At 47.1% G+C, this 142,152-nt stretch overlaps 4 protein-coding genes and 1 non-coding gene across 5 annotated transcripts in view; 2 read left to right on the top strand and 3 right to left on the bottom strand.

Annotated features, from left to right (window-relative positions):
* Frmpd1 (FERM and PDZ domain containing 1) overlaps positions 1 to 20,132 on the bottom strand; it is a 174,212-nt gene extending 154,080 nt beyond the window's left edge. The window contains exon 1 of the mRNA XM_051157516.1: positions 19,878 to 20,132. The gene's annotated coding sequence lies outside the window, so the exon portion shown is untranslated. The remainder of the gene's footprint in view (positions 1 to 19,877) is intronic.
* A 15,240-nt stretch (positions 20,133 to 35,372) lies between these two features.
* On the top strand, positions 35,373 to 38,634 carry Tomm5 (translocase of outer mitochondrial membrane 5). The gene is made up of 2 exons (XM_051157501.1): positions 35,373 to 35,580; positions 38,157 to 38,634. The coding sequence occupies exons 1-2, from the start codon at positions 35,460 to 35,462 to the stop codon at positions 38,189 to 38,191; spliced, it is 156 nt and encodes a 51-aa protein (XP_051013458.1). The 5' UTR covers positions 35,373 to 35,459; the 3' UTR covers positions 38,192 to 38,634.
* A 6,563-nt stretch (positions 38,635 to 45,197) lies between these two features.
* Positions 45,198 to 45,304, bottom strand: LOC127208251 (U6 spliceosomal RNA). Its single transcript, XR_007833087.1, has one exon. It is a non-coding gene; the product is annotated as a U6 spliceosomal RNA (small nuclear RNA).
* Positions 45,305 to 60,465: 15,161 nt separating this feature from the next.
* On the top strand, positions 60,466 to 111,841 carry Fbxo10 (F-box protein 10). The gene is made up of 11 exons (XM_051157529.1): positions 60,466 to 60,690; positions 83,018 to 83,608; positions 85,664 to 86,497; positions 93,930 to 94,079; positions 95,995 to 96,131; positions 99,309 to 99,379; positions 101,074 to 101,286; positions 102,623 to 102,892; positions 104,290 to 104,603; positions 105,765 to 105,946; positions 111,066 to 111,841. The coding sequence occupies exons 1-11, from the start codon at positions 60,538 to 60,540 to the stop codon at positions 111,238 to 111,240; spliced, it is 3,090 nt and encodes a 1,029-aa protein (XP_051013486.1). The 5' UTR covers positions 60,466 to 60,537; the 3' UTR covers positions 111,241 to 111,841.
* A 2,935-nt stretch (positions 111,842 to 114,776) lies between these two features.
* Positions 114,777 to 127,276, bottom strand: Polr1e (RNA polymerase I subunit E). The gene is made up of 12 exons (XM_051157540.1): positions 127,106 to 127,276; positions 126,441 to 126,544; positions 123,809 to 123,885; positions 122,741 to 122,826; positions 120,969 to 121,027; positions 119,978 to 120,122; positions 119,425 to 119,532; positions 118,804 to 118,900; positions 117,801 to 117,934; positions 116,077 to 116,158; positions 115,425 to 115,556; positions 114,777 to 114,941 (listed from the first exon to the last, which is right to left on the bottom strand). Exons 1-12 carry the CDS (start codon positions 127,224 to 127,226, stop codon positions 114,782 to 114,784), a joined length of 1,305 nt encoding a protein of 434 aa, XP_051013497.1. The 5' UTR covers positions 127,227 to 127,276; the 3' UTR covers positions 114,777 to 114,781.
* Between the last annotated feature and the right edge of the window lie 14,876 nt (positions 127,277 to 142,152).

The raw sequence follows: 142,152 nt of genomic DNA, 5'->3' as shown, positions 1-142,152 counted from the left end.
TATGAAGGTGTCAGATCTTGGAGTTATAGACAGTTGTGAGCTGCCATGTGGGTGCTGGGAACTGAACCTGGGTCCTTTGGAAGAGCAGTCAGTGCTCTCAACCGCTGAGCCAGCTCTCCAGCCCCCAGAAATCCTCTTTTGACCTTTGCCATAACCAGGGTGCATCAGAGCCATGTAACCACTTTTGGCTGAACCTTGCCCAAAGGCCCTCCTGTCTGGCTGTCTTGAGCATCTCACAGCCATTGTACCCAACTCTCTAGAGGACTCCCGTCTAGATGAGAGCACTGGCTCTAGGCTGTGGCAATGAAAGTGACAAGTGGATGTAGGAGCAGTGGCTAACGGCCACCTTCAGTATGTCAAGCTAGTCCATTGAGACAGTACGGCAGGGCCCCACAAGCGACTGCACCTGCCATCTCCACGGGAACACATTTCTCTTTCCTTTCTGGTACCTCTCCTTTCCCACAGACACTTGCTGAGCACCTGTTGTGTCCCACGCACCATACCAGGTACGGGGATATTACAGGATTGAAAGCCTGACCCTGTTCTCAAGGATGCTCCGGTCTAGTACATAAATCAGAAAAATAAATATATAATTGACTTTATCCTGGAGTTCTAGCTGCTTAGATGGCCAAGGCAGGAGGATCAGCTGATCCCAGGAGCTCAAGGCCGACCTGGTAGCACACTGATACCTCATTTACAAATACAGACATATTTGCATATATAGTTAAGCATTTGATAGCAATACTGGGCTGTGAACAGCACAAGTAAAAGAGGGACTCCAAGTGACAGAGGATGAGGTGGCAGGGACCACTTGCCTGAGGGAAGACGAAACCTTTCCTAGTCGTCCCTGTTTGGAATAAAATTATAGTCCACTCTGGCTCTCTGAGGGACTGCCCCAGTGTCACTGTGGACATCACTAGTCACCTTGGGCAAGGTTTATCTTCTCAATTCCATTCGGTATACTTCACTTTGTGTAAGCACTGGGCTGGACTGAGCCGTGTGGGAGGCAAATGACAAAGCCAATCCCAGAACCAGTTCCTCAGGGAAGGAGATAGAAAGCCGTGCCATGGAAGGGAGGGATGCTGTGGGACAGGGCAGGATGCTGTAGGCACAGATACAACCCTCAGAGGAGGCAGAGGCACGTGGGATGCTTAGAGGAAGAGTGGCATTTCAGATGAGATCTGAGCAAGGTTTCTGTAATCAGAGACTGAATAAAATGCCTTTAGGCTTCCTAGCAGATTCGAGAAGGCAGGAAGCTACAGAAGGAGCAGAACCGATTGAGGGCTGGTGTACGGGGGCCGCAGTACTACGGCAGAACTCCAGGAAACCCTGTATAGACTCATTTGGGCACATAATGGGTTTGTTTTGGGGTTTTTTGGTTTTTGGTTTTTCGAGACAGTGTTTCTCTCGTAACTCTGGCTGTCCTGGACTTGCTTTGTAAACCAGGCTGCCCTCGAACTCACAGAAATCCACCTGCCTCTGGCTCTGCCTCTAGAGTGTTGGGATTAAAAACGTGCTTCACACCACACCTAGCATTGGATAATGGGTTTTTGATGCTAGTAATACATCTACATTTACTGTGTGGGCTATGACAGCAACAAGTGGGGGAATTACACAGCCAACTTTGTTTTGCATGGAGTGTAACTGGGACACACAACAGGGAGACTAGTAAGGTGCCATCTCAGCTGTCCAGGCAGAAGGGGGCTGCACCCCATCCCCCAACACACACTGTAAAAAGCAGCAGTAGGGACCTGGAGTGTTGTTTCTTTCTGTCTCCTGTAATATCCAGTGCTGCTTCCTGCCCGGGTTTCATGAATGTTTGTGAAAATGAAACCTCATTAAAGAGTCACTTTCAGATGGGCGTGCTGGTGCACGCCTTTAATCCCAGCATTCGGGAGGCAGAGGCTGGTGGCTTGCTGTGAGTTCAAGGCTAACCTGGTCTACAAAGCGAGTCCAGGACAGCCAAGGCTAACAAAGACAGACCCTGTCTCAGGGAAAAAAAAAAAAAAAAAAAGAATCACTTTCAAAGTATGTATTGGTACTTTGCAGGTGTTTTATTCTTGCTGCTTGACCCCTGTCAACCTAAGTCGTCCAAGTTCAAGTCACAAGACATCCCTGCCCAACCCTGTCATTATCTGGCATCATGAGGCTCCTTAGAAGAGGCCTTAATTGCCTCATGTGCCATTTTAATGGGTCAACAGCTATCTGTATGGACAGATTTGGTTTCCTTCCTGGAGTTGGCTGGGGCTGCCCCACCCTGTCCTACTAGCTCAGTCATCTGGAGCATCACCTACAGGCCAAGAAGATTCCAGAGTGCACCAAGCTCCAAGGCATGCAAAGAATGGGCCTCCTGGGGAGTTCTACAGACAGAAGTCTTCTGGACCCCACTACCACTGTCCAGGGAACTCAGGTGTCTCCAGGCCAGCACTTCTAGGAAACGCTACAGGACAGCATAAACTGTAGGGACGACCTAGATGTGATCAAGAGTTCTGGGTGAGGTCTGGTGTTTATAGCAGGAGAGGTCTTTATTAAATGTATTTACTTGTAAACCGGGAGTGGTGGCGCACACCTTTAATCCCAGCACTCGGGAGGCAGAGGTAGGTGGATATCTGTGAGTTCGAGGCCAGTCTGGTCTACAAAGTGAGTCCAGGACAGCCAAGGCTGTTACACAGAGAAACCCTGTCTCAAAAACCAAAACCAAAAACCAAAAACTTGTACTCATGCACCCTGTGTGTGTGTGTGTGTGTGTGTGTGTGTGTGTGTGTGTGTGTGTACAGCTTTCGAGAGTCTGTTCTCTCCTTCCACTATGTGGGCTTCCAAGGATTGAACGCAGGTAAGATTGGCAGCAGGCCCCTTTACCTGCTGAGCTTTCTTGGTGGCCAGGGTGGAATTTGCTTAGTTAAGGTGGCGCTAGCCAGAGGACTCAGTGGGTAAAGGGGCTTGGCATGCAAGCCTTGTACCCTGAGTTCAATCTTCTGAGTGGGAGGGGAAAGCCAAAAGTTATCATTTCACACACACATACACACACACACACACACACCTCTACTCACAGATGTCATACATACATACACACCTATACATACCAATAATAATAATAATAAATAAAATGAACATTTGAAAAATGGTTAAGAAAGCCATGGTGGCGCACGCCTTTAATCTCAGCACTCGGGAGGCAGAGGCAGACGGATCGCTGTGAGTTCGAGGCTAGCCTGGTCTGCAAAGTGAGTCCAGGATGGCCAAGGCTACACAGGGAAACCCTGTCTCGAAAAACCAAAAAACAAAAAAGAAAATAAAAAAGAAAAAGAAAAATGGTTAAGATGATGTATTTGGCAAGGGGCCCACCTCAGAAAAGAAGCATAGAGTCATGGAGTTAATGAAGTTAATGCCTCCTGAATCTGATCACGTGCTTAGATTAGGTTTAAAATATGACTTCAATTTAATCAAGAAAATGGCTAATTTCTGAGCACTTCCTGTGTGCAGGCAGCACCTACTGCATCCACACTGGTTAGCATATTGTTTAAGCGCTGTTCTTATATTAACAGGTTTGATCATCACAAGAACCCGATAAGGTGAGTTCTATCATTATTATCCCCAGGTTATGAGTGAGACTTGCCTCACAGCCGGCAGGAGTGGGACTCCGCGTTATTAAACACAGCCTTCTCCTACCTTTGAAGTTCAGAGTGCTTGTCTCTTCCTGACCGACCATCAGGACTGGATCGTTTGAATTCCTTCTGTAAGTGACCCAGGATGAACCATGAAAATGGTTCCCTCCTCTCTCATCCCATGGGAAAAACCCTATAAAGTCATAAAGGCACGCAAATGAAGAGGCTCAAATCTTCATGTTTATTTTAAGGACACCTGTTAAACTGCCCAGGCCATCAAGGGTATGCATATCTGAAAAGCCACCAAATATCTGAACAATGTTACTTTAAAAATCCATGTTATCAGGGTGTGGTGGCACATGCCTTTAATCCCAACACTCAGGGAGGCAGAGGCCAGACTGCTCTACAAAGCAAGTCCAGGACAGCCAAGGATACACAGAGAAACCCTGTCTTGAAAAAAAAAAAAAAGAAAAACCCCAAGATAAACAAATAAAAGCCCACATTGTGCTGTTCTTGCCATATAATGGTGGAGCCAGCAGGAGTGGCCAGCCCAAACAATGGGGCTGCACACAGGGTCGGTGGCCTCCTCGAGTGCTGAATTTTGGTGTACATGCTTTTAAAAGCAGAGGGTGGTGCTTTTTAGTCACCGAACATCTCCAGGTAAGCCAAGCACCCAAGATGCGTGGTGGGACTTCAGATGCACAGTCGGGTTCCCCCAGAGGTGAACTCCCCGGCCTCCCTGAGGCGACCTCCCTGAAAGCAAACTGTTCCTCAAGAGGAGGCTGCATTGGTGCAAACCACATCCCATGGGAAACTGCAGAACAAAACATTTGGCACTGAACAAATTTAGCATAAAATTAGTGCAAATAAAAATAAAAAGAAAGCTGGGCAGTGGTGGTGCACACCTTTAATCCTAGCACTCAGGAGGCAGAGGCAGGTGGATCGCTGTGAGTTCAAGGCCAGCCTGGTCTACACAGCGAGCCCAGGACAGCCAAAAAAACAAAAAACAAACAAAAAATACAACGAGGCTGGAGAGATGGCTCAGTGGTTAAAAGCACTGACTGCTCTTCCAGAGGTCATGAGTTCAATCCCTAGCAACCACATGGTGGCTCACAACCATCCACAATGAGATCTGGTGCCCTCTCCTGGCCTGCAGGTGTACATACAAGCAGAACACTGTATACATAATAAATAAATATTAAACACACACACACACACACAAAACTTCAAGGCCGGCCAGCCTGGTCTACAAAGTGAGTCCATGACAGGGAAGGCTAACACAGAGAGACTCTGTCTCGAAAAAACAAACAAACAAGCAAAAAACCTAATCCCATCATATATATCAGTGGCCACATTAAGTTGTAAGAGATCCCCAAGCTTGTTGCAAGCTAAGTAAGGTTCATAGTCCTGTATCTGGTGCAGTGTGGGGTGTTCAGTAATGACCCATGTCTGTGCTGTCGGCAGAAAGTGATATAAGATGTTCTAATTTCTGAGAACCACTCAGCCTTATAGTCCCCTGCAACTCCATGGGACTATACTTCAGGACAGTGAAACTCTCTCTCTCTCTCTTTCTCTCTCTCTCTCTCTCTCTCCTTCTCTCTCTCCTCTCTCATCTCTCTCTCTCGCCTCTCCTCTCGTCCTCTACTCTGCTCTGTCTTTCTCCTCTGTGGTCCTCTCTGTGTCTCTCTCTGTCTCTGTCTCTCTCTCTCTCTCTCTCTCTCTCAGGATCTCTTTATGTAGCCCAGGCTGGCCTTGAACTCATGACCTTTTCTACCTTCCCAGTTGCTGTCATGTCACATGACCACCCCCTCCCATGGTCTCACAGATGGAACTGAAGCTCCGGCCTAGGATTTGGTTTCCATTCCTCTCCTGCTGCCCTCTGGAGTCGGCTTCCTAGAGACATAGATAGGATTGCGCCCTGCTGACCAAACCCAAACTGTAATGGTTTTCGTGCCAAGTTTCAGCACTTTATGCCTATGCTTGTCCCTCAGGTGGCCAAAGTCAAAGAGTGTCATACTTTCCATTAGGGGAATTAAAGCAGACAAGCCCCTTAGCTGGGAGGGTCAGCATAGGTCAGTAATCCCAGCGCTCAGGGTCCTGAAACAGGAGGATTTGGAGGTTGAGGCCTAAACTACATGATAAGGCCCTGCCTCAAAAGTTAGTTAATAGCTGGGCGTGGTGGTGCAGGACTTTAATGCCAGCACTAGGGAGGCAGGGGTGAGTGGATCTCTGTGATTTGGGGGCCAGTCTGCTGGTCTACATAGAGAGTTCTAGGCCTGTCTCCAAAAAAGAAAAGAAAGAGAAGGAGGAGGAGCTAGGATAAAATAACAGATTTGGGTGTTTTAATTACAGTGAAACAGGTGAATGGAATGGAATATGATTGGTGAAGCTTATAAAATTCTGACAGTGTTAAATAAGATTGTCCTAAGCCATCTGGGGCCCAGCGGCCCCAGAATCTCCATATTGTAAAGCATTAGCAATTAGCACCAGCGAATTAGTCTGAAAGAATTAGAAATGAGATTGTCCTCCGAGAGTTAAACTAGGGCATCAACACATAATGGACTAGAACAGAGACTGGCTAAGTCTCCTTAAAGAAACAGTAGTTCTTAGACTGGAGAAAATGATGAGACCTCATTCAGGAGGAGGTTGCCTAGACGTGAACACATGAAATCAGACAAGCCACGCCCAGCAGACCCCACAGCACAAAGGCTGAGTTCTGAAGGAGGCAAAGTTGGTTGTTGAGGAAATTCTGAGGTATCTTTCTATTATAGAGACGTAAGCCAGATACCTGAAAACATTCTTTCCATGTTTCCCCCGTTTTAATCCAAACTTACCAAGCACACTAATCATAGCTCTAATTCTCAAACTATGGCTTTAAATCTACCTACAGGACCTGAGTGCATGAGCCACTGGATGTGGGCATCCTTTCACAACTGCATTTCTTCCTGTGAGGTGACAAGCTGACCAGTGATTAGAAGAAGAGTGTGTTCGTGTGGCCTGCCTACAGGGCTGGAGTGCCTCACACTGGAGCATTGGATGTCTTGAAGTTGGTGCCCCGGTTATAGACATCGGCATTGAAAACTTAGACCACTGGCTACTGATGAATCACATTTCTGAGCCTCTTGGGCAAAAAAAAAAAAAAAAAAAAAAAAAAAAAGGCCAGAATCTGGATCCTGTGAGGTGACAGCGGTGAGGCCATTGAAGCAGTATCCACTGTGAGACCTTTGGGAAGCCATTCCAATGTGCCTTTTCCTGGAGTCATTCAGTCCTTGTCATCATCCACAACATTCTTTAGGGAACACAAGAGAAGAAATGGCCCTTCCCTCCCTGGTACAACTCAGGGATTCCCTTCTCCACAAGGAAGCAGGCCTCTCCCAGGGATGCCCAGCGCAGGCTTCCCATGGCTCCTCTGCGGGCACTCTGAATTCCAAACTTGCTTTTTTTTTTTTTTTTTTTAAAGATTTATTTATTATTTATTACGTATACAGTGCACATTAGATCACATTATAGATGGTTGTGAGCCACCACGTGGCTGCTTTCTTTATTGTGTTGTTCATCTATGCCTAGAATTACTCCTCCCCATCCTGCCTTAGCCCTGCATCCCAAATGCCATGCTCAGCTCAAGGCTTAGGCTGGGTGGTCCTTCATCATTTTCCATAACTGCTATTCCAGCCTCAGAGTCCCTCGGCTCCTGGTCATTTGCTGTCCTAGTCTGCGGTGACAAACACTGTGACCAAAAGCACTTTGGGGAGAAGTTTGTAGCCTACAGTCCATCCTTGAGGGAAGCCAAGGCAGGCGCTCAAGGCAGGAGCCTGGAGGCAGGCACTGAAAGCAGAGGCCGTGGAGGGTCTGCCCACTGGCTTGCTTCCTCAGGCTTGCTCAGCCTGCTGTTTTATACAACCTAGGACCACCTGCCTGGGGATAGCACCACCCACAATGGGATAGACTATCTTCCATCAACTGGCAATCAAGAAAATGCCCCCACAGACTTGCCTACGGGCTAGTCTGATGGAGACATTTTCTCAGTTGGGGTTCTCTCCTCCTAGATGACACTAGCTTGTGTCAGGATGACAAAAATAAACAACACACAAACAAACAAACAAACCAGCACTCGCATTTTCTATCTTATGCTCAAGTGCTGCTATAAGGACTTAGTCCCTAAGAATTTCAAAAATAAAAGTCCCCTGTTGTGTTCAGAATCATTCTTCTTTTATATGAAAATCTTCCTGGAAAGTCAGAGTCATTCAGTCTTTATTTATGCAGTCAGTTAGCAATTATTTCCTGAATGCCTCTAATAAGTGCCAGGAAATGAGGTCCAGAAGCAGAAAAGACTGGCGGAACCTCTTTCTTCATGTAGCTTGCTGCCCAGGAGGGAAGTCAGATGCCAAAGAAACAGTAAGCCCCTGCTGTCCTGACACATAGGGTATGTAGTTCAGGGAGGCGACTTACTGGGAGGCGACTGAAGATACTTTCCCAGAGGAGTAAGCCCAGAGAGAAGGGGAGTCTCTGAGAGAGTGTGGCCTGGGTCACTGAGCTCACTCAGTACCTATGGCCCTGTCTTCAGATGAACGGCAGGGACAGATTTACAAATCTCTTTGCTCTACTGTTTTCTAGTCCAGGCGGGGCACTCCACAAACAGCCACAGCAAGGTACCGTTTGCTGTATTTCAGCTCTCTTAGCCAGGGTCACCTCCCTATTAGACAGTCCAGCTTATTTGTTTCAAACTAACGTCAAGCTAATTTCATCCTCAAAGAGAACTTTAACATCACGTTTTAGGAACTCTCGCTGCCAATATTATCTGCCTCCTATGAGACACAAAACCTTTGTCTTGTTAATTGTTGGTTCCCCGGATGCTGTGTGGATGCCACATAATAGATGCCTAGTGTGCACTCACTGGATAGATGTTGGATGGATTCATGCAGGATGGGTGAGTGTAGAATGGATGGATGGATTTTATCTTCTCATACAGAATCACCTGAAAGCACAGAATCGCCCAGGACACATTTTGGCTCCTCTATCCCTTAGGACAGTGCCCTACACACAGTAAGTAGTTAATAACCAGTAATCTAACAGTTGGTACTAAACAGTGGGCTGCTTTATCTTCCCACATCTTTCCTGTTCTTGGGCTAACTACTGCCTCCCCCGGGTCCTGGTTCCTTCCTCTGGACCAATGACAGAAATGCCACATCCTGTGCCCATGCCAGCCCGCTGACGCCAGGGACAGTGCCTACATTTTCTGCAGCCATGGAGTTGGGCGTTTTGAAATGTTTTAAAGTACTCCTCACATACTTCAGTGGAGGCCACACCTCATATAACTTTGTAGGGTGTTATAAACTCCCTCTGAGAGACACCGTGTAAGCAGGTTCTCTCTCTCAGCCAGGAACCCAGGCCGGAACTGACAGTGATAACAATAATTACTGTTTGCTTTGCAAGTAATCACACTCTGCTAGGTGATCCACATATTGCTACTGGGATGTCGGTGAGGGCTTCCTGGTCTATAGACGGTCAAAGGAGTAAGAGAGAAGATCATAAGGGTCAATATCTTTCCTGCACAGATGTTGTGGCCCAAGCTGAGGGGAGAAGCAGAGCACTGATGTCACACCTGCGGTCACCACTGGCCCTTCTTGGCTGAGCAAATCACTTTGGGTCCAACCTCATTAAAACCAGATGCATGAAATGCTGCATCTTCTAGGACGGGAGGTCATGGGAGAAGCTTTATGTTTAATATAAGAAAATGATAATAAGATAGGTAGTGCCAGATATTAGATTATATGAGGTTTTGGCACCAATTTTATAATTCAAAATATAAGGTATAAGGCAATAAGATAATAAGGTACCAGGCAGCAGATAATATATTATAGAGTTTATTAAATGAGTGTGAGAGAGAAGGAAAGGGGGAGGGGTAACCCAGAGAGAGAGAGACAGAGACAGAGGAAGAGATAAGGGTGGGGCAGGGAGGTAGGACTGTCCTTTTACATAGCCCTGGGCAGGGCCACACCTCCCCCCATGCCTGGCAGGTAGGCAAGGACATCACAGGTAGGCCGACAGAAGCAGAATCCTAACAAGAAGTGCATGCAACTCAGACATTGAGGATGTACAGGGTACCTGCCCTGCACAAAGCTCTGTGTGCTAAACTAAGTAAAAACTACTCCCAAGACAGAAACCAATGCTAGTGGAAGATAGCTTTTGTTACACATGGACTTTACTGTAGTGGAATTTACCCCAGTCTTCTTAGAACTGGTGCATTTGTCTCATAAAATAGTCTACCAAAGTAAATGGATAGATTTGGTCTTATAGGTTTTGTTTTATTGCAGATACACAAGATATTTCCAGTGACTTTTCTTTATATTGGATTTTCAAGCATATGGCTTTCTCCAAGTATTGATTTTGGTCCATGCCCCCCCTCCCTCCTTTTGTGTGTGTGTGTTGGGGGGTGGGTCTGTGGTTGTAAGGCATGGATGCTTGAGACAGGATTTACGTGGCCCAGGCTAACCTACAGAGCCAGTTAGGCATCAAACAGACATTCTGCCTGCTTTAACCCATCTAGTGCTGGGATTATGGCCTGGAGCTACCAGGCCAGGCTAAGCACTGATTCTAGTCTTTTAATAACCTGATGACACTTGCATATGGACTTCTCCCCCAAGAAAACACAGAGTGGAGCAAGAGACGGTTCAGTGAGTGAGTAAAGGTACTCACCACAAAGCTGATGAAATCCACACGGTGGAAAGAGAGACTCGACTCCAGCAAGTCATCCTCTGACTGCCACACACATTAATTTTAAGTGAAAACACACTCATAAATGAGCAAAAGATTGCACCCACTCTCAGGGTCTGTGTCCCCAAAGTTAGGAGCATCTAACTACAGGAGTACCTAACTTCTCACACACATTGCCAATGGGGATGGAAGTCCAAAGGCTGCAGAGGACACCGTGGCATGGTCCATCAGTAGTACACACACCCCCTTTGACACAGTACCTCCACTTTTAGAACATCATCCTGCAAACACAGTTTCACATCGGCAAATAGGTTTGCCGTGTGACAATTGTTGTCTCTTTGATGGTTGTTCTCGATTCTCCAAGCTCCAGGGAAGCTTGTTTGGTGGGAGCTGCTCCAAGGCCGAGGCTGAGGCCTCGCTCTGCCAGGGGACTGGATGGACAGGAGACTGGATGAACAGGGAACCTGAAGCTCCTGAGGGAAGGGGCAGAAGAGCTGCCAGAAGAGGACAACTAGGAAAGGCGACCAAAAAGGCCACCCCCACCCAAGAGCCTGGAGGTTTTAAGCCCTGGGTTGTAAAAGAAAAGAGGACGTCCCAGGATATGGTTTCTGTTTACAGTAAATATCCTGAGAGCCTATCTCTGGAACAGGCCCTGGGTAATCCGAGGTTGCTTTGAAGTTTCTTTATCAAAGCAGAAGCCTGTCTGAGACCCTTTTCACCAAATGGTATCTGGAGGCCTGCTGGCAACAGAAGGGACTCGCTTCCTTTTCCCGAGCCCCTTCAGGCTAATCCTGAGGCGGTAGGCCTTGGCCTTTGTGCAGCAAATGCCTCACAGATAATGGCTCCAACATTATCTGTTATAGATAAAGATGGGAACCAACCTTACTCTCTCACAATAGAGGACTGGCCAAGTTTTAGTATGCACACAGATTGGATACAATGAATCATTCTTTTAAGAGAGAGAGAGAGAGCGTGTGTGTGTGTGTGTGTGTGTGTGTGTGTGTGTGTGTGTGTGTGTGTGTGTGTGTGCGCGCGCGCGCGCGCGCGCGCGCGTGCGTAGGTGCCCTTAAAGGTCAGAAGTGTTAGTCACCTAGACCTAGATTATAGGCAGCAGGAGCCTCCCTGCAGAGGTGCTGGGAGCTGAACTCAGGTCTTACGGAAGAGCACTACTCACTCTTAGCCACTGGCACATTTCTCTGGCTTCAGGCAGTGCACGCCTTTAATCCCAGTACTTGAGAGGGAAAGGCAGACAGATCTCTGTGAGTTCAAGGTCAACGTGGTCTACAGGTCCTCACGCTTGTGCAGCACACATTTTATCACTAAAGCATCCTCCCAGGCCCTGAGAATGCAAATATAAAAGCTCTGCGTTCCATATTGTGAGATGATGACTGAAATGTACAGAAAACATGATGTATTAAAAATACAAACTCCATGTAAAAGCGACAAGTGTGGACATCCCAAACGGGCATCATATCATTCAGTACATGCATGTATGCATGAAACATGATATATATCCTACACACATGTATATGTGATGTAGAAGAAACATGAAGCAGTAGAGCTGGTATTACACAGGACTTACTAACAGATTTCCTTAGGAGACACTGAGTCACACAAAGTAGAACTAAGCTGAAGGAACGCTGCCTCTGAAGCAGAAATTTAGGATCCCAGGATGTATATGTTTGTCCACCAGGACTGACCAGACAGTAGGCTCATTTCCATAACAAAGAAGATAGCCCTTACTTACAACCATCCATTAGACCAATCCCCACATCAATGAACATACCTCCACAGGCAGGTCAAGGGGCATAGTCACAACTAATGCTCAGACCTCCTCTGCCATAGGCCCCCACTTCTCTTCCTGAGCAAAGCATAACTTTTCCAGGTGACAGCTGTTTGGAAAAAGAACAACGCTGATCTCTCCCATCTGCTTAGGAGGCTGGAGTCGCAGACTCCTGTCTCTGCTTAACTTGTTTAAAGTATAACCTGGGCCTGGGACCTAAAAGAGAGTCAAGGATGGCAGTATATGTAGATTGTATAAACCTATGGTGCATATAAGTTAGGAAATCCTCTGTTTAAGGCTGGCTCCTTTTTGGGCACCAGCCAGGGCCAGATGCAAGCTATATTAAGGAATTCTTTTGTCCTTTATTAATTTCTGAGTATGGGGAGTGATTCTCACTGGGAAGGCATATGAATTCTATAGTTTACAGGCTATATATGTCAAATCTAAGGTTCGCAACTGAAGCTTCGGGGGTTGGCTTGCACTGACTTCTGGTATTTGAGTCAAGTCAAGTGAGTCCCTGTTTCCTCCGTTTTTCAGTCACTCAACAAGGTGAGTGCTCTTTTTTGTTTGTTTTTGTTCTTGTTTTTGCTTTTTGAGACAGGGTTTCACTGTGTAGTCCTGACTGTCCTGGATTCACTTTGTAGACCAGGCTGGCCTCGAACTCACAGCGATCCGCCTGTCTCTGCCTCCCGAGTGCTGGGATTAAAGGCATGCGCCACCGCGCCCCGGCTAAATTGAGTGCTCTTATGTGCTCACCATTACCCTCTCTCTGGTTGCTACTTTGGCCACTGGGGGTACCATGGTAAGAAATCAAACAAAAATCCCTGTCCACACAGCTCACCAGTTCTACTGGAGGGAAGCAGACAATAAATATTGCTCTGACTGGTGGTAACACATGTTGAGGAACTGAAAGCAGGAAAAGCTCAGAACTGTTGAGGAAACCTGTAAACCAGTCCAAGCCATTCTAAGAAAGTGACATTGGAATTAAGACCAGGGGGTGGGGAGGTGAGGGGTGGGGCTGGGGACTAGTTCAAACTCTGTAGCTATGGGAGCAGAGATGGGGATCCAAAGTTATGGTGACAGAGGGAAAACAGAGGTGACAATTCTGGGGGCAGCTACAGACTTGTCTTTCCCAAGGGAAAGTCAGGCCGAAGTTGCTGGAGCCAATGAGTGTGGATGAAGTCAGAGAACACTGGCCTCTTCAGAGACTTGGCGGCCATTGGAGGGACTTCCCTCCAGGTCAGATGAAAGCCTTGGAAGGTCCTGAATTTGTACTTTAGCAGTTCCCTGCCCCCAGGGTGAGGATAGATTTGGAGGGCACAGGTAAAAGGAAGCTGTGCAATTGTCCAGGTGAGAGAGAAGGTACTTCAAGCTGGGTAGGAGCCGCGGGAGGGAGAAGCTGTCAGATTCCCGCTATAGTTTGACAAGATTTGCTTACCAGATTGGAGACAGGGCATAAAGGAAAACTGCTGAGTCAAAGATGACTCCTGGGATTTTGGTCTCAGCAGCTTAAAGGCAAGAACTGCCATTACCTGGGATGAGGGAGTCTGAGGGTTATACAGGCTTGTTGGAGGCAGGAGAATGAGAAAGAAAAATAGTAGAAGTCAAGTTTGGGGCAGTCTTATTTTTCACATTTGTTAATTTTTTATTTTTATTTTTTTGTGTGTCTGTGTGTGTGTGTATTGTGTGTGTGCATTTGTGTGTGTGTATGTATGTGGGTATGTGTGTGTGTATGTGTGTGTGTGTATGTGGGTATGTGTGTGTATGTGTGTGTGTATATTGTGTGTGTGTATTGTGTGTGTGTGTCTGTGTGTGTATGTATGTGGGTGTGTGTGTATGTGTGTGTGTGTGTGTGGGTATGTGTGTGTGTTGTGTGTATGTGTGTTTGTGTGTCTGTGTGTGTGTATTGTGTGTGTCTGTGTGTGTGTGTATTGTGTGTGTGTATGTGGGTATGTGAGTGTGTGTTGTGTGTGTATTGTGTGTGTATGTGTGTGTGTGTATTGTGTGTGTGTGTCTGTGTGTGTATATTGTGTGTGTCTGTGTGTGTATTGTGTGTGTGTATGTGTGTGTGTATATGTGTGTGTATGTATGTGGGTGTGTGTGTGTATGTGTGTGTATGTGTGTGTGTTGTGTGTATGTGTGTGTGTCTGTGTGTGTGTATTGTGTGTGTGTGTGTGTATTGTGTGTGTGTCTGTGTGTGTGTGTATTGTGTGTGTGTATGTGGGTATGTGTGTGTGTTGTGTGTGTGTATTGTGTGTGTCTGTGTGTGTGTGTAGTGTGGGGGGGGTGGGTATGTGGGTATGTGGGTGTACAAGCCAGTCCACAAGCACTCATGTATATTTCACAACTAGCAGCCATACATTCCTTCCTTCCACTATGTAGGTCCTGGGGATTGAGCTCAGGTCATCATCAGCTTGGCAGCAAGTGTGCCTTTATCTGCTAAGCCATTTCACCGACCCAAGTTTAGAACACTTTAAACTTGTAACATCCACATGAATGTCCAAATAGGGACATTAAATAGACCAACTACTGGGTGTTTGGCTAGAAGTTCTGGTGTATGGTTGAGGTGTGATAATATCCATCTATAAAGCTGGGATAATAATACATAATACCCATATCATAAAATTTATGGGAGGATTAAACAAGATAATGCCTAAAAAGCTCTCAGGGCAGGCAAGGCCTGGTATACAAAATACTTAAAGTGCATTTTGTCTGTTTTTATTAGAATTTAAATACTCTCCGTATTCCTGTCATTACTATAGAGTTATGAATCTATCTGCCCTCAGGTTTAGCAAGATTGTATTTTTGTTTTCCTGCTGTCAGTTCCAGGGAATGACTTTTAAAAGAAAGCAAGAGTCTCTGTGGGGTCACAGCACCATCTGCAGAACTGGTTCCCATGCAGGGTCAAAGTGTGGACGGGTTTGCATGCATCCGCAGGCTTCGTGGGGCAGTTACATCAGACTTCTTAATCACCCAGTGTAGAACTCTGTTGACCCAAAAATTATGCCCTATTTTGAAGAAGGGTTGAGATTGAAAATGAGACAGTTTGTTGAGGGAAAACTGAATACCAGCAAGGACCCTGGAGGAAGACATTCCAGGTCACTCCTGTGGCCTTTGCAACACAAGAGGCTGAAAAGGAGCAAAGCCTAGATACCTCCTGGTCTCTCTGGACTTCAAGCGCTAGAGATGCTCACAGGCCAGAGTTTATCTGGCTCCTTTTAAAGATGATTCAGAGAAGTCATGACCTGGGTTGTCCCGAGAAGGTAAGCGTCTCAGAGGAACTCACCGTGACCCTTGCTCTGGCACATTAATTTGTTCACTGCTCTTTAGCTGCTTCATCTTGGGTAGATAGAGACAAAACCTGGGCTTGTTTTATTATGTAATTTAAGATCTTTGAAGCAATCCGGGCGTGGTAGTGCACGCCTTTAATCCCAGCAGAGGCAGGCTGATCACTGGATCTCTGGGAGTTTGAGGCCAGCCTGGTCTACAAACTGAGTCTAGGACAGCCAAGGCTACACAGAGAAACCCTGTCTTGAAAAACCAAAAACCAAAAACCAAAAAAAAAAAAAAAAAAAAAAAAAATCTTTGAACAAATGAATGTCTTAACATCACAACCTAAGCCACGGGCTTTCGTATTATTTTTACATCTCCTTGGGCTTTGACTATAAATCCGAGGCCGTGTAATTCTCTTCTACATGTTTGGCAGGCCTGACACTGGATGACCACCTAACAGTCCTGTTGTCTCACCCGTAGCTGAAGGAAAAGGATGAGGTTCCAACAACCCAAAATGCTTCTGAATCAACACACAGTACAGACATGGATGGACTACCAGTGAGGAGACAGGGTCACAGTAACTTGAAAAATGCTTCCCTCCCAGAATCCTTGTCTTCCACTTTAAAGGGGGCTGAGTAAACCGAGCTGACTGCACTAAGGAGGAGAGCCAGGCTCAGCTAACCGTCGTTGTCACAAGAGCTCGTCTCAGCCTTCCCCTCTGATTCTTGTCCCCAGTGAGTTCTCGACTCATTACTGAGTTTTCAGCGGTGCTTCCCCGGAAAAAGCCTTCAGTCTTTTCCCAGGAGGCAGAAGAGAAGGAGACCCCGGGAAGTAGCACTTTGGGGCCCTATAGCACAGCAGACTATGAGAGAATTTAGGGTCCCTCCGATCTATGGTTCCCAATAGGACCCAACTCCAGCGTCTTCCTGACTGTGTGTTCACATAAGTCCAGACTGAGGAAGGCTGAAAGAGCCAAGAGCTGATCACCCTAAACCAGAGATTCTCAAGGTGTGAGTCTCAACTCCTTTGGGGGCCAAACGACCCTTTCACAGGGGTCAACTAAGACCACTGGAAAACACAGATCTTTATATTACAATTCATAACAGTTGTGACGTGTTTGCTAGCTGTCATGCTGCTGTCTGCTATGTTACGAATCATAATGAAAATAATTTTTATGGTTGGGGTCACTACCACATGAAGAACTGTACTAAGGGGTCACAACATTAGGAAGGTTGAGACTCACTACCCTAAACTGAGCGATAAAGCTAAGTTAATGACAGAAACTTAAAAATTTGTACCCTATTTCTGTTTACTTGGTTTGAAGTTTTAGTTCTGTGTTTCCATACACACTAAGGAAGGAAAGGAAAGGGTTCCATTTGTGTGCAGGCATTGTGGTGAAGGGCAAGAGGCTGGCAGGAAAAGGTTAGACCCCAGCATCTCTTTACCTTTAAGTTTTAGGACTCAGGCCAACCAGAAAAAAGACAAATGTTCTTGCTGTCGTTTGCAGGCAGCATTAAAAGCACCCTTGCTTTGGAATGTTCATCCAGTGAGCCCAAAGACTGTCCCAACCATCCCCAGCTTTCAGTTAGCGGTCAGAGAGATAAACATTTACAAGGCCACTGAAGGCAATGGTGTGTCCTAGAATTAGTCTTGCTTGCCCACACAAACCAGGACAGAGGTCCTAAGGAAATCCACAGAGTCCTACAGCTGGGATGCCCTTCTCATTTCAGAGTGGGGAGTAGGACGCAAAATAGGGTTTATCTAATTCTGTATTTGTGCCCTGTGCCAGGGTGTGAGCTGAGGTAGGGTGTCCCCAGACCGTGCTGTGCAATGACCAAGCTGTTCCTTCACCCTCCTAGTGTCTAAAGGGAAGTGCTGCCCATAACCCTCCATCAGCATGCTAGACTGCGTTTCTGCTACAAGCCCTTAGGCCTGGCTAGCAGTCTTTATATCCCTAGTGCCTTGCTGAGCCCAGTAGAGCCTACATGAATTTGAGGTGCTAGGTCAGGGCCCTCGTTGAATTTGCTGGGTTCTGTTCTGAATATTCAACAAGAACGCTTACCTTCCAGTCTCACGCTGTGTGTTAGAGACACAGAACTTGAGTCATAGAAGTCATTTATGACCTTGGGAGGTTACAAATGCATCAGGGTAATTAACTGTACAGCTCTCTGATTGAACCCTAGGTCTGTATTCCAGCTCTACAAGTTACCCCTGAGTGTCCTCAGGTGAACTTTCAACCTCTCTAACCCTGAGTTCTCCATTTGTGAATACTTCCAGGGCATTGCTGAGATCAGTATGGTCAGGGATCTCCAGCCATGCCTGACAAAGAGTCAGTTCTCAGGAAGGTTAACTATTACTGTTTCTGTGTTTTGGCTCCTCTTTCTAGGACCTCACACTTAGTCCATTTTCTCTCACTCTTGGTCCTAGCTGTTTCCTTCTTCCCCCAACATGGATGTTTTATTTGGCTTCTGGCCATCTCAGTGTTGGTCTTCTAAGGAGGACACTCAGCCACCCTAACATCTGGCTGGTGCTTTTTCTACTACGATTGAAATTCAAAACCTTTACGATGGGACTCATGTCAATCATTGTGTAACTATTTTTCTGTTCTTTCTTTTCTTTTTTTAGAGATTTATTTATTACATATACAGTGTTCTGCCTGAATGTATGCCGATGTACCAGAAAAGGGCACCAGATCTCATTTTAGATGGTCATAAGCTAACAAATGGTTGCTGGGAATTGAACTCAGGACCTCTGGAAGAGCAGACAGTGCTCTTAACCACTGAGCCATCTCTCCAGCCCGTAACTATTTTTCTAAGGAACACCAGATCTGTAAGGAATTGCCCTGAGCCAGGAACCTAGGTGTTTCCGGTTCTTTCAGAGGCAGGAAAACTCTGATGCCAGAGAAGAGAAAGAAGCTTCCCAGGGTTGTTAGACCATGATACTGTCCATGACGACTTATCCGTGTTAACTAGCTGGTTATGACATAGTCACACAGTTAGGCAGATTTTCTTTCTCACTCTTTTCTTTGTGACACAGAACACCACCATGTAGCCTAGCAGGTCCCGGAGCTCACTATATACCTCAAACTCTCAACTTTCCTGACTTAGCATATTAAATAATGAGATTATAGCCATGTGTCAATACGGGGCTAAATGTTTACTTTTCCTTGTACTTCCCAAGGAGCCTATAACGTACATGCCAAAGTCATTATCACAGTTCTCTAAAAGACTTAGAACAACCATAGACTGCAGCTGCTCCAGTTCTGGGTCCAATGGTGTGAAAGTCAGCACACAACAGAGATGCCTGCAAGTTCACATTTATCATGGTACTATCTACCATAGTCAAGCCTACTTACCTCCTAATGGGTTTAAAGAGTATAGCGTAAGCCAGAACTCTGTGAGTTCAAGGCCAGCCTGGTCTACAGAGTGAATTCCAGCACAGCTAGTGATACACAGATAAGCCTTCTCTTCTCTCTCTCTCTCTCTCTCTCTCTCTCTCTCTCTCTCTCTCTCTCTCTCTCTCTCTCTCTCTCTCTCTCTGGTTTTTCAAGGCAGTGTTTTTCTGTGTTGTCTTGGCTGTCCTGGACCAGGCTGGCCTCGAACTCACAGTGATCCACCTGCTTCTGCCTCCCGAGTGCTAGGATTCAAGGCCCAGCTGAAGCTTTGTCTAAAAAAAAAAAAAAGAAAGAAAGAAAGAAAGAAAGAAAGAAAAGTAGTGTATATATACAAAGTGGAGTTTTAGGTGTAAAAAAAAAAAAGAATGAAATTGTCTTTGGAAAAAATAGAACTGAAAAACACGATGTTAAGTGAAATAAGCCATCCTCAGGAAGACAAATCCCTCACATTTCCTCTCATTAGATTAAGAAAGTAAACACATGGAAAGAGAAGATTGAAGGAAATCAGCAGGGCCAGGAGACAGCACTAGAGAGTAAAAGGGAATGGATATGTATGAAAAAAATAAAAATGAAGCCCATTACTTTGCACAATCCATACACACAAGTAAAATTATTATTGTAAAAAAATAATTAAAATCTGTTTTTTAAGCTACTGGCAACCAATAAGCAAGTAAACTTAAAAATAAATGACCTTTAAAAAAAAAACTTGGGCAAATTCTACATTTCTATAACTTGGTTGTTCATAGCCTCAAGCTACAACTAGCCACAGTTAATGATTTCAACAGTTCAACAGAAGGACACCCAGCCAAGTTCCAGAAGGCACAGTGCATCAACTTCAATATGCAACTGGATAATTACAGTGTTCAAAGTAAATGCTTAAAACTCTCAGCTAACACACATTAAAACTTCCCCCAAACACCATCGATGTATTAATCACCTGCCCACTCCAAACCCTAAAAACGCATCTTTCTAGATCCTGAAGACACTACTGAAGTGGCTATCCCCAAGCTCCCCACTCCCAGAATGCCTAGCATGGTTTCTTGCCTGCTGAAGACATCTGCCAACCTTGGGCCAAAGCTCCAGTGGCCATTAGTTCCCAAGACACACTTACTTGCTTCCTCCCACAGCTGGCCACAGACTTCACGCCGGTCGCCAAGCATATGTCCTGGCAGGAACTTCAGAGACTGCCCGGTCCAAACCTTCATCTTACAGACAGGAACACGGGATCCCACAGGAGGCAGGTGCTCAGCCAAGGTCACGCAGCTCATCGATTCAAGGGCTGAGGGCAGACTTGCCCAACTGGAGATTCACCGCCTTCTGGGTCATTCTTCTCCCAACCAGTTCGGCTGCTCTCCGCCCTCGCTGGCCTTCAAATACTTGGCACACAATCCACACCCTCCTGGGACGTGCCAGGCTCACCTGGAGTGAACAACCCAGTTGACCTGGGGCTCTTTAGCTGCAGAAGAATGAGTGTGCAAGTGTAAACACTGTGTGGAGTTACAGGAGATGTTGTCGACTATTCAGCTCTTCTCACCTATAATTTCACTACAAAGAATTTAGCTTACAGTGAAGACTTTTGTACTACACCCCCCCCCCCAACACACACACAACCTACCTACCCACATCCTTTTATTTAACAGCAAACATTTACCTAGGAGACTCTGAGCACTTTTCATTTCCTAAGCATTCTGCTGGCTTTGGGGACGCAAGAATGAGAAGACATGCTGCACGCTTTCACAGTGTGACAAGATAAGTCTTATAGACACATAGAAGCCACCACAGATAAGCTCACGAGAATGCCCCTGATTCCTCCTCCCCCTCTTCCTCCCCTCCCCCCTCCCCTCCCCTCCCTCTCCCCTCCCCCTCCTCTCCTCATCCTTCTCCTCTCCCTTCCCACTTCCCATGTCCTCAGTCTTTCTTCTGTTTCTTGTGCTTCTTCTTTTAAAGATATTTAGCCCTGGCTGGCCTTGAACTCACAGAGCTATACCTGCCTCTGCCTTTTAAGTACTGTGATTAAAGGAATGTGTCATCATACCAGGTGGTTTTTGGTTTTTCTCTAGACAAGTTTTCACTGTGTACCTTGGCTGTCTTGGACTCACAGCGATCCACCTGTCTCTGCCTCCCCAGTGCTGGGATTAAAGTGATGTGCCATCATGCCCGGCTCCGTGCCAGGGTTTTAACAGAAAACTTAGAATGTTCTAAGATGTTTGGAAAAGCTATGAAAGTAGTTCAGAGAATCCTATATACCTCTCAACTTAGTTTCCTCTACTATGAATAGCTTACACAGAGGTATAATTTTGCTTTTTCCCTAATTTTATAACCTCTCTCTCTCTGTGTCTGTGTGTGTGTGTGTGTGTGTGTGTGTGTGTGTGTGTGTGTAAGGAGTTCAGAGGATAGCTTTCAGGGCTCCCCTTCCATCATGGGGGACCCAGGGATCTAACTCAAGCCACCAGGCTTAGTTAGCAGCAAAGGCTATCACCTGCTGAGCCATCTTGCCTGCTCTGGAGTATTTTATACAGGACACTGACATTACAAAAATTGTATTTAGAAATACCATGTAGATCCAGGGTGTGAAATACACTAGCGGGGATAATATAGAAGACTGCCTGGGGGATAGACTCAGCAAAAACCACAGCAAAAAGAATAGAAGGAACATAAAGACTTCTAGATGCTACTAAGGAGATATAACCTATAGAAGTTGGAGGTTAGTTACAGAGCCTAAAGGTGGGAGATGACTCAAAGTTAGTGCAGATTCCTGTTTTAGAAATGAGTAGCTGTATGGCTGTGGTTTGACTGTGTCCCCATCCCATTCATGTGCTAAAAAATTCATCCCTGAAGCAACAGTGGGATGTGGGACATACATAGCAGGAGGTGCTTAGGGTTGGACAGCTTTGCCTTTGTGAGTGAGCAAAAGCCACTATAAGCAGGAATTTCAGGAGCGGCCTCTCTCTGGCTCCCCTGCTGCCTGAATGTGAGCATGCAGCAAAAAGGCCCACAGGCCAGATGCCAGTGCCTTGATTTCGTCCAAGATAGAATAAGCACCTGTTCTTCATAAGTTACCTAGTTTCAGATATTCTGGAGTAACAGCCCTAAACGGGCTAAGGTGGAAGGGAAGGGAATTGTTTCCACATTGAGAAGGCCATGTGTCAGGTACTCATGGGCCAACACAGGAGACAGTCCTGTCGAGTCATCAGATGAGTTAGGTATGCTGATGTACCCATATGGTTCAAAGACTCTGGAGGCACAGGCAGGAGGACCAGGCGTTCAAGGTTATCTGTGGCTACATATGATCCTCATCCAAAGTAAACCAACAGACAAAGACATGGTTGTATATGCATGTCTGTGTTTCTGGAAAGAAAAATGAGCTAGAGTCAGGTGGCAAATAGCCGTTGAAGCCAGACTAGATTGCATATGCAAATAGAGGGGAGGGTCCAAAAACGAACCTAAAAGGACACTCTCATCAAAGAGATGATTGGAAGGACAGGCGTAGAAAGAGGCTGCAGAGCATCTGCAAAGGTTGGACTGATCAGAGGAGGTGGCATTTCTCATGCTAAGAGAACAATGCTTATCCAGTGGTGTCCAATGTCAAAGACCCTCAAAAGCCCCTCTAATTTGGTCGGATTCCTCCCTCAATGTAAGCTGTGTCAGATGGAGCACAAATCCAATCTGCCTTTGGACTGCAAACTGAATAGAAAGTGTGGGCTTGAAGCTACTGGAATCTGCCGTTCCTTTAAACTTACTGTGAACTAGAGGCCAGTAATAAATTAAATGGGACTAGAAAATGATAATGGATAGTGATGTGATTTTTAAAAAATTTCTTGCTTCATTTTGAGTACGACTGAGGCATGACTTCCTGTCAATAATTACTATTAGTAGCTATCATTTATTAAGTGGCCACCGTAAGTCAAGAACTTTAAAGACATCTTACTGAGCCCTCTAAGCAGCACTTTGGATGGATACCACCTGCCTCTACTGCATATGAAGAAGCGTGCGCTAGGAAGGCTCCTATCTGACACTTTCAAAACTTCACAAAGGGGCCAGAAGGGAAAGCTGGCCTTAGGTCCAAGCTTCTGCCCAGCCACTGCAGCAACACTGACTCTACTAACCACTGCCTGCAGCTGGCCTGCATGTCACAGTATGGAGATCAATTAAAATGGGTGGCCAAGGAGTTCTTCTATTGTGGGAAGAACCATGAATTGAAGATCTGGGTACTCATGCACACATTTCTTCTGGGACAATTGCTGAATTATATGTGTGTGTGTACATGAAAATGCAGAGCCAGATATCTCAGAGTACCCAGCACTCGGGAGCAGAGGCAGACGGATTGTTGTGAGTTCGAGTTCAGCCTGGTCTACAAAGTGAGTCCAGGACAGCCAAGGGTACACAGAGAGACCCTGTGTAGGCTCAGTTTTCTTTTCTTTTCTTTTTTTTTCTTTTTTGGTTTTTCGAAATAGGGTTTCTCTGTGTAGTCTTGGCTGTCCTAGACTCGCTTTGTAGTCCAGGCTGGCCTCGAACTCAGAGCGATCCACCTGCCTCTGCCTCCTGAGTGCTGGGATTAAAGGCATGTGCCACCACAAGGTTCAGTTTCTTAACCAATATATCTTATTATGAACTTATTAACCGAGCATACGTTCCTTATAACCTGACTAACAATAGGAAAAGAGGATTAAAGAATAACAAAACCATAAGGATATCAGTTCCGAGGAACGATTCTCCTAGCATTATCAACAGGATTTCTCCTGCTGGAACCTGGAGTAACCAGAACCCGGAACCTCAGCAGGAGCCGGAGCCCCAAAGCCTTCCCTCGAGCGGTTCTCTCTAGGAGCATCTCGACGTGGAGCGATGAACAGCCAAAACTATCCCACGTCTCCAAAGGCCCCACCTCCAGTTTTGGGTTCATTTATATATCTCCTCCCAGACTCTGTTCATGAATCTTTTCAGGTGGCAACAATCAAGCTCCTGCACGAGGTGGTTTGTCTTCTAGTGCATTAACCTCACCTCTTCTCACAAGACCGTTCCGATCTCACACGTCGGATCATTACAAAAACAGGTTTATCTCTCCTTCAACCCTGTCTTGAAAAACCAAAACAAACAAACAAACAGCAACAACAAAAAAAAAAACCAGATATCTCAGAGTAAGTCAGTCTATTGTTGTTAAATAGAAAAGTTAAGGTTGTGGGCTAGAGAGACGGCTCAGTGGTTAAGAGCAGTACTTGCTCTTCTAGAGGACCTGGTTCAATTTCTAGCACTGGCATGGTGGCTCACAACCATTTGGGACTCCACTCCAGGGGATCTGGTGCCCTCAAAGGAAATCAGGCACACAGTTGGTGCACAGACACACATGCAAGAATAAGAATAAATATAATAATAAATAACGGGAGGCAGAGGCAGGCAGATCGCTGTGAGTTCGAGGCCAGCCTGGTCTACAAAGTGAGTCCAGGATGGCCAAGGCTCCACAGAGAAACCCTGTCTTGAAAAAACCAAAAAGAAGAAGAAGAAGAAGAAGAAGAAGAAGAAGAAGAAGAAGAAGAAGAAGAAGAAGAAGAAGAAGAAGAAGAAGAAATAAAAGCCGGGTGGTGATGGCGCACGTCTTTAATCCTAGCACTTGGGAGGCAGAGGCAGGCAGATCTCTATGAGTTCGAGGCCAGCCTGGTCTACAAAGAAAGTCCAGGACAGCCAGGACTACACAAAGAAACCCTGTCTTGAAAAAAACCAAAAATAAAAAGAATAAATTAAAAATGTGAAAAGGAAAAATTAAGGTTATGCATAAGGTAAAAAATTACAAATACAAGGATTTTGCAAAAGGTAGTTTATCCTGGAGACAGCACTTCTTCTTTTCTGAGACTTTTAAGGAAGACTCCCAGCCACCTCACAGAACCATGAGGGAAGATGAGGCAATTTATGTCAAATGGTTAGGAAGTCATACTGGGGCTATTGGGCACATGACATTGAGAGGCAGACGGTGCTGTCTTAGAGAGTTAGGAAGTCCCCAGAAGTGGAGGTGCTCACACGGAGGCAGGGGTGCTAAAGCCAGTAGCCAAGCAGCAAGGACAGCTTACCTTGTGTTCCCAGCCTGAGCCTGGGAGAGGCCCTGAGGACGTGGCTATTTACAGTAAGGTTTCACATGTCAGGACCTGGCCTTTGTTCTCCACTGATGGATTCCAAACATTCTGAAAATGAATGACCACATGCTCCTCCCTCACTGTTCTATGGAGCAACTGGACTCTGAGATGCCGGCAGAAAAAGCACTTACCTTTGGGCAGGCTTGTCTTTTCTAAGCTTAGATGAGTGGTGTTTGTCTTCCATCAGACATGTCTGTCCTGCTCTTAACATTAGAGGCAGAGTACGGACACTTGGAGAAACTCCAAAAAAGTTATCATAGATGTAATAACAGTTATTTCAGGATTATAGGAGATTGTTTCCTTCCTTCCCTAATTCTGTATGGTTATAAAATAAATATGTGGGGCTGAAGAGGTGTCTCAGTGAGCACTTGCTGTTCTCTCTCTCTCTTTCCGAGACAAGGTTTCTCTGTGTGTAGCCCTGACAGTCCTGAAACTGTGCTCTGAGGACCAGGCTGGCCTCAAACTCAGAGATCCTGCCTCAGCCTCCTAAGTGCTAGGATTAAGTGCACATGCCACCATGCCTGGCTCTCTTTCTCTCCTTTGAGACAATGTTGGGGGATGGTCTGATGTCTTTTGATGCCAATTACTGTTTACTGTCTCTGTGACTTACCTTTTGCTTAATAAAAAGCCATCCCACCTGGACAGGACAAAGGAGATAGGTGGGGCTAGGAGAGAAGAATTCTGGGAAGCAGAAGGATTGCCCAGAGGAGAAAGAGAGAAACCTAAAGCAAAGAGAGGAAGGCCAACATGGGTTAGATGGAGGAGAAGCACATGGCTGCCATGGATGGAGAATCCGGCCCAGTTGAAAAACATGAACAGTATTTGAGATTATAAATGAAAAGCAGCTTGATAGAAGTTATTAAAAACAGATGGCATGGGATTGAGGCAGGCATCCCAAACCTGAGGTCCCACTATGCGAGGTAGTTTAGAGGATTGATATCTGCCCTGCCCCAGGTTAACTAAGGCTATTTTAAAATATAACAAGTGTCTATGTCTTAATTGATTGATAGCCAGGCCTACAGATAATATAGATAATAAAGGTAATTTAAAAAACAATAAGACAGGGCCTGACTATGTAGCCCTGGCTGTCCTGGAGCTGACTCTGTAGACCAGCCTGGCCTGGAACTCAGAGAGATCCACCTGCCTCTGCCTCTCAAGTGCTGGAACTAAGGGCATACACCACCATGCTGACCTCGGCATCATATGGATGTTTTTTTTAAATGTATTTATTTTCATGTGTATGTGTCTGTGTGGGCTTAGTGCACCCCTGTACACAAGTGGAGGTCAGAGGGAGTCAAACCCCCTGAAACAGGAGGCTGTGGGCCGCATGATAGTGGTGCTGGGAACTGAACCCAGACCCTCTGGAAGAACAGTAAATGTTCTTAACCACAGAGCCATCTCTCCAGCCCATCATATGAATTTTTATATAATTTACTGTTATAGGTAAATAAAAGCAATAAAATGTAAAGGCTTGTAGGAATTAATTCTCTTCTACGTCGTTAATTCTGGGTATCAAACTCAGGTTGTCAGACCTGGGTGTAAGCGACCTTATTCGCTAAGCCAGCCTACTGGCCCTCTCCGCCTTATTTTTTTGAGATAGGATCTAACACAGAACCTGGAGCTCAGTGTTTCAATAAGACTGGGTGCCCAACGAGCCCCAGGAACAATCCCTCTTCTGTGCCTCCCAGTGCAGGCATGTGTCACCTCCCCACACCTTTTACATGGGTGCTGAGGAATCTAAACTCAGGGCCCCATGTTTCAAGGTAGGTACTTTACCCACTGCAGCAGTGCCTCAGCCCCAAGGGGCATTCTTCACTTTTGGAGATGAGTAGGTTTTCCATCAGTAGATATCTGGATAAAGGAAATGTAGATGTAGAATACACACACACACACACACACCTACACACACACACCTACACACACATACACACACACCTACACACACACACACACATACACACACATACACACACACACACATACACACACACACATACACACACACATACACACACACACACACATACACACACACACACATATATACACAATGAGTCTTTTTCAACATAAAGAAGAAGGGTTCTCTTCAGGAGAATGGATTGAACCAGAGACCATTTGGTTAAGTAAAATAAGAAAGACTCAAAAAAAAAAAAAAAAAAAAGAAAGAAAGAAAAAGAAAAGAAAGAAAGAAAAGAAAAGAAAAAAGAAAGACTCAGAAAAACATTTCTAGAAGCAGATGGATAGAAAAATAGATAGATACACACATGTACGTACATACACACACATGCATACATTGATACACAGATATGACATGAAAGTAGAAAAGGGACTATTTCTTGGGGTAAAGGAAGGAAGCTAGATTGAATGTGGGGACAAGAAAGGATAACAGGGAAAGTACTATGATAGTAAACAATACATTTGAATGAAAATGCCCTTATGGGGCTGGAGAGATGGCTCAGAGGTTAAGAGCACTGACTGCTCTTCCAAAGTCCTGAGTTCAATTCCCAGCACCCACAATAATGGTTCACAACCATCTATAATGTGACCTGGTGCCCTCTTCTGGCCTGCAGGTGTACATGAAGGCAGAGCACTGCATTCTTTTTGTTTGTTTGTTTATTTGTTTTTGTTTTTGTTTTTTCGAGACAGGGTTTCTCTGTGTTAGCCTTAGCTATCCTGGACTTACTTTGTAGACCAGGCTGGCCTTAAACTCACAGCAATCTACCTGCCTCTGCCTCCCAAGTGCTGGGATTAAAGGCGTGCGCCACCACCGCCCGGCAAACAACATTCTTTTTTTGTTTTGTTTTGTTTTTTTGTTGTTTCGAGACAGGGTTTCTCTGGGTAGCCTTGGCTGTCCTGGACTCACTTTGTAGACCAGGCTGGCCTCGAACTCACAGGGATCCACCTGCCTCTGCCTCCCAAGTGCTGGGATTAAAGGCATGCGCCACCACCACCCAGCTTTGCATTCTTAATAAATAAATCTTAAAAAAAAAAAAAAAAAGAAAGAAAGAAAAAGAAAAAAGAAAGTGTCCTTATGAAACCCATTATTTGGCCAGGTGGTGGCAGCAGCGTCCACCTTTAATCTCAGCCCTTGGGAGGCAGAGGCAGGTGGATCTCTGTGAGTTCGAGGCCAGCCTGGTCTATGGAGCAAATTCCAGGACAGCTAGAGCTGTTACACAGAGAAACCCTGTCTCGAAAAAACAAACAAACAAAAAAAAAAAAACAAAAAGAAACCCATTACTTTGAATGATGCATATGCACTAATATGGCTTTTTAAAAAAATGGTGGGCAGAGCTGGGTGTGGTGGCTCATGCCTTTAATCCCAGCACTCAGGAAGCAGAGGCAGGTGAATTCTGTGAGTTCAAGGCCAGCGTGGTCTACAAAGCAGTCCAGGATAGCCAAGGCTACACAGAGAAACCCTGTCTCAAAAAACATACATATTCTAGGTAGATCTTTGTGAGCTCAAGGCTAGTGTGGCCTTCTTAGCAAGTTCCAGGCCACCCAGAAGTATTTAGTGAGACCCTGTCTCAAACAAACAATGAAAAAATTTTCTGGTAGATGGCTCAATGACTAGAGACACTAGCAGTCAAGCCTGATAACATGAGTTTGATCCCAGGACCCTCAGACTAGGCAGCAAAAGCACTTACCCACTGGACCATCTCACTGGGTCACTAACTTTATTAGTTTTCTTTAGCCAAACAAAGCTAAGTTTACCAAAGCTGTAAGAAGTAAGTTCCTTCACAGAAACACAATAAATACAATTTGGAGTAAATTTGGGAGAAGTGTAAACAATTTCCTTTCCGCCTAAATATATACCATTCATTCATTCATTCATTTTTCTCAATGGATGTCCTCAGTGGTTCAAGGGCTCGAGAATGGCCACTGAGGGGCTGGAGAGATGGCTCAGCGGCTAAGAGCACTGAACTGCTCTTCCAGAGGTCCTAAGTTCAATTCCCAGCAACCACATGGTGGTTCATAACCATCTATAATGGGATCTGGTGCCCTCTTCTGGCCTGTAATAAATAAATAAATTAAATTAAAAAAAAAAAGGATGGCCATTGATATATTCCTTATACTTCAGGTGCTTCCAGGCTTGTCGGAGGTCATATACATAGGTCATTCAGATGGTGAAGGCCTATCAAAGCAAGAGCAGAATATTCTAGAAAGAAATGCCAGTGAGATGAAGCTTATCAAATTTTTCTCCATTCTTTAAGATTCACTTCATGGAGAAGCAAGTGTCTCACTAGGCAGTAATTTCTGGAAGTAAGATACCTTATCTATTGTGTGAGGACTATGAGCATCTATTACAGAGCAATCTTCTTGTTGCTGTTGTTTGATGCAGGGTCTCATTATTCAGACCTAGCTGGCCAGGCACCCACTATGTCCGCTCCACCTGCCTCTGCCTGCTGAGCTCTGGGATCAAAGGTGTGCATCATCACATTTGAGCTGAGAAATCTCTTTAAAACTTTTTTTTTTTAAGTTTGTTTGTAGATGGATCTTTGAGTTCCAGGACAGCCTAGTCTACAAATTGAATTCAGGACAGCCAGGCTATACATACCTTGGCTTGAAACCAAAATCCTGCCTAAAATAAATAAATAAATAAATAAATAAATTTTGTAGCCAGGCGGTGGCGGCACACGCCTTTAATCCCAGCACTCGGGAGGCAGAGGCAGGTGGATCACTGTGAGTTTGAGGTTAGCCTGGTCTACAAAGCAAGTCCAGGACAGCCAAGGCTACCCAGAGAAACCCTGTCTTGAAAAACCACACACACACACACACACACACACACACACACACACACACACACACACACAAAACAACCCAAAAACAAAAACAAGAGAGAGAGAGAGAGAAGGGGGGAGGGAGGGGGCAAAGGAGGAGGAGGGAGACAGGGAGGAAGGGAGGAAGACAGGGAGGGAGACAGGGAGGGAGGGAGTCCAAGTCTCTTTCTTGTCCAGAACTTTGTTTCATTTATTTTGAGTCCTGAGTGGAAAGTCAAGTTTATTTTTGTTACCTTTATTTTGTTTTCTTTTATATGAAGGACTCATGTAGGCCAGGATAGCCTTGAACTTATTGTTGGCAGAGGATGGACTTGAACTCCTAATCTTCTTCCTTGTAGCTTCTGAATACTAGGAGTAAAGGAATGCCTCACCACACCCAGCCAGCGTCAAGGGAGTGCTAGGATGTGATCCGTCCCTAAGGAATGAAGAAAGACTGGAATGAAGCTAAATAGTAATTCATTCCACCGCAGCTGCCCTCATGGACATGGGAAGGTGGAAAGAGCTCCCTTCAGCCTGCTGGTAGGTAAACCCTACCTCTCCAAAGATGGAAGGAGCACCCTTTCTTTCTGTCCTTATCTCTTGGGGAAGAACTATACTAAACCGGGCATGGTGGCCCATGCCTTCAATCCCAGAACTCATGAGGCCGAGGCAGGTGGATTTCTGTGAGTTCAAGGCCAACCTGGTCAACAAAGAGAGTTCCAGGACAGCCAAGGCTACACAGAGAAACCCTGTCGTGGAAAAAAAAGAAAGAAAAAGAAAGAAAGAAAGTGCTTATACTAACAGGGTATGATGGAGACAATGCTGAACTACAGGTCAGAGACCCACCCAGGTCACTCCTTTTCTCAAGTAGCTCTTTTCTGGGCCTCAGTTTCCCTGTATGTTAAATAGAGAAGTTGAATTGTTCAATACCCAAAATCCATTTTCTATAGATCACAAAGCACAAGCTTATTATATTCTGTTCATTCCTCAATCAAGAATCATGAAGGGCTGGGCGTGGTGGCGTACGCCTTTAATCCCAGCACTCGGGAGGCAGAGGCAGGTGGATCGCTGTGAGTTCAAGGCCAACCTGGTCTACAAAGTGAGTCCAGGTCAGCCAAGGCTACACAGAGAAACTCTGTCTCAAAAAACCAAAAACCAACCAAACAAACAAAAAAGGAATTATCAGGGAATCTCTGGCCATGCACACATACTCCTCCCCAGTGATGGAAATTGAACCACTTAATTCTCTTACAGTTTGGATGCATACTCTGAACACTTACACGAGGGCTGTCTGAGAAATTGAGTCAAAGGAAATGGCTCCTAAATCTCTCCTGGGATCTAAATGGAAAACAAGACAGGCTATGACATCAGCTGCTATTTCCTCTGTGATCAAACTAAAGAACACAAGTATCAACATTAAATTATGTATGCAGACTTTCTGCTTTTGCCTCTCAGTGCGCATCACAGCACATCCTTTGCTCTTAGATTTAGTTCATTATGTAGAAACAATAGGAAACACAATAATCTTAGAAATACAGGGTTTTAGAGTTACAAGTGGCTTCAAAGATGAGACTTAAAGCACTCAGAGTCCAGATGAGGACAAAAATGAGGCCTGTAAAAGACATGGAATGGCAGCCAGGCATGGTGGCGCACACCTTTAATCCCAGAGACAGAGGCAGGCGGATCGCTGTGAGTTCGAGCCCAGCCTGGTCTACAAAGAGAGTCCAGGACAGTCAAGATAACATAGAGAAACACTGTCTTGGGGGAAAAAAGTTATGAAATGGCTCCATCCAATGCTGACAGAGGTGCCACAAAAGGGGGAAAAGGCCAAGGCTACCAGTACGAGCATTTCTGACACAGATACAGTCCTTGTAGGCTAGACCCAGACCAGTAAGGCCGGGCTGCAGCACAAGCCCACTAATCCCTGCTCTGGCACTCAAGGCAGGCAGGCACCAGACCTTCCTAAAGTATGTTCAGAAGAATTACAGTGCCCTAGGGCTGGAGGTGCCTCAGCACTGAAGAGCACTTGCTACTTTTGCAAGAGGACCCAAGTTCTATTCCCAGCCCCCACGAGGAGGCTCACACCCATCTGCAACTTCAGTTCCAGAAGATTCAACACTTTCTTTTTACCTCCTTGGGCACTAGGCACACACATGATGCACAGACATTCATACACATAAAATAAAAATAAAATATACCTAAGAATCACACTTTTAGCCCATCAGTTATTTCCTACATGGACATACACAGGTGCCTCTTTAATTGAGCATTAGATAAGCACAATTCAAGTGTAAAAAACTGTTTTTTGTCGAGAAGAATGGTTATGGTGGGCTGGTGAGATGGCTCAGAGGTTAAGAGCATAGCCTGCTCTTACAAAGGTCCTGAGTTCAACTCCCAGCAACCACATGATGGCTCACAACCATCTATAATGTGTCTGGTGCCCTCTTCTGCATACTTAATAAATAAATAAATGCATCTTTAAAAAAAAAAGAATGGTTAGGTTAATTAAATACCTTCTTTGAAGTTCTGTGAATCCAAACTACTCAAAAGCATCTCAGTAAGGGGAAACAGTATTTCCACCTCTAAACGAGGTCAGTGTTTTGGAGTCTAAGTTATTAGAATTACATAATTAACAGTTATTTCCTTCCTAATCTGTGTTGCCTCACTTCTCAGATGCAAATAGGCATATATGCATATTGATTTGGGGGGTGTTGGTTTTTCAAGACAGGGTTTCTCTGTGTAGCTTTAGCTGTCCTGGGACTCACTTTGAAGACCAGGCTGGCCTCGAACCCATGGAGATCCACCTGCCTCCACCTCCTGAGTGCTAGGATTAAAGGAGCACACTACCCTGTGTGGCAAGCTCTGCTTATTGTTACATTCTTTCCCACCTTAGGTAATATACATACTGGCTATTTTGTTATCTGTTTTATTGGTCTTATTTGGTGTGGTAAACACCATAACCAAAAGCAGCTTGAAAAGAAAATAGTTTGTTTCATCTTACAACTGTAGTCCATTACAAAGGGAAACCTGGGCAGGAATTCAGGGCAGGAACCTGGAGGCTGGGACTGGGGTGGAGGCCATGAAAGAATGCTGCTTACTGCCTTGCTCAGCCGGCTTTCTTATACAATCCAGGATCGTTCGGCAAGGCATAGTGCAGCTCACAGTGGGCTGGGCCCTCCCACAACAATCAGTAATCAGGAAGGTGCCCCCACAGACTTGCCCACAGGACAATCTGATGGAGATGTTTGCTCAGTTGAAGTTCCCTCAACCCAGATGACCTAAGCCTGTGTCAACTTGACAAAAATCTGGTCAGCACACTGTCTGACCACAAGTGATGATTTATTGACAACCAGATAACTCCAAGCTACTATGCCCTCAGTGACACAGTTAAAACGCAAAACACATAGATTGTCAGGACTTGGAAGGGGCCTTAGACCATCTAACCATATGCCTTTCATTTACTGCCAGAAAGAGTGACACTGCAGTGAGACAAGCTTGTCCCTGATTCTGTGGGCAGTGAGAGGCATGGCCAAGTGTGACCTTTCCAGGTTCCTTCTGCAGTACGCACTCTTGAAGGCTTGGCTGGAGCTCTTGCTTAGGAGTCAGCCCCTCCCGCACCACAGCTGCCTCTGCTAGTCCACTGTATGAATTATAGATGCAAATGCTTACTAAAACTTGAATAAGCGGATGAGCTTCCCCCCTCCAGCCCAAGGCCAGGTTCTTCCACTCTGCCAGTCAAGAAGCTGGGTAGTTATGGTGACATTATCAGTTGCGCTCTCTCTCTCTCTCTCTCTCTCTCTCTCTCTCTCTCTCTCTCTCTCTCTCTCGTTTCTCAAGACAGGGTCTCTCTGTGTAGCCTTGGGTGTCCTAGACTTACTTTGTAGACCAGGCTGGCCTTGAACTCACAGCAATCTGCCTGGCTTTACCTCCCAAGTGCTGGGATTAAAAGTGTGAGCCACCACTACCCAATCAATTGCTCTCATAGTAAATTATGGTTCTTATTTGACAGTGTGCCGTCGAGAAAGGACATTCCAATCGAATGTGAAAAATTCAGTTGTCTGGTTCATGTCTGAGAGTGCTAACGGTGCACTTGATTTCCTCTCATCTGTACGAAGTTGATCAGACTTGAACTTGACTCATACTTGCTATACTCCAAAGTCTGCACGAGAATATTTAAGGATCAGTCACCTCCAAAAATTAAGATACAGAAATAGCGTGGAAAGTGCTAAGAACTCAGACTCTGGGGTTCTAGAAGCCTAAGTAGGTATGACGCTCACTTAGCTGAGGATGATGAGCTTGAACTCTGATGGGGGGGATGTTTATTTATCTTAGGTTTGGTTTTTTTGTTTGTTTGTTTTTGAGACAGGGTTTCTCTATATAACCCTTGCTGTCCTGACTCCCTCTGTAGACCAGGCTGGCCTCGAACACCCAGCAATCCACCTGTCTCTGCCTCCCAAGTGCTTACATGAAAGGTGTGTGCCAGGAGTCAGGCGGTGGTGGCACACACCCTTAATCCCAGCACTTGAGAGGCAGAGGCTGTGAGTTCGAGGCCAGCCACGTCTATAAACCGATTCCAGAACAGCCAAGGCTACACAGAGAAACCCTGTCTAGAAAAAACAAAAACAACAACAACAAAGGCAAGTGCCAGTACCACCCTGACTTCGAACTCTTGATCCTTTTCTTTCTAGCACACAGTACTGGGATCACAAGTGTGCAGTAGTTTTTGTCACCTTGACACAGCTAGAGTCACCTAGGAAAAGAAAAGCTCAACTGAGGAATCGCCTCTACCAGACTGGCCTGTTGGTGGCCTTGAGGGGCATCATCTTGACTACAATGGATGGAGGAGGGCTTAGCCACCCGGCAGGCCCTGCTGAGGCCAATGCAGCAAGCTAGCCAGTAAGGGAAGCATCTCTCCTTGGTCTCTGCCTCAGCTCCTGCCTCTAGGTTCCACCCTGAACCCCCTGCCTTCCCTGCACTGTAACAGGTTAGGTGAAATAAATCCTTTCCTTCCCAAGGCGCTTTGGTGGTACTGATCACAACAGAAAACAAACAGCCCCCACACGAGGTTTGTGCGGGGCTAGGGATCAAACCTGGGGCTTCATACATGCTAAGTACACGCTTTGGCGTGTGAACTACATTCCTAACTAAATTGTTTCAGACTGGTGTGCTTTAAATTTCGAACCTAGGGTCCGGGTATGGTGGCTTATGCCTTTAATCTCAGCACTCTGGGAGGCAGAGGCAGGTGGATCACTGTGAGTTCGAGGCCAGCCTGGTCTACAAAGCGAGTCCAGGACAGGCAAGGTTACACAGAGAAACCCTGTCTAGAAAAACCATAAATAAAAAATAATAAATAAATAAATAAATAAAATCAAACCTAGGAAACGAAGATTATCATGTGTAATTCATGAAGTACTAAGGTCCTCCGTATTATTACTTATGATGGTGCTTTTGCACACACCTCTCCACTTGACAGCATAAAAGAACTTTATAGGTGGCAACATGGCCGACTTCAAACACACACAAGGGCGCGCGCGCGCGCACCGACGCACGCACAAAAACAAAAAACAAAAACAAAACTCCAAACCAGTTCGGATCCACCCAAGACTCAGAGACTTTAAGACTGCGGCCGCCCCCTTCAGGTCGCCTTGCTTCATAAGCATGAGGGCAAGAGGAAGATTGTCCCTCGCAAGTTCCCGTCGCAGGACGAAAACGAGGGGTGGGACAGGAAGTGGAGTCTGGCTGAGTTCCGGGTGCGAGGCGGCCACTGTAGGTGAGCAGGGTGCAGCGCCTGCAAGCTTTGGAGGCAGAGCCGTGATGTTCCGCATCGAGGGTCTCGCGCCGAAGCTGGACCCCGAGGAAATGAAGCGGAAGATGCGCGAGGATGTGATCTCCTCCGTTCGGAACTTCCTCATCTACGTGGCCCTGTTGCGAGTCAGTGAGTGTCCTTCTGGGCTGTGACCGTGAGGCCACTCGTCCACCCCCAGCCCTGCACGCGGTCGTTGGGCCTTGAGCTGAGCATCCTGGGGAGAGCGAGGTGCTTGCAGGTCCAGGGCGGCCCGGTTGCGCGCATTCTATGGATCTGCGGGTCCTGAGGATATGCCAAGTGCACGTGGTGGCCGAGGGCGCGTGGTTAAGTCACCTTGGCTCGCCTGACGTCTGTGCTTAAGGAGCTCCCAGTGCAGTACCGTCCTTTTACAAACCTACAAACAGCCCCTGGGAAGTGGGTGGCCCAAGTCACTTAGCGATTCAGAGAATAAACCTGATCTGTGTTAGAATTCGGCTTCAGTCTAGCAGCCTAGAATCCCGAGCTCTTAATTCGGTTCCGAGTGCTTTTCTTAGCTGCTTGCCTTTGAAATAAATAAAAAAAAAAAAAAAAAAAAAATTGCATTCTTAGTGTTTGTTTGTACAGAAAGTGAAATAAATTAATTGCTTTTCTTGGGGGAATACCCAAGTCATTTGATTTCACCATTAATTTCGTTACTTGTTCTACCTCCCTTTTGCAAAGGAGGGCTTGAGTTCAGAGGGCACATATGCGAGCTGGGCGTGGTGGCGCACGCCTTTAATCCCAGCACTCGGGAGGCAGAGGCGGGCGGATTGCTGTGAGTTCGAGGCCAGCCTGGTCTACAAAGAGAGGCCAGGACAGCCAAGGCTACACAGAGAAACCCTGTCTCGAAAAACCAAAACGGGGCGGGGGGAGAGGGGGCGACGGCAACCAAAGGGCACATATGCAGGATTAAAGGCACACTGACAAATTAAAAAGAGCCATTTGCCGTAAAGCTGAACAGCCTGAGTTGGATCCACATTTGGTGGCATGAGAGAACCAATTCCCGGAAGTTGTACTCTGACCTCCATACCTGCACCAAGGTATGCATGAACTCGTACACATGCCACAGAATACACAAATGAACTGTACATAGGTTGTTTTAAAAAGTGAGCAGCTTTATAGCTTGGCTCAACAATAATATGGCATAAATTGGCCTTAGGCTTCACTGGGAACCACGAAGCGGAAGCCTCCCTCAATCGGTGCCTCTTTTATTGTATTCTCTCTGTATTGCTGCCTTACCCGGGAGAGGGCATCTTGGAGAATAGAAACACTCAAATCATCTTGCTCATCTCACGGCCCCTTGAAACTGCTTTACCTTTACCATCCCCTTAGCTGCCAAGAAACTCTTAGCTTAGTGATCTTTGTATTGGATGTGAGCTGGTTTATCACTATTTAAAGATTTTTATTTATACCAGGTGTCGTGGCGCAAGCCTTTAATCCCAGCACTTGGCAAGTAGAGGCAGGCTGGTCTCCAAAGTAAGTCCAGGACAGCCAGGGCTCTTGTTATACAGAGAAACTTTTTTTTGTTTGTTTGTTTGTTTTGTTTTGTTTTGTTTTTCCGAGACAAGGTTTCTCTGTGTAGCCTTGGCTGTCCTAGACACGCTTTGTAGACCAGGCTGGCCTCGAACTCGCAGCGATCCACCTGCTTCTGCTTCCCAAATGCTGGGATTAAAGGCGGGCGCCACCACTCCCGGCCAGAGAAAACTCTTGTCTCAAAAAAAAAATTTTTTTTTTTTTTGTTTATGTGTTTGCTTGTCTCTGTGTGAACCCCATGTCTGCAAGGTGCCTGTGTAATCCAGGATGGGGTGTTGGTACCCCTGCCATTGGAGTCAGACAATTAATTGTAAACTGCCAGGTGTGGCTGCTGGGATCTGAGCTCAGGTCCTCTTGATTGACAGCAGACACTGCTGAGTCATCTCTCTAGCTTGGTAATGTCATTTTAGTATTCCAGACAGCTCTGTGTCTGCTGTATATCAAACCGGCAGAGTAACTGGTGACAGAATCAGAAATAGAGTGGGTGTCTGCTCTTCTGCTTACCTTCCTGTGAGGGGAGGGTTCCCCCTGCCCTGTGCCTTCTCCCAGCAGGAAGTGAAACCCAATACCCATTTGTTTTCTCTTGAATTTAGTCCTATTTATGTTAAAAAGAAATCCCCAGAGCCAGAGGTATACCTTGGGGGTAAAGTGTTTGCCTGGCCTGTGCATGGGCCTGCGTTAAACTCCTTGTAGTGCAAAATTGGTTAAAAGGTCCCCACAGTAAGCCAGGTGCAGTGGCACGCGCCTTTAATCCCAGCAGTCAGGGAGGCAGAGGCAGGAGGATCTCTGTGGGTTCGAGACCAGCCTGGTCTACAAAGTGAGGCCAGAAGAGCCAAGGCTACACATGAGAAGCCCTGTCTTAAAAAACCACACACACACACACACACACACACACACACACACAGAGGTCCCCACAGGAGGCAGAGGGCAGTAGTGTGAGGGTGTGCTTACTTTATGGTGACGGGAACTGAGTGGCAGAGCGGGCTGCTTTGCAAGGCAGCCCTTTTGGTATGTAGTACAGGTAGAGGTCTGATCAGTTTGGAAGTTTCTAAAACCGTATTTCATAAATCTTCCCCCATCTTATCATTCTTTAGTATAGGCCTGTGGACTGGTAGAATAAAACCTAATTTGGGTTTTTTGTTTTTTGTTTTCAGCTCCATATATCTTAAAGAAGTTGGACAGCATATGAGGATTGGGAACTGCGTCTGGACGCATGGCATGAAGGACCCGGTGGCAGCTCCTCCTCCTGTCTGCAGATGAATTGGCCTAGAAAGGTGTAAGACTGATGAAATGGACATAAGAACTCTACTTGTTAAGAACAAGTTGGGCTTTGGGAACTGACCTTCACAGCTGAAATATAAAACTACTTGGGAAGTGCAAAAAGATGTCTTGTGGTCCTAGTGTGCCCTTAAGCTGTGAGGTCCGCCTCAGAGAGCGTTGATGGAATTGTAAATAATGTCAAACTCTAAGGGGCTTATGTCTCAAATGGCACTGTCTTGGCAGTCGTTTCTGTTTACGGCTTCTGTTCAGAGTGTACTTCTGAAGAGTGTCTGATGGAAGTCAGCGTACACACACAATGACATTTAAGCACAGGACCATCAGTCTATATTTTTAATAAACATTCTGATGAAAGCCTGGCTTTTGTTTTCTTTCTTTCTAAGGTTTTTTTTTTAACTTTTTTTTAAAAAAGATTTATTTATTATTTATACAGTATTCTGCCCACACGTGTGCCTGCCCACCACAAGAAGGCACCAGATCTCATTACAGGTGGTTATGAGCCACCATGTGGTTGCTGGGAATTGAACTCGGGACCTGCGGAAGAACAGATGGTGCTCTTAACCTCTGAACCATCTCTCCAGCCTCCGGCTTTTGTTTTCTTCTCCCACTGTTTGCTGGTGATGCCCATCACTGGTGAGACCGCTACAATATTGCTGCTATTGCTCCTGTCGTTTCATTCAACCTTGAGAATTTATTAATCCTGTTATGTGGCTTGCTTTGTCAAGGCCTTCATGAACTGCAGATGACTGCTTGATATTGAAAATACATCAGGAGTTGGGGGGCTGGAGAGATGGCTCAGTGGTTAAGAGCGCCACCTACTCTTCCAGAGGTCCTGAGTTCAATTCCCAGCAACCACATGGTGGTTCACAACCATCTATAATGAGATCTGCTGCCCTCTTTTGTAAAGCAATCATATGCAATAAATAAAGTAAATAAATCTTAAAAAAAAAAAAAAAGGAAGAAAATACATCAGAGCTGGGTGTGGTGATGCACACCTTTAATCCCAGCACTTGGAAGGCAGAGGCAGGCGGATCTCTGAGTTCGAGGCCAGCCTGGTCTACAAAGTGAGTCTAGGACAGCCAAGGTTACACAGAGAAGCCCTGTCTTGAAAAATTAAAATAAATAAAGTCAAATAGTCATCAGTCTTCCAGAGCAGGTATCCATGCTGATTCTTTGACTGTATATGCGTTTGTTTTAAGTATTTTTATTTTATGTGTATATATGTCTGCCTGCATGTATGTGTACCATATGGGTACCTGGTACTCATGGAGGCCAGAAAAGGACATGGACTTTAAACCTGTAGTTACAAACAGAGCTGCCACTGGCTGTTGGACCTTCCGCAAGACCAGCAATACTCTTAACCACGGAGCCATCTCTCCGGCATGGCCAGTGTGTCTTAGTCGCATGAGGGTGTTGGCTTGGTTCTTGCTCACTTGCTTCTTTGTGTGCTGCCAGGACTTGGGTTTCTCTTCATTCTTTGTACCCTTCGTGTCTGTGTTTGCCACCCATCTTCCCTTGCGCAACCTAGTGTGGTTTTGGTTACAGGGTTGGTTTTCTTTTCCTACATGTTTTTCGTTTTCCTGTGAACTTTCCACCAGGTACCAAAATTGTACACACCGCTGGTCTGATTAGGCACCATATCTTTTTCTTGTTACTGTTTCTTTATTTTCATGGAGCCCTGACTGGTGACATAGGAAGTAAACATGTTTAGACCTTTCTGGCCTGAAAATTGCTTTTCTCTAGTCACATGCTTGTTTCTTTGTTACGTGTAGGTTTCTGGCATAGGGTCTTCGTCCTCCAGGGTTTTAAGGCACTGGGACAGCAACATCAGGCTCTGGCTTCGAGTGCGTTTTAGAAATCAGAAACCCTTCTCTCCTGGTCCTTCTGTGAGGCCTAATTTTTCTCTTTCTGGGAAACAAGGATCTGTTGTCCTGGCAGTCTCTCTTCCATTCCCCAGGGACACGCTTGGGGGTGTGTGTGTGTGTTTAATTCGTTGTGTGGCCACTTGATTACTGTCTTAAAAACTTGGAACATGCCAGGTGTGGTGGCACACGCCTTTAATCCCAGCACTTGGGAAGCAGAGGCAGGCGGATTGCTGAGAGTTCAAGGCCAGCCTGGTCTACAAAGTGAGTCGAGGACAGCCAAGGCTACACAGAGAAACCCTGTTTTGAAAAAACAAAAACAGAAAACAAACAAACAAAACCCTTGGAACATACATCCATTAATTCTCATAAGTTTTGTGAGGGTTTTTTTGTTTGGTTGGTTTGGGGTTTTTTGTTTTGGTTTTCGGAGACAGGGTTGCTCTGTGTAGCCCTGGCTGTTTTGAATTCACTCTGTAGACAAAGCTGCCTTTAATTCAGAGATCCTCCTGCCTTTGCCTCCCAAGTGTTGGGATCAGAGGCATGTGCCATCTCGCCCAGCTAATTTTGTGTATTTTTGTTTGTTTCTGGTTTTTCAAGACAGGGTTTCTCTATGTAGCCTTGGTTGGCCTAGGCTTTCTTTGTATACCAGGCTAGCCTTGACACTCACAGCAATCCACCTGCTTCTGCCTCTCAAGTGCTGGAATTAAAGGTGTGCACCACCATGCCCCAATAATTTTGTGGGTTTTTTATTAAAAGATGTATTTATTCTTGCATTTTATGTATGACTGCTCTGTCTTTATGCACACCAGAAAAGGCAATCAGATCCCATTGCAGATGGTTATGAGCCACCATGTGGTTGCTGGGAACTGAACTCAAGACCTCTGGAAGAGCCGTCAAGTGCTCTTAACCACTGAGCCATCTCTCCAGGCCCTTTGTGGGTTTGTTGTTGTTTTGTTTTGTTTGTTTATTTTGGAGACAAGGTTTCCCTGTGTAGCCTTGGCTGTCCTGGACTCACTTTGTAGACCCGACTGGCCTTGAACTTACAGTGATCTGCCTGCCTCTGCCTTCTGAGTACTGGGATTAAAAGCGTGTCCCACCATGACCTGCTAATTTTGTGGTTTGGTTTTGGTTTTTTTTGTTTGTTTGGTTGGTTGGTTTTGTTTTTTTTTTGAGACTGGGTTTCGCTTATAGTCCTGGCTGTCCCAGAATTCACTCTGTAGACCAGGCTGGCCTCAAATTCACAGAGATCCCCCTGCCTCTGCCTCCCGAGTGATTTTGTGTATTTTTATTGATGGTTTCTTTCCTTGCTTTGCCTTTTCTCTTTCTAGAACATACAACTTCTTGGGCTTCCTTTGTCCTTCATAGTCTATTGTCTAAAGTGGCTTTTGTTAGTGACTAATTGTTAGCATTTAATTGAAGGAAAGGGTCAAGTCCATGTCTTTGGGTATTTTATATTAAACTAGAACATTCTTCCAAGCTTTTATGTGAAGGATGAAGACCTAGGATTCTGGGAGTCAAGTGAGTGGGGAGGTGTGTCCATCTTGTAGAGGTTGCTTAGCTCTGTAGTGTTACAGACAGCATCTGGTAACTTAGACCTTCTCTGCCCACTCGCGGGGCCACATGAGAACACCAGTTCCCGAGTCTTGAGAAGTCTGTATTGTGGGAACTTTTTCTCCTTTTCCTACTACAGCCATCAAGCCACAAGTGTCAGGACTGGCTAACCTTGCTTTGGGTCAGTGGTAAATACTTCAGATATTCCAGTCTGTACAGACTCTCCTGTGTCATATCAGCAATTGCAGTGGGAAAGCAGTTGAAGAACTGTTCAAATGAGCAAGCATAGCTGTATCCCGGTCACACTGGGTAGAAACAGATGGCTGGCATCTCACTAAAGTAAAAAGCATGCCACTAAATCACAGAACTGTGACATTAAAGATCGGGGTTAGGAACCTGGTGTGGTGGCGCACGCCTTTAATCCCAGCACTCAGGAGGCTGAGGCAGGTGCATCGCTGTGAGCTCAAGGCCAGCCTGGTCTACAGAGCGAGTCCAGGATAGCCAAGGCTAACAGAGAGACCTGTCTCGAAAAACTAAATAAGCAAAGATAGGTGTTGAGAGATGGTTCAGTGGCTATGACACCTGCTGCCAAGCCTGACAGGGAGTTCAATCCCCGGAAGCATACAGTGGGAGGACAGAACGGGCTCCCATACATCCTCTGACATGTGCCGTGATGTGTGCACATATACAAATATACACAGGTGTGAGTAGATGAAATCAACGTGTTTTGTTTTGTTTTTACATTTTGTTTTAGTTGTGTGGGTTTGTGTAGGTGTGTACACATGAGTGCAGTGCCGCTGAAGGCCAGAGGTGACGGATCCCCTGGAGCTGGAGATTTAGACAGGTACGAACTGCCTGAGGTGGGTGCTGGGAAATGAAGCTCTGGAAGAAAAGTTTAGAACCCCTGGACCATCTCTCCAGCCCCAGATGTAAGACATTTATACAAGACGAGCTAGTTACTCTCCTGCTGGATATGTAAAGAAAAATGTTATTGTGTCTCCACCTTACAAAGCCTCAGAGATGGCAAGTACATTCAGCCCAAGTTACTGTGAGCTGGTACTGTGTGCCAGGCACAGGCCTAGGAGATGGGCCTGCCCTTTGAAGTTCATCACCCACCCATGGGAGAGTGGATATCTGAAAGACCCAAGCTTGCTGGAGGCTCTGGATGAACTTTGCTGAAGAAATGGCGCCATCGGAGAAAGGTTAGGGAAGGAGTGGGTCGCCGTGGAAGGAAAAGCATCAAGGGAAAACCCCTGATAGGTGCCTTAAATAGCTGAAGCGAGGGAGATAATGGATCCATTTTTTTTTAAAGATTTGTTCATTTTATTTAGTGCATATGAGTGCTTTATCTGCAACAGAGTGTATCAGATTACATTATAAATGGTTGTGAGCCACCATGTGGTTGCTGGGAATTGAACTCAGGACCTCTAGAAAGAGCAGGTGGTGCTCTTAACCGTTGAGCCATCTCTCCAGCCCCTTTGGGTCCATTTTTATACCAAACTTGGCAGTGGTACCGAGTTGCAGATACTAAGTGGGCATTTGGGGTTGTCTTAGGGTTACTGTTGCTATGATAAGACACCATAACCAAAAACAACCTGGGGGGGTGACAGGGAGGGTTTGTTTGGTTCATATATTCCTGAATCATCGTCCAATTGAAGGACTCAAGCCAGGTGAGAACTTGGAGGTAAGCTGATGCTAAGGCTGTGGAGTGATGCTTTCTGGCTTGCTCCTCCTGCTTCCTTTGGAACATCCCTATTCATGATGGTCTGGGCCCTCCATCAATCACTAATTAAGAAAATGCCCGCCAGGCGTGGTAGTGCACACCTTTAATCCCAGCACTCGGGAGGAAGAGGTACGCTGTGAGTTCGGAGGCCAGCCTAGGCTACACAGAGAAACCCTGTCTTGAGAAACAAAAAGGAGGGGACTGGAGAGATGGCTCAACAGTTAAGAGCTCACAACAGTCTGTAACTCCAAGATCTGACACCCTCACACAGACATACATGCAGGTAAAACACCAATGCATATACAATAAAAGTAAATTAAAAAAAAAAAAAAAAGGAAATGCCCTACAGGCCTGCCTACATCCTGAGCTTGTGGAGGCATTTTTCTCAATGGGAGCTTCCTTCTCTCTAGCTTGTGTCAGTTAACATAAAACTAGCCAGCACAGATAGCCAAACAAGGCCAACATTTTAACTTGGAATGAACTTTGAGAGCTTCCTGTAGGTAGGTGGTGATTAAAACTATGGTATGTGTTGAGAGAATAGGGAGACAATCAAGATTGGGAAATGTTTCTTTTTTTTTTTTTTTTTTTCCAAGACAGGGTTTCTCTGTGTAGCTTTGGCTGTCCTGGACCGCACTCTGTAGACCAGGCTGGCCTCGAACTCATAGTGATCAGCCTGTCTCTGCCTCCTGAGTGCTGGGATTAACGGTGTGCGCCACCACGCCCGGCTGGGAAATGTTTCTTCTCAGTGAATAACAACCTTTACAAGGATTGGCAGAGCCAGTGAGGGATCTGTGCTAGCTATGAAAAGGTTGGGATAGGCCTATGAAAGAGGAAAAGGAGGAAGGTATGCTGTAGTACTTTCCCTTCTAAATTATCTAATAGTTATACCAATAAGGACATGGGAAACATAAACTGAGCAAAGACCACACAGGACCTCTCCCAAGCAACCTGCCTTAAAACAGGCAGGAACTTCCTGTTCATTAGAGTTCTTATCTATGGAGGCTTTTACTTTATTTTTGGGTTTTCTGTGTGTGTTTGTGTGTTTTGGGTTTTGTTGTTGTTCTTCTTTTTTGGTTTTTTTAGATGGTTTCATTAACCTTGGCTGTCCTGAACTTGCTTTGTAGACCAGGCTGGCCACGAACTCACAGAGATCCCCCTGCCTCTGCCTATGAAGTGCTGGGATTACAGGTGTGTGCCACCATGACCAGCTCATGGTCTATAATCTTGTTCACCCTTGCCTCTGCCACACTCATCATCTCCCTGTGGCTGTTCTATTAGCCACTACTGTAAACTGTTCTCCTTGAAGACACCTCAGTGCCAGCTTTTTCTTCTAGTTTCATTGTCTGGTAAACTGAACCCTTTAGCCAGACTTTTTTGGCTACTTTATTGATTTTTTTTTTCCCTCTTACATTACCCTTAACCCTTCCAACCCTCCAACATTAGGTAGGAGAGAAAGGTCAGAGAGGAAAGGGGGTATCAATATCATTAGACTACTTCCATTGATTAGGGGCGCCAAGTTCTTTGGGGCAAAATTGATCTTGGTTGTCAGGATACCTCCAAACAGCAAACAGCAGCAGTATCGGGAGCAAACAGCAATCACCAAGTCTCTTGGAGCTCTTTCATTTATCATACACTTGCAGAAGGTATCTGCAGCTGACACAATCACACCTCTGCTAGAGCACAAGGTAAATCGTAGTCAGCTGCTGTGGGCAGTCTGAAGCAACCCTATATCCCACATCTGGGATTAAAACAAAAACATTACATGATATATATATTTGAGGGGGGCCGGGGAATGCTTCACGAATTTGCTTGTTATCCTTGTGCAGGGGCCATGCTAATCTTCTTTATATTGTTCCAATTTTAGTATATGCGCTGCCAAAGTGAGCACTTTTTTGTTTGTTTGTTTGTTTTGAGACAGGGTTTCTGGCTTTGTAGACCAGGATGGCCTCAAGCTCAAAGAGATCCTCCTGCCTCTGCCTCCACAGTGCTGGGATGAAAGGCGTGGGCCACTACTGCTCGGCCACATAACATTTCTATGTTTTTAAAGAAACCAAAAATTCTCACTGCAGATCTCCATTTAATTTCAGTCTGTTCCAGGGAGGCCACTGAGGTTAACATTAGGGGGGAATGAGTAAAGCAAGTTTGGCCAGGGGAGAAGTAAAGTTTCCAGGTCCCTGGGACTAGGACTACCCATCCCAGACTGTCCAGGCTTACTAGAATTGGCTGACTAGAATGGCTGGTTACCCTAGTTACACCAACAGCTTTAGTTAACCCATGAAACTCATTATATGGACCAGGGTGGCCTTGAGTTTCTGATCCTTTGCCTCCACCTCCCAAATGCTACAAGGCCTGTGCCACCCGACTTATACAGTTCTGGGGATCAAATTCTCCTCAGCACACTATCTGAGCCACATCCCCAGACCTCTTATCTCTTTCCACCAATGGAATTTCTCTCACTAGGGTTGGCACTTGTTGCAAGATACTTGATGGCAATGTGATCCCTGAGGTTGAACTGTAAATCCCTCTTTCTTGTGGTTGAGACCTAAACACACCCTTAATCCAAGAACTTTCTGTTTATTGTAAACAGGTGAATAAGGTGTGGCTCAGCCAGCCTTATACATACACAGTTAATCCAAGAGCTATCTGTACAGGGATTTAATAAAGCTAACCCTAGGTCAAGAGGCCGAATAAGAAACCAGCTGACAGGGATTAATGAGTAGGAGGGACTTTGAGTTAAGGGGATTTAAGACAGTGTGTAGAAGGGGTCTGTGGTGCTTTTAGCTCTTGGGCTTTACTCTTTAGCTCTTAGCTGACTAGCTCTTCACCTCAGCAACTTCGCCTTTTCCGGCTTTGGGCTAGCAAGCCTTTGGCCTTGGACCTTTTGGCCTCTTCCTCCCGGCTGTCAGCTGAACTAGTGAGCATTGTGGGCCTTTTCCTTTAGGATATAAGCAGAGTGGGAAGGTCAGCTGGGTGCTTTCTCTGCCTTTCTGAGCTACCAGGGTTTTTACCACAGCATCTGGCTCCTGAGTCTTTTATTGGTAAAGTAGAATGATCTGGGATTTCAATTAAAACAACAAACACTAGCCGGGCGCAGTGGCGCACACCTTTAATCCTAGCACTCGGGAGGCAGAGGCAAGCAGATCCCTGTGAGTTTGAGGCCAGCCTGGTCTACAAAGCGAGTCCAGGACAGCCAGGGATACACCCAGAGAAACCCTGTCTCGAAGAAAAACAAAACAAAACAAACCACAGACACATTAGCACACTGATTCGCTGGTTCCTTGGCCTTTGGCGGCAGTACACTTTGCTCAGTCTCTGCTTACGTCTTCAGTCTCTGCTGGCTGCTCTCCATCTCTCCAGCTTCTGAAAGTTGCTTTAACCACGTCCAGTCCTCAGACTTCTTCACCCATAGCACAGACTCCAAACCGACTCCTTGAGTGACCTCATGTTTGTGGTGAAAAGTGCCATATATGGGCTGCAAAGTCCCAAACTTACCTAGCCGTGACACCTCCCCCTTAATTAAAAAAAACAAAAAACAAAAAACAAAACCACCCATGTCCTTGTCTTCCGTCTTTTTTGAAACCTATCCTGTCTCAGGAGACCCTTCCGCCTCCCCAGCTGCTCAGACCACAAGCCTGATGACTGCCTTGCTTGTCCTGTATCTGCACCAGTCCCTCAAAAACTCCTTATGGTTCTACTTCTGAATTACAATCGAACTGGCCTCACAGAAGCTGGAGGTATGGCTCAGTTTGTAGGGTCCTGGCCTAACCTACAGGAAGCCTTCGCTTCAATGCCCAGTACCTCATGAAGCTCTGTGGCACTGCATATCTATAAATGAGAAGCAGAGAGTGTCTTCGAAATTTGCTTTCTAGAGGGGCTGGAGAGATGGCTCAGGGGTTGAGGGCACTGACTGCTCCTCCAGGGGTCCTGAGTTCAATTCCCAGCAACCACATGGTGGCTCACAGCCATCTATGATGTGGTCTGATGCCCTCTTCTGGCTTGCAGTGTATGTGCAGCTAGAGCACTGTATGCATAATAAATAAATAAATAAATAAATAAATAAATAAATAAATAAATCTTTAAAAAAAGAAAGAAAGAAAGAAATTACTTTCTATAAGGTCCCCTCACTGCCCACCCGCCATCATAGCGTCCCTGCCTCCTCAGCTCAGATGGTAATGCTGTCTCCACTGTTTCTTCAGCACAGTGTTTCTTCTCTTAGCTTCTCTTCTCCCTTACTTTGAGGCCTTTGTCAAAAGGGTGTTTTCTCAACAAAGCATTACTGCCCTTCATAGGCAACAGGGCATTTCTTATTGAAGGCCTGAGCCAACTGCACACTTCTGGGCATCGCTCTAATGTATGCTACATTTAACATCTTACCAACATTACAGCAGGGGTGGGGCAGGGTGCAGCTCAGGCTGCTGGATAGGCGTCCCCTCAGGTTAGAGCACTTGCTGCTTGCTGAGGATTTGGTGTCTAGCTTTCACAGCAGGAGGCTTACAACAGGATGTTAACTCCAGTTCCAGACTACCAAGCGCCCTCTTCTGGCCTCCTCTGGCACCTGTGTGAGCATGGCACATGCATACATACTCAGATAGGCCATCCACAGGAACTGAATCTATAAAAACTACAGTCTCTGCAGTATACCCCACCTCCCCTGCTTTATATTATCTGTCACTATCATTGAGTATAATCTTTCTGTTAATTGTCTGTCTCTTCCTACTAAAAATATGCTCTGTGAGGGCAGGAATTTGTGTCGACTACGTTCACTAGTGTAGCCCAGGACCTAGATCTCCTGCCATCCAGCAGGCCTCAGTATTTGTTGAATAAAATAATGAAGGGGCCTGGTGTGGTGGCTCATTGTGTAATCCCAGGAGAGGCAGACAGATCGCCATGAGTTCAAGGCCAGCTTGGTCTGAAAGCAAGTCCAGGACAGCGAAGGCTAACACAGGAAACCCTGTCTCAAAAAACAAAACAAAACAAACAAAAAAAGAAGGAAGGGGCAGGTAGTCGGCAGGGCTAGAGAGTTGATTCAGTTTAGAGTACTTGTTGCTCTTATAGAGGATGGTTCACAACCATCTGTGACCCCAGTTCAGGGCAACTGAGTCCCTCTTCTTACCTCTGCAGGCACCAAGCATCCACATGTTGCACATGCACACATGCAGGCAAAACACACATAAAATGAATAAATCTTTTTTTTTTTTTTTTTGGTCTGAACCAAGCGAAGTTACTTATTTATTTTTATTTTAATTTATGTGTGTTGGTGTGAGGGTGTCAGATCTTGGAGTTACAGATAGTTGTGAGCTGCCATGTGGGTGCTGGGAATTGAACCCAGGTCCTTTGGAAGAGCAGGTGGTGCTCTTAACCACTGAGCCATCTCTCCAGCCCAAAATGAATAAATCTTTAAAGAAGAAGAGGAAGAAGAAGAAGAAAGAGAAGGAGGAGGAGGAGAGAAGTGCAGAAGCATGAGAGTGAGGTAACCATAAGAAGGGGAGAGTCTCAGAGGACACTGTTAGCGGGGTTAAGCTGTCATCAATTTGCAGCCCCGGATATGGAATTTTCCCTCTAACAGTGCTCTGCTGCCCAGAGGCAACCCTGCAGAAGGCAGATTTGACTTCAGCCATGATTGAGGCTGTGAAAAGTGCATGACATGAACGGACAGAGGCAGGGCTCAAATTAGTTATCCATGCTGTGTGAGGAGGAAAGGGCGGAAGGCACAGACAGGTTCAGTCCTGCTCAGGGCAGCTTCAAGAGTGGGGCCAGCAGGACAGTAATGCTGAAACTTTGTGCCCTGAGTACCTTTCACCCTCGGTACAAAGTTCCCATTCTGAAAGATGCAGGGCCCAGTCACTGTTTTGTTTTCCGGAGAGAGATCAGTCGTAGCCTTCCAGGCCGTTACCAAGAGAAAGGTACATTACAATCTGTTGGGTTCACGACTGAGCATGTACGTGGCCGTTTGGAATGGACCTTATCTGACCAACACTACTGCTATGCTGTTCATTGAGAGGCTGTTTCATGAAGCCAAGAGCCCCTGATTTGTACGAGACTCTGCTGGAGCACCGGGGAGATACGATACAGCAACGCAAAGCTTCCATGGGGTGCGCTGTGAGTGTAGCCGCGTGTTGTACATACACGGGATGTTGGCTGACTTCCTCAGCCTTCTTGTCTTGAGGGAGGGTCTCTTAGTGAACAAGAGGTTTTCTGTTTCAGCACCTGCAGCCATGCCCGGCTTTTTATGTGAGTGCTGGGGATTTGAACTCAAGTCCTCGTGCTTGTAGAGCAAGCACTCTTATCCACTGAGCCATCTCCCCAGCCTTCTCTGATGCTTTACTTATGGCAACTCAAGTAGCATTGTCCTTAATAATTTGAATTGATGAGAAAAAAGTAATATGTGATCAGATGGCTCCTTCCCAGTTCCATGGGAAAACAACATAGCCTATTTTACATTACGTTCATTTAGTTGTTGTTGTTTCTTTTTGTTTTGAGGCTGATATCCTTTGATGGTCTCATACCCACTCTGTAATCGAGGACGGTGGCCTCAGGCTCTTGAGTGCTAGTTGACTGGCATATGCCACCGCACCTTGTTTTTGCAATGCTGGCGAGGGAACCCAGGATTTCATGCATCCTAAGCAAGCACTTTACTAACTGAGCTACAGGCCCGGCCCTATTATTTTAAATATTCACGTTTCTCCATTGAGAAGGAACTCAGTGGCAAATGTATCTTTGCTGTGACCTCACTAACGGGTCTTCTGATCACATCATACTAATAGCAGCCAGCTGTCAGAGGTCATGTCCCTGTAAAGCAAAGACCACATACTCAGAGGGAACTGGAAGAACGAGCATATGGCATGCCTGGTTGTATGGTCCTTGTGAGAGGAGAGGTTTGCGTGTAGTAAGGAAACGGCACCTGTCCTGTCAGGTAAGCCATGTGCCGAGGCGTTTTCTAAACCAAACTGCACTTTAAAGTCACCTGGCAAGCTTTTTAACAAAAGGCCTATTGAAGCAGAATAACTGTGGATGTGCCCCAGAAATCTGTCATAAAAGCCAGGCAGTAGTGGCGCACACCTTTAATCCCAGCACTTGGGAGGCAGAGGCTGGCCGATTACTGTGAGTTTGAGGCCAGCCTGGTCTACAAAGTGAGTCCAGGACAGCCAAGGCTACACAGAGAAACCCTGTCTTAAAAAAAGAAAGAAAGAAAGAGGGAAATCTGTTATAAGCATTCAGGTGATTTCATTGGCTAGGGGTCTGCTCTGGATAACTGATAAACTTATGCTAACTCCAGGTCTTTTCCAATTATAAAATTACACAATTGTGGGGGCTGGAGAGATGGCTCAGAGGTTAAGAGCACTGCCTGCTCTTCCAGAGGTCCTGAGTTCAATTCCCAGCAACCACGTGGTGGCTCACAACCATCTATAATGAGATCTGGTGCCCTCTTCTGGCCTGCAGGTGTACATGCAGGCAGGATGCTGCATACATAATAAATAAATAAATTTTAAAAAAATTACACAAAGCTGGGCATGGTGGCGCACGCCTATAATCCCAGCACTCGGGAGGCAGAGGCAGGTGGATCACTGTGAGTTCGAGGCCAGCCTGGTCTACAAAGCGAGTCCAGGACAGCCAAGGCTACACAGAGAAACCCTGTCTCGGAAAAAAATTACACAACTGTTTAGGAATAAGAAGCAAAAGGGAAGCCAGGCATGGTGGCGCACGCCTTTAATCCCAGCACTCGGGAGGCAGAGGCAGGTGGATCGCTGTGAGTTTGAGGCCAGCCTGATCTACAAAGTGAGTCCAGGATGGCCAAGGCTACACAGAGAAACCCTGTCTCGAAAAACCAAAAAAAAAAAAAAAAAAAAAAAAAAAAGCAAAAGGAAGAATGTGAGTAGTTGTTGATTTCATTAGTAAAACTGCAGCATGAAGGACTGTGGGGTGTGGCTGCACACACCTGTAATCCCAGCACTTGGTAGGTGGAGGCCACTGAATGCTTCTGCATGCTTTGGGACAGCCTGACTGCGTAGCGAGACCTTCTCTCAGAACAGAAAGGTCCTCTGTTCTGATATGCGTCAAGGTTAGCCATGTGATCACACATGACTGGGGCAGTTAGTACCAAAAGGAGACTGGAAACCTGGGTTCTAGAGAAAAGATTGCAGGGCTGGTTACAGGTGCTTAGCCCAGAGAGCTAGCTCAGCTACTTGAGGAGCTGGGTTGTTGTTTATTTATTATAGACAGAACAAAGCCCTGGCTCTCCTCGATCTCACTGTATAGACCAGGCTTTCCTCAAATTCATAGAGATCTGCCTGCCTCTGCCTCCTGAACATCCAGATTAAAGGTGTGTGCCACAACGCTCGACTGAGAAGCTGTTTGTTTTTTATTACATCTCTGTATTGTGTATGTGTGCATTGTGTGTAGCATGTGTGTGTGTGTGGGTGTGTGTGTGTGTGCGCAAATACTTGTGGAAGTGAGAGGAAAATTTTATGGAGTTGGCTTTTTCCTTCCACCACTACGTGGGTCCAACTGAACTCAGAACTCAGGATTGTCAGCAAGCATGTGTACCTGCTGACCGTCTTGTGGGCTCCAGAGAGCTATTTTTACAGATTAAAGGGGCTGTCTTTTCAAAGAACAGTTTTCCCAAAAGGCATAGTAGGAGCACCATATTGAAGCCAAGGAAGAAGATTCCTTCCTGACTCCACAGTTACGAGGAGGGAGCCTTTCCCTCAGAATTAATCACCCTTTGGCAGATTGCTAAATAGCAGGGGGAAAAAAATGTCAAGGCCTCTTTCTGAAAACTGCTTTATGCAATTCTGTCCCATATCTCTGTCTCCTACATACTAACAAGGGGATTGACTGAATGACATCTTGAATTAAAAGAGGAAAATGCTGGCTTTGTAGGTGCAGCCTAATGTCCACGTATCGAAAACTATCTTCCTAAGGGAATGTTTCACAATTGCAAGTATTTCTTCCATTGCCTGTGTGTACCAAGCATAAATGTGACCTAGAATTCAGTTTCTATTGCTCTGAAGAGACACCATGACCTAGGCAACTCTTTTTTTATTTGTTTGTTTGTTTTGTTTTGTTTTTTGAGACAAGGTTTCTCTGTGTAGCCTTGGCTGTCCTGGACTAACTTTGTAGACCAGGCTGGTCTCGAACTCACAACGATCCCCCTGCCTCTGCCTTCCGAGTGCTGGGATTAAAAGTGTGTGCCACCACTGCCCGGCAACCTAGGCAACTCTTACAAAGGAAAGCATTTAATTGGGGCTGGCTTATAGTTCAGAGGTTCAGTCCATTATTGTCATGGTGAGAAGCATGGCGGCATGCAAACAGACACGGTGCTGGAGAGGGAGTCAAGTTCTACATCAGGCAGCAGGAAGAGTGACACAGGGCCTGGCTTGAGCATCTGAAACCTCAAAGCCCATCCCCAATGGCACACTTCCTCCAGCAAGACCACACCTCCTAATAGTGCCACTCCCTCTGAACCTATGGGGGCCATGTTCATTCACACCACCACAGCCAAGGTCTCTGACCACAAGAGGCTTGCAGGGCTGAAGAGAGGGCTCAGTGGTTAAGAGCATTTACAGCTCTTTCAGGGCACCCATGTTTGGTTCCCAGCACCCACATAGCTGCTCATAACCCAGGTCCTCCAGTTTCAGGGGACGATGTCCTCTTTTGACTACAGACATCTGCATGCATGGGCGGCACATAAATTTGCATGTGCAGGCATACAGATAATAACTTTTTTTTTTTTTTTTTTTTTTGGTTTTTTGAGTCCGGGTCTCTCTGTGTAGCCTTGGCTGTCTTGAACTCACTTTGTAGACCAGGCTGGCCTCAAACTCACAGTGATATGCCTGCCTCTGCCTCTCAGGCACTGGAAAATAATAATTTTTAAAAACGATTTATTTATTATTATGTATACAGTGCTCTGCCTGCATGTACAGCTGCAGGTCAGAGGAGGGCATAAGGTCACATTATAGATGGTTGTGAGCCACCATGTGGTTGCTGGGAATTGAACTCATGACCCGTGGAAGAACAGTCAGTGTTCTTAACCTCTGAGCCATCTCTCCAGCCCCGAAAATAATAATTTTTTAAAGAGGCACATGCCAGGTCTTTAATCCCAATGCTTAGGAGGCAGAGGCAAGAGGCTTATCTACATGAGTTCAAAACTACATGATGGGACACTGTTTCTAAAAAACATAGAAAGAAAGAAAAAGAGACGACATCTTTTTTTGTTTGTTTGTTTGTTTTTTTGTTTTGTTTTGTTTTTTGAGACAGGGTTTCTCTGTGTAGCCTTGGCCATCCTGGACTCACTTTGTAGACCAGGCTGGCCTCGAACTCACAGCGATCCGCCTGCCTCTGCCTCCCGAGTGCTGGGATTAAAGGCGTGCGCCACCAGGCCCGGCATGACGACATCTTATGGAGTCCAGCAGACATTATATTTTTTCTCCTCTGTCATTTCGTTTCTGGTTACTTCATTATATAAATTCCTGTGAGAAACAAGTGCAAGCGCTTGTGAAAAGATGGGAAAGAGGAGCCTGGGTTCTCTTTGGTTGGGGAAGAAGCAGAGAAGACTCTGGAAGATACAGTAAGATTTGGACCAATAGCACTCGGCAGAGAAAGCCGACAAGTACCTGAGAAGATGGGGGCAGCGAGGCTGGAGAGAATTGTAAAGCAGAAGAGCAGAAGCCTCCCAGGCCTTCTGAAATGTGCTGGCTTCTGTTTCCATGCTTCACTGTGAAGGAGTCAGTCGCAAGCTGGCATCTGCTGGCTACTGTGTGCACTGTGGTTCCAGATTCCACTGTACAAGGATCCTCAGTAAACCACCACCCACCTTTTGTTGTTGTTGCTGCTGCTGTTTTTTAGACAGGGTTTCTTTGTGTGGCCTTGGCTGTTCTGGTTTTGCTTTGTAGACCAGGCTGGCCTCAAACTCAATCTGCCTGTCTCTGCCTCCCAAGTGTTGGGATCAAAGACGTGTGTCACCACATCCTGCTTACCATCCACCTTTTTATTTATTTATTTATTTATTTATTGGTTTTTTGAGACAAGGTTTCTCTGTGTAGCCTTGGCTGTCCTGGACTCACATTGTAGACCAGGCTGGCCTGGAACTCACAGGAATCCACCTGCCTCTGCCTCCCGAGTGCTGGGGTTAAAGGTGTGCACCACCGCCACCGCCACCACTACCTAGTGGAAAGTTCCTATTTTAAGGCAGGTTGTTTGGGAGAGGTCTTGTGGTCTTTGCTCTCTAACCCAAGGCAAAGTCAGCTGGGTGGCCTTGAGCTGCCCCACCGTAAAGGTGAAATGGTTCCAGCCCTACTGACTTGGCTAGGGCTTACCACCTCCCCCCACGATGGTGCTGTGGTCCAGCCTGCCAAAGGTGTAGGGGCAGAGCTACAGAGTTCCTTTGAGGGCTCTCTTTCTTGCCTTGGAAGAGCCCTCATGGAAGGAGCTCCAGGCAAGAGATAGGGATTTTCTCTCTGGGCTTGCAGGAGCAATACAGAAGCAGCTGGCAGGACACAGGTAAAACAGTATTTTAGGAACGAGCTAAGGAACTCTCTTGGGTTTGGAGGAGTTCAAAAGAAAGGTAGTCTAGCTGGGTAAAAGGACGCAGAGAGAAAAAGATTTCTTTCTTTCTTTTGAAAAAAACAAAACAACAACAAAAACCAAAACAAAACAAAACAAAAAAACTCCGTTTTGTGTTAAACCTAGTCAAGGGCTGAAACCAGATTCCAGAAAAACCACAAACTAGTCTAAACAGAAAAATATTCCCTAGCAACACAATCAGCTCACCTTGGGAAAGTCCAAACATACTCTCCGCTGGTCAAGCTGACCAGCAGGTGGTCTGACACACAGCAACAACCAATTTGGTGAAGCCAGGCCAAAGTTCCTAATGCCCCATGACTGCTTCAACCAATCTTTTCTATTGGCCAATTCGCCCCTTCACCCATGAAACACCAAGGTTTGTAATTCCCTGCTTGCAGCTTTTCTGCCCAAATATCATCCAATCATATACTCTAAAACCCATTTCGTTGTCTAAAACCTATTTAAAAACAAACAAACAAACCCTCTCATTTGAGACTTGAGGCCACTTCCCTGCATCTGCTGTGCCAGTGCATAGGAGGAGTGGCCCGATATCAAATCCACAATAAAGACTTTCTGGCCATTGTATTTGGACTTGGCGGTGGTCTGTTCGGGGAGTCTCTCAAAATTTGGGCGTAACAGTTTCTCTGTGTAGTCCTGGCTGCCCTAGACATACTTTTGTAGACCAGGCTGGCCTTGAACTCACAGAGATCCGCCTGCCTCTGCCTCCCAAATGCTGGCATTTGGCGTGGGCCACCACGCCTGCCTGAAAGAGATTTCTAAAGAGCTAGCAGTTTCGTTGTAGAATCAGGCCTGTAATTAGCTATTGTGAATGTAGTTCAGAGAATAAAGTTACCTTGCTGAGCTAGCAGGTTTTACTTAGGTTTATATCTCTGTAAGGATACGAAAATCACTGAAGATAGACCCCAGATTCAAATACTATGTAAAAGTGAAGAGCGTTTATTCTGCAGAACCATTCAGCATGCAGGTTCCAACACCATCCGTTCAAAATGGCAGCAATGACCCAAGTTCTAGCTTTCAGGCTGTTTTAAAAGCTTCTAGGGGAATCCCATCTGTGGTTATGTGATTCTAACCAGGATTGGCTGGTGTGTGTGTGTGTGTGTGTGTGTGTGTGTGTGTGTGTGTGTGTGTGTTGTCTCCCCCTGAGATTGGCTGGGGGAAAACTACATGACTCCACCATGGCGCTACAGGCCATGGCTCTGTGACTAAGTGACTTCTTCTGTCCCAGGCCCTCTGGTAAGATCCGATCCTCACACCTCCCGTGTCTTTATTGGTATAAATATGAGATAATTTGGGCTGGAGAGATGGCTCAGAGGTTAAGAGCTCTACTCTTCCAGAGGTCCTGAGTTCAGTTTCCAGCAACCATATGGTGGCTCACAACCATCTATAACGAGATCTGGTGCCTTCTTCTGGTGTGCAGGTGTGCATGCAGGCAGAACACTGCATGTGTAATAAATAAATAAATAAATAAATTTTTTTTTAATATGAGATAATTTAAAAGGATATATATTACAGTATTGAAACAGACTTTCTGTCCAGTGAGATGGCTCTGGAGTAAGGACACTTGCCTCCAAACCTGAAGGCCAGATTTCAATTTCCAGGACCAAAATGGATGGAGAGAACTGACTGCTGGTAGTTGTCCTCTGACCCACCCCACCCCCAACACACTCACTCATACAAACAGGCGCAAAAGCAAAGGGAAACAAAGTTTCAAACACCATGCTCTTTCCTCTACCTCGCTTTGTTGCCCCTCCCAGGAGACTAAGTAGTTGTTATTTAGGTTCAGGATTAAGAATGTGGGGGGGGAGGGGAGGGAGGAGAGGGAGGAAGGCAATTGTCTACATTAGTCCAAGTTCAGGAGGACTCCTGGAATCGCTTTGTAGACCCGGCTGGCCTGGAGCTCACAGAGATCCACCTACCTCTGCCTCCCTAGTGCTGGGGTTAAAGGCGTGCGCCACCACACCCGGCCAGTGATAGGTTTTAAAAATCTTATTATATCTTATTTTGTTATATTTTTATCATCCCTTAGTGAAACACCTGTTTGCTTTTTTTTTTTTTTTAATGAGCGAGAAAAGGGAGTAGACCCAGATGAGAAGGGAGGGGAGGAGGAACTGGGAGGAGGAGAGGGAGGGGAAAACCATAGCCAGGCATATTGTATGAGAAAAGATAAAGGAGAGAGTGAGTGATGCTCAGCGGCGGTTTCTGGGCCCCTCCCATGCACATGCACGAAGAAATATGTACACACACATACTAGGAGAGGGAGAATTATACAACAGATGCACAGTGATATTTCTGTCTTTGAAACTGGATGTTCCATTGGCAGTGACTCTCCAAGCAGCCACTCAAAATGTATATTTTCAACTTCCGTAAAAATTCTGTTAAGAAACTGATACAGAGACAGCAATGCATAATGTAAATATTGTGGATTGTTGGAACACGGAGCTATGCATGCGGAAAGAACATTAGAATCGGAGTTCACAGGCCTGGGTAACAGCTTTAGCTTCTTAATATAAATTATGTGAGTCTGAATTTTTAGCTGCAAACATCAAAAATTTCGGCAGGGGTAAGGAAATACTTTATTTAAAAAGACTAAAGGAATTTTGGGATCACCAGGAGATCTAGAGAATCAGGCTGGGATGCAGGCAACTGCACCATCACTGTTTGTTGACCATTAGGTACCACCGCTTACTCAGGGATGCAAGCTCACAGCTTTCATGGTTCCTGGTGATGCTGTAGTCAAGTTTCAGATAATGTTCCAAAGATGTTATGTAGTACATAGGCCTCAGTTCTGTATGGGGAATTAGAACTACATGGGAAGACAGAGAAAATACCTAGTTTCAGCTTCCATAACAACAAGCTCATCAGCTCATCATCTCAACAAGCTCATCAGTGGTGAAGTCGCCCCCCCCCCCCATATAGAAAGAAAGTTGAGGGGCCAGGCATGGTTGCACACACCTTTAATCCCAGCACTAGGGAGGCAGAAGCAGGCGGATCTTTGTGAGTTGAGGCTAACCTGGTCTACAAAGTGAGTCCAGGAGAGCTAAGGCTACACATAGAAACCCTGTTTCAAAAAACAAACAAACAAACAAACAAAAAAAAAAAAGAAAAAGAAAAAGAAAGAAAGTTAAAATCCGCAGGCAGCCAAAAGGGATGTCAGGACTCTGCTGAGTTTAATCTTTCTACAAAGCAAAAGTGTTCATGGCTGAGGAGACTGTGTTCCCTTATTCATTTGTCGTAAATATGAATTATGTGCCAGGCTGCTAAGATAGCAAGCCACTTTAGTCAAATGAAGGAGAAAAGTCAACAGACATTTGAAAGCAGAAAAACATTTAACTAACGGTTGGGGGGAGGCCTATACCAGACAGGTGAGAGTAAGAAGAGGAAGACAACCAACTGCTGATGAATGCTGTTCCTGGACATTAGACAAACACACAGCCAGAGCACACATACACATAAATAAAAATAAATAAACCTTAAATAACACAGTTTTGACATTTACTTTATTTTTGGTTTTTCGAGACAGGGTTTCTCTTGTAGTCCTGACTGTCCTGGATTCCCTTTGTAGATCAGGCTGTCCTTGAACTCACAGAGATCCATCTGCCTCTGCTGCCTCCCAAGTGCTGAGATTAAAGAAGTAAAGGGGCTGGAGAGAGGGCTCAGAGGTTAAGAGCACTGACTGCTCTTCCAAAGGTCCTAAGTTCAATTCGCAGTAACCACATGGTAGCTTCTAACCATTTATAATGAGATCTGGTGCTCTCTTTTGACATCTCAGCAGAATACTGTATATTAAATAAATAAATAAATCTTTTTTTGAGACAGGGTTTTTCTGTGTGATAGTCCTGGTGATAGCACTTTGTAGATCATGCTGGCCTCACAACTCATGGTGATTCTCCTGCCTCTGCTGGGATTAAAGGCATGTGCCACCATGCCCAGCAAATAAATAAATCTTAAAAAAAAAAAAAAAAGTGAAAGCCCTCACGTTGCACATGATACCTTAAGCACTGATGATAAAGACAACACAATGCTTTGGTAGACAGCCCCTGCTGTTCTCCTTGGAAGTCCTCTTTTACAGAAATGCCAAATCAATAATGTTTGACAGCACAAATTCAGGAATTCATGATTTTAATAACTTATTGAAATCCATATACGGCCTGCTGGTTTTATACAATGGGACACTTTTCAAAGGATTACACATGTGACTGGCTTGCCATTCTCCAAAAGGAAGCCACACCCCCAAGTTCTTTGTAGTATGAGCTCATCCTGTTGTGTGCTTGAGTTGACGTGAACATGGGCTTTCCACTGCATCTGTGGGCTTGATGGACAACTGACTGGTCTTTAAACTGCTGTCTTTCCCTAGGTGTTTTGTTAGGGGCTTAAACAAATGAATATCCAGGACCACTACGGGGCTCCAGTCTCTTTACTTGTCTTTTTACCACAGGTAGCAGTGACAAACGCCCGCAGTCTCCACCCCTTCAACGGCTTCCATGTCCATAAAGGAAAACTTTCATCATGGCTTATGAAATACTGTTGGCCTCTAATACTCTTTGATCTAAGACCTCGGGGTGGAGTGGGCTGCGGGGAGGGGTACAGGGCTGGAGGGACCACTGAGAAGTTAGGACGGTTATTCTTCTTGCAAAGGGTCTGCTTGGCGGCTCAGAACTGTCTCTATGTAAGTTCCAGGGAATCCAGCTTCCTCTTCTGGCTTCCAGGGGCTCCTGTATGCATGGGGTGCACATAGATCAGGTGCACACACACACGCACACATAAGAATAAGAACATTCTTTAAAAAAGAAAATACGACACTTTTCACTTCTCCAAGGGGCAGTCTTGCCTCCCTTGGCGCATGAACTTTCTCACTCTGGCTTTCTCTGCCATCTTTCGTATAGCTACTTTCATGAGTTTTAAACCAAAGAGCTCTTTTCACGCACTTTGTGTGTGTATGTATACTTTGTTTTGTTTTGTTTTGTTTTTCGAGACAGGGTTTCTTTGTGTAGCCTTGGCTGTCCTGGACTCGCTTTGTAGACCAGGATAGCCTCGAACTCACAGAGATCAGCCGGCCTCTGCCTCCCAAGTGCCGGGGATTAAAGGCGTGCGCCACCACGCCCAGCCCGCTTCACATAATTTTAAATACATATGGACTTAACTAGCTTTTCGTGTTTACCCTCTCAGAACAGGAGCCATCACTGCTTTCATGGGCTGGTAACTAGCAGTTGGCGCAACAGCTATTACACTTTATTTACATACGTCATGCTTTGTTAGGCCGAGGGCTTTCCACACTACCTATCCATGGCCCCAGGGTCCTTCCTGACTTCTAGCCAGGGTCAGTTTGTTCGCAGGGTTCACTCAGCTCCTCTGTGCTCATGCGCCCGGAGCCCAGGGTGCTGTTGGTCTATAGTGGTGCTGGGAAGCATCCGCGCAGACACCCACGCCCCTCCCTCGGGGAGCCTCCCGCAGTGGCCGCCCACGTTTGCTACTCCTTCAAGAGGCCACGCTCGCCCTCGGAGGAGCCCCGCTCGCTCCGCCTTCCCTAGTCTCACGGCCATGCGCTGGCAGGCCAGCCCCATCCCGCCTCACGTGACAGCGATCGGGGGCGGGGTTCGCGTTGAAGTCCCCCTGGCAGCTCGCCGCAGTCCTTGGGCAGCCCTGCGGCTTCCAGGGCGTCGCGGCCGCGGCCCCGCAGCGCCGCTCCCTGAGGTAAGAGGCGCGGGTTCCTCTCGGGAGCCCGCCGATGCTCCAGCTACCGGCCGCCAGGTCTCGCCGTAGGCCCAGCGGGTGGCTGGCGTGCGGGGACCCGGCCTGGGGCAGTGTGGGACGTGGGGGCCTCGGCCGCCGGAGCTCCGGGAGAGCCGTGCCTCGATTTACTCCTACCCCCACCTCGGGGACCACCCGAGGTCGCCTCCAGCCTCAGGGCTTTTCAGTTGTGTGAAAGAATTAATTCGATTTCGCGGTTTGCGAGCCTTCACCTGGGATGCAGGAGCAAGTGGCAGTGTACAGTCGAGCACCCTATGGGTCTGGTTTTCGCAAGCCGCGGGGACTCGGTTTCTAAAATCTTTGAAGGAGGAGGGATAACCCCTGCCCGGCCTCCCTCCTTCCCCGCCCCCCCGCCCCGTGCACCGAAGAACTGATGGCAAAGCCGTTTGGAGAGCCAGAACTCCGGAGTTGGTTTTTAGTTCCACTACCCTTTAGCCAAGCAACCTTGAGCCACGTCGGTGGTGCTTCTGTTAAAAGGAGAGATGAATAAATACTTCGGCCGGAGACTGCTGTATGAAGTGTTGAGCATGGTGCAAGCCAGAGGGGTCCTTAGAGAGTGCTCTCATATGGACATTATTAAAAAGGCAAGCTAGGGAGGACTCCAAGAGAGACACCGTCCACTGTGCATATGATCCTGAAAACAGTGCCGTTTTGGCTGTAGAAACCTCTCCTTTCCCGGCCCCCCTTTGCCTTCTGTTTCATATTGGCATATGAACCTGTTGTTCCTACGGAGTGAGTCAGGCAGGATGGGAACGCTAATTTACTTGAGCAGCTGGGTATCAGATTCCCTCTGAGGGGGAAAGAAAAGTGCCAGGCATGTGCTACCACCACCAAAAAAAAAAAAAAAAAAAAAAAAAAAAAAAAAAAAAAGCACAGTAGGGTGATTGACCTGTCGTCTGGAAGCCGACTGGGAACCCATGTAATCCAGTTGTCTCCCGCACTGGACCAAGTATGAGGCCAGGACTTTGATTTTGCTAAGACTTCAACACCGTTGGCCCTAGTAGCAGAAAGAATGCTTGAGCTTTCCTATGTTGTAAGGCAACTGTTGGTTTATTCTGGCGGCATGTTTGTCCCTCTACAGGGAGCTGTGAGCCAGGCAATGGTGTCTTCCCCAGTGGAGCTGTTTCCTTAGCTAGCTATGTTAGTTTGAGGTTATATAAAAGTCTGTTTTGTACACATGTGCGTGTGTGCGTGTGTATGTCTGTGTGTCCCCCTGTTGATTCGTAGTATGTTTTATGATAACAGTACGTTCCAGCTCCCAGGGCTTGCCTCTTAGCAGCTGGCCCCAGGGGACCAGCACACAAGAGAAGCCTGAACTGTTTCCTGATCCCTATCAGGCCTCCAGCCCTGGTGGAACCTTGGTGAGATTTAGAGCCAGAGAAAAATAGCACTTTGTTGGAGCTTTTAGGAGAGGATTTCCTCTGGCCTGGAATGCTTGGATTTCTTTGTCTCCGTGGTTTCTGGCCTCTTGTTGTGTTTAGATATCTAAAGAGAGCAGCCCTCACCATGGAGCCTTCGTTTTGGTTTCCATGGTTATCGGGGGAATTACATTTTCATGATAGCACCAGTAGCTGTGTGGCCAACCACCAGTCAAGCACCCACCAAATCCTGCTTTCTGGTTGGTTTTGTTTTTCCGTTGCAGTGCAGACATAGTCTCCCTTTTTCTTTTTCTTTTTTTTCCCCCTCCTTTCCTTCAACAAGTGACAGTGTGAAGAGGGATGGAATAAGAACAGATAAAATAGAGATAGGCCCTGGCCTGAGAGATTATAGAACCCTTTTTGGTTCAACCCATTGATGGTGGTGGTGGTGATGATGATGATGACGACGACGACGACGACGACGGTGTGCTGTGGCACAAAACTGAGGACATTGCCAGGTGTGAGGGGCAGGAGGGTGGACCTCTGGGAAGCGGCAAATGAACCAGCAAGAGCTGTCAGAGGCAGAGGGACATCAAAAAAAGCCTCACCTGCTTTTCAAAGAGATGCGAAAGGAACATGTTTAATGGGCCTCAGTCACAGGAATACTAGGCAGCGCAGTGGCAGTTGTTCTTGAGTTTGCCTTAATGGATGACCTCCTGAGTCACCTATCATGGGCTGCCTATGAGCGAGCTGCTGCTTTTCCTGTGAGCTTGGTGATTTGTTCTCCTGCTTACCTGACATAATGGGGTTGTTAACATCAAGGGAGACTAGAGAAACACCTGTTTACGATGCGTCTGTTTCAGCTGAGCTGTTTAACCCGTGTGCATAATTGGTGCAAGTTGGGCACTGATGCAGTCGCCTGTTGCTTTATTTTTTTCAAGCAGCCTCCCCAAGTAGCTCAGAGCCTTCTTCTGTAAGAACTGTAAGCTTGCCAGGTGGTAGTGGCGCACGCCTTTAATCCCAGCACTCGGGAGGCAGAGGCAGGTGGATCGCTGTGAGTTTGAGGCCACCCTGGTCTACAGAGTAAGTCCAGGACAGTCAAGGCTACACAGAGAAACCCTGTCTCAAAAAACAAAACAGGACAGCCAAGGCTACACAGAGAAACCCTGTCTCGAAAAACCAAAAAAACAAAAAACAAACAAACAAACAAACAAAAAAAACAAAAAACAAAAAACCAAAACAAAACAAAAGACCTGTAAACTCTATGGAGGCTCTTATAATCCAAAGGAGTCTTTCCTGTCACTCTCAGAGGAGAGGGACAGTGAGTGCTGCATCAGATTCTTATCTCTGACAGCTCTGTGATGCCCCTGCACAGTCCAGGGATGTGTAGTAATTGCTGCCCAGTGCGCTTTGGGGCCAGGATCCCTGCCAGCAAGATCCTCTGCTTGCACTCCTGGGATAGAGCTTTTTTTAGTTCACACTCATGTGCTTAGCTCTGTGTTCCCAGAGCACCACTTGCTGGGCCTTGCATTGAGCGTGCTGCTAGCCTGGCTTCTTCTAGCCTTCCGGGCCACCACAGGTCACCAAGATTCACCTCTTTTCAAGCCTTTCATCTACATTTTAAGGGCTCTATCTTCTTCTTTTCCCTAAGCTTAACCCAAGTGCCGTTGGCCAGCTGATTCTGCTTTGTCATCAGGGTTTTACCTAAGCAAAGGTTCTCAGTGATGGAGATTTTCAATAAGATGCCAATTTAGGACTTTGGGTATGCTCTAAAAGCCTTGTTTTTCCAAGTGTAAGAGGGGTCTTTGTGAGATTCCTGGCAAAGCATGCATCTGTTCCCAAGAACTACAGTCCTAAAAGGTTAGACAACTGCAGACACCCCCTGCTTAATCTGGGGGTGGTACATGTTTGTAATCCCAACAGTCTGTAGGATCAAGAGTTTGGGTCCACCTAGGCTATATGAGACCATATTTAAAGAAAAATGAAAAAGAAAATATGCTTTACTGAAAGTGAAAATGTATTTGGTATATGTGCTATTAAGAATTTGGGAAGAGCAGGGCGTTGGTGGTGCACACCTTTAATCCCAGCACTTGGGAGGCAGTGGCAGGTGGATCACCGTGAGTTCAAGGCCAGCCTGGTCTACAAAGCGACTCCAGAACAGCAAAGGCTACACAGAGAAACTCTGTCTCAAAAAAGCAAAAAAAAAAAAAAAAAAATTTTTTTTTTTTTTTTTTTTTTTTTTTGGGTGGAAGCAAAGTTTTAAATGAAAACCAGAGGGTTGTGGCCAGGCAGCCTCAGCTTTTGAAAGCCTGAGGCAGGAGAGTTGCTTGGGCCTATGAGTTTGAGTCAGTGTGGCAAGATCTCAACTCAAAAACAAACAAAAGGTTGTTACAAGTTTTTTTGTTTTTGTCTTTTTTTAATGACAGTTTTTCTGTGCTTTCATTTTTTTCTAAGAATCGGTATATTTATTTCATTATCTTTTTGAATGTTTTTTACTCTGAAGATAATACATACAGATGGGGCCACAGATGTATAGTTCAGTAAATAGTTGTGAGGGACATAGCAATGTAAACACTGTAACCTCAAGAAATGGAGGACTGGAGAGATGGCTCAGAGGTTAAGAGCACTGACTGCTCTTCCAGAGGTGCTGAGTTCAATTCCCAGCGACCACATGGTGGCTCACAACCATCAGTACTGTGATCTGATGTCCTCTTCTGGCCTGCAGGTGTACATGAAGGCAGAATATTCTATACATACATAATAAATAAAGAAATCTTATATATATTGTGGCTTTAACTTGTTTCTTTGGTTATTGCTGATACTGAGCACTTTTCATGGTGAATGGGATGGCCTCTTTGGGAAATACTTAAGTCATCAGCCTTGCTTTTTAATGTGGTTCCGGGTTGGCAGGGTTGGCAGGCACTTTATCCATAGATCATCCAGCTGGTCCTGCAGGTACTTTAAGTTAAACACACGTTATACTCAACACTGTGATCTGGATATAAATGAAAACATATAGTGTTTGTCTTTCTAGGTCTGGGTTGCCTCACTTAGTATCATTTTTTTCAGGCTTCTCTATTTACTTTCATTTTATATAGGTACCATGTTTTCATTATTGATGGACATCTAAGCTGTTTCTATGTCCTTTCTAATGTCAACAGGGTAGCAGTGAACACAGATGAGCAGTTATCTCTAGTAGGGTGTAGAGTCAGAGTGGTAGGTATATTTCTAGCTCTTTGAAGAACCTCCACAGTGGTTTTCATAGTGGCTGCACCATTTTGTTTTCCCAACAACAGTGATGGAAGGCTTCTCTCTTCACACATCCTTGTCAACATTTGATTTCTTACTGTTAGCCATTCTGACTGGGATAAATGAAATTTCAAAGTAGTTTTAATTTGCATTTTCTTGATGGCTAATGCAAATGTTGACTACCTCAAAGAGAGAGAGAGAGAGAGTGTGTGTGTGTGTATCTTAGACATTTGTATTTAAGGTTTATTTTTTTAAACTGGGTGTGATAATTTAAATATGTTCCCCGTAGTCTCAGGCATTTGAACGCTTGGTCTCCAGTTGGTGACACTGTTTGGGGAGGTTTAGGGGTCTGGCTTTGTCGGAGGAAGTATGTCGCTGGAAGTGGACTTTGAGAATTTAAGAACTCATGTTCTCTGCTTCCTGCATGTGGTTTAAGATCAGGATGTGAGCTCTCCACTTGCTGTTCCAGCTATTACTCTACCACTGTGGACTTGCACCCTGTGGAGCTGTAAGCTCAAACAAACTCTCTTTGGTTGCCTTGGTCATGGTGTTTTACTACAGCAATAGAAATGCAGTTGATAGTCTGGATTTCACTGTGTATCTCACACTGTGTAGACCAAGCTGGTTTTGAACTAACAGAAATCCACCTGCATTTACCTTTCAAGTGCTCAGATTAAAGACACATGCTACCATGCCTGGTACTCATCCTCGTCTTCTCCTCCCTCCTTCTCCTCCTCCTCCTCCATTACAGTGGTGTGTATGTATGTGTGTGTGTGTGTACATGTGTACACGGGTACATGTGTGGAGGTCAGAAGACAGTTTTCAGGAGAGGGTTCTCTTCTTCCAATGATGGGTTTCAATGATGGAATTCAAGTTGTCAGATGTAATGGCAACTGCCCTTGCCTTCTAAGCCACCTTGCTGGCCTTTGTATTTCTTCTTTTGAGAAGTCTTTATTCAGTTCCATTAGCCAGTTTTTAAGTTGAGTAGTTTGTTTTCTTGGCGTTTAGTTTTTCTAGAGACCTATTCTCTGTCAGATGTATATGGCAGAGATCTCCCCCACATTCTGCAGGCTGCTCCGTCAGTTGATTAGTAGTTTGAGGTCCTGTGTGTTGGTTGTCAGCTACTGGGGCCCCATTTAGACAATCTTTATCTAAGTATATCCTGAAGTGTACCCCTACTCTCCTTGTGAATTTTCAGGGTTCAGGTCTAACATGGAGATTTTGATCCATTTGGAAGTTTGTGCAGGGTTACAGATAAGGACCAACTTTCCCCACAAGACTCGGAACGTCTCAGAAGAGGGAACAGAAAGATTGTACGAGCCAGAGTTCGGGGAGACCAAGGTGAAATACTGTCTTCTGGATAAGATAGGACATGTGTACACATGAGCCCACAACAGCTGGGTTATCTACACGGAGTCAAGCAATCGATATTCTGGTATGGAGTGTGGAGAGGCTCACAGCCTGCACTGTTAGCTGAGGAGCTATTGATAGTTGATGGCTTCTGTGAGTCCTTATAAAAGAAAGCATCTAGTTGAGAGCTTAGGGTTTCAGGGTCCATCCATGACCATTGTGGCGGGGGTATAGTGGCAGGCAGGTGTGATGCTGCAGAGGGAGCTGGGAGCTCACGACTGGTCTGCAAGTTGCAGCCCAAGAGCTGCAGAGGCAGAGAGGAAAAGACACGCTGGGCCTGGCTGGCTTTTGAAACCTTAAGCTTGGCCGGGCATGGTGGCGCACGTCTTTAACCCCAGCACTCAGGAGGCAGAGGCAGGTGGATTGCTATGAGTTTGAGGCCAGCCTGGTCTACAAAGTGAGTCTAGGACAGCCAAGGCTATACAGAGAAACCCTGTCTTGAAAAACCAAAAAAAGAAAAAGAAAAAGAAACTTAGGGCCAAGGGGTTGAATACCTGCTGTCAGTGCTGTTCTAATCATCCTGTTCTGAATAAAATAATGTATTCCCTTGTCAGGAACTAGAAACCTGCTTCCCCCAGTTGCAATAAAGATTGCTGGAGCGGGAGAAATGGCTCAGCATCAAGAGTGGTCCCTGCTTTTTCTCAGCACCTGGAAACTCCTGCTCCAGGCGACCCAACACCCTCTTTTGGCATCTTCAGGCACTTTCACTCAAGTGCACACATACTTACAAACAGGCACATAATTAAAATAAAATTCTAAAAAAAAGAAAAGTCCTTGGCCACCATTGCTAGTGAGCAGCTAATCACAGGCCAAGGAAGTGGGCAGTCAGCTCTATTCTTTCTGCGCTTCAGACTTTTCTTTTCCCCCTTCATAAGTTGCTAAGAAAAGTGGCTTAAAATGTGGTGGTAAAGAGGAAGTGGAAGGAATTTGATTTAGGAAGACATCACAGGAAAGGAAATCTACCATTTGCTGTGTGTTTGCTGTGTGTCAGGATCAGTGTTAACCACTTCCTGGGCATCTCTCGCCTGCCGAACAAGTCCCTGAGGTAGCATGACTTCCATGTTTATAGATGAGGAGGGGCATCAGAGGCCAGTCTGACGCCATTGAATGTTTAATATCACCAGTGAAGTAACAATCACTTGGTGTGGAAATTGCTTCAAGCTGAGTGTGATTAAAGAGAAGTGGGCCGGAGCGGTCTGTGTCAGAAGGTGACAAAAAAGACGCTATCTGATTGATAATGCTTAGGTGGTTGCAGTCTGCTCGCCAGGTAAGGTGCCCCGGAATTTTGTAGATTTTGGCTTCAAGTCCTAAGTCTTTAGACTAGGCTTCCTAGCAGAATGCAGTCAACCCAAATTAGACGTTTAATGGTGCTCCATAATAATTGCAGGACCCAGCCAGGCGTGGTGGCGCACACTTTAATCCCAGCACTTGGGAGGCAGAGGCAGGCAAATCGCTGTGAGTTCGAGGCCAGCCTGGACTACAAAGCAAGTCCAGGACAGTCAGGGCTACACAGAGAAACCCTGACTCGGAAGAATAAAAAATTTGCAGGACCAACATCATTAGTCTCATGGCCAGTGAGTGTATGAATACATCTGTGATGGCCAGGCAGGGGTCCTGTGCCATCACCAGCTGTGAAATGCAACATTGTAAGGAGGGACCTGGGTGGCGAATGGTTGGTTGTACTACAGGGACTTGGTATTTAGCCTAGACTAGAAATCCATCTTTAGATATATTACTGCCAGATACTGGTGAGTGCTCACTGAGATGCCCGAAGCTCTTGAGTAAAGTACGCACTCAAAACACCCTCCTGTTGGGTATGATTACTGATGCCATTAATCCCAGCACCCAGGAGGCAGAAGCAGACAGATCTCTTGAATTACAGGCCTGCCTGGTCTATACTTTCCAGGGCTATACAGTAAGAATCTGCATCAAAAACCAAAACAACCGGGCTGTCGTGGCACATGCCTTTAATCCCAGCACTTGGGAGGCAGAGACAGGAGGATCACTGTGAGTTTGAGGCCAGCCTGGTCTACAAAGTCAGTCCAGGACAGCCAAGGTACACAGAGAAACCCTGTGACGAAAAACCAAAAACCAAACCAAACCAAACAAACAAACAAAAAACCAAGAACAAAAACAAAAAAACCAAACCAAACCAAAATACTCCCTTCCTTACCCTTTCAGGTTTGTGAGAATCAGGAATATGGGCCAGTTCAAAGGGTTCCCTGATGCGTGTCCCCTGTCAGTGAACAGGCCTCGGGCTGACGAGGGAGGGCCTCTGTGGCCTGAACTGCCCAGGGCGCCTGACTTTGATCAAGCACACGGTGCTCTGAACTGTAGCACTGAGTTATCTGATTTCATAGCTGACAATACTGCCTCTCAGGCTACAGGGAACTGAGCTTTGAGGAAATGATGCAATGCCCAGCCAGGACATTGGCCACTTCAGAGTCAAAAAAACGATTTTTCTCATTTCCGATGTGTATGGATGTGTGTGGGTACAGGCCTGGGTACAGGCTTTTTGTGGCTCATGCTTCACTCTTATTACTTTAGAATGGATTCGAACTGAACCCCACAAAAGCAGAGATATCTCCTTTGATTTGAGTTTTAAAATCATTGCCGTCGCCCAATTGCTCTGCCGTACAGTTTGTTCTTATTCTACTGGTGCTTTGTGTGCCTCGCCGTGTGGGTGGGAAACCTTGTTTTCCCTCTGTGTGGATACTAAAAAAGCTTTGAGCTGCCCTAGATCCTTTGTTCTTATTGATTTTTAAAAACTAAATCTAATCTCCCACCACTTTGAAGCTAAGATGCCCTCCTGTCAGTAGGAAGCAATTGGGTTTTGTTGTTAAGACACTGGGTCTTGCTCTACGGCTCAGATTGGCCTCAGACTCACCATCCTCCTGTTTGCCGCCACCCAGCTGCTGGCCTTACAGGTATGTGGCCATAATGGCCTATTATCTGGTCGTAGACCATAAAAGCAGAGTTCAGTCACCTGAACTCATGCTTAGCCATAAAGGGGAGGCAGAACCGGAGCTGAAATGTGAAATCCATTGTGACCTTCCTTTTAAAAATTAATTAATTAATTAACTAATTAATATGTATACAGTGCTCTGCCTGCATGTACATTTTCAGGCCAGAAGATAGCATCAGATCATATTATAGATGGTTGTGAGCTACCATGTGGTTGCTGGGAATTGAACTCAGGACCTCTGGAAAAGCAGGAGTCAGTGCCCTTAACCTCTGAGCCATCTCTCCAGCCCCCATTATGCACTCCTTATAGGAGTCATTTCACCATGATGTATAGAACTTTTTGTGCAGGGACTCAAGGTAGCTCCCCAAATTAACTCATGGCTCTGGCCAGGGTGTCCGTGGGAACCAGCTGGCTTTTCTGGCTGACCCTGGGCGGGTCCGAAGCTTAGCTGCAGGCTTCCCCTCAGGGCTCTTACTGACTTCCCTGCAAATGGTCTTCCATTCCTTGGCTGTCTCACTCCCATCCACTTTTCAGGTGCTTACTCACTCAGGAAGCTGGCTTGCTGTCCTTGTCCTCTCCTCTCCAGCGGTGACTTGCGCGAGTCTCTTCTCAGGCTCACTTCCTTCGTATATCTGTAAATGGCAGCAGTGCTGCTTCCAGTCAGTGCTTCTCAAGCTTAGAGTCCACATACGTTCCTTGGGGGTCTTGTTAAAATGCCGTATCTGGGGCTGGGAAAGATGGCTCAGCAGTTAAGAGTCTCACTGTTCTTGGTTGGGGGTGGCAGCAGATGCCTATAATCACAGCACTCAGGAGGCAGAGGCAGGCAGATCTCTGAGCTTGAGGCCAGCCTGGTCTACAGAGGAAGTGTCAGTTTGGATCAGAGAGAACCTGTCTTAAAAAAAAAAAAAACTCTAAAAATAGATAATAAAGTACTTGCTACTCTTGCAGAAAATCCCTGATTTGAGTCCCAGCAGCACACAGCAGCTTGCAACTAATTCCAGGGGGATCTGACACCCTCTTCTGGCCTCTGCAGAAACCTTCATTCATGAGGCATACATTTATACAAACACACACACATACACAGGTAAAAATACATCTTTAAAAATGCTATATCTGGCGCGTGCCTTTAATCCCAGGGCTCGGGAGGTAAAGGCAGGAGGATAGCTGTGAGTTCGAGGCCAGCCTGGTCTACAGAGTGAGTCTAGGACAGCCAAGGCTACACAGAGAGACCCTGTCTCAAAAAACAAAACAAAACAAAACAAAACAGAAGTTCCCTCTGATCTAGTAAGTATGTGATGGCACCCGACACTTAGTGTTCTAACAAACCTCTAAATTCTGGAAACACTTTTTAAGAATTGTGTCACTTTGGAAAATGGTGAAATAATACATTGGAAAAAATAACATTTTCTTTGAGACAGGCTGTTGCTTGGATGTAGCTTAGGTTGGCCTAGACCCTCTGACCACCCTCCATCCTCTCCTGATGGTATTTCAGGTGTATCTGACATCCCAGCAGGTTTCTAGTCTCACAACAAGGTTTGCTCTTCAGACACTGACTGCTTTTCCACTTACGCTGTGTTTTGTTTTGGTTTTGTGACAGATAGCACGGTTTTGGCTAGAGGGGATATTGCTGTTATTTTCCATAGATGAGTCTTTGTCTTCTGCAGGATAGGGGAGCAGGACCCTTACCTCCTTCCCCATTAAACTGTGAAGTCTACCACATGGTCTTAGACATGGTGAGTGTTGAACACATACTTAGGTTTTATTTCCTTGTTACACACACACATACACAGATATGTGTGGTAGTATGTGGTAGTGGGGAGTCTGTGGTAATGAGTTGAAGTCTCAGCCATGTCAGTCTGGTAATGACTTATTCATCCGGTGTCAGGCCCCCGTCACAGGCTAGGCAGAGCTCTAGCCAGATTACACACAGTGATTCGGCCTTCCTGTACTCCGGGAAGATTGGGAGGAGGAAAAGTCTCTGGATGGTCTGTTTTGGTGAGTGTCAGGCTAGGTGGGCATGCTGGGGTCAGGCAACAGTATTGAGGCTGGGGCTGACAGACAACAAAACCCCCGAGCAGAGCCTTCAGTCTAGCACTCACCATGGGGAGACCACTATAGAGCTCCAAGGATGTTCTGTTCACTCTCCCTGTCCTCTGGAGCCCTGGACTATTGCACGTCCAGCTGTACCTGTTGGACTGGCTGAGCGCTTGCTTGGTCACACCAGACTTTCTCAGCCGTTATCTTATGCCAGGTCTCTAGTCAAGGGCACTTCCCTAGAGACCTGAGGGCCTGTCTAAAATAGTGCCTAGCACACATGCACACAGGAAACTCCTGCGTCATTTGTAGCATTTGTGTTAGCATTTGCTTCCTCTCTTGCCTGTCTCTGAGGATAGCGACTTTGTCTTCTTTCTTGCTTTTCAGTACTGGGAATAGTGCTTAGCTCATAGTAGGCAATCAAATATTTGTTAGCTAAACACCATTTTTCTTTAGAAATTGTCAAAACCTGTACAGTGTGGCAGAAGAGCCCTTTGGTGAGAGCTGTTAGTCTCAGTTCAGAGGTGGGGAAATAGGCACAGAGAGGCCCAAGGGCTTGCTTACAGCCACAGTGCTGGGAAGTGCGTGCTTGCTTGCTGAGAGCTGAGTCCTGTGGGCTCACCCCTCCCCAAGAGGAAGGCCCTGCCCCTCCTACTGAGGTTGGGGATACCTCATTTAGTGGGAGGGTGGGAGAGACCATTGAGACCCCGAGATCACCTCTTAGGAACCTGTTAAACGGGGAGTTGCTGGGGGCCTACCTCAGGACCTAACTTTCCCATACATTGTTTTTTGTTTTTTTCAAGACAGAGTTTCTCTATGTAGCCTTGGCTGTCCTGGACTTAGTTTTAGACTAAGCTGGCCTTGAACTCACAGAGATCCACCTGCCTCTGCCTCCCAAGTGCTGGGATTAAAGGTGTGCGCCACCACCGCCTGGCTGTTTTTCCAATTCTTTTTTTTTTTTTTTTTTTTTTTTTTTCTTTCTCGAGACAGGGTTTCTCTGTGTAGCCTTGGCTGTCTTGGACTCACTTTGTAGACCAGGCTGGCCTCGAACTCACAGCGATCCACCTGCCTCTGCCTCCCGAGCGCTGGGATTAAAGGTGTGCGCCACCACGCCCGGCTTGTTTTTCCAATTCTTACAGACGTCATGCTATAGGCCCACAGGCCCTGGGGATGGTTGTTGCTTTTTTAATTCCAGTGCTCAGAAGTCTCAGTGGCAAAAAGAAAAGGCAGAACTTGTAGCACACACTTAAAAAAAAAAAAACAAAAACACAAAACTGTTACCTAGTTAGGGAAATTCCCCTGTTGCTTGGATCCCCGAGGACTGAGATCACGTAAATAAGAGCAGATAGAACAACAGGGAACAGATAGCGGAAAAAAAGGAACCCCTTACCTGAGCTCAGAGGGAGGGATCCTGAGGGGAGAATTTCTGACCGCAGCCTCCTTCTAGCCCCAGACCCCTGGAATTGGGGACACAAGTGACTCTGCAGGAAGGATGGAAACTGGCTGGCTCTTGAGAGGCCAGTAGCTAGATAGATTTTTTGCTTCCTGAACCCACAATCCAAAGCTTTGGTGCGTGAGGTGTAGTCTTTGCCTGTTTCCATTGCTCTAACAAAATATTTGAGCACAGAAGAGAAAAGAGAAAAAGCAGCCGGGCGGTGCTGCAAGCCCATAGTCCCAGCACTCAGGCAGAGGCAGGTGGATCTCTGTGAGTTGGAGGCCAGCCTGGTCTAGAGTAAGTTCCAGGAGAGTTGGGACTACACAGAGAAACTCCATCTCAAAAAACCAAAACAAAACAACAACAAAAACAAAAACAAGCCAGGCATGGTGGTGCTCACCTTTAATTCCAGCACTTGAGAGGCAGAGGCAGGAGGATTGCTGTGAATTCAATGCCAGGATGGTCTACAAAGCGAGTCCAGGACAGCCAAGGCTACACAGAGAAAACCTGTCGTGAAAAAACAAAAACAAAACAAAAAAAAAAAAAAAAAGAAAGAAAAAGAAGAAAAGAAAAGAAAACAAGACAAGACAAAAAACCAACCCAAACCACCAAAACAAACAAACAGCAAAACAAACTTCCTTAGCTGAAGTCTTAAGAGCACATGGGATTCGCTGTAGTCCTAGCTATTTTAGAAGCTGAGATGAAGTTCAATTGAACCCAAGAGTTCAAGATTACATTGGTTATTTTTTGGTTTTGGTTTTGGTTTTTTCGAGACAGGGTCTCTCTGTGTAGCCTTGGCTGTCCTAGACTTGCTTTGTAGAACAGGCTGGCCTCAAACTCACAGCAATCCATCTGCTTCTGCCTCCCAAGTGCTGGGATTAAAGGCGTGCACCACCATGCCGTCTTCAAGGTTACCTTCTATAACACAGCAAGACCCTATCTCAAAAAGAAAAAAGAAAACAAAAGAAAAAAAAACAGAAAGAAAGAAAAGAAAAGAAACAAAACAAAGAAAGAAGACATTAAATCTAAGAGCACAGTGTTGGCATATAGGAAAGGTCTCTTGTTCCATGATAAATCGGCAGAGGATAGTGACTAGTGACTAGTGACTAGTGACCTGCCACTAACGCCCTCGTGGGCATCCTGTTCTTACAGCCTCATCTAATGGTACCTAAAGGCTCCCCAAAGCACCTTCAGATGACCCTCACATATGACTTTGGAGATTAAGTTTCTAACACGTAGATTGTTGGCAGGCACACTCAAATCACTACAGATGACTTTCCCCCAAACCTGCCAGCTAGCCCCACTGTCTGAGAGGAAAACATCATCACTTAATCTTTGCAGAGCCTCCCTTGTTCACTGTTCCACTTGCCCTACCTCTTCTGGGTCTCCATAAAAGTCATCTCCAGAGGGTCAGGCCACGCTCCTCCTGGGAAACCTGCACTAGAGTTCCAGCTCCAGTCTGTGGCTCAGGGTAGAGATGGAACGTTCCAGTATGGAACGTGGAAGAGTGTAGACCCGAGTGGCTCCAGGGAGGCAGACGTGCAACCAGCTGAGGAAATCATTAGGAGTTAGACACCTGCTCAGTGTTGAGATGAGCACTGCAGGCCCTGGGGACACCCACGGAATGGGCCACGCCAGGCGCCTTGAGAGCACATTGTTTCCGAGTACAGTTCCTCACGTTGTGGTGACCTCTAACCGTAAAATTATTTTTTTTTTAATATTTTATTTAGCTTTAATCTATGTGCATTGGTGTGAAAGTGTCAGATCTTGGAGTTACAGATAGTTGTGAACTGCCATGTGGGTGCTGGGAATTGAACCCGGGTCCTTTGGAAGAAGAGGCAGTGCTCTTAACCACTGAGCCATCTCTCCAGCCCCATAGAATTATTTTTTAAGATGTATGTATTTATTATTATTATGTATACAGTATTCTGCCTGCATGTATGACTGCAGGTCAGAAGAGGTTATCAGATCACATTATAGATGGTTGTGATGGGAATTGAACTCAGGACCTCTGGAAAAGCAGTTAGTGCTCTTAACCACTGAGCCATCTCTCCAGCCTCCCATAAAATTATTTTAATTGATACTTTATAACTGTAGTTTTGTTACTTTTACAACTCATAATATGTATATCTGGGTTTTCTGACGGTCTTAGGCGCCCCCTATGAAAGAGTCATTCTACACACCCTGCCCCTGCCCAAGAGGGTCTCTGTGGCCAATCTTAGCTACTTTGTGGGTTCTTCTTCCCACTCGTTATCCTCCTAGTTTTACCAGTTGTAGAGGAATGTTAATTCAGAACAAGGCTGTTCTGGCAAGACATCACATCCATCTAGGTCTGTGTGATCGGCTGGAATACAGATCTGAGTTCAAGGCCAGCCTGGTATAGAGCAAGTATCAGGTAAAGAAAAGCTTAGGTCCAGGCGTGGTGGTACATGCCTTTAATCCCAAATGAGGTAAAGCTAGTTTGCAGAAGGAAGCACCCGTGTTTGAAAGTGATGTCTAATTGGATGGCAGAAAAGGTGATGAATCAGAGAAGATTTGACGGAATAGGATATGCCCAACTCTCATGAGAAGAGAGAGGAGAGGGAAGCTACTTAATGGAGCAATGTCAGCTGGGAAAAGAGTTTGAGACAGCACAACTGAGTTGGGCCAGCCAGCTCCAGAGAACAAGAAAGGGTGAGCTTATTAAGCAGTGAGTCTCAGAGGCTGAAAGCGTTCTAGGCCTGGGTTAGATTGTACAGAGGCTAGAAGCTTCCAGGACTAGGCCTAGGTTAGCAGAAGGAGGCAGCAAGCCTCCCAGACAACAACTGAGCCAGAAGAATACAAGTTCCTTTTACATATGGTACCCAATGTAGGGCTCAAACCCACCACCCTGAGATTAAGAGTCACATGCTCTACTGACTGAGCCAGCCAGGTACAACGCCCTATCACTAGACAGGAAAGAAAGGATAGAGGAGAAAGAGAAATAGAGATACCTGAATCTAATTTCTTTCTTCTTGTTTCTTCTTTGAGCATACTTACTAACAAACTGCAACTAACCCCACTGAATGACCAAAACCCACCCACCCCCACCTCTTGTGGCCCTAGCACTTATAAACCCTCTGAAAAGTTCCCAGAATTCCAAACGTCACACAACTACAGAAACTATCTGCAGCTGGGAAAGCCATGCCTCTGCTGGAGCACGAAGCAAATCACACTCAGCTGCTACAAAGCAGCCCAATATCCCATACCTGGGATTAAAACAAAAGCATATTCTTATGATGTTTCTGTGTTTTTTTGGGGGGGGGTTGTTTTTAGATTTATTTATTATTATGTATACAGTGCACTCGCGGGCCAGAAGATGGCATCAGATCACATTATAGATGGTTGTGAGCCACCATGTGGTTGCTAGGAACTGAACTCAGGACTCTGGAAGAGCAGCTCTTAACTGCTGAGCCATCTCTCCAGCTCTATCTTTGTGTTTTTTAAAGAAACCAAAATTCCAGAATTATCACTGCAGGTCGAGACTCACAGAGACTCGCTGCTGCTCTGGGGCTTCCCGAGCTCGGCTGGTTGGGCTTCTTGGCATCTTTATTAGCCCTGGCTTCTTGGCATCTTTATTCAAAGATTTTTTTTTTTTCCGAGATAGGATTTCTCTGTGTAACCTTGACTGTCCTGGATTCACTTTGTAGACTAGGCTGGCCTCGAACTCACAGCGATCCGCCTGCCTCTGCCTCCCGAGTGCTGGGATTAAAGACATGTGCCACCACCGCCCGGCTTCCCTCAAAGATTTACCGAGACAGTCTCACTCTATAGATCAGGCTGTCTTTGAGCTCAAAGAGATCCTCCTGCCTCTGCCCCCTGAGTGCTGGGACTAAAGGCATGTACCATTCCTCCAGGATTTTTACTTTTTGGCTCCTTGTTTGCATTATTACTGGAAGAATTTCTGTGTAGAAATTACCTAGATCAGTCTCATTAGACGTGGAAGGGGGTTCTCAATGCTGTGTTTATATGGTAAATTTACATCCAGTCGTGGAAAGAATTATTTACCTGAAAATTAGGGCAAGGACTTGATGGAGAGTCACCTCAAGTGTAAAAGGAACAAGTTCCTTGTGTTGGCTCAGTTCCTGGCTCAGTTATTGTCTGGGAGGCTTGCTGCCTCCTTCTGCTAACCTAGGCCTAGTCCTGGAAGCTTCTAGCCTCTGTACAATATAACCTAGGCCTAGAATGTTTTCAGCCTCTGAGACTCACTGCTTAATAAGCTCACCCTTACTGGTTCTTACTCAGCTCTGGGCTGGCTGGTTCAACTCAGCTGGTCTTGATCAAACTCTTCTCTCAGCTGACTTAGTTAATCTGGCTTCTCTCTCAGCCCAGAATTGCTCTGCTCGGCTTCAAACTAACTCAGCAATCTGCTCTAACTTTCTGGCTTCTCATTTTCTGGCTTGATCTGTCTTCACCTGAGTTCTGTCTCTGCAACCTATCTCTCTATCACTGTCCTGGTAAAAAACTGCCTCCTCTCTCTGTAAAACTGCATCTTAAGTAGCTTCCCTCTCCTCTCTTCTTCTGAGAGTTGGGCAGATCCTATTCTGTCAAATCTTCTCTGATTTTATGCCACTCAGACATCACTTTCAAACATGGATGCTTCCTTCTGCAAACTAACTTTACCTTTATTGTTTGAGATTAAAGGCATGTACCGCCACGCCTGGACCTAAGCTTTTCTTTACCTAATACTTGCTCTATACCAGGCTGGCCTTGAACTCAGAGCTGATTGCCTCTGTCTCCTGGATTAAAAGCATGTTTGTATTCCAGCTGGATCACACAGACTTAGAAGGTCTTTGGATGTGATGTCTTGCCAGAACAGCCTGGTTCTGAATTAACATTCCTCTACAATAACTAGTGTAATAAGCTTGTGCTTTGTGCTCAGTTTTAGATTGGTTTTGCTGTAGCCTTTGAATTGTGGTCTAGGGACATTCTTTCTTAACAGGCTGCTATCATAATGTTGAAAAAACCCATTTGGGACAGAAATTGGCGTGTTAGGTCTATAGTATATCAGATGGGTCACACAGTGGGTTGCCTGTGTCAAACACTTTTATAGTAAGCTAGGTTTAAGCTGTGCTTAGCCTGACAGTGGCTATAGTTTGGGTAGTTATAACTTGGATGTCTTTTAACATCACTCCTAGGAATGGGATACTAGCAATCGATCCTGGGGAGACCCTCATGGACAGATGTGAAAAGCTATCTCAATTAGTATTAATCTCTCACTCTGGAGTACCTGCCTGCTGTCTTTTGTAGAAGTAAAGGACCCTGTGGACAAGACGTCTTGGGAGGTACACGCCTAGGGTGTGGCAAAAGGACAGTACACAGTGCGCTCAGGAGAACCAGCATGAGAAAGCGGGACATGGGGACAAGGAACACAGGGCTGTAGAAATAGGTCCATGCCCCGAGGAAGCATGAAAAGATGTGTCCTCTAGATGCTGCAGTCGGACCTGGCTTCCGACAGACGGACGAGCTCAGGCTCTGGGGATGTTTGCCTGTTTCATATGAGGAATGCATGGGGGCGCAGTAGCTCTGAGGCTCCCAAACTGAAGGCACAGACAGTAAGGGAAAGTGAAGTGGGCAGCAGCTAGTCATGTCTTGGAAATGAGCTCTTACAGGAAAAGAGAAAACATGAGAAAGATAAACAGTGGGGAGCCGAGCGGGTGTGGCAGGGGAATCCCTTAAGTGGGAGGAGGAGACGGAATTGGAGCTGGGAAGCTGAAAGTGTGAATGAGGCCTAGGCTGAAGAAATGTAAATGTGTGATCCCAGCCACATGAGGGCGTGAGGCAGGAGGCTGCAAAGTGAAGGCCTGCTTGGGCAGTTTAGTGAGATCCTGTCTCAAAATAAAAAGCAAAAAGAAGACTTGCATCAAAGCTCAGTGGTAGAGTGTTTTCCTGGCATGTGTGAGGCCCTGAGTTTGACACTCAGTCTGAGAGAGGGAGGGAGGGAGGGTGGAGGAGAGAGGGAGGGAGGGAGGGAGAGAGAGAGAACGTTGGTATTAATAACAGAAATTGGATGTGGTCAGCTTATGCCAAAAGAAGAGTGTTTGTTTGTTTGTTTGTTTGTTTATAACAGACTCTTGAAGCACAGGCTGGCCTTGAACTCCTGATACTCCCAAGTGTTTGGATTAGAGATGTGGGTGAGCATCCCCCACATCAATCTGCTAGAGGGATGTGGACTCTGTTAGAGGGGGGAGGAGCTTAGAGACGGGTCCCCCGCCTTTCAGTGCTCTCCCTGGCTCACTGTCTCAGAGTAGCTCATCTTCCACTTCCTGCCTCCCCCTCCCATGGGAAATGATCACCAGCACCTGCTCCGCAGGGTTTGGCTTGGAAAGAGGTGGTTGGTGTCAGCTGCTGTGCATCCAGAGAGGGTCTCTGTGGCCCAGCTGTATTGGCTGCATCAGGCAGGTGCAGCCAGAGGGCTGGCCTGTGTCCTGTGCTTTTCTTCAGAGACCCCTGCCTCTGTAATCACATGGTATAAACTGTTGCTAAGGGGGAAGAAAGCAGGGAAGCAGCCAGTGGGGCAGCCAGCCCAGTCAGGACATTAGGGTTACATCAGGGACCAAACCCCGCACAGTCTTTCTTAGGGAAACAACAGCAGTTAGTTGAGTTGGGAAGGATAAGAGAAAGACAAGTAGACATTGAGTTTTCACTTGTGTCTAGGACCATTGCAGCTAAAGGTGGCGCTCCCTATATGATCCAGACTCTTTTAGGTAGATCCCAGGGGCAGTTCAGGGAGCTGGATTCCGTCCTTCTGGGATACAGGGTCCTTCCTCGCCTCCCCTTTCTGCTCACCATCTTCACAGTTCATCTTTACTCCTTTCTGCATGGTGGTTATACTTGCAGTGATTTGAATGAGATTCCCAGTCTGGTGGCGCTGTTTGAGGAGGCTTAGGAGGTGTGGCCCTGTTGGAAGACATCACCGGAGGGGAGCTTGAGAATAAGACAGCAGTGCTCAGGACTGTTGAGACCCTTCAGAGGGGAAGGGCATTAGCACCTGGGCTAGCTGCCTTTCTGTGATACCTCAGTGAAGATCGTGGCTGCTCCTGTTAGGATGGCCCATTGGGCTCCATTTACAGAGTCTAATGGCTTTTCTGGTCCACATGGAACCTGCTTGTACTCCAAGCTGTGAGCCGTCAGCTGTTCCTGCCCCTTGCCTACCTGTTTGCCCATCATGGAAGTGATGACCTCTTACCCTCTGCAACCTTTCTTTTGTTGTTTTGTTTTGTTGGTTTTTTTTAGAGACTGAGTTTCTCTGTGCAGCCTTGGCTGTCTTGGACTCACTTTCTAGACCAGGATGGCCTCAAACTCACATCAATCCACCCGCCTCTGCCTCCCGAGTGCTGGGATTAAAAGCGTGCACCACCACACCCGGCTCTGGGACCTTCCTTTTATCAGTTGCCTTGGTCATGATGTCTTACCACAGGAAGAGAAAGGCAGCTAATACACAAGTTGGTACCATTGCTGTGACAGACCTGACCGTGTTGTTTTTTTTTTTTTTTTTTAGGAATGTGGAAGCCATTTCCATTCTTCCTCAAAGCATCACATTCTCCTCCCTGGACCTTACAGATTTGTAGCCATATCACAATACCAAATGCATTTAGTCCAGTTTCAAAGGCCCCCATAGCCTTTCAGTTCTCAACACTGTTTAGAAGTCCAAAGCCTCTTCTGAGAGTCAAGGCACTGTCTTAATTGTAACCCCCTGTAAACGCCAATTACACACTTCCAACATACAGTGGCACTGAATGTACACAGCTGTTCCAGAAGGGAGGGGAGGGGGCATAGTAAGGAGATACTGCGCCAAAGCAAAATAGACTCCAAATCTTGTAGCTGCATGTTCCGTGTCAAAGGGCTTAGATGGCGCCATCCTTCCTGCTTTGCTGCTTGCAATGATACCACAAGGTTTTCTCCACAAGGTGGGCACTCTGGTTGCCAGGAGTTCTGGGATCACGTTCTTAGAGCACCTGACTGAAGAGAGTGGAAACTAACCTGCTAATGGCAGGTGTTAGGTGAAAATCCCCAAGGAGTCCATGTTAGTGACGTCTCTTGTCATTCTGACTAAACACCTCATAGAAACAACGGAAGAGGAGAATTACTGACTTGGGCTTATGGTTTCAGAGTTGATAGTTGCTTTTAACTATATGTGTTTGGGCAGAGTATTAAAACAGAGAAGAGTATGTGGTAGAACAGGTTTTGTTGTTTGTTTGGGTTTTTTGGTTTTTTTGGGTGTGAGGGGCACAGGGTCTCACTATATAGCCCCGTCTGTCCTGGAACTCACTATATAGACCAGGCTGGCCTCCAAGTCAGATGTGCTTGCCTCTTGAGTGCTGAAATTAAAGGCATGCACTACCACACATGGCTCATAGAACAGATCCCCTGCCCCCCAATTCAGAGTTTCTTTGTGTAACAGCCCTGGCTGTCCTGGAACTCGCTCTGTAGATCAGGCTGGCCTCAAACTCAAAGAGATCCACCTGCCTCTGCCTCCCGAGTGCTGGGATTAAAGGTGTGCGCCACCACTCCCAGATAAGCAGTTTCTTTTTTTATATATAATTTATTTAATTTTATTCTATATGCGTGGGTGTGCAGGTGTCAGAATGCCTTGAACTGGAGTTACAGACACTTGTGAGCTGTCATGTGGGTGCTGGGAATTGAACCTAGGTCCTTTGGAAGAGCACACAGTGCTTTTAACCATTGACCTATCTCTCCAGCCCTGAACAGATCTTTTTTTAAGGAAATATATTTATTTTTTCAGGCGTGGTGGTACATGCCTTTAATTCAGCACTTGGGAGACAGAGGCAGGTGGATTGCTGTGAGTTCAAAGCCAGCCTGGTCTACAAAGCAAATCCAGGATAGCCAAGATAACACAGAGAAACCCTGTCTTGAAAAACATATATATATTTAATGTATGTGTATATGCCGTGTGAGTGCAGGTGTCTATGGAACACCCCCCTGGGGTTGGGATTACAGGTGGTTGTCAGCCACATGCTATGGGTTTTGGGAACTGAACTCAGGTCCTCTGGAAGGGCGGTAAGCAGTTTTAACTGCTGAGCATCTCTCCAGCCTAGGACAGGTCCTTTACCTCATGGCATATGGAAGTAAAGAGTAAAACCAGATGGGACCAGGGCAAGATTCAGCTCCAAGGCCAGGCCAGCAGGCCCTGCTTCCTGAAGTTAGGCCCTGTCTTTCACTGCTCCCTGATAACACAGTTGTATTATGACTCTATCAAGGGATTAACTAACACATGGGAGCCTTCCTGATCTTATCTCAGGAACTGTGTCATAGATTCACCCAGGCGTGTGCTTCACTAATCCCCTGCGTCTTTCCTAATCTAACCGAGCGAACAATCAGAATTAGCCATCACAGATTCTGATCGAGGAAATGGAGTCTTCTGATTGGCTGAGCCTTGTTCACTTGCTCATCCCTGGGATAAGGAGGTGTTATTTATTTATTTATTTCTAATTAATTAATTAATTTTTTTTTTAATCTATGTTCTGCCTGCACACCAGACGAGGGCGGCAGATCTCATTATAGATGGTTGTGAGCTACCATGTGGTTGCTTGGAATTGAACGCAGGACCTCTGGAAGAGCAGACAGTGCTCTTAACCACTGAGCCATCTCTCCAGCCCTTATTTATTTATTTTTAAAAAGGAACAATAAAAGGGTAATAGACAAATTCTTTTGGGATTTCGGATTTAGCTCAGTGATAGAGCTAAGGCCCTGGGTTCGGTCCTCAGCTCTGGGGCGGGGGGGGGGGGGGGGGGAGACACACACCCACACACAAAATCTTTGTTTATGTCTTTCTTCCAGGTGATCATGGAAACAGGTGGCCTCCCCCTGGAGCTGTGGCGTATGATCTTAGCCTACCTGCACCTGCCTGACCTGGGCCGCTGCAGCCTGGTCTGCAGGGCCTGGTACGAGCTGATCCTCAGCCTTGACAGTACCCGCTGGCGGCAGCTGTGTCTGGGCTGCACCGAGTGCCGCCACCCGAACTGGCCCAACCAGCCGGATGTGGAGCCGGAGTCCTGGAGGGAGGCCTTCAAGCAGCACTACCTGGCTTCCAAGACCTGGACCAAGAACGCGCTGGACTTGGAGTCCTCCCTTTGTTTCTCTCTGTTCCGCAGGAAGAGGGAGCGGCGCACCTTGAGCGTTGGGCCAGGCCGTGAGTTTGACAGCTTGGGCAGCGCCTTAGCCATGGCCAGCCTCTATGATCGAATTGTGCTGTTCCCAGGGGTGTACGAGGAGCAAGGGGAAATCATCCTGAAGGTGCCAGTGGAAATTGTGGGCCAAGGGAAGTTGGGTGAGGTGGCCCTGCTTGCCAGCATTGACCAGCACTGCTCAACTACACGCGTGTGCAATCTCGTCCTCATGCCAGCCTGGTTCTCACCGATCATGTATAAGGTAGGTACGCGTCAGATGCCATCCAGTCCTGACCCACAGCCTTGGCCTCATTAGTGCCTTTCCCTTTTTGCACATACTTCTGAGAACTGAACTGGCTGAGAAGTGGGCACACAGGCCAGTAGAATCCAGAATTATGATTTGTACTTTGGTTCCTTCGAAGCTGTATTAGAAATGAGATGTGGGCTAAGGACCAAAGGTTTTCTACCTCTTTGATTCCTTCTTTTTTGTTTTGTTTTGCTTTGTTTTTCTAGACAGGCTCTCTCTGTGTAGCCCTGGCTGTCCTGGACTTGCTCTGTAGACCAGGCTGGCCTCGAACTCATAGCGATCTGCCTGCCCCCGCCTCCCGAGTGCTGGCATTAAAGGTGTGCACCACCACGCCCGGCTACCTCTTCTATTCCTAACTGGATCAACTAGAGCACCGAGTAGGGCAGTGAGGTGTCAAAGTGTGCAGCCTGGTGACAGGATGTTAGTTGAGCAACACGCCCAGAGAAGGGCAGAGGCCCTCAGCTCCTGAATCCTCATCCTGTGCAGGAGTCACTCTTTCTCAAAGGTACCTGGAGGGAAAGTCAGGGGACATTAGTATCCATCAGCACAGACAGGTCACCTTCTCCACCAAGTGTGTGGAGGAGCTGGTGGTCCTGCAGAACAGCATTGAGCCTGGCCATTGGCTAGAAATGGGCCTGTTAGAGCCAGCAACAAGCCCTCATCATTATTATAATAACCAGTACCTCACTGACCATTCGTGTGACACTCAGTATCACCAGTGTGTGTTCTACAGCCACACCTCACTTCCTGTCCCCTACAGCTTGAGAGGAAGTCGCATCACCTGGCTTTATAGATGAGAGAAGCTGAGGCCCAAAAATAAATAACGTCATAACCAAGGTTTCAGGCAGAGTTTGGGCCCAAAGCCTTATCAATAACCAAGATAACCTTCCGTCTGAGCAGACATCTGTGGTGACCAGTAGCTGTGGCTCCGTTGGACTGGCTAGGGGCATTAGAAGTCAGAACTGCAGGCTGGAGAGATGGCTCAGTGGTTAAGAGCACTGACTGCTTTTCCAGAGGACCTGGGTTCAATTCCCAACACCCTCATGGCAGCTCACAACTGTCCATAATTCCAATATCTGACATCCTCACACAGATAAGACATGCAGATAAAACACCAATCAATGCACATAAAATAAAAATAAATAAATTATTTAAAAAAAAGAAGTCAGAGATCCCAGTAAGTTTCCCAGGTGGGTAGTTAGTGAGGTTAAAGCTAAATCCAGGCCCTCTGATTTATAAAACTACACTCCTCCAAAGACTGGGGAGCCCAGGAGCCCACTCTTTAGGTCCGGTGTTTCCTAAGGGCTGATGGGCATCCCTGTGCTGGTCTGCAGACCTGGAGGTAGTTTGCTTCTGGAAACCAAGTTCCAGACCCTTCCTGCCTTGACATCCATCGGCTCCTAGAAAAAGTGCTCATTGAGTCTCTGCTGCGGCCTCAGAAACTCAGCTGTCTCCTCGGGACACAGGCCCAGCGCAGGCTTGTCTGTAGTCAGCCCTCTGGCTTAGTGCTTCACATATGTGAGTGCTAGGTCTATGATGGTCTTTCAGCTTGTAAGCAGGAACCGCCTTGCCCAGAGTCCTGCTGTGGGGTGCGGCTTTCTCTTCCACTGTCCCTTAGAATGAGAAGGATGCAACAATTGGCAGTTTTTCCTTTGCCCCTTTGATGTGGACCTGTGGCCCAGTTCCTCTGAGTGGCAGCTGGACATCCCAGGCTTTTTTGTCTTTCGAGACAGGGTTTCTCTGTGTAGCCTTGCCTGTCCTGGACTTGCTTTGTAGACCAGGCTGGTCTTGAACTCACAGCGATCTACCTGCCTCTGCCTCTGCCTCCCTGAGTGCTGGAATTAAAAGCGTGTGCCACCACTCCCAGCTTGACAACCCAGACTTTTAAAGAAAGGGAGGCGGTGAAACCAAGGGCCTTTCTGCCTCTGCCCTCCTTGAAGAGTAGCTCAGGCGATGACCATAAAAGCAAAGTGTAGGCTGCTGACATGTCTTCTCCTTCTTGTCCCCCAGACCACGTCAGGTCACATCCAGTTTGACAACTGCAACTTTGAGAATGGGCACATCCAAGTTCATGGCCCAGGGACCTGCCAAGTGAAATTTTGTACCTTCAAAAACACGCATGTATTTTTGCACAATGTGCCCTTATGTATGTTGGAAAACTGTGAATTTGTGGGCAGCGAAAACAACTCTGTAACTGTCGAGGGCCACCCGTCAGCAGATAAGAACTGGGCCTACAAGTACCTGCTGGGACTTATCAAGTCATCTCCTATCTTGCTCCCTGCCGAGGACAATGAGTTTTTAATGTCCTTGGACTTAGAGAGCCGGGACCAGGCCTGGAGTCAGAGGACCTGTGACATTGTCATCGAGGGCAGCCAGAGCCCTACAAGCCCAGTCTCGAGCTCTCCAAAGCCAGGCTCCAAGACCGGCTCCCAGGAGGTGGAGGTGGGCAGCGATGGGGAGAGAGTGGCCCAGACTCCCGACAGCAGCGATGGTGGCCTGAGCCCCAGCGGCGAGGATGAGGAGGACGAGCAGCTCACTTACAGACTGTCCTACCAGGTTCGGGGCCCACGCCCTGTCCTGGGTGGCTCCTTCCTGGGCCCTCCACTGCCAGGAGCGTCCATCCAGCTGCCCAGCTGTCTAGTGCTGAACTCGCTGCATCAGGAGCTACAGAAAGACAAGGAAGCCATGGCGCTAGCCAGCTCCGTGCAGGGCTGCCTTATCCGCAAGTGCCTCTTCCGAGACGGGAAGGGTGGCGTCTTCGTCTGCTCTTATGGCCGAGCCAAGATGGAAGGAAACATCTTCCGGAACCTAACTTACGCGGTGCGGTGTATACACAATAGCAAGGTACTGTCCCGAGGACCCACACCTCACCGAGTGACTTCCTGTCCCCCATCTGACTTGGATAAGACAAATGTCTTCCCGTTTCCCAGAAAAAGAAATAGAGGCCCAGAGAGGAAAGGAGTCTCACTCAGGGCATTGAGCACGTTTGAGACAGAGCCCAGGTCTTGCTCCTCAATTCACGCGTGTCATTCTGCTTCTCATACATGTTTCCTAGGTGTTTGTAGAAGAAAAGAGGTATTTTTTTTAAAGCATGGATAAGATTTAGCTAGACATGTTCACTGCCTTCATTTTATTTATTTATATTTTTTAAAGATTTATTTATTTATTATTATGTATACAGTGCTCTGCATGTCAGAAAAGGGCATTAGATCACATTATAGATGATTGTGAGCCACCATGTGGTTGCTGGGAATTGAACTCAGGACCTCTGGAAGAGCAGTCAGTGCTCTTAACTGCTGAGCCATCTCTCCAGCCCTGCCTTCATTTTAGACTCCAGCTGAAAAGGGTTTCTGCAGCCACAGGTGTCTGAGCTGAGTAGGGGGTGTGGTGCAAGTGAGTCGTCTGTGATGGGAAAGGGGGAACATTCCAGAAGCAAGTATATCCCGTGCTGGGCTGTTTGTGAGGTTGGTTCACCGTGGGGCTGGAGAGGTGGCTTCGTGGTTAAGAGCACTTGTTACTCTTCCAGAGGACTCACATTTGGTTTCCAGCACCTACACGGTGGCTTACAGCCATCTGTAATGGCAGTTCCAGGAATCTGAAGCCTCCTCTGAGCCCCATGGGCACCAGGCATGCACATACAAGCATGCAAGCAAAACACTCATACACATAGAATGAAATAAATCTTGAAACACTTTAAAGATAAATCTGTAGCTGGTAAGCAGGAACCGCCTTGCCCAGAGTCTAGAAAGGCAGACTTCACAAAAGAGCAGCCCACCAGCCCCCAGTGAGTTACTCTCTTGAAAGTAAAGTCACACCGAGGGCTGTGGGACAGCCTCCATATCCACAAAGGGTTTTGAAGGGCGAGCAGGCCACGCAGAGGGAAGCATCGCAGTGCCGTGGGCTTGGGGCTCTGATCTCCTTCATCTCACTGTGAACTGCCTGCACTTGTATGTCGTGGGCGGGAGTGGCCCAGCATGGCTCCTCTCAGTGAGGTCTGGGGGCCTGGTGCCATCACCTTAGCAGAAGTGCTCAGGAAACTAGCAAGCATTGCACAGAGTCCAGTATGGGGCTTAAAGGCATCTAGAATGGGTATTTACAGTCATATTTAATTGTATGTAACCAGGCCCATGTTTTTCTTGGTTTAGTGCTTTTGGTTTTCCCGAGTGGGTTTCTCTCTGTAACAGAGCCCTTGCAGTGCTGAAACTCACTCTGCAGACCAGGCTGGCCTTGAGTTCAGCAAGAGATTCGTCTGCCTCCCGAGTGCTGGGATTAAAAGTGTATGCCACCACACCCAGCGTCTAGGCCCACTTCTATGGACAACTTTAGCTGGCGTTGCCATGAAAACACAAGATTATACTATATTATAAGCAGGAAATTGTTTTTTTTTTTTTTTTTTTAAAGGACGAGTGCCTAGAATGATGGTGCATATCAGAAATCCTGGTACCCGAGAGGCTGAGGCAGGAGGACCACCACAAAGCTCAGGGAGGCCTGGGCTACATAGTGAGGCCTTGTCTCAAAAGGAAGCAAACTCGGAGGGAGGCTAGTTCATCTCCCTGGGTACCGTGGTGAGAGCATCAGGTCTGCGCCCTCAGAGAGGCCGTTTCTCTTCAGGCAGTTATCGAGGGCGTGGCTGTTGCGTGAAGGCTGGCTCTGCTGCCCATGCTTCCTTGAGGGATGGGTGGTGGAGGTGATCAGCAACAGCTACACGTGGAGAGGACTAGCTTGGTCACGGTGGTGACCAGCACTCAGGGGGCTATGGTGGGAAGAGACAAGGCCACGGCCAGTCTAAGCTGTGGGGCTGAATCCTAACCTTAAAAAAAAAAAAAGAAAAAAGAAAAGAAAGAAAGAGGGAAGAGAAAGGAGGAGAAGTAACCCTGGTTTGTAGCAGGTACATAGTAAGCCTTTTAAAAGGCAGTGACAGTCCAGTTGAGAGGTTCTCTGATAGATTGCCAGGGGTGTGGCCCAGGAACCCAGAAGTGAGGGTACCTGGCCCAGCCTCAAGGCATCAGCGCAGATCTCCTAAAGGAGCGCCATTGGCTCAGACTGCAGGAGCAGTAAGAGTTGGCAGGTAAAGACTCACAGTACAAGAAGTGAGTGAGAAGGCCTAGAGTCACACACTCGGAGTCGTGGGTTCCTCAGCAGCCCCAGTGGGAAGGAAGCGTGCCAGGTGGAGTCTGGAGAGGGAGGCAGGTGGCACTGCAGCGGTTGGAATTCTGGAGCGTGGCTGAGAAGCACGGAGGCACCTTGCGGTCAGGTCTGCCTCAGGAAGCTCACTCTGGGGGCCCAAAAGATGGAAGGGAAGGGAACAAGGCTGGAAGGAAGGAGGGAAGTAACTATGGTCCAGAGATGGGGTGGGAGCTGGGCGTGGTGGTGCACGCCTTTAATCCCAGCACTCGGGAGGCAGAGGCAGGCGGATCACTGTGAGTCCAGGACAGCCAAGGCTACACAGAGAAACCCTGTCTTGGTGGGGGGGAGGGAGCGCTGTGGGAAGGAATAACCAAGAACTTGAACTTGAAGCCTAGATTTTTAGCCTGTTTGCACAAGGCAGTGGAGGAAGCGAAAGACGAGCTTAGCTCTGGGCATGCTGAGTTGGAACACTTAATGACATTCAGGCTGGAGTGTGGAGGTGTATGCCGACTTGCTGGGCACCTGTGGGCACTGTCGCTGTGCATGCGAGCTGTGGTTGGGAACATGAGCAAGGACAGACAGGAACTCACACAGCCTTAACTGTAGCCACATTCGGCAGGAGTAATGTGGCCAGAGGGTCCTTGTTAGTTTCTAGCAAGAAACCTGGAAACTGATTTTCAGGGATTTCAGGGAAAACTGATTTCAGGGAAAAAAAAAAAAAAAAATTCAACATGTGTTTGGAAGTCACCATTTATGGCCACAAGCTGGGGTTGTAGGTAGGAGGGTGGGGTTGCCAGGTAAGTTCCTGAGTTGGGGGGTGGGGTTGGTTGAGGTCGTGATAGCTGGCCAGAGGGCTCCCACTTCCCTGGCTCTAAAATATCCCAGCAGGATGACAGGTGGCAGAGTGGCCTGGTTGCTTGGGACAGCATGAAGCCAGTGTTTTGTGTAGGCTGTAATTCCTAGTTGGAAGTTGGGTATACTGCGGTTGGAAATGGGCACACCTTTGTGGTCTTCCGGGGGTCAGACTTGGCAGGAATCGAGCTGGTGTGGGTGATGGTGGCATTGGGGACTGGCCTCTGGATTGTTACTTTGCACCTGCTCCTCCCAGAGGTCCCCCTCTGCTGTCACCCTCCCACTCCCTGCAAGTGACTGCTCAGGAGAGCCTGGCCGTGACAGAGGTCTCTCTTGCTGTGCCTCATCCTGGTCTGGGTAGGCAGTATGTTCAGGTTTGGGAAAGACCCTGTGTGTCATCCTTTCTCACCCCTAGCACTAGGGCCTTTCCTCACGATCTGGGCCCAAGCTGAGTCTCCTCCAACCGCTTTCAAGTTACAGACAGGGCCTTGAGTCCTAGGCCACCTGTCACCAAAATATCCCTGGGGCATTTGTTAAAATATTTGGGTTCTTGAGTTTGTGTGAAAGTCAGACCCCACTCTCCACTCATTGGCTAGTTCTGGGTAGGGGTTTGAAGTTTACTGCACGTATTGTCCTTGGCTGGTGCCATAGTTTGAGCAGGACCATGTCCCCTGGATGGGGAGGCCTGGTGGCACTCAGAGGAAGGATAGCAGGCTACCAAGAAGAGACTTGATACCCTATGAGCATATACAGGGGGAAGAGGTCCCCCTCAGTCACAGTCATAGGGGAGGGGAGTAAGGAGAAGGTGGGAGGGAGGGAGAAATGGGAGGATACAAGGGATGGGATAACAAGATGTAATATGAATAAATTAATAAAATATATTTTAAAAATTCCATTTAAAAATGAAAAAAATATTTGGGTTCTTGTGTCCCAAACAAAGGATGGAACCAGGGACACATAGTTGGACATAAAAAGTATATGCTCCAGAAGTGCTGGGCCAAGACCACGAGAGTCTTGATAGGTTGTTTCGTGTAGCCCTGCCTCTCCCATCTCTGTGTGGTGGGGTGTTTCTTGAGTACATTCTGTTGTATGAACCCCAAGTGGGGAAGGGCGACCAGTCTTTGTCAGCCAGCTGCCATACCCAGGGGTAAAGCTGGCTTTTGTTTTCCTGTTCTTCTCATCCCTAAGGGTCCTGGGGTGTGTTGACCTTACCCCACTACTTAAGGCAAGTTCTGTGGAAAGCTAGTCCACAGCAAGTGTGCCATCTAGTTTTCTGTCCACTTGACACAAGCTAGAGTCATCAGAGAGGAGGGAGCCTCAGATAATAAAATGCCTCCTCAGGTTGAGCTGTTGGCAAGTCTGTAGGGCATTTTCTTAATTAGCAATCGATGAGAGAGGGCCCCGCCTACTGTGGGTGGTACCATCTCTGTGCTGCTGGTCCTGAGTTAGACAAGAAAGCAGGCTGAGCAAGCCATGGGGAGCAAGCCAGTAAGCAGCACCCCTCCACGGTCTCTGCATCAGCTCCTGACTTCAGGCTCCTGCCGTGTTTGAGTTCCTGTCCTGGCTCCCTTCAATGATGGACTATAGTGTGGAAGTGTAAGCCAAGTAAACCCTTCCCTCCCCAACTTGATTTGGGGTCATGATGTTGTCACAATGGGCAAGCTACCTTACTCTGAGGGTTAGCCCTTGTTTGCCCCAAGCCTGTCCTGTTCTGTTCTACTGTGGTAGAGTTTGTGAGACACAATCTTACTGTGTAACTACAGCTGCTCTCCAGTTCATAGAGATCCTCCTGCCTCTGCCTCCCAAGTGCTGGAATTACAAGGGTGTTCATTCCTCCACACCCAATTCTGCTAGAATTGTACTGTAATGATAATTTGTCTTAATATACAATTATTTTAAACAATATGAGTGTGTTTATACTTGTTATATATAAGAAATTACAGCAGGTAACACATTTTAAAAAATATGTGGGAGCTACATTGTTTAAAGAAACTTTTTGGGGGGCTTTGAGACAGGGTCTCTCTGTGTAGCCCAGGCTGTCCCAGACTCACTCTGTAGACCAGGCTGGTCTCGAACTCACAGAGATCCACCTGCCTCTGCCTCCCGAGTGCTGGGATTAAAGGCATGCACTACCACGCCCGGCTTTAAAGAGATTTCATAACATCTAAATTCCAGGCACTTTCATTGAAGTGTTAGTAGCTTTTGCATACCAGTGACTACACAAGAAAGACTCATAGTTAACAAGAGCAGGCTTTTAAAAGCAAAAACGGGCTGGAGAGATGGCTCAGAGGTTGAGGGCACAGACTGCTCCTCCAGAGGTCCTGAGTTCAATTCCCAGCAACCACATGGTGGCTCCCAACCATCTATAATGTGATCTGATGCCCTCTTCTGGCCTGCATGTGTACAAGCAGGCAGAGCACTGTATTCATAATAAATAAATAAATCTTAAAACAAAACAACAACAAAAAAACCAGAAGAAAAAAAAAAACCCCAAATTTGTATGTGTGTGCACATGAGTTCATGTGGGGTATATGTGCAGATGTGGGTTGAACTCGGGCCCTTTCTTTCATGCAGCAAGCGCTTCACTGACTCAGCCATTTCCCCATCACTTCACTTTAAAAAAATTTTTTTTCCTTAGCTAATATTTGCTTCCTGCTTTTCTTTTGTTTGAGATCTCACCACATAGCCCAGGCTGACCTCCAGTCTCCCAGCTTTCTTCCCTGCCTCCCCAGTGCTAGGATTAAAGCAGGCGTCCCCATACTCAGCTTTAACAAAATAATACTTTTTAAATTAAGAATTGGCTTTTGGGGGGCTGGAGAGATGGCTCAGAGGTTAAGAACACTGTCTGCTCTTCCAGAGGTCCTGAGGTCAATTCCCAGCAACCACATGGTGGCTCACAACCATCTGTCATGAGACCTTCTTCTAGCCTGCAGGTGTATATGCAGGCAGAACATTGTATACATAATAAATAAATCTTTAAAAAATAAAAAAGAGTTGTCCTTGGGCCAGAAGTGGTGGCACATAGCTGCAGTTCCTGGTACCTGAGAGTCAAGAATAGCCATGAGTTCAGGTGAGGGGTGTGTCTCTGTGACAGAGTGTTGCCTGGTAGGTGCAAGGTCCTCATTTGAGCCTCAACACTGCAAGAATAAAACAGTAGGTCTTGGTTTCATAAATAGCAGGGAGGAGGTGAGGAGAGCCCTTAGGCACTGTCCTGAGCACTGCTGTGTGATCAGCACTGCTGTGGGCAGGTGGGTTTTGGTGAAGGTTCAGGGGGAGGTACAGCTCTGGAACGGATTGCATTCGGAGTTACCGTGGGTAGGGACGTGCCTTGGTAGTGTGCATGAAATGCCAGGTTCGATCCACAGCACCGTATGCTGTATGGTGGTGCAGCTCTGCTATTCCAGGGCTAGGGAGCCAGAAACAGGCGGGTCCCTGGAGCCCAAGGCCACTGTTGGCTACAGAATGAGTCTGAGGTCAGCCTGGGCTCCATGACACTTTCAAAATGGACCTCAAGAGCATGAAGTTCAAAGACCACTTGGCCTGTGTCTCTTCATCCCAGCATCTAGTCATGAGGCTTCTGGGACTTAGTTAAGACCCAGCATGAAGTAAGGAGCCTACAGGGCAGGGCCATACTAGATAAGGGAGGCTGTGTCCTCTGAAACAGAGAGTGGGAAGATGGGGTGCACAGAGAGATGCTCACCCCTTTAACCAACTGAGAACTGTTGGATCCACTTGGGATGGAAAAGACTTGCATGTTTTTCTTATAGAGCTTATTATTATTACTATACATAGTGTATGTATGCATGTGTAAGTGTGTGCATGCATGTGTGAGTGTGCGTCTGTGTTCCTGCAGGTGTGTGCAGGCGTGTATGAGTGCGTGTCTGTGAGTGTGTGAATGTGTACATGTGTGCGTGAGTGGGTGAATGTGGGTGAATACGTTCATGAGTGTGTGTGTGTAGGTGGGTGGGTGGGTGTGTTTGTGAGTGTGTGTGTGTGCGTGCGTGTGTACACACACACCACAGCATGGGGGTGGAGGTCAGAGGACAGCTTTGGGGAGTTGGTTCTCTCCTTCCACTATTTGGGCCTTAGGAATTGAACTTAAGTTGTCAGGCTTGTGAGAAAGTACCTTTACCCACTAAACCATCTGCCCTGATAGCACTAAACCATCTGCCCTGATAGCACTAAACCATCTGCCCTGATAGCACTAAACCGTCTGCCCTGATAGCACTAAACCGTCTGCCCTGATAGCGTTTGAGCATCCTTTGACCAAAGTATTTTCCCCCTCTCTTCTGCCTAGATCGTCATGCTCAGGAATGACATCTACCGCTGCCGGGCGTCAGGCATCTTTCTCCGACTGGAGGGTGGAGGCTTGATTGCCGGCAACAACATTTACCACAATGCAGAGGCTGGCGTGGACATTCGGAAGAAGTCTAATCCACTTATCCTGGTACTCTTCCCTGCTCTGCTGCTGGTCAGCGTGGGGCTCTTGCTTTTTAGAAACCTTGTCTGAGGATGTTTAAGTATTTCAGGTTTGTGCCTGCCCATCTCTGTGTGTCCTCACAACTCTCTTCCTAGTGTATTAGCGGTGACCATGGACGGGTCATGTCCTGATCTTCACAGAGATAGGAAAAAGTCAGCCTGGACAAGGAAATTTCTCAGGGCCTCCTCAGAACACACACACACACGCTTTGAAATTGATTCTTGTAAAGAGATGCCATCTGCCCTAAATGACACATGAATCTAAAAACAAAAATCTAGTCAGTCCGTTCTTTGGAGAAAAGGACAGGTATACTTTACCCTCGGGCGGTTTTGTAGAGATGAGGGCATATGGAGTTTTCCTCTGTTTTACTATTGGGGAGTTGGTTAGAAGATACAGGCAAGGCAAATTCTCTTGCAATTCAATGTGGCCTTAAACTTACTATGTAGCTGAATCTTGAAGTCTTAATCCTCCTGCGTCTCCCTCCCAGCTGGGGAGGATTACAAGCATGGCTTATAGTTTGTGTTTTACCAGCATGAAAATTACATAAAATCCTCGAATCTAGGCTTAGTTGACAACATGCATGCTTGCAACTATGAAGTCCTGCACGTTCAGGAAGAGCCGAGAAACAAGAGGATGCCAGTTCAGTCCTGGCTCAGTGACACATGGCAGGGAGGTATGCCACATATACCTACCTGCCTCTCTAAGCTTTTCAGCCTTCCCAGGGACATCCTGTGCATCCCGTGAGCTAGGCAGCTCCTTCGGAGATCTTGAAAGAGAGCAAGAGTTAGGGAGTTTGTAGCATTGTAATCTGCTGTGCTGGTTACCTCTTAGTGTACAAAGTCAACAAGTAGTACAGCCAGGGCACGTGGGTAGGGAAAGACTTAGCAGCCATGGAGTGAGTGTGAGGGGTTTCTAAGGTGACTCTCTCCCTGCACTAAGGAGGCATGGGATTTATTCAGGGGACTTTGTAGATATTCATGGAGGAAACACTTTAGGGATGGGTGCATGCTTGGGCATGCTCAGTTAAGGATGCAATCTAGTTTAAGATCATAATTTAAGAAGAAAAGATGGGGAACACACTTTTGGATACACCTAGGCCAAGGTCATGAAGCACATATTCAACAGGTCAAAATGATGGACAGAAACACCTGGACATGCTTTGACTTTGTCAGAGTCATAGCTGAGGATAAAGGGGAAAGAAAGTACTGGAAATGTGCATTAATATAGGAATTTTCCTGTCTCAGTCAATGGCTAATAACAAGATATGTTTTTAAGTCTTTGTGACATCGTTGTTTTGTTGGTTTTGGTTGGTTGCTTTGGGTTTGAGCTTCGGAGTTTTTGAAATAGGGGCTTGTTATATAGCTCAAGCTAGCCTTGAACTTGGGATCCTTCTGCCTTAGTGCTGGGACCCCTGCTATGACCACGCTGGGCAACCTGGCACTTTTGGAAGAGTTTGTGATCTCAGCACTGGGGAAGCAGAAACAGGCCGGCCCCTGGGGCTCTTGTACTGAGTCTGTGCCCTTCCCTGAGGGGTGGGCACATAGGGCCAAGTTGGGGTGGCCTGGCTGGATGATGCTGTACTAGGGTTGGGAGGCTCTGGAGAGGCTTAGACACTGCACCGCCTCCTGCCTTGAAAAGCAGCCCAAGGCCCCACAGCCATAGCACAAGGCCCCACAGCCATAGCCCACGGCTGCAAGGAGGACTCCTTCATCCCGACATCCTGACTACTGCTTGCACGCACACACCTGGGCAAGGAAGGCAGCTAGGGAACTTTTGGTGGTGGTCTTGTAGCAGTTGTGTCCATCCTGGGACAGCTGTGAGGCCGTACTCAAGCATCCTGCTTCCTCCAGATTTGTTTCCCAAATCTCACTTTGGCTTGCAGTGCAACCAGATCCACCATGGTCTTCGATCTGGCATTGTTGTCCTTGGCAACGGGAAAGGCATCATCAGGAACAACCAAATCTTTTCGAATAAGGAAGCCGGCATTTATATCCTGTACCACGGAAACCCTGTCGTGAGGTAGGCACTACCCTGCCGCAGGCTACCCCTCCTTTGTGTATTTCTTCCATTTGAAAGCCTATTTGTTTGCTACAGCTGTGCTGCTGCCAGCAAAAGAGCCTCCATCCATAATCCCGCCCCAGGATCCCCGCTGCCCTGGGCTTCCTGTCTTCTCTCCCACTTAGCTGTGTGCAGGTGTTCTGTTTGGCAGACACTGGTGCATACTTCTAATAGAGATTACAAAGGCCAACAAGTGCCTGCTGCTCCTCAGGAACTTACTCTAGTGTGGAAGAAGACTGCTACCAAGCCTGACAAACTGAATTTAACCCCAGGGCTCACATGGTAGGAGGCGAAAACCAACTGTCGCAGGGTCTCTCTATATGTGTGCTGCGGTACATGTGGCTCAGATACAGACACACAATGAATGAGTGACTGACTGAATCAATGAATGTGTGAGCGCATGCTGTGATCGTTGTGCGCTGTAGGTCTTCAGAGGGAAGGGAGGGGCAGTGCTGGGTGTATCTGCAGTAGTGTGGGGCAGACCGAGAGGCACCATCGGTGCAGTCAGGAGGAAAGACTAAGAGCATGGAGGAAGGGCCTTTCCCTGGAAGTACCGTTCGAGTTGACTTGAGAGCTCATGCTCTGCATGCAGCAGACCCTAGAAGATTGTCTTCCACACTAAGGAAGAAGAGGAGGAAGAAGAGGAAATAGGGTAGGACTTGCACTCTTATGGAGCTGTAGCAGCCATTCCTAGGAACAGGAACAGTAAGAGGAGGGCTGGAGAAATGGCTTTGCGGTTGGGAGCACTGACTGTTCTTCCAGAGGACCCAGGTTAAATTCCCAGCACCCACATGGCAGCTCACACCTGTCTGAAACTTTCAGTTCCAACTGAAATCGTCACATAGACATACACACAGGCAAAACACTGATGCACATAAAATAATAAATAAATAACTAAAAAATAAAAGAACAATAAAAGTAGAGGTGACAGGGCAGCATAGAGCCAGGGCTCCTTAGCAAGAGCAGCAAGCGTTCAGCCATCTCTCCTGCCCTAAATCAGGGTTTTAAAATTGGGGCTGTCTCAGTAAATCATTGCCCTGTGGCACTGTAGCGTGACCTTCTTCTATACCCACGTGTTTACCTTCCGTCTTTGCCATGCAACATAAGAGTGGAAAGGAGTGGCAGAAAGCCTTGGGCTGATGCAGTCAGGCCTGTGTCAACCTAGCCAAGGAGGGTGGATTATAAGATTTGGGGCAGAAGTGTCAGCATTTTAGGAAAGCAGCTGGCAACGGTGTGTAGCAGGCATGCTCTGAGGTGCTTTCCCTTGCACTTTTCCATAGGAGTGTTTTTTAAACGTTGTTGTGTGCTTACCTGTGTCACTTGGGGAAATTCCAGGTCATATCCATGTTATTGTTGTGTGTTTTTATCTAGTTCTACTGCCTTTACACAGATAGCATCCTGTTGCTAAGAATGCTGACACAAGCATAATACACTTGTGTCATAGAACACTTGGCGTGTCCTAGGAAACCATTAAAGAGTTGTGAGTGAAGAGTCACAAGTCAGGGTTACAGTTTTTAATAACACAGTCCTCCTGAAAGGACAGACAGGGCTTTTATTCCTCCGTGTTTCTTTGGATCAGGAGGTGGGGGCAGGGGAGGGGACACAGGAGGAATCTGAAACCCCCAACCGAGGCACCACAGCACTGAGAGGTGTAGAGCTCTGGTTATTCTAAGAAAGATTGGCACAGCATCCTAGGAATTCTTCATGCTGCCAAGACTTGCCCAAGACACATGCACCATGTTAAATTATTTTTTTTTAATTCACCTGATGTAATTGTTGTTTCAGAGGCTTACTGTCTCTGTCTGCTAACGTAGGCCTAGTCCTGGAAGCTTCTGGCCTCTGTATAATCTAATCTAGTCCTAGAATGTTTTCAGCTTCTGAGACTTACTGCTGAATGAGGTGACCCTTTCTAGTTCTTTCTGAACTCTGGCTGGCTGGCTCAACTCAGCTTTTTGGGCGCAAACTCCTCTGCAAGCTGACTGACTCAATCTGGCTTCTCTCACTTTTTCACTGAATAGTTCTTCTTGGCCTCAAACTAACTCTAGCAATCTGGTCTAGTCCTCTGTTCCTTCTCATTCTCTGGCTCTATCTGTCTTCATGTGTCTAGTTTGTTCTCTCTTCAATCTGTCTCTGCAAAACTCTTCCGGTAAAAACTGCCTCTGCCACGAACTCAACTCCACTCCACTGCCTCTGAGCTCACTAACTCAACAACACTGCTTGAACAGAGCTGACTAGACCCCAGAGATCTGTGTGCCTCTGTCTCCTGAGTTCTGGGATTAAAGGCATGTACCACCACAGCTGGACATAAGCTTTTCTTTGCCTGAAACAGGCTAGCCTCAAGCTCAGAGATCTGCTTACCTCTGTCTCCTGAGATTAAAGGTGCGTCTGCATCCCAGGCAGATCACATAAGGCTTTTTTGAAGGTCTTTGGAGGTGATCTCTTGCCAGAGCTGCCATGTTCCGAATTAAAATTTCTCTATAGCACCATCGTGGCATGTGTGTAAATGGTGTATGTATGTTGACTGGTGCAGCGCAGAAATGCCACAGAGAGCTGGATAGCACTGTGCTTATGTCCCAGAGCTGTGATTTTAGTTTTGGGTCATGCTATCCCAGGGACAGCCAGGTATTTCCAAGTGCCTGGATTAAGGGATTTCAGAAGGTGGCTGCTCCCTGTGAACTTGGACCCCTGGGAAGCCTACTGAGGAAGACAATGGCCCCAGTGTGATGGGTCCGTGGGTAAAAGCACCTACTATGTAAGCTCGACAGCCTGAAATTGATCCCTGGAACCCACAGAGGAAGGACAGAACCAACTCCCAAACGTTGTACTCTGACCTCCTCATGCATGCTGTAGCACACATGCACTTGCACGTATACGTACACAAACAAATAACGTTTTTTGAAAGGTTTTCTTTTTTTTTCTTTTCTTTTTTTCCTTTTGATTTTTCAAGACAGGGTCTCTCTGTGTAGCCTTAGCTGTCCTGGACTCACTCTGTAGACCTCACAGCGATCTGCCTGCCTCTGCCTCCCTAGTGCTGGGATTAAAGGCATGTGCCACCACTGCCCGGCTTTGGAAATGTTTTAAAGGGACCACAACACAGGTGCCTTGGTCTCACACCTCTCCCTATCTCTTCTGTTTTAGCGGAAACCACATCTTCAAGGGGCGCGCAGCTGGCATAGCAGTGAATGAGAACGGCAAAGGCCTCATCACAGGTATACGCTAGGGGACTGCGACATAGCTGGCCAAGGCAGGTGACAGCCAAGCCACGCCCCCTCCCCCCCCTGCACCCCCCCCCCCGGCATCAGCACCCCACCAGCTTCAGGCTCTTGTCCCTCCTCCTTTATTTACCCCAGACCCCCTTCTGTGATTAGCAGGTGGGCATTCAGGGGTGCCAGCTCCATGGGGCCGTGCTTTCCATGGGTTGGGAAGCTGCCGTCTCTGCCAGCCTCTGGCTGTCCAGCTCACACTTCCAACTGCACTGTGTTTCCCATTCTGTGTGGGCTTCTACCCGCTCTGCATCTGTCTGCACACTTCCTTACATGTCCTTTACATCTCAACACATGCTACCTCCTGAGGGAAGCCTGCCCCAACTCCCCTCAGACACAGAGAGTGCCCACTGTATACAGGACACCTGCTCTGCTGATCACGTTGCGGAAGTTTTTTTTTTTTGTTTTTGTTTTTTAAGGTTTATTTATTTATTTAGTGTATGAACGCTCTATCTGCATGTGCACCTGCATGCCAGAAGAGGGCATCAGATCACATTATAGATGGCTGTGAGCCACCATGTGGTTGCTGGGAATTGAACTCAGGACCTCTGGAAGATCAGTCAGTGCTCTTAACCACTGAGCCATCTCTCCAGCCCCATGTTGCAGTTCTTAGTGCTTTGAGTGCTTTGCTTTGTGGGTCTCCTCTGGTACCAGGCAAGGATCACACCTGCCTGGTACATCACTGCAGCCTGGGAGCTTGATTGCTCGTAATGGTCATTTGCCAAATACTCGCAGCTCAGTTGTAGACCACTTTGCCTAGTGTGTATGTGGCCCTGGCTTAGATCCTAGCATCGAGAGGGAGCCAAAAAAAAAAAAAAAACAAAACCAAACAAACAAATGCACTTGTTGAGCACCAGCCATGTGCAGCCCTTGTTTCGGGAACTAGACATGTACCGAGAAAGGAAACAGACAACAGCTCTGTTTGCCAGAACTCACAGTTTAGAAGAGAAAGCATGTAAAAGTAAAAGCGTTTGTAGACACACAGAAACTGCCCAACTGTGACATAGCCGCCGGCGTAGGCAAGCGCTTGAGAGCATAGCATCGTGGTAGACTTCTCTTCAACGATGACACGTAGTCCAGAAGCTGAGAGATGGAAGGGGTCCAGGGAAACCAGCTCTGTCTGCAAAGCTGCCTGTGGGAACCGACTTTCACACCTAAGCAGGACTGCTTGGAGGGTGGGCTGTGCAAGGTGAAAGGTACCAGATAGGCTTGCAGAGGCCGGAAGGGCCCATTGCAGAGGGTCTTGTGTACCCCAGTCCCAGGAATCAAGGATGCCTTGCCACTGTGCTAAAGCAACAGTGTCTAGGCCACCCTTCCAATGTGAGGTTCTTCTACCAAGTCCTGGGGGAGGAGGTAGCTCCCAGGGATGGGGCAGGGCAGTGAGGCCAGAATTCAGGGGCTGAGGCTGACTGCAAGCACATGGGAGGGGGATGTCTTCCTCATCAGTCCTCAAGGCTGCTGGGTAGAGTGGGTGTGGAGACACAGGAATGTGTAAGACAGATGCAGACTTTGTCCTTGGGAAAGCAGACGAGTCCCTGAAACAACCAGTGGGTGAGCTTCAGGGGGCTGACTGGCAGCAGCGCAGATGTGGGTGTCCTGCTCTGGGTAAGGGCTGGGGAGTTCTCTCTTAGCTGTCCTAGTGATCATGGCCTGCGCTGGAGGTATCTCTTGGGTACTGACCTTTCCATATTTCCCCATAGAAAATGTCATCCGTGAGAACCAATGGGGTGGCGTAGACATCCGCCGTGGAGGCGTGCCGGTCCTCAGGAGCAACCTCATCTGCTTTGGTTACTCAGACGGTGTGGTCGTGGGTGACGAAGGCAGAGGACTGATAGAGGGAAACACCATCTATGGTAAGGAATGTGTCCCTGGGGTGGTGCTCTGTGGGCCAGCCCACCAGGGAGGCAGAAAGCCAAGGTGTCAGCCCCAAACTAGTGGGTTCTGAGAAGGCGGCCAACTCCTCCGGGCCTCAAAGACTTGTAGAATGGACATGGTCTTGCATCTCTTTTTTTTCGGTTTTTTTTGGGGGGGGGGGGTTGAGACAAGGTATCTCTGTGTAGCCTTGGCTGTCCTGGACTCGCTTTGTAGCCCAGGCTGGCCTTGAACTCACAGCAATCCACCTGCCTCTGCCTCCCGAGTGCTGGGATTAAAGGTGTGTGCCACCACGCCTGGCCTGGTCTTGCGCCTCTTAGGAAGAGGGGCTCCTCTTCAAGCTCAGAGGTCAGTGAGCAGTGCTCCAGCTCCATGGAAGATGGTAAAAAGCAGAGTGTTGTCTGCTACAAGTGGCCTGTGTGAGTTCCACTTCATGGCCAGCTAACTCCTCCCATCCTTCTCTTTCCATACAAACAATTGGAAAATTAACAGAAAAATATTAATTGCATAAAATACTGTTCTTGCCATGTGACATTTAAGCAAAACCTTACCCTTTCTGGACTGTATCAGATAATATCTGTAGCTAGGGGTTACTCAAGCCTACCGCTGTTCATTGTCACATTTAACCTTCAAGACTGCCTTGTAAAGGGTGTTATTAACCCAACCTAAAGATGAGGACACTAAGCCAGGCGTGGTGGCACATGCCTTTAACCCCAGTACGCAGGAGGCAGAGGCAGGCAGATTGCTATGAGTTTGAGGCCAGCCTGGTCTACAAAGTGAGTTCAAGACAGCCAAGATAACATTGAGAAACCCTGTCTCAGGAAAAAAAAAAAAAAGAAGATGACAACACTAGCCAGGCAGTAGTTGCACACACCTTTAACCTCAGCACTCAGGAAGCAGAGGCAGGGGGATCTCTCTGAGTTTGAGGCCAGGACAGCTAGAGCTACACAAAGAAACCCTGTCTTGAAAACAAACAAACAAACAACAACAACAAAAAAGATGAAGACACTGAAGCACACTGGTTCAGTAACTCACTCAGAGTCACAACTAAGAAGTGGAAGTGCTGGAGTTTACACTGAGCATGCTCCCTCGGAGAACCTGGTGCCCCCTTTGCTGGTTCTCAGAGCTTTTCACACCCTGAGGAATGACACTAGCTTGTGGGGTGACTCGGTCATTGTCCCTTGTGTGGGAAGGAGAAGCCCGTAGCCAGAGCTGTGAGGGGACTTGCGCGGTACTTTTTTTTTTTTTTTTTGGCACGGTACTTTTTGCTTCACCTGTTCTCTGGTGTGAGTAACAGGCGCTTTCCCCCTGTCCCAGCTAACAAAGGCTGTGGCGTGTGGATGATGTCCTCTAGCCTGCCCCATGTCACCAGCAATCATGTGAGCTATAATGGCCTGTATGGAGTGGCAGTGTTCAGCCAGAAAGATGGCTCTGGTGAGTTCCCTGGAGGCCACGGGGCCCAGGAGAACTTCAGTGAGGATGGGGATGCCATCCTCTGGGAGACAGAGCTGGAGAAGGAAGATGACCCGCTGCGCCGGCCTGTCACCATAGCGCTTGTGGAGTCCAACAGTATTAACCACAATGGAGGTGAGTGGCCCCCAGCCCTTCCATGGCTCCCACTGTCCTGGGTCTCTCAGTGCTCTGTCCCAACTTGTCCTTCTAGCCTCACTGGCTGCTTTTTGTCCACTTACTGAATAACTGAGCTCCTGAACTTTTCCAGAAACTCAAATCCATTTCTTCTTAGCTCTGCCCCACTACTTCACTGATGGGTTTCTTTCACCTGGAATTCACCTTCTCCCTGGACAGCCCACACCAGCAAGGACTTTCTAACTTCCTATAAACGTACCCTCTTCATCCTCTCCTCATACCCAGTGGTTTTGGGGTTTCTTTGTTGGTTTTTGTTTTCTGGTTGGTTTTTGTTTTGTTTTGTTTTGTTTTCAGGACAGAGTTTCTCTGTGTAGCCTTGGCTGTCCTGGACTCACTTTGTAGACGAGGCTGGCCTCGAACTCACAGCGATCCTCCTGCCTCTGCCTCCCGAGTGCTGGGATTTCAGGTATGCGCTACTGTGCCTGGTGCAACATGGGTTGTTAAAGGTCTTTGTTGCCTTTATATCCTAAAATTTTTTTATATTTTTATATTTTTATGTGTATGAGTGTTTGGCCTGCATGTATGTCTGTGTACCACATTCATGCCTAATGCTCATGGGCATCAGATGAGGGCATCAAATCCCTCTGGAACTGCAGTTACAGGTGGTTGTGAGCTATCATGTGGGTGCTGGGATTCAAACCCAGGAGACCGATAAGAGCAACAAGTGCTTTTAACCATTGAGCCATCGTTCCACCCTCTCCTAGCGACAGGTTTTATGAGATTGGGCTCTCAAGTGGAGTAAAAGGAGAGATTCATAGGCCCTGGAAGGCGCTTTCCTCGGGAGTGACTTTGAATTGTGAGATCAGCTGCCCCAGGGGAATGTGTTTGGCAGCATGCCCTCATGGAAGATTTCCCCAGGGGAATGTGTTTGGCAGCTCACCCCCCCCCCCCGGAGGATTTCCCCAGGGGAATGTGTTTGGTAGCACACCCCCACCCCCCATGGAGGACTTCTTTCGTGATGGGGGACTTCTTTCGTGAGGCCCTGCTGCCTGGTAGCACAGGCTGAGGTGACTCATCTGAGTTGGGGAAAATAGCTTGGATGCAACCAAGAGGCTGGCTCAGACTGCTGTCTTCCACACTGTCCCCTCCCAGTGCTGTTTCAACCCTTTTACTTTTACTGCCCCCCCCCCCCCATCCTGCCACTGATGAAGAGAGGCTGTAGGAGGCCTGGGGACTAAGACTAAGGAGTCTTCTTACAGCCTGTGTCCCTGGGCCACCTTATCAGGGACTTAATGCTTCCTCCCTGCCATCCCAGAGTGCCCACTTAAGGCGAGGCTGCTCCTCCCGGCTGGCACCATCAGGGTTAACCTGTGCTCTTCCGCTTCCACACTCTGTAGCATCAGGACTCTTTGTCCAGAGCAGTGAGGCACTGCAGGTCATCACCAACGTGATCCATGCCAATGGGGACAGAGGCATCACCATTGTTCAGAGCGGCCAGCTCACACGAGTGGCCAACAACAGCATCTCCTGCAACCGCCAGAGTGGGGTCAAGGTGGAAGCCCAGTGCAAGGTGGAACTCCGGGGCAACGGTATCTATGACAATAGAGGCCACGGCATCATTACCAGGGGCGACAGTACTGCTGTCGTGGAAAATGACATCATCGGCAACCGCGGCAGTGGACTGCAGTTGTTGCCCAGGTCTGACACTAAGGTAAGTGTGTGATGTGTGTGATGCAGGGTGCCAGCGGGACTCAGGCCTGGCGTGCACACTCTGCCGAGAAACAGAACCATCAGTGCTCAGAACTGTACGGAGAGTCAGAACTCAGTGTGGACAGCATGGCTTTGCCTCACGGAGGGCAGCAAGGATGAACAAGAGGTCCTCAGCAGGAATCCAAGAGTGCCACCTAGATTCACAGTGCCGGGAGCCTTCTGCCTGTCTTCTTGGTCTCTAGGCCGATGTCCCGATTTTTTCCAGCTCTTTCACTGACAGAAAAAGTTTGCATTGGGTGCAGTAGATGCTTGACAGGAGGGAGCACGAAGGCCTTACACCATGGTCTGTAAAGGAGTCCACCTTAGCCATTCATACAGCTTGCTGTAACTTTTTTTTTTTTTTTAAAGGAAGACTCTCTGAATCCCCAGGCTATTTGGGGTGCTCTCTTTTGGACCCTTGGAACACCCTTCACCCCCACCCCAGCACTTCCCGGTGCTTCCTGTTTTCTTACCTGTCCTGGCACATGACCATCAGCTCTGAGCACTGTTTAGGGAAAGCATCACTGTAGAGCCAGCCAGACCCAGCCACTGCGCTAGGGACTATCCCAGAGGCTCTCAGGTCTGACATCACAAATCAGCCATACAAGCAAGGAGGAAAGAACTGGACTCTAGCTTTTTTTGAGACAGGGTTTCTCTATGTCACAGCTCTGGGTGTCCTGGAACTCATTCTGTAGACCAGGCTGGCCTTGAACTCACAGAGATCCTCCTGCCTCTGCCTCCCAAGTGCTGGGATTAAAGGCTTACATCACCACTGCCCAGCTAAGAACTGGACTCTTCTGAGCCCTTAGAAACAGGAGCAAGAGGGGCACGCTGTGGCTCAGTTGACCTGAAAGTAGGCATGGCCTCTGGCATAGCACCCTTCCCTGGTAGACCTTTACAGACTGTCCATAGCTTGGCGCCTGTCTACCCCCTGCAGCCTGTCCATCAACTCTGGGACACCTGTGGCTCCCTGAGGCCGCCCTCTGCGCCCCACCTCGAGCTCCTCTTGCTCTGTGATGGCCTCTCTAACACATTTCGTGGTTTTGTAACAGTGCATCACTTGCCCGGCATCCACCAGTCTGTGGGTCTCTGAAACTTGACAAGCCCTGGCTGCTTCTCCTAGGTACTAAAGAACAGGATCCACTCCTTCCGGGCCTATGGCATTGCAGTGCGGGGCCGCGTGAAGGCCCTGGTACAGGAGAACATCATCTTCCAGGGCAAGGCCAACAAGACCATCTTCCAGCAGATCGCAAACAACCGAGAGTGCATCATGCAGAACAACAAGTTCCTGGTCTTCAAGAAGAAGTAAGTGGACCATGGAGGCGGCCATGGGGTGGAGCGCTTGCTGCGTGAGCTCGAGGACCGGAGTTTAGATCCCAAACAGTTATGGTGTCTGTTGAGTCTGTTCTTCATTTAGCCGAGTACTGTCGTAGCTGGCCTGGTGCATTGCTTGTGAGTGAGTGGCTGGCTGTTTTCATTCCTTCTTTTAGATTAGCATACAAAGCCGTGGGTTTTATTATGGGATCTTCATGCATGTCTCCTTAGCACAGTGCTCTTCCCACCGCCCATCCTTAATCTTCGTGCACCTCTCTGCTGGCCTTCCCCTTTCTCCCAAAATAGTCCCATAGTTCCCTATTCTCTCTCTCTCTCTCTCTCTCTCTCTCTCTCTCTCTCTCTCTCTCTCTCGTTCTCTCTCTCATTGTTCTGGATATTTATTTGTTTAGTCACCTTAGTCTCTAAGATAAAGAATACAAACAAAAGTTTGGTGTTGGTGTTATTTTTATAAAACTGTGTTGTGAGCCACCATGTGGTTGCTGGGAATTGAACTCAGGACCTTTGGAAGAGCAGGCAGCGCTCTTAACCACTGAGCCATCTCTCCAGCCCCTTACATACACATTTTAAAAAATAATTTTATTTTACTTTTATTGTGTGTGCATTGGTGTTTTACCTGCATGTATGTCTGTGTGAGGGTATCAGATCTTGGAGTTAGAGACAGTTGTGAGCTGCCATGTAGGTGCTGGGAATTGAACCCAGGTCCTTTAGAAAAGCAGTCAGTGCTCTTAACCACTGAGCCATCTCTCCAGCCTCCTACATACACATTTATATTATTACACATATATACAATAGATTGCCTATAGCAAGAAGAACCATGACCCAATCAGGAATTATGTAAATGTTACATTCTTAGTGTTCTTTATTTCTCTCTTAACCTGGCTATCACACAGATAACTGAGACTCTTTCATATTTGTTTATAAAGCTTTACAATCTTGAGCAATTTTAAGTCTGTTCTTAACCCTCTATACTGTCCTGACTCCATCTTTGCCAAAATCCCCCAAGTTATTTGTTTTTTAGTTCTTTTGTTGCTCCAGCTGAATCTTCCTCATCTCTCTCCTGCACTCTGCCTGTGGCTGAACCCCCTACTTTCTCTTCTAACTTTTCGCCCCCTGGCTAGCAGGAAGTCCAGCCTTATTCTCTCCCCTGCTCAGTGGTTGGCTGTAAGCTACTTTATTGACATATCAGGAGACAATTGGGGAGCAGAGTTTATACAACATTGAGACAGGAGGTTCTTAGAACAAGGCTTGCAGCCAGATATGGGGATAGAGAAACCAGCATTTGAGTTACGCAATAACCTTATGCCTATAGTTTGGCATGTGGTTCATGCCTTTAGCCATAGCACTTGGAGGCTGGTTCAAGAGGATTACCAAGTTTGAGGTCAGCCTGCATTAAAAAAAAAAAAAAAAGGTATGAAGATACATTTTGATACTGTGACTAATATTGTGTCCATTCTTAAGACCTGAAATTGATTCAAAAGTTGGCAATGTTACTAATTCTTTTCTGTTACCACTTTTTAAAAAAAGATTTATTTATTTACTATTATGTATACAGTGCTCTGCCTGCATGTACACCTGCAGGCCAGAAGAGGGCATCAGATTACATTATAGATGTTTGAGAGCCGCCATGTAGTTGCTGGGAATTGAACTCATGACCTCTGAAAGAGCAGTCAGTGCTCTTAACCGCTGAGCCACCTGTCCAGCCCTCTGTTACCACTTTGAATGGCACCTGAGAAACAGTAATTATCTTTACCTTATACATGTTTGGGAAATGTTTGGGAATTGAAACCCTGAAAGTTTCAATGAAATTCATCAGTAAGTTTTATTGGAATATATAGCCATATTCACCTGCCAATACATTGTCTGTCACATACAAGTGCAACACAGTTGTGAAAACAAGACAATATAAACCTAACATATTAACTATCTGGGCCGTTTTAGAAACTTCATAGACATCTGCTTTAAACAGCAAGGTCCTGAACTTTTCTAGAATGTTCTGAGCTATTCCAAGATGGCTGCAATCTAAATAACTGCTCTTACCTTTAATTAACAAGTATCCAGCCATAAATAGTACACAGCTCTCATATAACACCTCTAACACTAATAGCTGGAGGCATAGCTCAGTGGCCCTGTCCCCACAGCACAGCCGAACTCTGTAAGCATCCCTGGCGTTACATCGTAGCTCTCAGTGATTTCTCTAGCACAGTTTTAACTTTCCCTTCCCATCTGAGCTGACGTCTTTTAACTAGGCCTTCATGTGAAAAGGATGCTGTTCATTACTCCACAAAACACTGTTGTCAGAACCCGAAGTCCTGGTGGAGCAGTTTTCTCCTTCAGCTCTGAGGACCACAGGGGCACACTGGCATGGGTCACTGCTTCCTTCAGGGGCGTGAAGGCCACTGTGCTTGAAGTCATCCTGGGCCGACCCAGAAACTGGCAACTGGCCACTCTGTGCTCAGAGCGCCACAGGGCACAGCAGGCCAGGCAGAGGCCGCTGAGGGGAAAGCCTCTGCTCCATCTCACCTGTATTCTCTCTTTATTCCTCCCCTGCCCCTCCCGGAAGATCTCTTCCACCCCATTACGTGCCCCCCCCCCCTTTTTTTTCTTTTTTGGTTTTTTGAGTCAGGGTTTCTCTGTGTATCCTTGGCTGTCCTGGACTCACTTTGTAGATCAGGCTGGCCTCAAACTCACAGAGATCCAGCTGCCTCTGCCTCCCATGTGCTGGGATTAAAGGTGTGTGCACCACCACGCCTGGCATCCCTTTTTTTGTGGGTGTGCAAAGTGCCTAACGAAAGCAACTTAAGGAAAGGAAGGCTTGTTTCATCTCGTAGTTTGAGCGTGTGGCATGTTACGGTGGGGAAGGCGTGATGTGTGCTCAGCTGTAGCTGTGGCAGCAGGCCACATTGTGTCGGCTATCAGGAAGCAAACGGATGGATGCTCTTAGGATGCTGCCACCTGCAGTCAAGCTGGGTCTCACGCCTCAGACTTCTCTGGGACACATAGATAGGTCTGTTTCCCAGGTGTGACGCTATTCTTGGCTGTCAACTTGACCATATCTTGACTTAACTAGAACCCAAATGGCTGGGTCCACCTGTGAGGGATCTTTCCTTAATTAAATCATTTGAGGTGAGAAGATACATTGTTAATCTGGGCCACACCTTCTGCTGGCAGCTTCTGTAAGGACCCCGGAGAAGGAAGCTTGTGTTCCCTGGCTGCTTGCTCTCCCTCTCCCTGGCAAGTCCATTCCTTCGCTGGCGGTAGAGCCGACTGACTTCTTTGGGCTCTGAAAACCAGCTGAGACATCCAGCCTCATGGTCTGACCAACTGCTGGAGTTTTGGAATTTCTGTCAGTAGACAGCCATTGCTGGACTAGATGGACCACAGCCTGTAAGCCAGCCTAATAAATCCCCTTTATGTAGAGAGAGACCACAGAGGAATTGACTTTATTATAGTCATCCTGCTCCTCTAGTGGACCCTGGTACACTATGTCACTTCAATCTAGTCAAGCTGACGTTGAAGATAAACTATCATAGTCTCTTTTATTTTTTTTTAAAGATTTATTTATTATGTATACAATATCCTGCCTGCAGGCCAGAAGAGGACACCAGATCTCACCATAGATGGTTGTAAGCCACCATGTGGTTGCTGGCAATTGAACTCATGACCTTTGGAAGAGCAGTCGGTGCTCTTAACCTCTGAGCCATCTCTCCAGTCCCCATAGTCTCTTTTCTACTTTCATGATACCATCCCCTGTGCACACAAATACACTTGTTTTCTTTTCTTTTCTTTCTTTCTTTATTTTGATTTTTCAAGATCGGGCTTCTCTGTTTAGCCTCAATTGTCCTGGACTCTCTTTGTAGACCAGGCTGGCCTTGAACTCACTGCAGTTCGCCTGCCTCTGCCTCCTAGAATGAGTGCTGGAATTACAGGCATGACCCCAGCTCACAAATCTAAATCTAAATTCTGCACTTGAAATGTGGTATGTGTCTGAGTCTGGCTTCTTGCACCCAATGTGGCTATCTCCAGTGCCATCCACTTTCTGAAAATGCCATTCATCTGCTGATAGATATCAAGGCTGGTTTTCTTTCCTGGCTACGGTGCCTAGTGTAACAGTGAGCATGGCTGCACGAGTGCCCCTGTGGTGTGCCCAGGTGTGCTGTGGCAGGTCCAGGTTTAGTTGTTGTTATTTTATGTGCATGCGTGAGTGCTCGCATGTGTGCCTGTATGTCATGTGTGTGCCTGGTGCCTGCAGAGGCGAGAAGAGAGGGTTGGATTCCCTGGAAGTCAGTCTTTCTTTGTGTTGTTTGCTTGCTTGCTTGCTTGCTTGCTTGCTTGCTTGTTCTATTGAGACAGGGTTTCTCTGGAGCCCCTAGCTGTCCTGGAGCTCTGTAACTCAGGCTGGCCAGAGACCTGGGATTCTAAGCACCTGCCACCGCTCTTTGCTTAGTTCATTCCTTTTCATTGTCAAATAGTTTCCATGCACGGAGGCAGCAGCTTGTTTTCCTGCTTATCACCTGGAGAACTTTTAGGTAGTGTTTAGTTTGGAGTGACGGTAAATACGGCTTCTAGACTGTCTGTGCTCACAAGGCTGGTGTGGGGGCGGTGGGATGAAAGCCACTGGTTCATATCTGGATCCGGAAAGATGAGGAAGTTGAGGGCCAGAGATGAACTGTGGCCAAGGTTCCATGCAGAAATGCAGCAGACAGATCTGTCCCTCAGATTTTTCTTCTTCTTTTTTTTTTAAAGATTTATTTATTTATTATTTATACAGTGGTACACATGTACATCTGCAGGCCAGAAGGGGGCATCAGGCTATATTATAGATGGTTGTGAGCCACCATGGTGGTTGCTGGGAATTGAACTCAGGACCTTTGGAAGAGCAGTCAGTGCTCTTAACCTCTGAACCATCTCTCCAGCCCGTCCCTCAGATTCTTGCTCCACCACATTAGGATGTCACTGTCTTAGGAGATAAAGCCCACATCTAGGTTTGAACTCTGAGATCCAGAGAGCTGGAGCCAACAGTGAGATGCAGGCGCCCACCGAGTCCTCCTCCCGGCCTCCGGGTTCACTGGCTTTCCTTTTGCATCCACAGGTCTGACACCTGGCGCCTGGTGAACCCACCAGCACGGCCCCACCTTGAAAACTCATTCAGGGGCTCCTCTGCAGCCCACAGTGGGCACAAGATGGCAGCCATGGCGACCAGGATCACAGCCCGTGTGGAAGGTGGTTACCACAGCAACCGCAGCATCTTCTGTACCATCTTGTAAGCAAGAAGGCCTGCCTCAGGTCTCAGGCCCAGGCCCCAGCAGGTACTCAGAAGAGCTAAGGCTAAGACTCTTGGGATGGAAGTTATGCCTGGGAAGACTCCTAGACCCCATCCTGTCTTATACAACACTCACTCCTGAAAAGTGGGCCTAGGCCTCCTGGGGGCTAAGAACAGCCCTTGGTAGGAAGGACCTTGGAAACATTTCCCCAGGAAAAAAAGGAATAGCAGTTGGGGTGTTTCCAGTGCCCCCATTACTTAGAGGTTATGAAGAGGTACGGAAGCTCAAACCATACATGTGGTTTTAGGTCAGTTATTCCAAGCTACAGAGAACCTCACTTTACACAGACCAAACCTAGACTCTTCTCAGGGAAGAGAGCAAGGAATAACTGTGGTGAGGTGGAGACAATTGTCCCTTTCCCACCCCTCTTGTCCCTCTTGGGACTGTACCACCCTCCCAGCTGCCTCTGGGGGCTGCAGCGTTTTATTCAAGACAGCTCTCTTAGATTTGCACATGGCCTTGTGAGCAAGGAGGGGACTTGGAACAAGGAGTTCCTCCTGAAAAGCTGCCCCAGGAATGACATGGGGACATGCTATAAATAAGGGGGGGGGGGGGGACAAGTAGCAGGTGGCTACCTGCTGGTGTGCAGGCAGGTGTTGGGCTGGGCCATGTGGGCATGAACAAAGCTCCACTGCCCTCAAGGAGCCCCCCAAGTGCAGAGCATTAGCTCGGCAGCACCTGCTAGAGGCTTCAGACTGTGTGCGCCCACACACTGCAGCTAGCTGCCCCAGCAAGCTCCAGCCTGTCTAGACGGACGGAGGTGCCCTCCGACGTGCCCATGTCCTCATGGATGATCAGCTGCCTTGACCAGCCCTCCCCCACTCCCCACTCTGTGCCTTGGCTTGAGCTTGTTTTTCTGCCCGGCATGCCCTCCCCAGCCATGTCAATATGTGCAGATCCCACCCTGTGCTCAAGGGTTAGCTTCGACACTGCCATCTCCATCTGATGCTCCCCTTGCTCCAAGTGATAGTGTTGCCTTGGTCCCCCTCCTGCTCCCTTTCAGGTCACTGAGCACTTTCTGCCTTGCTTTGGAACTCTGGGTTCATACCCTGTCCTGCCCATTTACCTGTGAACTCTCTGAGGGTAGAGCCACCTCTGTCTGTGTCCTTATGCCCCGGCCCAGGGCTTCACTAGACTGTACTGTGAATGTGACAAGCTTTGAGAGCCAGGTGGGCTCGGATCCCACTGAGGAAGGGACTGCATGCAGGGCCAACTCTGCCTTGATGGTCCCTTCCCACTTGGCCTTTACTGCAGGGCCCTCACCAGCCTTTAGGGTGACTGTCCTACACTGGGCCGGGCCCTGAGCTGGTTCTGTGGAGCCCTAGGTGCTGCTGTTGGATGCGTGTGACTGGGGAACTCTGCCTTCTCCCTGAGCACTCTGGGAACAGGAAGTCTTGCCTACCTGTGGCACTGTCCACTGCACTTCTGTTTGGTGGCCCCGATGTGAGTCGCTGTATAAAATGCTGCCTTTGTTGTTTTGTAAGAAATGACTTTTCTGTGAATTGAGTACTTCTAAAAATCTCAATAACCAAAATAAAGTTCTATATTTTAAAGGAGGCGCGTCCGGGGCCTTCACTTGGTGCACACATTTGCTGGAGTTTTTCTTTTTTTTGAGACAGGGTTTCACCGTGTAGCCTTAGCTGGCCTGGACTCACTATGTAGACCAGGCTGGCCTCAAACTCACAGCGATCCACCTGCCTCTGCCTCCCAAGTGCTGGGATTAAAGGCGTGCACCACCACTGCCCGGCTAGTGATCAGTAGGCCTCCCACAGGTACCACAGCCTGCCCTGAGCCTGCAGAACACGGGACCCTTATCAGCTTGCCCCCACCATGGCACAGGGGTCAAGGTAAAGGGCTACATCTAAGAGTCTCCATGTCATGGGGCAGTTGTAACTCTAGTGCTGCCCAGGGACGGCCTTTCTGAAGACAGACAGTGGCACCACCTTCATCGGGATCACTTGGTAAGCAGTCTTCAGATTCATGACATAGCTTCCGGCTGAGCTAGTTACTCATTCAGCATCTTAGGTTTTACTGTACCTCAGGATTTGGTTTAGTTTTTTGTTTTGTTTGAGACATGGTTTCTCTGTGTAGCCTTGGCTGTCCTGGACTTGCTTTGTAGACCAGGCTGGCCCAAACTCAACAGAGATCTACCTGCCTCTGTCTTGTGAGTGCTGGGATTAAAGGCATGCACCACCACACCCTGCTTTTTTTTTTTTTTTTTTAAACATTCATTGTGTGTGGTGTGTGTATGTGGTGTGTGGGTGTGTGTGTGTATACATGTGTGTGTACCATGGCACACATGTGGAGGCCAGAAGACAACTTTGGGTAGCTCCACTGACTTTTCCCACCTCTGCTCCCCAGTGTTGGGAATATGGGTGCTGGGTTCCAAACATAGGTGTTTGTAGGACCTTTAACCATTGAGCACTCACCAACCCCACCACTGTTTTTGTTGGTGTGAGTGTGTGGAAGACAACTTGAAGGAGTTGGTTCTCCCCTTTCACCTTGGGGACCCAATGACAGGCTTCCTGCCAGCTTGTCTTAATGTCCTACGCAGTCATGGGTGCAGGACCATTGGTACTGTTAAAGACTCAAGCCTCTAGCTGCAGCTCCCCTCTCCAGACGCCAGAAACTTTATCACCAACAGCAGGCCTGTCAAGGCTTGAATCTAAAACCAAGTGAGGCCACCAAGTTGACGATCCATGCTTTCCACATTGCATTGTGTCCAGTCCCCATGCCTCTGCATGGTCTGAACAAGGAGGACCAGCTGTGGTTATCATGTCATGACTTGGCTACACCTGCGATAGTAGGCGGCTAAGTTAGATCCCACTGCCAACCCTGATGGAGCTGGGAGCCCCCCCCCCAAGCCCCACTTTTCTCACTCCTTCCCCACCTACTGCAGGGGCCTTCTAGGTCCTCCATTTGTTTGTTTTTCAAGACTGGGGTTCTCTGTGGCTCTGGCATTTTGAAACTCAACCTATAGAGCAGGCTGGCCTCAGTCTCAGGGATCCACCTGCCTCTGCCTCCCGAGTGCTGGGACTAAAGGCGCGTGTCATCACCACCTGGCTTCTAGGTCTTTATAAATTTTCATCTTTGGGGCGCACGGGGGTTCAGTCTGGTAAGATCTTTTGGTTTTAGCTTTCCCAGGCCCTCCCAAATCCTGCACATGACCCAACAAGAGAAACACCTGCCACTTCTAACCACAGAAACACTAAAGTGGGACCTGAAGGCAAGCCTGGGCCATCACTTTAATTTCTGCATAAGAGGCACAACGGGAATGCTGGCTTCTGGTGATAACAATGCTAAAGTAAGGCCTCAGGGTGTGGTGGGGCACAGGAGAGTCCCAGACAGGCCCAGGATTCACAATCCTCCCGTCTCGATTTCCTGAGTGCTTGGGTTATAGGTATGTTCCACAAGGTCCAGTCTGCTTCCTTTTTCAAAAAATAAACATGGAAGTGAACAGAAGCGGCCATGGTACAGAAAACATCTAGTTCAACTTTTTCCGCTTTGGCTGTCGGTCTGAAGTCTGAGCTGGAGGCAGTGGGATAGACAGAGTGCCCAGTCTGTGATCCTCTTCCTTGCCATCTGCAAGAGACACCTTCCTTTTGGAGATCTTCAACCTCACGGCTTTCGCTATCTCAATCATCCTAAGGAAGAAACAGAACAAATGGAAGGAGCCCTTCAGGCCTGGTGGGAGCCATGAGCACACTGCTCCCGAGCATGCCGTGCGTTCTCTGCTTCCACCCTCGCAGCACCCTAGGGCCAGGGAGAACCCCTCCCTCCTCACAGCACCTCAAAGCTCACAGGGTTATCAGAACAGAAGTTGTGGGAGGCGCAGGCCTGAAGCCCAGGCACCTGACTTGGGAGTGAGGTCTTGAGAAAGTCATTCCTTTTCTAGACCTTAGATTCTTTGGTTATTTTTTGGGAAATTAATGAAGGACAGGGAATGAATTCAATACCATGCCTTACAAAGAGAGGGCACTCGAAGTGTCTCACCAATCAATTATTCGTTCATTGAAAACTGTCTTCTGGTCCCAAGATTTTCCCATGAATCACCCTGGCCCTGTCAGCAGGGCCTCGTGCTCTGGCCCAGGCTGCTGCAGGGGGCAGCGTCACTCTACGGTGCTCACCTTTTCTCACTGAGTTTCAAGTCCCTCTGCAGCACCGTCAGGTCGATCTGGAAGTTATTTACGTGCAAGGCAAGTATGACTGCGTACGCAGTGATCTTGGCTTTCATAGAGCTCGAAATTAAGTTCTGTAAACTGCAGAGTCAGTGGAAATGTAGGAGAAATGACAGTGATTAAAGACACCAGGGCCCTCCTCTCTGCAGTCAGTGCCCCCAGTTTGGGCAAGCATGTCAGGCCACACAACCTCTTCCCTCCAAGGTGCCCAAGTCTCACAGTGAACAGTGAACCAACCCATGCTTCCCTAAGAGCCAGAGAAGGCCCTGCCCACATTTCCCCCATGTGGTGTGGTAGCAGTGCTCCCATGAAAACTCTCTGTATGAGTCTGAAGTCCTGTCTTCGAAGCCACCGCACTGGCCGCCCCTTTCTGCAGCACTGTAGTCATCAGGCTACACTTCAGGGCAGGGTGTCCCACAGCCAAAGACAAAAACAAACACTTCCAAGGGGGCCAGTGTGTGTGATGTGTGTGTCCCCAGAAACCCACCAAACGGCAGTGAACTTTTTGGCACTGGATCTCTGTGGCTATGAAACAGCACATGAGCCCCCACTATTCACTGCCACACCCATCTCTTTCTTCTTCACAGAAATAGCCCCTGACCTGCCATTGTTGTAAGTCAAGCAGGTGAATTGCTTCAGCAGCTTGGTGTTGATGATGTGAGGGATTCCGGGTCCCAGGGCACCTAGAACAGAGTCGCATTGAATCATTTTCCACACGTCCACTAGTGGGTGTGCGAGTGTAGTAATGGCTAGAACCACGTTAAGAGGAACAGGGGCCCAAGATCCAAAGACACACAGTGTTTGAGAAAGGGGTGTGAAAAGACAAAACAAACTGATGAAGACTAAGAAAACCATAAGATATTGGAAAATAAAGTAGATTGCAGACTGAGTCTGAGATGGTTCAGTGGGCAAAGATGTGTGCTGCCAAGTTCCACCCCAGGATTCACATGGTAGAGACCTGATGCCCAAACTGTCCTCTGAGCACAGACGCATTAGGTAGGCACTCCCCACAACTACCCACAAATAAACAAGCAAGTGGAGGGTGGAAAGAGAGACAGGAAAACAAAGCCTGAGAACTGAGCAGGTTCCACACCTCCATCCTTGGTGCCTTTTCACAGTGACAGTGACAGACACTGCTGAAAACCCCAGGTGTCTCCTGCTGGGTTTCCAGCTCTGGGTGGGTAAAAGTATGTGACCTCCACATTTGGTCCTGGAAACTAAGAATCTTGAGTGTTTCTGTTTTGTTTTGTTGGTTCTCCCGTTCTGTAGCTGTTGCTGTCCTGGAACTCACTCTGTAGACCAGGCTGGCCTTGAACACAGGGATCTACCTGTCTTCGCTTCCTGAGCGCTGGGATTAAAGGCATGTGCTACTTCCACATGGCAGAACTGGAATTTCTAACATTACAAACTGACTTTGAGGCCAGCCTGATCTACAAAAAAAGAGTTCCAGGATAGCCAGGGCTACACAGAGAAATCCTGTCTCGAAAAAACAAGCAAACAAACAAACAATTACAAACTGACTTTCTCAGTCTAAAATAAACTGTTACAACAATACTCCCTCTTCCCTGCCACTGCCAAAAAAAGGAGGCGAAGGAGGAAAATGCCAAGCACATACCTTTGTTTTGTTGTGTTTGGCTTTTTGAGACAGTATTTCTGTTTTAGCTCTGGCTGTCCTGGAACTCACTCTGTAGACCAGGCTGGCCTTGAACTCACAGAGATCCACCTGCCTTTGCTCCTGAGTGATGGGATTAAAGGCCTGCACCACCACTGCCCAGCCTAGCACGCATCTTTTTTTTTTTTCTAGCACACATCTTTAATCCCAGCAGTTGGGAGGCAGAAGCAGGCGCATCTCTCGGAGTTTGAGGCCAGCCTGGTTTACAAAGCGAGTCCAGGACAGCTAAGGCTACGCAGAGAGACCTTGTCTTGAAAAACCAAAGAAAAAAAGGAAACAAAAACAGCCTTCACAAGCTCTTCCCAAGCAAAGCCCTGCTTGTTCTGTAAGTGATGTCTGTGCTAATAGCTTCCCTTAAATTGCTCACTTCATTTGACCTGGATACTGTGCTTTCCCTAACAAAAAAGAAGCGGTGAATGTGCTCTCAGAAGCCCCATCTGCCCTGTCCCCATTTCTAGAATAATAAAAGAAAGAAATGCAGAGAGAAGAGAGTCCTGTGAGGCCCAGGCAGGCAGTGGAAGCTGGAGGAAGGGCAGGCTACACAGAGAGGGCCTGGACAGACATCCCTGGAGATGATGTGGGAACTACCGACAGGTGACTGGCTGGCTGCAAATCACTGGGCCAGAACGCCAGGTGGGGGCTGGGAGGCTTACTTTTCCCCCTGATCACTTTCTGAGCTCGGAATCTGATGAGGACGTCTAGGAACCAGATTCTTCGGGCTTGCCGGTCTCGACTCGCCTCATCTGATGGCAAAGACTTCAGCATCTCTATGATGAAGGAGCCGTGGCTAAAACAAGGAAGGGAAACAGCAGCATGTGAGGGGAAAGCAGGCTGTCAGAGCCAGCCTGGCACGTTGTCCCCATGCCCTCCATATATCCTGAGCACGCTGGTTGGGGAGAGGAGCCCCATCAGGGTGCACAGGGTTTGACCGACAGACTCCACCACACTGAGTAAGGCCGAACGGCAATACAGGATGATTCCTCAAATCAACATAAGGTCGCCACATGCACCCACACACAACCACAACCACACATACACACACACAAATGCACAATCAAAAACACCTAAGAGTAGGGCTGGAGAGATGGCTCAGCAGTTAAGAGCACCTGCTGCTTTTACAAAGGAACCTAGTTTGTTTCCTAGCACTCACACTAGGCCAGTCACAGCTGCTGTAACTATAGATCTAGGGATCCAATGACATCTTCTACTGGCACTCATACTCATGTCACATAGACACATACATAATCTTAGGAAAGAAAGGAATAATTAGAAGAAAAGGCTCAGAGCTAAGACATAATCTCATCACCATTTAAAAAACAAAGCTGTTTTAATGGCAAAAGAGGGCTAATCTCTATGTTATTTAAAATAAATACATACTACTTGGACTTGGTTTTAGAAGAATTTGGGAGTGCGTGGTCACAGACGCTTCCACCCTGGGTAGCACCCATGCCCGTGCCAGCCTCTGGGCATCACTAGTGACAATCAGCATCAACAAGCAGTGGGATCCAGGGCTAGCTGTGGTCCCAAGCCCCGGATCACAGACACCCCCACTGACAGCACAAGGTGCTACTGTGTGCGTGGGATTAGCAAGGTCTTGCTTTATACTGACTGCTGCCTCCCATCATGATGCACACAAGCCCGTCTGCCCACGAGTACCTGTTCTCTTCCACCATCTTCAGTATGTCTTCTGATGTGACCTTTCTGAACGCTTCAGATGGGCTCCCAAGAGCCTCGTACTCCGCTGGGGACAGAACTGGTGGCAGGTCAAGAACATAACTGGCCAAAATGGAAACCCAACAAGCTGAGTCGTCCCATAGGGCCCCCCAGATAGGAATGCTAATGCTAGCTGAGGAAGCAGGGTGGAGCTCAGGGACCGGACGGACTCTCAGTCCCTACCAGAGGTCACTTCCTACCTGGACTGCTCCCCACTTCTCATCCTTATCAGAGTCTGTGGGCATCCTCCAGGTCGCCAGACCCACAGAGCAGTGAAGTTGTAGGCTGCAACCCTCCTTTCAGTATGTCTGCTCTGGCCTGTGACGCCTGCCAGCTGTGTGTGGGAATTGACCCCCAACAGGGCCAAGCTGTGCCCGCTTGTCCTGTGGGCCAAGGAAGCCTAACCCATCCACCTCTTGCTGACAGCACTGGGACGTGGGAAAAGGTTTGGATGTCGCATTTATTAACATCACAGGCCATGACTGCCCTTACACAGCCTGGCTCTGCCAACCCATACAAACATCACAGCCTGCACATCAGGCACTTTTTCAACGGCAAGGATACTGTCTTCAAATCTGTACACGTCTTCAGGCTTGGTTGCGTCATCGTAGCAGGGAGGAAGGTAGTGGGAGTCATCTTGCAAGTCATCCTGCATGGCGTCATTGACCAGAGCTTTCAGTGAAGGGAAATGAATGTCAGTGTCACCCTGTCTGGTTTCAGGCTCCTCGACAACCCTATGCAGTGCAGACCCAGAACTCGGATCTGAGCATCTGCCAAGATCTGAACTGCCCATAAGGCCAATGGTCCTCGAGTCACAGCCATGGAGAAGATGCCTACAATGTGTTTGCCCTCTAGTAACCCAGATCAGAGTTAAAGAGATGCGTGCTAGTAAATACTGCACAACACCGGAGAAGCTACAGCCCTGACTGAGAGCAGGGCTTGCCCAGGACCCGTCCTGTGCCTGTCTCTTCCCCTTGACTGAGGACAAGACAGTGTCCCGTGTTTCTCATGCTTCCAGAGTCATTCCTGAGACGGCTTTCAGCAAGAAGCAGTCCAGCCGTAAGGCCCGCCACTTGCTTCTGTGATAGACCTCAAGCCTTTACCCCTAAGTTCTTACCGGCCACCCCCTTCATATCAATGATGTTCTCTGCAGCCTTAGCTACTGTGAGATGCAAAGACTCGCTGCCAACTTTGTTCATCCTCCTGGAATTCAGGGACCGCTTCTGCTTGGTGCTTCCGAAGGCTTCGATGCAAGAATCCAACTGTGTAAGGAACAAGCCCAGTCATTGAGGCTAGGCAGGCAGCTCAGCTGCACCAGCTGCGGAAACACAAGCAAGCTCTGCGCTCCGAGCCCGGATTACGTCACCTGCCCATCAGGCTGAGTCCTTTCTCATGACTGCCCACCTTCCAGCACTGCTCCACATCAACACTGAGGCTTGCTGTACTGCCTCTCCATTTACAAATTGATAGTTTTCTATCAGTACAAAAAGACGACTTGGGGCTGAAGAGATGGCTCAGGAGTTAAAAGCACGGTCTGTTCTTCCAGATGGTCCTGAGTTCAATTCCCAGCAACCACATGGTGGCTCACAACCATCTATAATGTGATCTGATGCCCTCTTCTGGTGTACATGAAGATAGCTTTCTCATATACATAAAATAAATAAATAAATCTTTAAAAAAAAAAAAAAAGACGACTTGATCAGAATTAGGGCCTACCAATTCTGCATCAGTAGCAGGCACTGTTAATAAACCACTCTCTCTCCCCAACCAACCAGAGTTGTCTTCTGTTTTCAGAGGTACAGGCAGCATGGAGAAGTCAACCTACCGCCCTGGGTGAGATGACCTCTCTAAAGCAGCCTCTTACATTTGTGTGAGTTGCCAGGCATAACAAATCCTAAGCCGTTTTCTGCTTTACTCTGGCAGCCTACAGAACAGGGTGCAAATCCTGACAGTCGCTGTGTTCACCTGGCCAAGGCGGCAGCAGGTAGCAACCGTGCAGAGAACCACAGGCCGACTGAGCCGGAGCAGCCAGTGAGGCCCAAGTTCAGGGCACTGTTACACTGATGGGGCAGGCAGGCCCAGAAGGGACTTCCTTAACTGTCACTCACCTTCTCCCTGAAAGTCTTGTTCTGATTCTCCAGAGGAAGTTCGTGCTTAACAGCATCTTCTACAGAAACAAGAACAGGAAGAGAGCACACTGTGAGGCTCACAGATGTGTGTTTTACTGTTTGGATTTTGTAAACACTATGCTGCCCAAGCTGGTCTTAAACTCATGAGCTCAACTGATGGCCTGGTCTCAACCCAAGCTGGGGCGCTGCAGGCACCAGCCACTGTGCTCAGCTCTGCAAAGCCTTACAAGTATTAATAGTGCTTAGTATTGATTTAGCCTTAGGCCAAGGAAAACAGATTTGCCTAACACGAGTGTACACTGGGAACACTGAATGTCCACCTCAGTGCGCAGGGAAGAGAACTGGGGAACAGGTGTCCTCTGCTCCAGCCTTTAACTCATAAACAAGGGAGAGTGAAACCTGAAGGCACGCTGACTGGCCCAAGCACTTTTCCAGGAAGGCTAGAGAGGAGCAGACACCAAATCCTGGGCTCTTCCTAAGTAGATTTGCTTTGCTGACCAAAGACTGGAAGGCAGGCGAAACCATGAGGCAGATTTTCACAAGACACTTCCCAGCCTTCCAGAAGGTTCAGGCAGTGGGCAGTATAACCGAGCCAGCAAGAACAAAAGCTGTGCAATGGCCTTGCTGAGTTAACTCAGCAGCAGGCCACCTGACCCAGCTAGGTTCCAACACTGGCTAAAAGGGCTAACAGTACGGATGAAGTAATTATGTGGGGCTTATCAAAGGTGTTCAGAATAGTGGCAAGCACACAGAAGGACACAAAATGAAAGCTGAGCATAAGCTAGTCAGAACAAGCCAGAACTTACAAATTACTTATACACAACACATATGTATCATCAAAAGTCAAAAGCTTCAGAGTCGCAGAGAAGACCCAACAGTTCAGAGCACTTCCTGCTCTTGTGAGAAGAGCCAAGCGCAGTTCCCAGCACCCACACGGAGGCTAACAGCCACGTGTAACTGCACATCCAGAGGACGCAGTGCCCTCTCCTGGCCTCCATGAGCACATGTTTGTGTTGCACAGACACACATGCAGACAATACACCATATACAAAAATAATAAAGCATTAAAAAAAAAAGAATTCTAACTCTGATGACCTACGTTCCCATATCTGGATCTGAATGCTGAAAGGAAAAAAAAAAACCAACTAGCTTGGACCGGACTGCGACCACCACACATGCACTGTGGTGGTATACACACACATGCACAATAACAAATAAATGTGATAAAAAATTACATTTCCATTGGGGTTTAGGAAGTCCTATTATGGCTAAGGATAATCTATTTGCCTGGTGGACACAAAGTTCTGAGTTCACACCCCTCACAATATAAACCTGTATCTGTACCATCAGCACTCAGGAGGCAAAGGCAGGAGGAAGTTCAGCGTCATCCGCAGCTACCCAGCAGATTCAAGGGCAGCCTGGACTGCAGGAGACCTTGTCTCAAAATGGTATGTTGCAGGGGAACCCATTTAGAAACAAATTACAAATGCATGTTAGAAAACAAAAATGAGGGCCTGACGGTGGTGGCGCATACCTTTAATCCCAGCACTTAGGAGGCAGAGGCAGGTGGTTCGCTGTGAGTTTGAGGCCAGCTTGGTCTACAAAGTGAGTCCAGGACTGCCAGGGCTCTGTTACTCTGACAGAGAAACCTTGTCTTGGAAAAAAAAAAAAAAGAAGAAAAGAAAACAAAAATGAACTCGCCCAACAAACCCAAACTACACAGCCTTTAAGTAAATCATGTCTGCATCTACCAGCAAACAGTGGCTGCATGTTGAATAATTCAGCATCGTACACTTCCATCTGGCCAGAAGTCTTATTCAGAATTCCCACGAAGTGTCTGAGCAAAAAGAAAGAACACCACAGGTTACTCAGAAGGCATTGCTTACACATTCCCTTCTTCCCGTTTACAAGTTCCCAGCTTCCTTCTGCCAGAAGAAGGCATCCACCTGCTCACATATAACAAGAATTTCTAAGTGGAGAGGGAACAGTGGGATTAAAAAACAAGCCGGTTAAGCCGGGCATGGTGGCGCATGCCTTTGATCTCAGCCCTCAGGAGGTAGAGGCAGGTGGATCGCTGTGAGTTCGAGGTCAGCCTGGTCTACAAAGTGAGTCCAGGACAGCCAAGGCTACACAGAGAGACCCTGTCTCAAAAAAAAAAAAAAAAAGCCGGTTCACATTTAGAACCACTGCGACCCCTTCTGAGGTAATAATCTAGAATTTAACTAGAATTTTGGCACGCACTAACTTTATGGAGATAGATATAAGTAAAAATTTGTTCCACCTGGGGAGAGAGCAGTCTGAAGCAGGCCACTGATGTAAGGGTGCATTAGGATTTGGCCCATGTGCCCAACATGGTTCACTGTCATGCCGTGGGACTTTACACTGCGTCAGCCCTGTGAATTAGACTGGACATGCTGTTCTACAGAAGATGCCGGAAGTGAGTGAAGGGCAAAGCTGCCAAAGCCATTCACGTCACCAGGGACACTTTGTTCAGACCCAGAGCCCTGAAGATACCAAATCCTCTTGTCCCAGGGCAAACCTGAGGCAAGCTCTGACCAATTCATCACACATTCTATGTTAGCAGACAGAGCTGTCTTTTAGGCTTTGACAGTCATAAATAATGCCATAAATAAAGGAGGTCTTTATGACCTTAACAGACGCAAGTCACCTGTTCATTTCTAGGGGTGCCGAACCCTGGTGTAAGAAACTTGTGAATCTAGAAACACAGGGTTAACCTGCAGATCCCTCTCCAACTACCCCGAAATAAAGACTGAAGGTAGTGGTGGCACATTCACCTGTCACTGCCCAGTTGTCATTACCTGCAAAGTGTGTTACACTTGAGGGTGTCAGTCCCAAAATTGTTTCCAACATAGGAGAGCCTATCTGTTTCGGCTGCCTGAAAAAACGAGAGGGCTCCATTAGCAACCAGTGTTGAGGGGCCAGGAGCCCGGCTGCTTTTGACATGTACAGAAGCCCTAGACTCCAGGATCACAATGTATCAGCCTTGGTTACCCTCTAGATGATACAGCCCATCATATCTACAAGAATCCAAGGTGTCTCTGGGGACAAGGCAAGAAAACTTTGGAAAGGGAACCCCAGATACCATAAGGAAGCTTCAAAGTGATAGGTACAGTCCTTGGAGGGCGTGACACACAGGACTGCATGAAATTAAAAAACTTCTGCACAGCAAAAGAAATACTACCCAGCCTACGGAAAGAGACAAAGCTTTGCCAAGTGTTAACAGAATTATTCAAACAACGGATTAATATATACAACATATAAAGAACTGTAAAAATTAATTTTAAAAACTCAAGTAATCTAATCAACAAGTAGGCTGATAAGCTGAACAGAGAGTTGGCAAAATAAATAATGCAAACTGCCAATAAATATTTGAAAATTCTTCAACACCTTTAGCCATCAGAAAACTGCAAACTGAAACTGCTTTGATGCCTGCTAAGTTGGCCCAGTGGCTTTTTTTTTTTTTTTTAATGTGTGGTCCAGATGATGACCTGAGTTAGATGGGCAGAACCGATTCCCTAAGTTGTCCCTCCTCCCTGCCTCCCCCCCAACACACACTAAACTTTAAAAATACAAAAACAAAAAATCTGCTTTGAGGACTAGCAAGACGGCTCAGTGAATAAAGGTCATTGCTGCTGAATCTGATGACCTGGGTTCAACCCCCAGAATCCATGTGTTAGGCAGAAACTGACTCCCCCCAAGTTGTCCTCTGACCTCTAAATGTGCACCACAGCATCTGTGCACCTCCTCCCTCCTCAAACACACACAAATAAATGTGTTCAAAATCTGCTTTGAAATCCCATCACACCTCAGTCACAATGGCCACTACCAAGAAAACAACCAACAACAAATGCTGGCAAAGATGTGGGGAAAAAACCGTATTCACTGCTGGTGGGAGTGTAAACTATTGCTTTAACAATGGAAGTCAGTGTGGAGATTCCTCAAAAACTAAAAGTGGAACTGTCATATGAGGCATACACCCAAAGGACTCTTCAGTCAGCACATTGTATACAATACTTCTAAAACCAAGTTCACAATAGCCTGGACTCTCATCAACAAAAAAACAGATAAAGAAAATGTGATATATATACACACAATAGAATGTTTTTCAATCATAAAAAAATCATGAATTGGTGGGAAAATGGATAATTATTAAATTAAATGAATAGGACTTAGAAAAACAAAAAATTTTTCCTATATGCAGAATTTAGATTTATTTAATCCCAGCACTTGGGAGGCAGAGTCAGACAGATTGCTGAGTTCAAGGCCAGTCTGGTCTACAAATTGAGTCCAGGACCAGCCAAGGCTATCACAGAGAGACAGTACGCATGCGCACACATTCAGGACAGGGAAATAGAAAGGAACCATGAAAAAAAGAGTGGCAGAGAAGGGGAAACAAGCGAGGGTAATATAACGTGTGTAATGAGATACTTAGGTGTTGGGGTGTTCTGCCGGGACGCGTGTCTGTGCGCCCTGGTTACACAATGCCAATAGAAGACCTTTCTGACATTAGCTCTTCCTATAGCCCCAGGGCCACTAGGACTTCTAACCACAGCCAAGCTTTTCTTCTATTTTTTACTTTGGGCACCAAACCTCAGCTGTCAAATCAACCCCCACCATGCGCCTTTCCCAGGAAGGATTCAGAAAAGCAGAGAGTTCTTTTTCTACTGTGTTCCCTAGGCCCTAAACACCCCCTTAGGCCCCAGGCTTTGTCTACTGTGTACTACTTGGTGAGTTTGCATCTCCAGAAAACAGATGTTCTTAACCCTGGCATCTACTTGATAGAGACCAGAGATGCTACTAAGTCTCCTGTGGAGCCAGGCGGTGGATGAGTTCCAGGGCAGCCTGGGCTACACAGAGAAACGCTGCCTCAGAAAACAACAGAAAAGGCATCTGCTCTAGGGTCAGGAGTGCTGGCTTGCCAGCGCCCACAAGGTGGCTCACAACCAGCTGTAATTCCAGTTCTAGGGGACCCAACACCCACTTCTATCTTCCAGCAGCTACACACACGGTACATAGACAGAGCTGCCATCTCATTAGGTGCTTCCTGAGCCTGCTACAGGAGGACATGGTGAAGAGTCAAGAAGTTCATGTTGGAGAAAAAAAATAAATAAATATATGAAGCTGGGAGGAGCTCCTGGTGCGTGCCTTTAATCCCAGCACTAGGGAGGCAGAGACAGGTGCATCTCTGAGTTGGAGGCCAGCCAGCTAGGTCTACATAGCCAGGGCTACCCAAAGAAACCCTGTCTCAAAAGATAAAACCCAAATATGTGAAAAGTTATCAGTTCACCCAAAATCTCGCTCTCAATGGAGCCATGGGCCCATTTGTCCCACAGTCCCTCATTTTCTCCTCTTAGGCCCTGCCATATCTGCCCACACCAAATACCTTCTGCGGCCTGCAGAGCCCAGACACCCTGTACCCGCAGCACTCACCAGGATCCGATGATTCCTCACCCTGGGGTTTGCCAAGTCGTTGCGGTTGTACAAGGTGAATCGCACGTTGCCTGGATTCTGCAGCCTCCCATTGGAGAACTGGACTGTAAGTGTGTAACCCAAGAGTGAAATGAGAACAGGACCACCAGGTTGTAGCGGGGAAGAACTGCATTGTGGTTTGGAGCCTGCAGTAAGGGCAAGGGAGCTCATGCCCGACTTTTAGGGGGAATGAAGGAAGTCCTGGTCCAGGTCTAAAGAGGAAGATGGGAGAGGGGAGCGGAGGGGAGCGGAGGGGAGGGGAGGGGAGGGGAGGCAGGGGAGGGGAGTGAGGGAGGGGAGGGGAGGAGGGGGGAGGGGAGGCAGGGGAGGGGAGGTTACCTCTGGGCAGACGTTGTGACAAAAGAAAATGTCTGGGATGTCAGTAACTGGCAGGAGAGGGAACTCTACTCCGTAGAGGGGGGGAAAGGGCGAAGGAGAGACCTGGTAAGATGGCAGGTCTCGGGCACTGCTCTGAAAAGTGTCCTCGCATAGCTGTTAAGTGATGACAGATGAATGGGGGCGCGGGGGGGGGGAGGGGACGGCAGGAGCCCAGTCGCAGCTCCAGGCATTGGGCAGGAGGGCTACGCAGACGGAAGGGAATTCTGCTCCGGTCCCGCAGTCCTTACCCAGCACAGCTTTTTGCCGGTCGCCAGGCTCTCCACAGTACAGCCACCTTGCACTCTGTAGCACCTCTGTCTCCGCGTCTCCAGTCTGGCCATCCAGCCCAGGAGACACAAGGGTATCCATGAGCTCGCCGGTTCACACGCGGGATCACTAACCGGAAGTGACGTTCTGGGTCTCGCCCAGTGCACTCAAGCAGTGCGAACACGCCCCGCGCGTGGTGGCGCTTTGTTTCCGCCCATCTTTGGCTCCGCCCCCCGAAGACCACCCGCCCTTGTGGCGCTCCCAGGTGAGCGGCAGCTTTGCTTTTGTGATGTACTGCTCACCACAGGCTCTAAGCTATGGAGCCAATCAGTCATAGGCCAGAATCTCCAAAACTGTGAACCAAAGTAAAAGAAACCGCTCCTCTTTGTGAGCTGTCTTCATTTTGTGTTGTTGTTTTAGACAGGCTATCACCCTGTGTGTAATCCTGGCTGCCCTGGAACTCACTCTGTAAACCAGACTGGCCTCAAATTCAGAGATCCGATGCCCAGCTTTGCCTCACATATTTTGTTACCGAGATAGAAAAAAAAAACTGACTAATGTATGGCCTCTCCCTGAGTAATTTCAATACAGGCACGTAAATAAGAAAACTAACATTGATATAACCATACAGTCCTCCCATAGTATTCAAATTCACCAACTGTCTCTACAGCTAAAAGAGCCTGTCAAAGATCCTGTTGCAGCCCTAAATTACGCCTTCCACTTATGATCCCAGAATTTGAGACCAGGACTGCCGTGCATTTGAGGCCAGTTTGGGCTCAAGTAATAACTGTCACATATACACAAACAGTGCTTTGCTTTTAGCTGTCACAACCCTTTGTCTGGCTGGAAGGTTACTTTCTTTGACCCTGCCCAATGATTTTCTTCATTGTTTCCGGAAAGAAAACCGTTGACCTTTTCCATACTAATCTTATTTGAAGTTGATAACAAATGTTGGAAGCTAATTAGAATCATTTCCTTTTTAAGTTGTTTATTTATTTGGTTCTCTAGAAGGAATGTGCCACCACCTGTTCTTTGGGTGACCAAGTATGAAATAAGGAAGAAGAGCCGAGGTCCCGTGTTCTCTTGGGCCCAGCCTATCTGCAAACTCCACCTGCTCCAGAATACCTGAGGGCAGCTGAACTCCTCCTCATCCTCCTGCCAAGAGCACGCACCATCACACCCAGCCAGAGTGCTTGTTTCTTTTCTTTCATTTCTGCACCTTCGAAGTCCCGTAAAAATGGAGACTCTCAATAAACGTCAAGTGAAAGAGCTGGCAAGATAGCTCAGTGGATAAAAGCACTTGCCACCAAGCTTGGTGGCCTTCCCAGGACCCACCTGGTGCAAGAAGAGAGTTTACATGGTAGCACAGATAATAAATAAATAAATGTAAAATCAATAACCATTGAACAAATGTATGAAAGGGTAGGTAATAGGTCAGAATAAGTCACTAATGCTTGGAGTGTTGGGCAGGGAGTGCATCACAGAGGCACCTAGGAATGTTCTTGAAATCGCTTAGTATAGGGTTTCTGTTATATACATAACAGACACTATGGGAACGTCTGCTGGTTAAATGAAAATGAATAGGGGCCGGAGAGATGGCTCAGCGGTGAAAAGCACTGTGTGCTCTCCCCCAGATCCTGAGTTCAATTCCCAGCAACCACATGGTAGCTCACAACCATCTGTACCCGATGCCCTTTTCTGGCCCGCAGGTGTACATGCAGATGGAGCACTTATATACAATAAATAAACAAAAATTTTAAAATGAAAATGAGCAGCTATAGCAAAGAGTTGCCAAAGAAGACTGAAGCGTAAGCAATCAAATGCAGTTCTTGAGGTGGATGTCTCCACCCCTCTCTAACGTAGGGCCGCTACAGCCTTGCTACTCGAAGTGCGGTGGCCTTGGAAACGGCAACATCATTACTTGGGGTCCGCTGGATCTTCTGACTGGAAATCGGCATGGGATCCGGCATAGTTGAAGAGCAGAGTTGAAGGGCGGAAGCCCTGTTACCCTAGCATGAGCCCTCTTCGCAGCAGCCGTGCCAGTACGGCACAGTCACTGAGAGTCCTCTGCGTGGGCTGCTTTGTCACTGTGGGAGAGTGAGGATCCTCAGAATTACCACAGGCGCGAAAGAATTCAAAAGAACAATTCTGCCCAGGAACGGAAGTATTACACATGGGGCGGCTAGGTCAGAAATGTAGTATCCCCCCAATGTTGTTTAAGCGGTTAACAGTCACTCGAAACGCCCAGGCAACGAATGCACGTGCGTTTATTAAATGACAGGATGGTGGAACCTTTCTTTCTTTCTATTTTTCATTTTTATTAATTATTATTACTATTATTTTTTTCTTTTCTTTTCTTTTCTTTTCTTTTCTTTTCTTTTTTTTTTTTTTGGTTTTTTGAGACAGGCTTCTCTGTGTAACAGCTCTGGCTGTCCTGGAACTCACTCTGTAGACCAGGCTGACCTCTAACTCACAGAGATCTGCCTGCCTCCTGAGTGCTGGGATTAAAGGCATGTGCCACCTCGCCCGGCTGGAACTTTTTTTTCAAGTAGCAATCTAAAATCAAAAATTTACACTGGCCTCTTTTGGATTAGAAGCATGGATTGGTTACTAAGAGTAGGCAGAATTCACCACAAGAATCTTTAGTTCTTAAATTCAGTTTGGAGATTCAGAGTCATCTGGAAGTCTCTTGGCGTGCTTTTAAGAAAAGGAGACTGGCCGGGCGTGGTGGCGCACGCCTTTAATCCCAGCACTCGGGAGGCAGAGGCAGGCTGATCGCTGTGAGTTCGAGGCCAGCCTGGACTACAAAGCGAGTCCAGGACAGCCAACCCTGTCTCGAAAAACCAAAAAAAAAAAAAGAGAAAAGAAAAAGAAAAGAAGACTGGGCTTGGTGGCGCACTCCTCTAATCCCAGCACTCCGGAGGCAGAGGCAGGAGGGATAGCTGTGAGTTCAAGGCCAACTTGGTCTACAAAGAGAGTCCAGGACAGCCAAGTCTAAGACAGAGAAACCCTGTCTCGAAGAAAAAAGAAAAAAAGAAAGAAAGAAGAAAAGAAAAAAAAAAAAAAGGGAAATTGACTTTTAAATCGGTGGGTGGTGCTGAAAGTGTCTCCTTTTCCAAGACGACATCTCCCTCTGCTGGTGTTTCAGGATATCGCTAATGAAGGCAGAATGGAAGGGAGAGCCTGGTGTGCAGTGATTATTACCCAGAGCTCCAAAACGACTCACGTTATTTCTCCTCTTCTTTCCTTTCACTTCTACCTCTCTTTTTCTTGCCTCCTTTTCTTCTGTGCTGCTCACTCTCCTGTCTTCTCCTCTATCCTTCCATTTCTCTTCTGTATCACTCGTGCAGGCCGCAAGAACACCTAGAGACACAGCTACGAAAGGCTGAGTTCAGAGCACACAGGGTTTTGTTTTGTTTTCATTGCACGGAGCTAAATCTACTGCAGCTTCAACCTGTAACTCGAGTTCCGATCTTCAGAGCCATGGAGAGACTAACCAATTTCTCTGCCAGAGCCTTGCAAAAATCTCCCTCCTTTTCTTTGTCTTCTTCCTCCTTTCCACCTCCTCCTTCTCCTCCCCCTCTTGCCCCTCCCCTCCCCCCTCCATCCTCCTCCTCTCCCCCTCCTCCTCCTCCCCCTCCTCCTTGTCCTTCTTCCATGCTTTCCAGTCACTTGCTTCAGCAGTTCCTTCCAAGTTCTCAGCTGTTTCTCACACACCAACACTTGTCATTCTTTTGTTTTGTTTTTCGAGACAGGGTCTCTCTGTGTAGCCCTGGCTGTCCTAGACTCACTTTGTAGACTAGGCTGGCCTCGAACTCACAGCAATCCGCCTGCCTCTGCCTCCCGAGCGCTGGGATTAAAGGTGTGCGCAGCTGCCGCCGCCGCCGCCTCCACCTCCACCACCACCACCACACCACCACCAGGCTGTCGTTCTTTTTTCATCCTGGTTACCTCTGTGAGCCATATGGCAATATACCTAGAGCTGATGTCACACGTGCATTGGTACCCATCTCTGGGATAGGCAGCACAGAGCTGAGTCTATCCTCAACCTCCTGCACTACATGCCACTGTGTGCACTTATTTGTTTGTTTGTTTGTTTGTTTGTTTATTTATAGGTAGAGTCTTGGTATATGCTGCTGGCTGGCCTAGGATGCACTACATAGACCAGGCTGGCCTCTAATTTGAGGCAATAGTACCCCTCTATCATCTAATAGTTGTCTAATTGTGTTCATTTCTACGTATTTACATTTCTTCATTAACTTTGTTGATAGCAGTAAGCAAACTTCAGTTTTCTTTGACAGGTCCTTCTACTCACTGAGTAGCTGAGGTTAGCTCAGAACTTGAGCTCACCTTGCCTCTTGTGCTAAGAATCAGGATATAGGTGTGTAACCATACATGTAACTAATAACAGGTGACTTTGCTCTGTCAAGTCACAACATTCTTGCACTATTCTTTAATAAAAACAAGGATTCAGGGCCAGTGAGGTGGCTCAGCGGGAAAAGGCACTGACTGGGAAAGCTTGATGTTGCAGGATATTTGATCCCACTGTGATACCAGAGATCGTGAACTGTAAAAACCTGTCTTTCATCTCTGAGATCGTGAACTGTAAAAACCTGTCTTTCATCTCTGAGATTATGAACTGTAAAAACCTGTCTTTTGTGCAGTGGGTGAGCCCAAACATACACCTTTAATACAAAAATTTGTTTATTGTAAACAGGTATTAAGATGTGGTTCAGCCAACCCTAGCACACACCTTTAATCCAAGAGCTTTCTGCACACAAGATTTAATACAGTTAACGCTAGGACAAGAGGTGGAGCAAGAAGCCAGCTGACAGGGATTGAAGAGTGAGAGGGACTTTTTCGCTGAGGAATATTTAGAAGTAGAAGGAGCTTTTTAGCTTTTAGCTCTATAGCTCTTTAGCTCTTCCCCTCCTTGGCCTTTGACTCATTGGGGTTTTGGAGCTTTGAGCTAGCAAGCCTCTGGCCTTGGGTTTTTTGGCCTTTTCCTTCTGGGCAGTCAGTTGACCTAGTGAGCCTTTTGGGCCTTTTCTATTAGGTCGTGAGATAAATAGGAGGGTCAGCTGGGTGATTTCTCTGTTCTCTGAGCTACCAGGCTTTCACCCCAGCATCTGGGTTCTGCACACTCCAGAAGCCTGGGGCTTTCTTTTGGATTATCTCTAGAAAACCCATTGTTTCTAGGAAAGCCTTGCCTCCAGTCCTTTTTCAAATGGCCATGATTAAAACATCTGCCATTTTAATTTTTCTTAAGTCTTTTAGAAATTACTTCCTCAGCTTTTGGGAGTATGCAGAAGGCATGGCAAGGGCATGCATTGGACTAACAAGTGCAGCTCAACCAGAGATAGGCAAGGTAACCCCTCGCCTTCAGGAAACACCCAAAGGGCCTCCCGCAGGCCCCAACATCCAATTCGATCCAATCATTCCCTGTCAGCGTAGGAGAAAATCATCCACAGAACAATTAAAGGATTTAGTGCCTGTTGTTAAAAACAACTCTGCTCTGGATGTAATCAAGGGCAGAGCAGCTTCAATAGATTGAAAACAAGATTTCAAGAAAGACCACAAGACAAATATATTGGCAAACTGCTATAAATTATCAGAGAACTAATCTAAAAATAAAAATCAATGACATTGGAATGGGAGGTTTAGTAGACATAGGAACAGATGTAACAATAATTTCACCAAAATCTTGGCATCCAGATTGGCCTCTCCAGGAAGTAAATATCCAGTTTCTAGGGATTGGAATGTTAGCTCAGGTAAAACAAAGTACATAGGGCCAGAAGGACAAATAGGGAAATTAAAGCCATATGTGGCCAATATAGCCATGAATTACGGGGACATGATTTGTTACAGCAATGGAAAACCCAGATTAACATCAGAAATAAACTATGAAATAAAAAATGCTTCTGAGGAAAACATTAAAAGGTATTGCTGAGAACAGCCAGGCTGTCCATAAGCAGTACATGACAGGTGTGTTAGTCTTCCAAAGGTACCTACCTTTAAAATGGCTAACTGAGGCTGGGCCCGCCTTTAATCCCAGCCCTTAGGAGGCAGAGGCAGGTGGATTTCTGTGAGTTGGAGGCCAGCCTGGTCTACAAAGTGTGTCTGGGACAGCTAGAGCCATTATTCAGAGAAACCCTGTCTGGATAAACAGAACAAAACAAACAAACAAACAAACAAACAGGCTAACTGACAATCTTATATGGGTGGATCAATGGCCTATGAAAAAATAAAACTTACAGGTACCTATAACAGCTGGTACAGGAGCAGCTAAATGCTCAACATACTGAGGAATCCACCAGCCTATGGAATTCTCCTGTATTTGTCATCAAAAAGAAATATGACAAGTGGAGGATGTTAACATATCTCAGAGAAATTAATAAAATTATTTAGCCAATGGGATCTTTTCAATCTGGAAACCCACTGCCCTCCTTGTTACCTAAGGAATGCCTACTATAGTGACTGATTTGAAGGACTGCATTTTCATGATTCCCTTACGTGAACATGGTGAGGAAATGCTTACATTCTCAGCACTTACCTTTAATAGATAGGCTGTACAATAAAGAGTTATCATTGGACATTTTTACCACAAAGAATGTTAAATATCCTCCCCTATGCCAATATTTTGTGCAACAGCCATTGGAGATAATTCATAAGACATTTCCTCAATCCATAATTTACCATTATATGGATGATATCTTATTGGCTAATTCAGATACAAGTACGTTAGAAAAGATTTTTGATGAAATAAGTAGAACTTATAAGGATTACAGATTGCTCCTGAAAAATACAAAGAGGAGATTCTATTAATTATCTATGATACAAAATAGGCCTACAGAAAATTAGATCACAAAAAGTACAATTCAGGAGAGATCAATTATAAACTCTTTTTTTTTCTTTTTTCTTTTTTTTTCTGAGACAGGGTTTCTCTGTGTAGCCTTGGCTGTCCTAGACTTGCTTTGTAGATCAGGCTGGCCTCGAACTCACAGTGATCCGCCTGCCTCTGCCTCCCAAGTGCTGGGATTAAAGGCGTGAGCCACCACGCCTGGCCCAATTATAAACTCTTAATGATTTTCAAAAATTGCTGGGAGATATTAACTGCCTACGTCCCATAATTGGATTAACTACTCAAGAGCCGAGTAATTTATTTCAAACCTTACAAGGTAATAAGGATTTAAATAGTTCAAGAAAATTATCAGCCGAGGCTGAGAGAGAATTGGCTCTGGTAGAAAAGAAATTACAAGCCGGGCCTGGTGGCGCACGCCTTTAATCCCAGCACTCGGGAGGCAGAGGCAGGAGGATCGCTGTGAGTTCGAGTCCAGCCTGGTCTTCAAAGTTAGTCCAGGACAGCCAAGGCTACACAGAGAAACCCTGTCTCAAAAAAACAAAAAAGCAAACAAAACAAAAACCCACAAAAAACAAACAAACAACCCTCCCAAAAAAAAGAAAAAGAAAAAAATAATAAAAAGACCTTTTGTATGCTTAGATGTTTTGCCTGCATGCATATCTTTGCACCACCGTGCCTGTGCCATGGAGGCCAGAGACAATGTGTCAGATCCTCTGGAACTGGAGTTACTGATGGCTGTAAACTGCCATGTGGGTGCTGGGAATAGGATCCAGGTCTTTTCAGGTGTGTGCAACAAGTGCGTTTACCTGCTGAGCCATCCTGTTGGCTCCACATTCTGTCTTCTTGTTGCTTGAGACAGGGTCTCTTTATATAGCCTTGGCTGTCCTGGAACTTACTATGAGAGACCCGCCTGTCACTGTCATACTCAGCTCACATATTGCCTTTTTGTTTTGTTTTGGTTTTGGTTTTGGTATTTTGGATTTTTCGAGACAGGGTCTCTCTGTGTTAGCCTTGGCTGTCCTGGACTCACTTTGTAGATCAGGGTGGCCTCGAACTCACAGTGATCCGCCTGCCTCTGCCTCCTGAGTGCTGGGATTCCAGCTCATTTCGCCTTTTATTTTGTTTTGTTTTATTTTTTATTTTTTGGTTTTTCGAGACAGGATTTCTCTGTGTAGCCCTGGCTGTCCTGGACTCACTTTGTAGACCAGGCTGGCCTCGAACTCACAGCGATCCTCCTGCCTCTGCCTCCCGAGTGCTGGGATTCCGGCTTATACTGCCTTTTAATAGCAAGTCCATCTCTGGGTTTTGCTGCTGCAGGATATTTGATCCCAGTGTAATCCCTGAGATTATGAACTATAAAAATCTGTCTTTTGTTAGACAAGTTTGAGCCCTAATACACACCTTTAACGCAAGAGCTATCTGTACACAGGATTTAATAAAGTTAACCCTAAATCAAGAGGCAGAGCAAGAAACGCTGATGGGGATTAAAGAGCAGGAGGGACTTTGATTTGAGAGGTATTTAGGCAGAGTGTAGAAGTAGAAGCGGTCCTTAGCTCTCTTTAGCTTTTAGTTCGTTGGCTCTTAGCTCTCTAGCGCCTCAGCTCCTTGACCTCTGGCTTTTGGGGCTTTGAGCTAACAAGGCTTTGGCCTTGGGTTTTTTGGCTTTTAAATTTTTGTTCCTGGCCAGTCAGCTAAGCTAGTGAGCCTTTTGGGCCTTTTCCTTCTGGACATTGAGCTGAGTAGGAAGGTCAGCTGGGTGCCTTCTCTGTTTCTCTGAGCTAGCATGTTTTTCACCAAAACATCTGCCTCCAGAGTTTTTAATTGGTAAAACAGAATGATCTGGGATTTTGGCACCCAAGGTGCGACACGACCCCACAGACAGAGAGATCACTCCAGGTGAGGACAAGCTGGCAAGCCATCTGATTTGATAAGTTATCTGGTATGGATTCCTTTCTCTGGGAGGCCGGGCCCAGAATCTGGTCACAGAGTTTTCTTCAGCCTTCTGGAGCCTAGCTGAGGAAGATTTGTCCTGAGGACCAGTCACGAGGAAGGCCTCTTTGTCAGTGAGGGAGCTTTCCAGTCAGATCCTCTAGCTTGAGGGAGCACAGAGTGGCCGTGCTTAGCTGGGGTTGAGACAATGGGAGTCCCTTCCGGTGGGGAAAGGTACCTGTGGGCTTGTAAGAGGCCAGGTAACTAACCACACTGGTTAAAATAAAGACAGTCAGGAGTCGAAAAGCTAGGGGGGGGGGGGTTGTGGCACATGCCCTTAATCCCAGCACTCGGGAGGCAGAGGCATGTGGATAGCTGTAAATTCAAGGCCAGCCTGGTCTACAAAGTTAGTCCAGGACAGCCAAGGATACACAGAGAAACCTTGTCTCGAAAAACAAACAAAACAAACAAACAAAAAACCAACAACAGCAAAAAAAAACCAAAACCAAAAACAAAAACAAAAAAACCGAAATACCAGGAGATACTGGGCAACCCCAAGCATCTATAGATGTATTAGATTTGAGGAGATTCAAGGAAGTGATCATCTCCTATGGTGTGCATTCATCCTTTGTTAAGCAGACGTTAAATCCCTGGTCAACTCAGAACAGGATTATGCCCCAAGACTGGAAAGAGTTGACAACAGCAATATTGGAACCTGCTCCTGAGTTACAATGGTAATTATGGCAGAAAGATGAAACAAAAACCAGAGAAGAACAAAATCAGGCCAGAGGTATTGACATATCCCAGGATCAGTTGCTAGGTGAAGGTCAGTGTGCTGATGTACAAAGGCAGCCGGAATTTGATGATCACACCTTGACACTATGTCATCTAGCAGCTGTAAGTGCTTGGGAGAAGGTTGAAGAATCAGGAAAGGGGTCTGAGTCATTTACGAAAATTATGCAAAGTCCAAAATTTTGCTTTAAAAAAAACATAAATCTGATAATCTCTGTTCTTTTAGTCTTTTCTTTTTAAATTCCAACCTCCCCCTCCACCCCACCCCTACCCCCGCCTTTTTTTGGGGGGGGGGACAGGGTAGAGCTGGATACAATACTAAATAAGAGTAACCTAAAGGAATTAAAATGATGGCACAAATATAAAAGAGTATATGTTGTAGAATGAAGAACAGGGGGCGGGGGACTCTGGAAAGCAAAGAAACAATGTTTACTAGTCTTCAGATAGACTCTTTGTGTAGCACAGGCTGGCAGGCAACTTCTGGGTGCACTTGATCATTCCCCTCAGCCTAAGCAGCTGGGCCTGAGACACACTGGCCACCTGGAGGGCATACTTTTTAAAAAGATTTATTTTATGTGTATGGATATTTTGCCTTCATGTACGAATGTGTGCCAAGTGCATGCCTGGTACTCTCAGAAATCACAAGAGGGCATCAGATCCCCTGTAACCAGAGTTATACATGGCTGTGGGCCACCATGTGGGTCCTCTGCGACAGCAACAGTGTTCTTAAGCACTGTGCCATGTCCTTATCTCAGGTACAGAAAATGTTGTGGATACAAATGAATTCTATCAACAGACATACCAAACTGTCTTCTATAGTACACTACCAACGTCTGCTCCCCGTAGCAATTAAGAGAATCAAGTTATTTCGTGCACAACCTGTTAACATGATACCAACTTTATTTTTTTCCATCCTGAACTATAGATCAGCGATGTGCTATTGCATTTTTTAAAAATTATTTAAAAAATATTTCTATGTATGAATGTTTTACCTTCACGGATGGCTGCATACCACGTGTGTAGTGCTTACAGAGGCTAGGTAGTAAGAGTCCCTGGAATTGGAATTACAGGTGACTGTGAGCTGCCTGCCATGTGAGTGCTGTGAATTGAACCCTGGTCCTCTCAGAAGACGAGCAGCCAGTGCTCTTAACAGAGCTATCTCCCCAGGCCTGTAGTGTGTTTGTTTGTTTGTTTGTTTATTTTTTGTATGATATAGAGATATAGACAGAGAGGCTTTGATAAGCTTGATGTTCTATATGCCTTTTCTGTGTGTTGTCTCTGTGTTGTCTTCTATGATCTTTCCTCCCGCCTCCCCCCCCAGTGGAAGCACTGAACCCAGGCAAGTGTTCTACCACCCAACTACATATCCAGGCTTTTTTGAAGTTTTTTCTTTCTTTCTTTCTTTCTTTCTTTCTTTCTTTCTTTCTTTCTTTCTTTTATTCTTTCTTTCTTTTCTTTCTTTTCTTTTCTTTCTTTTTCTTTTCTTTTCTTTTCTTTTTCTTTCTTCTTTCTTCTTCTCTTTTTCTTTCGTTCTTTCTTTCTTTTCTTTTTCTTTTCTTTCTTCTTTCTCTTTCTTTCTTTCTTTCTTTCTTTGAGATAGCAACTTGCTGTGTAGCCCTGGCTGGCCTGGAATTCACTATGGAGACCAGGCTAGCCTGGAACTCACAGAGATCACTTGCCTCAGCCTTCCGTGTGCCAGGACTGAAGGCTGACTGAGTTACATCGAGTTCCTCCCCCAGGCGACAGTGCAAGTTATTGGATTTACTTAGTTTTGGGGGGCCATGGATGGAGCCAAGTGCCCACTAGCCAACATTCTACCACCGAGTTAAACCCTCATAGGTGACCCTTGATTTTGGGGGGACAAAAATCTTACTTTGTAGTTCAGGCAGGCCTCGAACTTCTGGTTCACTTTCCCCTGCTTCCAGAGTGCTGTGATAATTACAAGGGTGGAAAACCACACACACACACACACACACACACACACACACACACACACGCACACACACACACGCACACACACGGGTTGACTATTCGAGAGGAAGGCATTATATGCACACTCCAATATTAAAAACCCTTCTATACACACACATTTATATTGCATCTCTCTTTCTCTTCCGCTAGCTATGGAGAACAGCTTCAGCTATACTTTCCACGTTTTTCCATATTCCAGTTGCATGTGTTTTTTAGAAAGCAATCGGCAGCAAGAAGAGAATGTATATATTTTAAATTGTGAGACTTTTCTTCAAAGAGAGCATCTATGTAGCCCCACCAAAAAGTGGGAAGGTTGCTGAGTTACAATGTTTTGTTGTTGTTTTTGACCAATTGGATGATGTATTATCTAGGTAGGTTATGGAAATACCTAAGAGCCACTTGTACGAAAGGCTTACTGCCAGAATTCCACACTGTCCTAGGTAGTTTGTATTGTAGTCATTGGGAAGAGAGAACCTGAATTGAGGAAATGTCCACATCAGATTAGTCCGTGGGCAAGTCTGTCTAGCATGATTTAGATTGCGTGCTAACTGATTTAGTAGGGCTCCACCCCCTGTGGCCTTGCCATCTTTACACCGATAGTACTGAGCACAAGAAAGATAGCTGAGCCTAAGCCAGGAGGCAACCCGACTACATGATTTCTACTTGAGTTCCTTCCATGACTTCCGGAGATGATGGTGATGTGGGAGTGTAAGCCAAACAAACCCTTTCCTCTGCCAAACTGCTCTGGTCAGCGTTTTTATCAAAGCAACAGAAAAGCGATCTAGAACATGTATCTTCAGTTAAGTGCTCGATAGTGTCAAGAATTGTCAAGAATTGACCGTCAGACTTCACTAAGGCCGTAAGGAAACAAACTCAAAGGCGGTAACGTCGGAAGGGACTCGGTTCTGAAGGTGCATTTAGAAGCCTGCGAGTCGCCTCCTGAGGGTCAACTTGCTCAGAGCCATGCGATGCTTGCCAGCCTGTCTTTATTTCTAGCACGGAGCTGCGGGGCAGTGACCCGAGAGGGCGGCCACCGGGAGGCTGGGGTGGTCGCCGGGCCTTCCCCAGCCGGTCCAGCAGACTCTTTTGCGGCATCGCAAGGAGGGCTGAGCCCTGCAGTTTTAAGGTGGCGGCGACTGTAAGCTTGGTTCTGGAGCCGACGCCGTGGTGAGCAAGCGTCCGTTGCTATAGCAAGACGTCTGTGCAACCGAGGCCCGAGGCGGGCGGCCATCCGCCCCACTGCCATTAGAGAGGCGGCATTTTCTACTCATTGTTAAGCTTGCTTTGGGGTTCTACTCGATTCAAACGGCTTCTTGAGATTTCGTTTTTCTCATATCCCAAATCTACAAGTCGGGGACAACCTGCGGTCCGCTGCGAGAGGAAATCCCTTGTGGGGACCCCCTTACACACACACCCCGCCCCGGACGCAGGGTCACTAAGCACGAGGGTGGGAAATCCGTCAGCACCACCCAATGGAGGGACACAGTAGTCGTTGCGATTGGCTCAACTAGATGGAAAAAGCCAAGCTTTCTTTATCCATGGTGAATTATGATTGGGTGTGACACCAAGTCGCTTTTCCACGGTCCATGGTGTTGCTTAGTGATAAGTTCCGCCTTCCAAAGCCTTTGAGAACAATTTTACATGCTGTAAGGCAAACTGTGATTGGTTAGAGCGCTCACGGATGCTGTGGTAGTAAACACAGCCAGGTTCCTGGGACCGCGCATTGGTCAGATTTTCAGGATGCCTCCCCTGCCGTGGCCCCGTCCTTCTCGCTTATTGGCCATTTGTAGTATATGGGGGCGGAGCCACGTAATACCTCACATCCGTTTACCGTGGGGCAGCAGCCGGGTTCTCAAAGAACCGCGCGAACGTGCCGAAGGACCGGGGAGCGAGAGGCGGGGCGGGTGGGGGGCGGGGCGGGCGGAAGTCACAGCCGGGGAAGCTAGTCTGGACCTTCCCGCCTCCTTCCACAGGGTCCGTCCGAGCGGAGGAGGGTCACCGCCTCCTTCTGCGAGGAGAAGGGGGGCGGAGCCCGACTCAGGTGAGGCGACCCTATCAGCTAGAGTGGCCTTGGCGCGCGCCGGCGCGGCGCGCTCACGAGCAGGCGGTTGAGCACCGGGAGCGCGCCTGGGCGTCGGGGAGCGCGCAGACACGTCCTGGTGTCGCGCTGGTCCACCCTGTCTCCAGCCGAGGGGTATTGTTACCCTTCGCTTCCGAGGGGCCAGGCGGGTAGGAGCCGGGTTCTTGTGCGCAGGCGTCCCCTGTGTCCGGACGCCCGGCTGTCTGTACGGGGTGGGGCAGGGGCTGGTGCCCTGTAGATCTCCCGCTGGAGATGGAGCCTCCTGGGATGCTGTGGCAACCGGCTCCGGATTTGCATCCTGGCGGGATGAGCCGAGGAGCGGCTGCCCTGCAGAATGGAGGCGAGTGACTCTCTTGCCCCTCTCCTGGGTCCTCCTGAATGATGAGCTTTCGTTTCATCAGAGCAAGGCCATAAGCAGTCTGTATTCGGGAGCCAGCGGCCGACATCAGGGGTGGAGTCAGCGTTTGGGAATGCCCCAACTTGTTACACAAAAGTGTTTAGTAGGCATTTATTGAATGCCCACTTCCAGGCTTCGTGCGAGGAGCTGTGGGGTGCAGTGGTAAGAGACAGCCATCCCTTCTTCCCCTGGAGGACCGACTGCTTTGCTCATAAGCAACAGTAAAATAAGGCAGTGGGTTAAGGTTTTTTTCCTTTGATTTGGTTTTGTTTTGTTTTCTAAAGTGCCACTTGCCATGGCCAGTCAACCTCCTAGCATCGTGGAGGATACTGTAGGAGCCACGTTTTTTTTTTTTATTTAATTTGGAGGAATATTTTTTAGGTCAAAGACTCAGTGAGGTCTTGATTACCTTAATAGTGTGCTCTAGGTCTGGTTAATTTAAAGTAATAAAATAAACTCGTCACTTTCAAAGATCGAAAGAAAATTATTTTAGCCAATACCGAAATATGTTCTTGTACTGTTGAGTTGCAGTAAGGGGTTACATACTCTGCCCTAATCGTTCGTGATTTGTCTTTGTATGACGTGTTGTGCTGTACATGGATTTAAAAAGTGGACCGGGCACTTTATTGTTTTACTAGAGATTTTTAGTTTCATTTGCCAAAAAGTCTTGTGGTTGGCAGGAAGCTAAAGGTTTACTGGCCAGGTGAAAGGACGGGTGGGCAAAGGAGAGTGTTTTAGAGAAAAGCCTCAAAACTAAAGGAAGGCCCTCCACTGTTCGCTCTAACACTTCTGGAAATCTCAGCAAGCTTGGGAAGACAGACAGACAAACCGCTGCTGCAGCCTTGGGGACCTGTCAGGTAAGGTTAACAGGTTGAGGACTCATTCTGGGCTCTTGGGTTTTGCTAAGTGAATGGATTAGGACTTTTTGAACAGCCTGTTTTCTGAATGTTTGCCTTTTTCCCCCCTCCCATGAAGACAAAACGCTGGGGGTGCTGGG

Source organism: Acomys russatus, chromosome 2, assembly GCF_903995435.1.
Source record: "Acomys russatus chromosome 2, mAcoRus1.1, whole genome shotgun sequence".
In the NCBI taxonomy this organism is placed as follows: domain Eukaryota; kingdom Metazoa; phylum Chordata; class Mammalia; order Rodentia; family Muridae; genus Acomys; species Acomys russatus.
This window is presented reverse-complemented; position numbering and strand designations above follow the sequence as displayed.

Coding starts and splice junctions, on each gene's coding strand:
- Tomm5 (XM_051157501.1), top strand. CDS start 35,460: ATGTTCCGCATCGAGGGTCTCGCGCCGAAGCTGGACCCCGAGGAAATG. Junction 35,581..38,156: donor CGTGGCCCTGTTGCGAGTCA/GTGAGTGTCCTT, acceptor TTTTGTTTTCAG/CTCCATATATCTTAAAGAAG.
- Fbxo10 (XM_051157529.1), top strand. CDS start 60,538: ATGCGCTGGCAGGCCAGCCCCATCCCGCCTCACGTGACAGCGATCGGG. Junction 94,080..95,994: donor AGTCTAATCCACTTATCCTG/GTACTCTTCCCT, acceptor TTTGGCTTGCAG/TGCAACCAGATCCACCATGG. Junction 105,947..111,065: donor TTCCTGGTCTTCAAGAAGAA/GTAAGTGGACCA, acceptor TTGCATCCACAG/GTCTGACACCTGGCGCCTGG.
- Polr1e (XM_051157540.1), bottom strand. CDS start 127,226: ATGGATACCCTTGTGTCTCCTGGGCTGGATGGCCAGACTGGAGACGCG. Junction 120,123..120,968: donor ACAAGACTTTCAGGGAGAAG/GTGAGTGACAGT, acceptor TTCCTTACACAG/TTGGATTCTTGCATCGAAGC. Junction 115,557..116,076: donor TTGACTTACAACAATGGCAG/GTCAGGGGCTAT, acceptor CTGACTCTGCAG/TTTACAGAACTTAATTTCGA.